The 134,086-nt window shown below is 33.6% G+C and overlaps 5 protein-coding genes across 17 annotated transcripts; 1 reads left to right on the top strand and 4 right to left on the bottom strand.

Annotated features, from left to right (window-relative positions):
- Positions 1-30,948: 30,948 nt before the first annotated feature.
- LOC126769218 (uncharacterized) lies at positions 30,949-36,204 on the bottom strand. The gene is made up of 5 exons (XM_050487856.1): positions 36,144-36,204; positions 32,919-33,401; positions 31,874-32,797; positions 31,381-31,510; positions 30,949-31,003 (listed from the first exon to the last, which is right to left on the bottom strand). The coding sequence occupies exons 1-5, from the start codon at positions 36,202-36,204 to the stop codon at positions 30,949-30,951; spliced, it is 1,653 nt and encodes a 550-aa protein (XP_050343813.1).
- A 14,541-nt stretch (positions 36,205-50,745) lies between these two features.
- LOC126768947 (alanine--glyoxylate aminotransferase 2-like) lies at positions 50,746-57,096 on the bottom strand. Of its 2 annotated transcripts, none has more exons than XM_050487431.1 (10): positions 57,078-57,096; positions 55,363-55,439; positions 55,024-55,142; positions 54,424-54,658; positions 54,020-54,113; positions 53,304-53,518; positions 52,981-53,200; positions 51,846-52,090; positions 51,253-51,424; positions 50,746-50,965 (listed from the first exon to the last, which is right to left on the bottom strand). In XM_050487431.1, the coding sequence occupies exons 2-10, from the start codon at positions 55,422-55,424 to the stop codon at positions 50,885-50,887; spliced, it is 1,443 nt and encodes a 480-aa protein (XP_050343388.1). In that variant the 5' UTR covers positions 55,425-55,439; positions 57,078-57,096; the 3' UTR covers positions 50,746-50,884. The 2 variants fall into 2 exon arrangements, with proteins under 2 accessions (XP_050343388.1, XP_050343387.1); XM_050487430.1 differs by lacking the exon at positions 57,078-57,096 and adding an exon at positions 55,680-55,817.
- A 9,659-nt stretch (positions 57,097-66,755) lies between these two features.
- LOC126768867 (zinc finger SWIM domain-containing protein 8 homolog) lies at positions 66,756-88,402 on the bottom strand. 3 transcript variants are annotated; one of them, XM_050487242.1, is made up of 28 exons: positions 87,894-88,402; positions 87,007-87,255; positions 86,412-86,575; positions 85,640-85,950; positions 85,342-85,537; positions 85,099-85,215; positions 84,398-84,505; positions 83,849-84,109; positions 83,608-83,757; positions 82,046-82,130; positions 81,693-81,904; positions 81,266-81,446; positions 80,392-80,579; positions 79,566-79,783; positions 79,379-79,499; positions 79,088-79,279; positions 78,766-78,927; positions 77,990-78,249; positions 77,598-77,765; positions 77,368-77,480; positions 77,190-77,287; positions 76,718-76,895; positions 75,761-75,981; positions 75,305-75,478; positions 74,633-74,955; positions 74,215-74,448; positions 73,912-74,061; positions 66,756-73,480 (listed from the first exon to the last, which is right to left on the bottom strand). In XM_050487242.1, exons 3-28 carry the CDS (start codon positions 86,541-86,543, stop codon positions 73,414-73,416), a joined length of 4,620 nt encoding a protein of 1,539 aa, XP_050343199.1. In that variant the 5' UTR covers positions 86,544-86,575; positions 87,007-87,255; positions 87,894-88,402; the 3' UTR covers positions 66,756-73,413. The 3 variants fall into 3 exon arrangements, with proteins under 3 accessions (XP_050343199.1, XP_050343201.1, XP_050343200.1); XM_050487244.1 differs by having other exon boundaries at positions 78,886-78,927; XM_050487243.1 differs by having other exon boundaries at positions 79,406-79,499.
- A 561-nt stretch (positions 88,403-88,963) lies between these two features.
- LOC126768878 (probable E3 ubiquitin-protein ligase HERC4) lies at positions 88,964-106,773 on the top strand. 3 transcript variants are annotated; one of them, XM_050487263.1, is made up of 21 exons: positions 88,964-89,132; positions 89,365-89,595; positions 89,718-89,889; positions 91,177-91,413; positions 91,602-91,758; positions 92,121-92,229; positions 93,021-93,152; positions 93,311-93,493; positions 95,473-95,547; positions 97,489-97,680; positions 97,840-98,019; positions 98,087-98,221; positions 98,606-98,767; positions 99,420-99,596; positions 99,979-100,245; positions 101,215-101,392; positions 101,632-101,810; positions 102,834-103,025; positions 103,583-103,725; positions 103,930-104,038; positions 104,600-106,773. In XM_050487263.1, exons 2-21 carry the CDS (start codon positions 89,530-89,532, stop codon positions 104,750-104,752), a joined length of 3,198 nt encoding a protein of 1,065 aa, XP_050343220.1. In that variant the 5' UTR covers positions 88,964-89,132; positions 89,365-89,529; the 3' UTR covers positions 104,753-106,773. The 3 variants fall into 3 exon arrangements, with proteins under 3 accessions (XP_050343220.1, XP_050343219.1, XP_050343221.1); XM_050487262.1 differs by having other exon boundaries at positions 88,964-89,595; XM_050487264.1 differs by lacking the exon at positions 95,473-95,547 and having other exon boundaries at positions 88,964-89,595.
- A 1,803-nt stretch (positions 106,774-108,576) lies between these two features.
- Positions 108,577-127,621, bottom strand: LOC126768968 (uncharacterized). Of its 8 annotated transcripts, XR_007669287.1 has the most exons (11): positions 127,510-127,616; positions 127,108-127,211; positions 124,381-124,521; positions 118,785-118,888; positions 118,449-118,613; positions 114,829-114,887; positions 114,031-114,393; positions 112,274-112,469; positions 111,008-111,126; positions 110,087-110,199; positions 108,577-109,422 (listed from the first exon to the last, which is right to left on the bottom strand). XR_007669287.1 is itself a non-coding variant. In XM_050487473.1 (10 exons), the coding sequence occupies exons 3-10, from the start codon at positions 124,500-124,502 to the stop codon at positions 109,303-109,305; spliced, it is 1,245 nt and encodes a 414-aa protein (XP_050343430.1). In that variant the 5' UTR covers positions 124,503-124,521; positions 127,108-127,211; positions 127,510-127,621; the 3' UTR covers positions 108,577-109,302. The 8 variants fall into 8 exon arrangements, 7 of the variants coding, with proteins under 7 accessions (XP_050343430.1, XP_050343428.1, XP_050343435.1 ...); XM_050487473.1 differs by lacking the exon at positions 110,087-110,199 and having other exon boundaries at positions 114,031-114,390; positions 127,510-127,621; XM_050487471.1 differs by lacking the exon at positions 110,087-110,199 and having other exon boundaries at positions 127,510-127,614.
- Between the last annotated feature and the right edge of the window lie 6,465 nt (positions 127,622-134,086).

Here is a 134,086-nt window from a genome sequence, read left to right as displayed (position 1 = left end):
GCTAACCATTTCGGCTTTGTACGGATAAAACAAGGGTTCACATAAATCTAATTAAACGATTATATCGTCATATATATAACTCTGTTTCTACTGTTTAACGACTACAGTTGACATGATTTTTTCCGACATCTTCAACAATCACCGTCATATTTCAGGCAATTTACATAAAAACTAAATGAATTATAAACTTAAACATTCCTCATGAATCACTCCATCCGTTGGTGTATGAAACGTATGAAAATTCGTTCAGTATTTTATTGAGTTTATCGTGTCCAGACAGACGTACAGACATACGCGACAAGGGAACTTGATTTTATAATATTACGTAAGAGATAATAGATAGACATTGATACTTATAATTCGTAACTTAAGTATCATACTGAATAATTTTATCTTCAATTATCAATTTCTAATTCACATGATTTATATCCTTAAAATAACAACACAAGTCATAGTAATTTTATTTCTCAGCACTGCTTCACTGTGGTTTGGATATACATGAGGCAGAATTTTATGTGACATATGCAGGTTTCCACACGAAACGTTTCTTTCATCGTCGGCACGAGGTAAAATATAAACATAAACGAATGATACGAAAACTCTGGGAAAAAGCCTCGAATGCTAAGCTCAATAGAAAAGTCAAAGAATATTCGATTATTTTAAAATATTAATTAAAATAATGTATTAATAATATGAATTTAAAGAATAGTCTGACAGAGCTTACTCAAAATTTTTTCTTTTAATTTATTATTCTTTTATTTATTTGTTAGGTCTCTAAAATAGGAAATAATAAAAAAGCTACAGACAAGTCAGAACTGGACACTAACAATTTCGCAAATAAAACTTTACTGAAGTAATGAGTTTTTTTACAGTCAAAAAAATAACTAATATCATTATTTTGCATTCATATAATAATTTCAACGATTTATACTTTATTATTGTGTATTTTATTCACTGAAAACCGATTATGTCAGTTCTAATATGAAAAGTTGATTATTCAATCAAATTAATTAACCATAAGGGAAATTTACATAAAAAGCTATTTTTAAGTACATGCTCTCCGCTCTTCACATTTATACAAATTAATATAAAACATTGATATAACTTATTCATTGGTTGATCGTCATCATTTAAAAGTTAAATTCTAAAGTTAAAAGGGTTTACTGCTAGAATATTTATAGCAGCTTAAAATGCTGAGCATTTTGGTTATAAGACAGGTTTGTATAGCACACCTATATGTCGGATGGAAGGCGATGCGGCCCGGTCTCCGGGAATTTGATATTGCCTCAAGTGAAGTGAAGCGTTGTAGCATTGTGCACTTTTCTAGAGACTTTCTGCCGCAAAATACGTTTAAACGACTTTGGTTCTTACGTCTCTATAATACGAATTATGACACAAAAACCCTCTTGAGGCGCGACCTATTTTCGCTATTGTTGGACGAGATACCACTTCGTTTTGCACAGATAATTGTAGTGTCGTTTCTTCAGATATTACTTATTTTAAATTATTATTTTTTTAACTTAATGACAACAATATTTGAAAAAGTTGTTTTGTATATTTTATGTAATATAAGAATGTATAAGAATTTTTAACAGATTTTTGTGGTCTCAAGAAAATATCAATAAAACGTAGAGTTTAATAACATACGTGCTAGATTTTGCCTGTAGATTGTGCTTGTAAAGTTATAAACCCCATGCAAACTCTAACATGTATGGCGGCCATAACAATGGTTGCTAAAATACCATAGTGTTTAATCTACATTGCGTATTTGTCATAGTCAAACATTTGTATAGTACGACAAGTGATCTTGGGGCAAACCGTAATTGTAATATGTGGCGTAGTTGTAGCTCAAGAGTTACCAGTTAATAAAATTTCCTTGCTTTAAGGAACAACAACAAACTTTAAGGAACAACAACAATACATATTATCAAGTTTTTTCAATTTATAGAAATCGGGAATAATAATTAAATTAAAAAGAAGCCTAACTTATCATCATTCTTAAAATAAAATGTCTTCTATAAAAAAAAATATCATATAATATAACTATTGTTAAATGTAGATTTTTATAGTATTATAAATTGATACTAATATATATAATATGTCTAGGCAATGGTGTGCATAAAAAAATAATCACAAAAATTATTTAAGGTTATTTTACCATAATTATGTTTTGCAATAATTAAATCAAATTGTCGCATGTCAACATTATCCAACAATAGTTTGTTTTTTTTTATTTTTCTATTCTTCTCTGGTGTAACAATTTAGTGGTTGATGATTCAGCCATTTTTCCTAAGTGAGTATGTAAACAAAAACCGGGAGAAAACAAAATATACTTACTGTTATATTATATATTTCATAAAATTTAGTCTACCAGTTATTATGGATGGAAATTTAGGATTTTTAATTAAATATGGTATTACTTGTCTGCAGAGGCTATCAAAATATGACACTTGACAAGATGTTGATATTAGTTCCGATTTTGAACACCCACTAAAATCCTTCGCTCCTATACGGACTACATATAACGTATTGCACATTTGTAACGTAACCAAAGTGACATTTATATGTCACTTATAAAATTTTCAGTTTTAAATAAAAAAAGGCTGATATCGAAATCATGCAATCAATAAAGAACTATTGTCTGTCGCCTTCATATTTTTGGAGTTGTATTACATTTAATGAGGACTGCCCTTATTTTTCTACTTCCGATCCCAAATTAATTTACTTTGCTATTTTGTTAACTTGCTTGTATATTGCATTTGTATTAATGATTCTAGCCGATTTAAAATTTTACTGGACGTTGGATCAAGTGCAGGAACAATTTTACTATCATATAAATTTTATAAAGAAAAAATTGAGATACGTTCAACTAAACCAGAAGAAATTGATGAGTACAAAAGAAAGAACTCTGAAACAGTTGCAAAGAAGTGAAGAATGCAAAAATGTAGTAACTGAACTTCGGAGAGATCTAAATGACACTTCTTCTAGAGGAAAGCAACTTGCGAATGAAGACAAATATTATGGAATGGAATAAACAGCACAGCACTGCAAGTTCTCATATTTTTAACATTCTTAAATAGCTCTAGCATATTTATAATAATAATAAATAATAATAAATAATATTTATAATAAATAATAATAATAAATATATTAATATATTTTAGACCTAAAAATTAAATAAATTACAAATTCATAGAAAAACACGAGATTATCCTGTGGCATTGTATCCATGACGCTGGAACTATTGCCTCTCTACACTGAGCCTTTGGGCTAAATAAGCGCCAGCTCTTGGGTCTTTAGAAGTATGGAACAGTTTTTTGAAAGATTTTTTATATTTTTTTTAGTATGAGATGACCATGAACCTAACGTTTCAAATCTCATCCCCACCAATTCAAAATATATTTTCATATCATATTCACATTCTCAATATATTTCTTCATTGTAGTATTGTAGTTTTATCTGCAACTGAACTTTTTAATAAATTAATAGTATATTTGCACATAAATTATACAACAATAATTATTGTTTACTTTTTCTTCAAATACGGTTTAAAATTATTATTTAAAAACAAATACTTTATTTTATACTTAGCATTGTTGCTATTGAACTATTTTCTTTAAAGAAGCTAAAATTTACTGTTACTATTACTATACACTATTAATTCATTCGGAAGGCGGACACCCCACACGATAAAGTAACGCGATAAGGAATCATAACATCAAATATATAATAAAGAAAAAAAAACACGCATACACACGCAGCCAACTAAAGCACTTTTTATTTTAATTAAGTCGAATGGACTCAATTCCTCTTTAAGAAGTTTGAAGATTATTCAACCGCGAGTCAATGAACACACATGTGCCAGAATTGACCATCGGTCAAGATTCGCGTGCTCTTTTCACTGGTCTACCTCAGGTCATCGTAATTTCCTATTACAAAAATTTTAATCATTATTAAACTGTTAAATTATAGACAAATTCTACTGTTGCAATTTCGTTAAAAACTGTATTAAAACTAGCTAGTAAATAGCGTGTAATTCCGTTGTTGACTAAAGTATGCGTGAAGTTTAACGAATTCTGGGACAGCAGGAAGAGGCACTGGTTAAAGTTAAGCAATTAAGAAGAGTTTTAGCGGCGAGATTGCATGAAGTGAACTTATGTTTTCCGTTCCTAAAACTATCTTCATTACAACTACTATGTATACCAAGTGCTACGGTAAGTAAGATTTCTAAACCGCATGAACCTTACACCTTTTAGCAGCATATAGACTATTTCATAGCCCTTTAACTACCCCGTTGATCATCTTGTGCGGCTGTAGATTATGATATACCGAATTCGAATCTCAAGTTTGACTAATGAAAGTTATTAATAGTTTTGGTGAAAAGAAAAGCATAATGGTAGCCCTGAGATGTAACGTAGGTATACTTTCCTGTCTCGGAAAGCACAAGCACAAGCACAAGCCTACAGTTCTACGTTTGATCTCTTTCCGTCGAAAGCTCTGCCGTTTCGTCGATCTATTCAATCAAAAGAGTATAAGTTTGTGTATAGTCTGAGCTGAAATGTTGAGCTGACGATCTTTCCAACGCTACTCAGGCTGATTTATGTTTTCGCACTTTCAAACATTTAAGCAATGGCACAGTTAAATTTCATCAAGCGTACTATTACTTTTTTTTACATATTTTTATATAAATTCATGCGAGCACCTGATGCATAACCCCCCTCTACTATGCAGCTGTCGATTTTTTTCCAACTCAGTATGATGTTAACTATTCATGAAAAAAGTTTCAGCTGGAGTACTATTACTTTTTTTTTCTTTTTTTTACCACTTTCACAACCTCCCACAGCCAAAACCAGCTGACGGTCGGTATGCTTATAAGCCATAAAAGATCGACTATCGATATCAACATCAAACGGCTTTCTATGACTTGTATTTGTAACGCTACCTCCCGGATCAATAGCGTTTTTGCAATATGGTTTTAAAAGTTTATATGAAGAAAAATTGATAATCTTTTACTTGATATCGATGAATAACTTTTTCTTCTTGGAGTCTTATTGGTACTCTTACCGATGTTAGAAATCAAATGAATTATTGATACAGTTAATCACTTGTATAAAAAATATTACGAGATAAATATTTAAAAGATTAAACCAGGATTAGGATACTTCTGCAAAAATGACCACATTGGTTACAAGTTGTTAGTTATACAGTTAAACAACCTCCAAGCGTTATCGAACGAATTAAGTTCAAACCGACTGCCTTTAATTTAAATGGAATATAAAGTTTAAAAAAAAAAATTGTATGTCTTTATAAATTTATTTCACACAACACGCACACGGTTTTTTTTCTTACATCCCTAATAAATATTAAACCTATTTGTTAATTTTACACAAGCTTCTGTTTTAACCTTAAACTCTTATAAAAATACTTAAATATATAATACACACATGAAACATAGAAATGATTATGAATTGAATATAGACGGGCCTTAATGTCGGCTAAGAAAAAACAAATTAATAAGTTAAAACGTAAACTTAACATAAAACTAACAAACACAGCCTTTTCAATGAACAACAACGTAATAACAGTAAACTTAACAACAATTCAACGCTTAAAATTACTTAACATGAACAAAATTGAATAACCAACGGATTGCGGAACGCGCAACAATGGATGCGTAATGAGTATTTTATCCCCTTGGGCGGTGTATTAACATACTTTATTTGATAAATATTAAAACAGTGTGTATTTAAAATAAGCGATAATGTTCCAATGTAATGATTTTCACAACAAATTTTAATTGCAGTATTAATATTCAATGCATTATTGTTACTTTGTTTATACGATCGGGGAAAAAATAATCACTAAGAAAAAAAAACAATTTAAATAACCATGTCATAAGTCTTTGTTATGTTTGGCAAATTTAATCACAAAATATTGGTCAAACATTATAATGTAAGACATGGTAATTTAAAATAGATATAAAGTTTTTGCATAACATACTCTAATTATATACATATACATATTATATATATAGTGAACTTATGTATGAAATATATATATATATATATTAAGCGTAGATAACAATAACTTAGCAGGCACTTTTAGTTACTAAGGCACTTCTTAGTTAAGTTTGTTAAAAAGTTGCTGAATTTCAAGAAAATAATATGAACGATGATTTTATTTACGATTTCTTTTTTGTTTTTAAAACATAAACTTAACTGATTTAGAACAATTAAAACATCAACTGCAACAGAACGAGTAACATTACGGTAACAAGAAATTCAACGAAACATTCAACAGTAACCGGAAATCTAAGACGGGAAATAATTTGAAACAAGAGGCTGCAAATTCTTGAATCTTTTGAATTAAATAAGAAAACAGAAATTTAACAGAAACATTTTAAAGAGACGGATTCCCAGGCCAGCTGGTTTAATGAAACTTGTAATGTAAAACTTAACAATTTCAAACGAATCGATAACTGGTAACGAGTGATAGCAACAATTAACAGAACAACTATTCACAAATTTAAACTTAACTGCTTAACAAAAACACTATTTACAAACATTATTTAAGAAAATAATTTATATTGAAACTTAAAAATGCAGAATAATAGAAAAAGGAGCAAAATGCAACGAGATTCTATTGAATAATTTTCTTTTTAACGTATTAGTGCAAAAGGTTTAACTAATAATTGAAATCAACAATTAATAATATAAACATAACAGTTAAAGTTGAAGAAACAATAACAAGGAACAGAAAACGTAAGAGACCAAAACAGAAACTTAAACTGAACTTTAAAAACAAAACCGCACATTAAGGCTGAATATAAGATAATCGAGACATTAATTACTAATCCATTAATTTGTCCAAAAATTATATATTTAACAATTAAACTTATGGATTGCCGATATCAGTCATATTTTTAAAAGCTACTTTTTTTTCTATATGGCAGTTCACAGCAACAGCTTGTGAATGTCCCACCGCTGGACTAAGGCCTCCTCTCCCTTTTTGAGGAAAAGGTATACGACAGTCAAATGCGAAAATATTTCTTTACGTAATCGTAACCTTTTTTCACCTTCTAATAACTGGACTGGGAATATAAGTACGTATTGTACCTTGTGCAGCTTTTGACGAGATTCTGCTTGCTTTCGCTTATCTCTCACCGAATCGTAACTGGTTAACTGTTTTTGTAGTATTGGCTGTAGCGTTAAAACTTGGACTATATGTTATCTGAAACAACGAAAAAAATAAAATAAACAAAATGCTTTTTCCGATAAAAAAAAGAGTTAATTTAAGGAAAACATATATATATATATATATATATATATATATATATAATTATTATTATTTATTTATATAAACTCAAAACTAACTGAGGACAATATAATTTCGATGTATTTCCGTCCAACTTGATATTAACGAAATAATTTGTACCCTTTTGACTAAACTAAAAGCTATTATAAAAGACTAGGAAGTTATAAAAATACACTTACCAAAGAAAATTCGACAGCATATTCGGTGCAATCGCGACGTAAACTTCTTGAAAATGTTTTTCATAGAACGGACGCTTTACAGTTACTTAAACATTAATTAACTTCACTTCAACTCCAAGTTTTAATTGACAAACTAGTGATAACAACTTTGAAGAAGACGTTCGTGTTTTGCATTCAGAAACCCCGGGGACCCGTTGGGTCCCCGGTGTAGTTTACTGTTGCACTCGAAATTCAGTAGTAATGTTTCCGAATAGTTTACACCCTTATATATATGTCTCAAATAGCCTCCCCGCGAGACCGTGGGAGCGCCCGCGCACGTGTGCTCCTTGCGTAATCGCACACAATGGCTCCCTTTTCTTTGTCCCATTGATTTCGACCCCTTGAGCGTCTTACCTATCCGATTTACCTGTACTTGTGCAAGGGGAGAAATCTCGCCCGGTGGGAAAGTACGCATCGTAACTGAAATTTTGTATAAATCAATAACACATTATTCTAAGAGGGTTAGTAGCACTACAATTTTCACACGATATGTGCTACGTTATAAATTATTATTAAATAAAATTTACTTGGGGGTCTTTAGTCGGGTAATAAAATGTGACACTATTTTCTAATGTCGTTTGAGAAGTATGTACTTTAATTTCAGTAGCAACAAGTAAATACAATATGTCAAATTGTAATGAATGCAAAGTAGCGACTTCCGTGATGAACAAATTGTTAATTCGCTTATTTTTAGTGAATGGGGCCGATAATATATTTGAAAGATAAAAATTAAAGACAATTTTACCTTTTTAATATTTTATTTAAACTTTTAAATATTTTATTTACGTATTTTTCTTTATTTATTGATACAATCTTGTAGCAATAATCAAATCCTGTTATTTTTTATGCTTTCGAGCACACGCTTAAAACAGAAGTCAGTTTATCTAGAAATGAACCTGAAACATAACACTACCTCCGCGTTCACTCATTAATTTGCGAGCGTTCAAAGCTTAACGGAACTCGATTGACTTACCCCAAGTGTTTTGCAGCAACAAAAGATCCTTTCAGCGATACGAGAGAACGTGCTTTGCTTAAAATAATGAGGCTTTTAATTTACTAAGTCAAAAAGCCAGTACGTATTGTTTTGACCCTTCGATAACATACTTGGGTACAACATGTGGTATGGTGTAGACGATATTAAAAATTACTTCATTAGTACTATCCAAATTAAAATCTAAAACGTCTATTATTCATTTTTATATTTTAATACTAGCTAAGTAGTATATCAATATCAATCAAAACTATATTTCCAAGTATAACAATCGCAAAAACCTAAAAAAAACACACACATTTTACAAGCGGTTCCGAAGCAATTATTTATGTATAGCGAAAGTAGCACCATCGACGAAACGCTTAAAATGTAAATTAAAATAAAACAAATCTTATTATTTTAATAAATTTTAATATCCGTACATTCATTTTAATATATATTTGTTTTAGCAAAGAAGATTAACATAATTACACACAATACACAATCGTAAAGTAAACAAATTTAAAAATAAATGTAGTATTCAAAGAGGATTTATTAGGTAAATACTTCAGAGAGAAGTATATGTTCTCTACATGTAGAATGAATTCGAATACGATGGGATTTACATTCTTCCTTTAGAATTTTACCAAAAGAATATGTACGTTTTAGACGGATTAATCACATGTTTGGATGAACAAGAAGTATTTTAGATACTATTGCATAAAATTATTTGTATGTTATAATCGTTTAGTATATTGTAACGCTGTAATTAGGTATCGAAAGCATGTGACGAATGCATAGAATGTGAAAGCTTTATCAAAATATTTTAATATTAGTTTTTGTATGTAACTGTCTATAAGAGTTATAGTAATAATAATATAATTATATTCATAATGTTTAAATATATATTTACGAAATAATGAATGCTTTATATCGATAAAGATATAAACGATAAAAATATTGAACCCAATTCCTGAGCTATCGCTTTACGGCTATGCACCTACGGTTCTTCTGACTCATTTTCAATAGAATTTTTTGTCAAACCATTTCTTCTTTGAAAGGTACATGAAATTATGTTGCTAATGTCACATTAATCAAAAGAATCGCATTATTTGTGTCTAAAGCTTATTAATTCAACCTCTATTTCTAAAATCCATTCTCTTAAGGAGCAAAATATTATAACACTAATGAAAACCTAATATAATATAGAACATATCTAAGGTTTGATAGTAATATATTTATTGATTGTGTGCTATGTTACTTAATAACAAATAATAACATTATTAATTTAATCTCATCGCATGCAATGAAAAGAAATATATCGACTTGACTTCATTGCATAATATACACAATGTCTCAATGCCTCGTTGATCTAGGGGCTTGATGTACCGATCCTGCTCGGCGGAGACGACGACGGCGTCGTCTCGGCCTTCCCATAGCCCAGACGCCTTAAAAGATAGGGCGTAACCCTGGGGCCGTGGATGCGTGAGGTGGGGGCCTCGCGTGTCCTATTTCAGACGGCCCTGTGGAGGACGGCAGCCGGGATGGCCTCGCGCTGCCGTACGCACTAGCGAGGAGTGGGGGGAGGGGAGGAGATTCGCCCTCTGATGAGAGGTCCACCGAGCCACGAGTGGAGCAAAGCATGGGAGAGGCCACGGGTGCGTTATATCAACACGATCCCGCACTCTCCGATCCGTGCTGAGGACGGCCATCGCAGTGGTTTTAGTGGGTAAGAATCCCACATAACCCGGTTCCATAGGATCCGGATACCTTTCTGAAGGTTTCCACTGCTAGAAAAAAAATATTGATGTAAGGCCGCAGACCCGGAGGTCCTGGGTTAAATTCCCAGGTCGGGCCAATAAAGAGTTATAGGGTTTTACTGTCAGAAAATTCTCAGTAGCATCCCGGAGTCTGGAAGTTGGAAGTGTGTACACTCTTGTGCCTCGGAAAGCACGTAAAGCCGGTGGTCCTGCGCCTGAACTCTTTCCGGTCGTGTCGGATTGCCCTCCCATCGGATTATAAGAGTGAGTGAAGAGAGAGTGCACTTGTGTTTGCGCACACACTTGTGTACTATAATATCTTCTGCGTAGTTGGCTAATCTCTCTTGAGATTGGCCGCCGTGGCCGAAAACGGTCTGGAGAACATTATTATTACACATAATGTATCTAGTGAAGTGTAAAATTGGTTTATTAGTATATTTATATACAGCATTTATTAGTATAGATAGTGAATTCAATTAAATAATATTTTAATAGTGGTGTAAACTTAATTTAATATTACGCAATCATTTTGAAGTTTTCATTATTTAAATATAACGCAAATAAGTCGAACAATAATACTTATGATTATTATTTCCATTTTTTTTATCAGAATATATGATTGAGTCTTAATTATAATAAAGTTATTTATCCGAATTATTAATATATGATTTCTGAATTAAAAAAGGCAGATAGGTACAAAAAGTGTAAAAGTATGAGCTTTGATTGATACGATATTACCTTATAAATACTTTTAATATCACATTGTATGGCAATAATATTAAATGCCTACTACGTTATGTCGAAATGCCCATATAATTTACGTTACACGTTATATTTGCTCCAATCGATCCCTATAGGATATACGACTGTACATACTATTTGGCTTGAAACCGTATTAAGCGTCGAGCATTTTGAATATGAGTACATTTCGAATTCGACATTCACCAGTATCCAATACAGTACAGTACTGAAGACTGGAGAGAAGATACCAGTGTAATTCTACTAAGTCAAATGCAATGCAAACATTTTAGTTATGAAGCTTTCGTCGAAACGTGAAATCCTTTGATCGAGTTCATCAACTATTACTTCTTTAAAGTAACTTACATTTCAAGCCATTTATTTTAGATTATGATCCTTGCTCTGTATCAAATAATAAATTGTGATGTTAATGTATACTAATATTATAAAGAGGTTATATATAGAGTTTGTGAGGTTGTAGGGGGTAATCTTTGGACCTACTAAACCGATTTTGAATATTCTTTCACCAATAGAAAGTAACATTATTTGTGATTTTCATAGGCTATATATTATATATACCTAAAAAATGAGAAGACTTTTTCGTGGTAGTCGGATGTGCAAGTAGGTCGGAAAAAACGGTCGAACAAAAAAAGGTTTATTACGAACGCTGCCTTAACGATCAGAGATGTATGATTGAGTTCCAGAGAAAAGTTGTAGAGCTTGACAATGCCGACAAAAAAGTCAGCGACAGCATATGTCTAACTTTTATATTCAAAAAGTAGTTTTTTAAATTAAAAAAAATATTTTAAGTCGTTAGGCCATGTTAATTGGTCATATCAACAGTTATGAATTTTTATCAAAATAAGTAAACATATCGTCTCAAGTGTTTAAAACAAAAGACATTTTGCATATAATTTGGACGAATCGTTAAAGAGATAATACGACATAGGTATGGAACTGCGCCCGTGTCATAATCTATTGAGTGATATATCAAAGCTCGAAATTTTTACATATATATTTCATTTCTGATGCGGACTTCAAAATCGATTTGATCAATGAGTTACAGACCGTATTAAATAGCCATAACGAATACATACGCAGTTTATAAAGAATTATCTGAAAATACAGCAGCAAGGTTCAGCACAAAACAAAACAGTCTCCTGTATGCAGTTCTATGCATACAGACTAATGGTCAAAGATAACCGTTTAACTATACATCATTACCGACATTTATTTAGTCAATACTGCGTTGATCTGATGGCTAAAATGATATCGGAAAAATTGAATTTTATATCCCGAAACCAACAAAAGTTAAGATCTGACGATATACATTTAAGAGACGCTTTAAATAGGGATGCTAATGTAAATTCTGCAAATATTGGTCAACACGTTAACTTGCCCCTATCTTTCACGGGCTTGCTGCGATACATGCGATAACATTACATCTAATGTAGTATAAAGAGAAGTTTTGAACAATTGAATAAAACATTTTTTAATCAATCATAATCATTTCATTCACTCATTTGAAACCCGGTAATATAGCCAAATCGGCATACAATAACAAACATACATATGCAGTAAAAATATAGCCCTCCTTTTGGCAGTTAGGAAATAAATTATAGCACTCAGTACTAATCGAACCACACTCACAATTTCATCACAAGTAAAATGCTTACCACCCAACAAAGTGGGCACAAGTCAGCTAGTTAGACTATAAATGTGTATTGAGTGACACAATTTATATGGTGATTTTTTTATTTCAATCAAGCAAATCACTTTTAAAGGCAAGTATAAGCACTTACGTAACTTAATTTCATAAATTGCATAATTTTGGATAGAGGAAAGAAGAGAACAAAAACAAAAACAGGGGAACAGTACAATAAAATAGTCTATGAAATGAGTAAATATCCAAAATTAAAGTACATTACCACGCATTTTTAAAGAATTTGTTATAAATGGAAATTTTAATCCATTTAATCCATTAATAATATATATTTATGCATGTTGATGTCAAATATTTTAATTAACAACTCGAAATAGTGAAAAAGATAATTAATAATCATTAAAACTTTATTTATTTTAATTTCTCTTTGTACTATTTTAAGCTTCACGTTTTGAATTATCTAATATTAATTTTTATAGCAGCTAATTTGTTGCATATTGTAATAAATGTTATCGTGTACCTATATCACGTTCAAACACTACGATCCGAAACCTGATATGTGGCATAGACAAACTCATAACTGTGTGAGATCAAAAACAAATTCAAATTGAAGGATTTCAAAAGCAATTTCTTCCACGTTTCAATTACAAAGCTAATTCTAAGTCAACAAGATTTAATGAAGTATAAATGATTTTTACTTGGAACTATTTTATGAGTCGATTTGATCAATTTCGTCAAGCAGCCTTATACGATAATCTTGAGGTCCCGGGTTCAAATCCTAGTTACTGTTTTATCTTATAAATAAATCAGTAGTAGTACAAGCACATAAAGCCTTTCGTAATCTCTTCTGCTATTCATTATGAGAGTAAGAGAATATAAAAATGCACTCAGTTTTGCACTACAATATCTCCTGTGCCTTGAGATCGGCTACCTTGGCCAACAACATTATTATTACTACTAGTATTCGCCTAGTGGTCAAAATTCGACTGTAATCATTATTGTATTATATATGAATTGGCATGTTTTTTTTCTATTTTTATCTTTATTAATAACACTAAAGCTAAATAGGAAATGGCTACCAAAAAAAAATTAAAATCGGTTGTCAAACAGAGAAGAAGAAGTTAGTGAACTGTTTTCTCTTTTCCTGTTTATTATAAAAATATATTCATTTATCGATATCATGTATCGATTATTTTCTTTAACATAAAGTGCCGTAACTTTGGCCGTGAGCATATTATATATGCATGTCCGATCCGGTTCTTACTTAAGCCCTTAGCATCCCTTTGTTCTTTACAAGAGATAAAAATTATCCAGTACAAATTCATCGTGCGATTTTCTCACGATGCGATACTCGATACATATATAATTTATTTATATATATAAATACGTAATACATATGGAACTCGTATTATTCTCGTGCTCTTAACACAAAAAATATAAAGAACAAACACTTTGTATTACTAAATTATTAAGTGTTTAAAATTTATATTTAGTTATTGAATATTCTATAAAGAGAACCTCGTATCAGTTTCAAAGTTATTCAAACGCTGTTAAAACTATACAAGAAAGCAATACAAAAACGCGCAACACACCGAAGTCGGCGCTCTTTCAATAAGTTTTTCGTTAAGATTTTAAGCTAAGACGGAACGCCGCTCCTTAATTATTAACGTACACATTCGCTTACTTCCCCTGGATCTTTTCATAAGGAACAAAAGCAGATTCAGGTCGCGGTAACAACGGAAAAATTGCAAAGGACGTATGGTATGTGTAGGTAAAGTTAGCTTTTAATATTAAGCGCCCAGAACGAGGCCGGGGCAACTTTATTACGCGATACCGTCACATGCAAACTTTGAACAAGTTTATATTTTATAAATGGCGCTGACATCACGTCATGCAACCGGTAATATTAGGAAAGCCGTAAAAAGTAAATCTTACTTCAAATATAAACAAATATTGTTTCATTACTAAGGATAAACAAATATGAAGCAATTTGTATGTCGATTGTTTGTATGTAATATATACATTATACATATATATTAAAATAAAATTAAAACTATTTATTCAGTTTCAATTTAATAAATATATATATTACACTGAATTTTAACGTGTATATTATAATATTTAAAAAATATTATAATCTTTTAAAACTAAGTTGAGCTGGTATAATTTAAAACTTTGCTAAATATTTACAGAATACAACTTCTAAGAAGACGGTTGGCATTAAGAAGGCAGATAAGAGTTGGTGGAGGCTTAAGCCCCCTCTGGTATTGCCCGAGAGAATCATAGTGACATTTTCGAAACAGCTGCTCAACTTACCTACAAATCCGGAGCTTAAATAGGGTTTAATACTCCAGGTATTTTGAATATATATAACGCCTATTATAATAACTATTTGTCCTAAAAATGATTGATGTGTTTTTTTATTTAATATTTTTAATTATTTTACTTTATATTTATTTATAGGTTTTCTTAAATTATAAATTGTTTCATTCTGCCGTGACGGCCACTTGTTATTCTCAGTGTTATCTATTTTATTTTTATCAAATATAAGTATAACTCATATAAGTTATACTGTTGATTTGAAAAAAATCACCCACTGATCAGATATTCAACCATAAAACTACAATAATATGCAATAATAATAATATTGTTGTATTCAGGTTCTAAGAGTGAGTGAGCCAGCCTTGTGCTTGACAAGGGACATAACATCTTAGTTCCTTGAGTTGATGGTGCATTGACGATGATTAACATTTCTTAAAATGCCAATGTTTACGGGTGGTGGTGCCCACTGACCATCACGTGGCGCATTTGCACGCCTACCCATTTTATAAAAACAAAAACCTCTATAGATAAAATAGTTTTTTACTTAACCGATAAATTACGATAAATATACGCAATTTATATAATTTATAAATCACTTTTTTTCAACTGCTGTTTTATCTTCACATTTGGCTTCCACTTTACGTACTATTGAATGCATATAAACTAATGTCATAACGCTCCATAAGTATTACAGTGGGAAAATATTCATGGATATTACATTCGAATCTTGTTATCACCTACATCTGGTATACAATAGCGAAGCGAAAGGGGTCCCTCCAAATTCTTTTATCCTACGGCTACGATTGAATGTAGATTTTTAGAGTACGGATACAGTAATCTAGTTCAGGTGTTCCCGAAAATCCTCTCATATCTGAGGTCGCATACGTTTTCCAGTTTTATTGCATATTGAGACGTACTATTTTCGTTATAAATTATCCTACCCGTAATATAAAATATATAAGCGAATAATTTTCTCTGATACCTACCATTATTATTGTTATCGAGGCAATATCCTCAAAGTAACTAAGAAAGCCATATAAGCCCTACAATGTCAGCATCCTATACGTAAAGCAGCTTAGTTATTTTTAATTTTTAAATACCTTATATTTTTATATGAAGAATGAAATACCTTTCCAGAATATAGTAACGTATTTGTAAAAACGATTCTTTGGCCGCATTTACAATGAATCTAGAATTTTACAGCGTACCCGGCTTGGCTGATATCGTGGGAACGAAGGCGCAAGGTGAGTTTGCAATTTGCCTTTATTCACCATCTGCTGGCGCCAGACAGTGCAATTGCATGATTTTGGTACTTCATTGTAACCGAGAAAAAAGTTTCTCCTTTATAATGTGGATAAAGATTGCTTCTTTGTGAAAGTGCTTTTAGTTTTGTTTTCTGCTTAACACTATTAAAGTATTTTGCCGTAAATTATAATAAAAACGTACTTTGCGGATAATAATTAAAGTTAAAAATGTTAATTAATTTTTGTTTTTGCGTTTTCGACTATGATTTCATGTTCCGAATCTAAATTAGATTAGTAATTATAATAGATGAATGTATACTATATAAATAAATTGAGTTGTATGTTTGAGTATGAAATATCCCTATTTATATTATAATAATATAAGGTTATATTCTAAATTATTTTTGAGTGTCGCTTGTGTTTCTTATGCAGAATAATAGATATTTTTTATTTACATTATATTATTTTAACATGCCTGACCTATATCTATTGTTACATTTTTGATAATTAAAGATGTACAGATCGTTTCTTATGTATTCAGTTACATATCATTTATTCTGTATCACAAAAAAAAACATTGTTCATATTATTTTATCTATTTCTATAATAGAGCTGAGATCTATTGAAATCGAATTCGACGTCATCTTGAGAGTTATTGTAAAAGAATTATCTCAAATCTGTTCTTCGAATCCGGAATATAAAGGTCAGCGCGTGGGACGGCCGCTTAGAGTAATATGTCAAACGACGGATGGTTCCTCGTTGTGCGACCGTCTTAACTGTCGACATAATATATAGCTAGCTCGATATCGAGAAATTATTACTTTGATTTGAGTAAGATGAGACAGTTTCTTCTTTACATGTGAATTTAAACATGTATTTTAATTGTACATAATTATACATAAGAGCTTAAACGTTGAAAGTATAACTCATCATTTTAGTTATTCAGTTTAACCAAATTTCAGATCGTCCAAAATGATCTAGTATATATAATTCAAAAAAATTAAATATGTAAAATCTAGGTAAATTAATACTAACTTGCAAACATTAATAATCAAGTTTATGTGTAGATACAATTCTTTGGAATTCGCCCAAATTGCCCAACTTAAAAGATAAATTAAAATAAAAAGGTAAGTTTTTAGCGCCACATCTTCCCAGGTCTAGGTTTTATTTTCTTTTTAACAACCATGAGCCAGTGGTGACTTTTTTACTATCATTAAGAAAGTGATACCTAATTCTTCTTATAATAAGTTTGCAATTAATTCAAAATATGTCCGATAAATAACATCTAGTGTTCCGTCATTTTTAGTTATTTTTCTCAACGAACACTTTTAATTGAAACTAATATTATGGTGGTGCAAAAAAAAACTAGTCCGTCATCTTTAGAAGTCCACCTTGTTGGATTTAGAATGACGTCATTTATCTAACCATACATTGTCATTTATCACCATCATCTAATTTAGTTGCAAGATTTGACCTAAATAAACTAACATACATACATACATACAAACATTGCAAATAAAAGCTTGTAAAAACCTTTAATTGTAAATTAATAAATCATATCTAATAAAATCATGAACTTTAACAACTCCCTCTATTTCGTTGTATTATATTTAATCGTTAATATACCATTTTTAAATATAATGTTCAATACAATTTTTTAAATAAATGCAAATCAGTCATCAACGCGTCGTGTAGCGTACACGACGCTTAGGTGATCGCATCTTAAAACATCCTGGCAAATGAAACACTCAACTTGTAGGTACACATTTGACGTTTCATAATTACGTTTCTAAGCTTCATTACTAATAAAATCATTATATAAAATGAACATTGCGGATTTATAAATGGATGGAAATGACAATGGAAGTTGTGTCTGCTAGAATAAAATATGAGTTAATTTCAACGTTTGTTCATTAATAAGGGTTAGATTATCCCACGGTTTGTCTGTAATATTTAATGATAGCACTATAGCCCCACAAATTTACATTAATCCACTAATAGGGGTAAATGTACTAAATTCGCTATGTCGCGTGCCGCCCGCATACTGCAAAAGTACATAACCCACAGCGATTTCACAATAGCAAATATATATACTGCTCTAATCAGTAGCAACCAATATAAGATTAAACTTTACCGTATATTTAGGTTAAGTTTATCTATAATAGATATATTACCTTTATTCACTTAAGTATGATACAAAAGTATAGTTAATATTTGTCTTCTAGATAACAGAGATAGCACGACAATATTTGTTAACTATTAAAACCCGCGGCTACGCCAGCATGGAATTCGGTTTGTGACGAATATCTATATCTATTCCAATCCAATCTGCCATTATAACGAAATAGTAATTCTATTTGAAGTATACGTATAAAATATGGAAATTATTAGGTAGCAGCGGTAGTCTGAAATAAAAAGATGATTATTTTGGTTTCGGTAACTTGCAAATAGCCATATTAACTTAAAAAGAGGCAGTTATTTTAAAATCACAGACCAACGAAACTAATTTTTACATTATGATAGCAAAAATACGTTAAAGTAATTTCTGAACGGAAATACACTTACCAATAATATTTTTAAATAGTTAAAGTAAATTCTCGTCGCGTACATCAATGCTATGTAACAAGCGGGATATCTTTATGTGGGTGCCATGTGCCAAAACACCGTTGATAACTATACAAACATTTGTGATTCCTCTCTATAGGTACTAACAGCTAACTGAATATAGTATAGTGATAATAATGGATTATATAGAGACGAGACAACAATAACAATAATCTTTTCTTTTTCAAATAATAAAACCTAAATGTTAAAATGATATTAAACAAAAAATATTTAAGACAGTACCATTTACAGTCGTAAGCCCTTTCGAGGAAAATATTTGGATCTTATTTTAACATACTGTTTTCCTTGCCCGCTGAGCAAGAGATGAATTATAAATACAAATTAAGCACAAAAAGGTTCAGGTGGTGCTTACTTATTTATTTAATAATGAGGAACTCCTACAGAAGTTATATAACAATCCACAGACACTAGAGAACAAAACATGCACCAGAGTAGCGTCGATAATAATAATTAAAATTAATTAATAAAACAAACAATTATGTATTAATAAAATATTTACAATGATGTGGTATTTTATAATAATGATGGTAATAATATAATATTTTTAAAGAAACAATTGACGTTATTTAATTGTACAGAAAGCGTAACATTGCTCTTGGCATTGCGTTATATAGTCCAAACATCCGAGATATGGAATGATTTTCCCTGGATTTGTTTAATTTCTAAACGTTTTGACAAGTATTTCGAGGTCCGTGGTACATTTATATTAAATTTCTCTTGCGGATATTTACTGTAGATTTAATTATAAAAAACTTTATACAGAAAGTTAAATCTGAACTATTTATTCGTTGACTCGTCATTGATATTGCAATTTGAATTACTTAAGTCGATCACTATAACTTCTTAGATGCACTCTCGTACGACAAGATATAGATATACGATTCGTATATATTTTTATATGTTGGACTGTACTTAACATAATAGTTAAAACGCAAAAGTGACAATAACATCAATATGAGCATCAAAACGCAAATTGCCGTTAAATGTAATATACCGAAATCACGAACCGTATCTGTCTCTTTTAAAGCATCGTTATTCGAAGTATACTTTTGAATTTGAAACTTTGAATGATTCAAAATCATTCTGTTTTTTCAACACCAAAGAACTAAATTATTATATTTTAGTCTTGCTTGCCTGGGTCTGAAACGCCAATCATAGGTTAAGATTCACGTATTCTAAGTACTGCTCCCTGAAGTGTTTAAGTTTTTAAATTTTATAAATAAGTTCAAAAAATTAAGGATGTAAAAAACAACTTTCGCATCGTTCATGATACTTGTGAAATGAATTCCTTTCAAAACTTTATTCAAGAGAAAAAACCACTCTTTGCTTGCCCGTTACTTTTTCTTACAACACGATGTCTGTGTCTTGCTCGAAATCGGAAACGTTAAATAAATCCAGCTAATCGCACTACTGGGATCGTCGCATTGTACAGACATTGAATGCCTTCATTGTCTACACGAGACAGTCGAGTATTGTATAATTATATGACTTAAGAAAAATTGGTGAAATCTCTAGTTTTAACTGTATTGCGACAAACATAAGAAGTATTATTGAAAAACAGAACGAAATTGTAAGGCTAAACAAAAAGAAAGGTAGACAAGATTGATGTAACGGTCGTGGGCAAGTCCGCGCACGTGCTAAGACCGGCTGCGCGATTTGGACGGTATTAGTGTACATAAAAAAAAATCTTTACAAAATAGATACAATTTTAATATGCTCCCATATTTTATATTCGAATCAATCGTATCCATGGCCAACAAAGAAAAAGATAAGGCTATTGATACTGATGGTATGATGGTATATTTGATCTTGCAAAATACGTAACCTAAAAAATCTTATTTCATGTTAACTCGCTTCAGGATAATTATTGTTTTTTTATTTAATTAGTAGTGACTTTTTTTTGTAACTCCTTATGTAAAATAAAATGAAATGGTTATAACTGTAGCCTATTCCAATCACAAGAGGAGTAAAGACAAATAAAAAAACTTTGATATTGAATTGATATGATCTCGTTGGTCGCGATGTTGAAGTTTAACTGTAGACGAAGTTGTTATCGGAAATTTGGAAGTAAAATGAAAATGGATATTATAGAAGTTAAAAGAAATAGTGTTGATAATTGTAATAAGTGTGTTATCATGAATAAAGATATAATTATAAAAAATATTTGTAGTTTATTACATAAAAGAGCTAATCGATTAGATATTGTAAATCTAAGGTTTGTTAATTCTACTCCTTCTTCAATTAGAATAATAATAATTCTAAACTTTGATACTTTAACTATTGAAATATATAAAATGAAGAGCCGCCAAAAATAATAAAATAATGAGTACTCAATAAAAAATACATGCAACGTGTAGGTTATAAATATATATTATAATATATTTGCTGATAGTTTGCCTCCATCGTCTAAAAAATTCTACATTTATAATATAAATATATTTTTTCACGTGAGAATATGATTATCAGTAACATGAAGGTAAACAAAGGAAACATTGTTATTAAAATATACTCACGTAAACGATAATGTAAGAACGCGACCTTATTGGTAGGGTAATTTATTAATTTTCATCCAATAAAGAGCAAGAATTCCAGTTGACTTCTAATTCCATTTGAATCATTATACCCGCTTTATTTTTTAGCTATAAATATTAATATTTATAACTAAAAATCAACTTATTAATATTTATTAATAAGACTAATTATTTAATAATAACGGATTGTAAATTTATTATTATGTTTTTATTATTTTGAGAAGTGCCATTTTGTTTGATTACTTAAGAAAAACAAGATAGTGTCAATTGGAAAAAAGACGCGGAAAGACACGTAAATCGCAACCTGTAAAAAACATTGAAAATGTGAATAAAAGTTGTTTCTTTAGTTCAGTTGTAGATTGTGAGTGTTTCATACTGCAATATCGATTATAAAAACTATTTGTTATTTTTGTTTACCTCTGTTATATCCGGTCTATTATAATGTAATATATAATATATAATAATTATAATAATTTGTATAATAATATATGTATAATAATTTGGTCGGTTATGATCGTTCTATCCCAGTAAATTTTATAATAATTATTTTCTAGGACTTTACAGGGTTAGTATTTATGTAAGCTACTTTATTTGTTATGAATTTATATTGATGATCTAAGTTTTGGTGAACTTTTGGGGTTATGTTTCCTGTGTTTGGTCATATGTATGTTTATTATTCGCTGTAGTTTTTTGTAGATCAGTTTTAGACCAATTTATAATTCCAAAGGAATATGTGAGTAATGGTATTGCATAGGTATTAATCGCTTTTGTGATGTTGCGTGAATTTAAATGTGTTTTTAATATTTAATTTAACCTTATTTTAAACTTCTGTATCAATACATTTTTTATTTATTTGTGTTTTATTTGCTTAGACTGGTGAAATACTAAATACTTATAAGTGCTCTTTTCATCCATTGCTTCTATTTGTTCTCCCGTTTCTATATATGTTATATATATTTGTTACTGTTTTCCCCTATTTATTGAATGCATTTTACATTTATCAACCCCAAAATGCATTATGTATGTCCGTAGAAAAAGATTGTGTGACGTTTTAGTTTTAGTTAGTTCGGCTGAAGTGGTTCCATAGATCTTTATATCGTTCATGTACATTAAGTGGGGAAATCAGACAGTGTGTGCCATTATGTTTTAGCTTAAAACCATCATTAGTATTATTAAGGAAATCGGAAAGGTTTTTGAGTGCCATACAAAACCGTAAGAGACTAAGTGCATCTCCTTGAAATATTCCCATTGTATTTTAATCGGATCAGTAGTCATTGATGTGTTATTCTGATAAACTTTAAGTGTGGTTTCCCAGTGAGGCATTATACAACTAAAAAAAATATAAGTACCGGGTCGATCTTATAAAGTTTAAGTACATGTAGAAGCCAACTGTGAGGTACCGAATCAAATGCCTTCTTATAATCGACATACATTATAGATACCAAAATACCGCCCGTGAAGTTTTAGTGGTGTGGTGTAATCATAGGCATTTGATTCGGTACCTCACAGTTGGCTTCTACATGTACTTAAACTTTATAAGATCGACCCGGTACTTATATTTTTTTTAGTTGTATAATGCCTCACTGGGAAACCACACTTAAAGTTTATCAGAATAACACATCAATGACTACTGATCCGATTAAAATACAATGGGAATATTTCAAGGAGATGCACTTAGTCTCTTACGGTTTTGTATGGCACTCAAAAACCTTTCCGATTTCCTTAATAATACTAATGATGGTTTTAAGCTAAAACATAATGGCACACACTGTCTGATTTCCCCACTTAATGTACATGAACGATATAAAGATCTATGGAACCACTTCAGCCGAACTAACTAAAACTAAAACGTCACACAATCTTTTTCTACGGACATACATAATGCATTTTGGGGTTGATAAATGTAAAATGCATTCAATAAATAGGGGAAAACAGTAACAAATATATATAACATATATAGAAACGGGAGAACAAATAGAAGCAATGGATGAAAAGAGCACTTATAAGTATTTAGTATTTCACCAGTCTAAGCAAATAAAACACAAATAAATAAAAAATGTATTGATACAGAAGTTTAAAATAAGGTTAAATTAAATATTAAAAACACATTTAAATTCACGCAACATCACAAAAGCGATTAATACCTATGCAATACCATTACTCACATATTCCTTTGGAATTATAAATTGGTCTAAAACTGATCTACAAAAAACTACAGCGAATAATAAACATACATATGACCAAACACAGGAAACATAACCCCAAAAGTTCACCAAAACTTAGATCATCAATATAAATTCATAACAAATAAAGTAGCTTACATAAATACTAACCCTGTAAAGTCCTAGAAAATAATTATTATAAAATTTACTGGGATAGAACGATCATAACCGACCAAATTATTATACATATATTATTATACAAATTATTATAATTATTATATATTATATATTACATTATAATAGACCGGATATAACAGAGGTAAACAAAAATAACAAATAGTTTTTATAATCGATATTGCAGTATGAAACACTCACAATCTACAACTGAACTAAAGAAACAACTTTTATTCACATTTTCAATGTTTTTTACAGGTTGCGATTTACGTGTCTTTCCGCGTCTTTTTTCCAATTGACACTATCTTGTTTTTCTTAAGTAATCAAACAAAATGGCACTTCTCAAAATAATAAAAACATAATAATAAATTTACAATCCGTTATTATTAAATAATTAGTCTTATTAATAAATATTAATAAGTTGATTTTTAGTTATAAATATTAATATTTATAGCTAAAAAATAAAGCGGGTATAATGATTCAAATGGAATTAGAAGTCAACTGGAATTCTTGCTCTTTATTGGATGAAAATTAATAAATTACCCTACCAATAAGGTCGCGTTCTTACATTATCGTTTACGTGAGTATATTTTAATAACAATGTTTCCTTTGTTTACCTTCATGTTACTGATAATCATATTCTCACGTGAAAAAATATATTTATATTATAAATGTAGAATTTTTTAGACGATGGAGGCAAACTATCAGCAAATATATTATAATATATATTTATAACCTACACGTTGCATGTATTTTTTATTGAGTACTCATTATTTTATTATTTTTGGCGGCTCTTCATTTTATATATTTCAATAGTTAAAGTATCAAAGTTTAGAATTATTATTATTCTAATTGAAGAAGGAGTAGAATTAACAAACCTTAGATTTACAATATCTAATCGATTAGCTCTTTTATGTAATAAACTACAAATATTTTTTATAATTATATCTTTATTCATGATAACACACTTATTACAATTATCAACACTATTTCTTTTAACTTCTATAATATCCATTTTCATTTTACTTCCAAATTTCCGATAACAACTTCGTCTACAGTTAAACTTCAACATCGCGACCAACGAGATCATATCAATTCAATATCAAAGTTTTTTTATTTGTCTTTACTCCTCTTGTGATTGGAATAGGCTACAGTTATAACCATTTCATTTTATTTTACATAAGGAGTTACAAAAAAAAGTCACTACTAATTAAATAAAAAAACAATAATTATCCTGAAGCGAGTTAACATGAAATAAGATTTTTTAGGTTACGTATTTTGCAAGATCAAATATACCATCATACCATCAGTATCAATAGCCTTATCTTTTTCTTTGTTGGCCATGGATACGATTGATTCGAATATAAAATATGGGAGCATATTAAAATTGTATCTATTTTGTAAAGATTTTTTTTTATGTACACTAATACCGTCCAAATCGCGCAGCCGGTCTTAGCACGTGCGCGGACTTGCCCACGACCGTTACATCAATCTTGTCTACCTTTCTTTTTGTTTAGCCTTACAATTTCGTTCTGTTTTTCAATAATACTTCTTATGTTTGTCGCAATACAGTTAAAACTAGAGATTTCACCAATTTTTCTTAAGTCATATAATTATACAATACTCGACTGTCTCGTGTAGACAATGAAGGCATTCAATGTCTGTACAATGCGACGATCCCAGTAGTGCGATTAGCTGGATTTATTTAACGTTTCCGATTTCGAGCAAGACACAGACATCGTGTTGTAAGAAAAAGTAACGGGCAAGCAAAGAGTGGTTTTTTCTCTTGAATAAAGTTTTGAAAGGAATTCATTTCACAAGTATCATGAACGATGCGAAAGTTGTTTTTTACATCCTTAATTTTTTGAACTTATTTATAAAATTTAAAAACTTAAACACTTCAGGGAGCAGTACTTAGAATACGTGAATCTTAACCTATGATTGGCGTTTCAGACCCAGGCAAGCAAGACTAAAATATAATAATTTAGTTCTTTGGTGTTGAAAAAACAGAATGATTTTGAATCATTCAAAGTTTCAAATTCAAAAGTATACTTCGAATAACGATGCTTTAAAAGAGACAGATACGGTTCGTGATTTCGGTATATTACATTTAACGGCAATTTGCGTTTTGATGCTCATATTGATGTTATTGTCACTTTTGCGTTTTAACTATTATGTTAAGTACAGTCCAACATATAAAAATATATACGAATCGTATATCTATATCTTGTCGTACGAGAGTGCATCTAAGAAGTTATAGTGATCGACTTAAGTAATTCAAATTGCAATATCAATGACGAGTCAACGAATAAATAGTTCAGATTTAACTTTCTGTATAAAGTTTTTTATAATTAAATCTACAGTAAATATCCGCAAGAGAAATTTAATATAAATGTACCACGGACCTCGAAATACTTGTCAAAACGTTTAGAAATTAAACAAATCCAGGGAAAATCATTCCATATCTCGGATGTTTGGACTATATAACGCAATGCCAAGAGCAATGTTACGCTTTCTGTACAATTAAATAACGTCAATTGTTTCTTTAAAAATATTATATTATTACCATCATTATTATAAAATACCACATCATTGTAAATATTTTATTAATACATAATTGTTTGTTTTATTAATTAATTTTAATTATTATTATCGACGCTACTCTGGTGCATGTTTTGTTCTCTAGTGTCTGTGGATTGTTATATAACTTCTGTAGGAGTTCCTCATTATTAAATAAATAAGTAAGCACCACCTGAACCTTTTTGTGCTTAATTTGTATTTATAATTCATCTCTTGCTCAGCGGGCAAGGAAAACAGTATGTTAAAATAAGATCCAAATATTTTCCTCGAAAGGGCTTACGACTGTAAATGGTACTGTCTTAAATATTTTTTGTTTAATATCATTTTAACATTTAGGTTTTATTATTTGAAAAAGAAAAGATTATTGTTATTGTTGTCTCGTCTCTATATAATCCATTATTATCACTATACTATATTCAGTTAGCTGTTAGTACCTATAGAGAGGAATCACAAATGTTTGTATAGTTATCAACGGTGTTTTGGCACATGGCACCCACATAAAGATATCCCGCTTGTTACATAGCATTGATGTACGCGACGAGAATTTACTTTAACTATTTAAAAATATTATTGGTAAGTGTATCTCCGTTCAGAAATTACTTTAACGTATTTTTGCTATCATAATGTAAAAATTAGTTTCGTTGGTCTGTGATTTTAAAATAACTGCCTCTTTTTAAGTTAATATGGCTATTTGCAAGTTACCGAAACCAAAATAATCATCTTTTTATTTCAGACTACCGCTGCTACCTAATAATTTCCATATTTTATACGTATACTTCAAATAGAATTACTATTTCGTTATAATGGCAGATTGGATTGGAATAGATATAGATATTCGTCACAAACCGAATTCCATGCTGGCGTAGCCGCGGGTTTTAATAGTTAACAAATATTGTCGTGCTATCTCTGTTATCTAGAAGACAAATATTAACTATACTTTTGTATCATACTTAAGTGAATAAAGGTAATATATCTATTATAGATAAACTTAACCTAAATATACGGTAAAGTTTAATCTTATATTGGTTGCTACTGATTAGAGCAGTATATATATTTGCTATTGTGAAATCGCTGTGGGTTATGTACTTTTGCAGTATGCGGGCGGCACGCGACATAGCGAATTTAGTACATTTACCCCTATTAGTGGATTAATGTAAATTTGTGGGGCTATAGTGCTATCATTAAATATTACAGACAAACCGTGGGATAATCTAACCCTTATTAATGAACAAACGTTGAAATTAACTCATATTTTATTCTAGCAGACACAACTTCCATTGTCATTTCCATCCATTTATAAATCCGCAATGTTCATTTTATATAATGATTTTATTAGTAATGAAGCTTAGAAACGTAATTATGAAACGTCAAATGTGTACCTACAAGTTGAGTGTTTCATTTGCCAGGATGTTTTAAGATGCGATCACCTAAGCGTCGTGTACGCTACACGACGCGTTGATGACTGATTTGCATTTATTTAAAAAATTGTATTGAACATTATATTTAAAAATGGTATATTAACGATTAAATATAATACAACGAAATAGAGGGAGTTGTTAAAGTTCATGATTTTATTAGATATGATTTATTAATTTACAATTAAAGGTTTTTACAAGCTTTTATTTGCAATGTTTGTATGTATGTATGTATGTTAGTTTATTTAGGTCAAATCTTGCAACTAAATTAGATGATGGTGATAAATGACAATGTATGGTTAGATAAATGACGTCATTCTAAATCCAACAAGGTGGACTTCTAAAGATGACGGACTAGTTTTTTTTTGCACCACCATAATATTAGTTTCAATTAAAAGTGTTCGTTGAGAAAAATAACTAAAAATGACGGAACACTAGATGTTATTTATCGGACATATTTTGAATTAATTGCAAACTTATTATAAGAAGAATTAGGTATCACTTTCTTAATGATAGTAAAAAAGTCACCACTGGCTCATGGTTGTTAAAAAGAAAATAAAACCTAGACCTGGGAAGATGTGGCGCTAAAAACTTACCTTTTTATTTTAATTTATCTTTTAAGTTGGGCAATTTGGGCGAATTCCAAAGAATTGTATCTACACATAAACTTGATTATTAATGTTTGCAAGTTAGTATTAATTTACCTAGATTTTACATATTTAATTTTTTTGAATTATATATACTAGATCATTTTGGACGATCTGAAATTTGGTTAAACTGAATAACTAAAATGATGAGTTATACTTTCAACGTTTAAGCTCTTATGTATAATTATGTACAATTAAAATACATGTTTAAATTCACATGTAAAGAAGAAACTGTCTCATCTTACTCAAATCAAAGTAATAATTTCTCGATATCGAGCTAGCTATATATTATGTCGACAGTTAAGACGGTCGCACAACGAGGAACCATCCGTCGTTTGACATATTACTCTAAGCGGCCGTCCCACGCGCTGACCTTTATATTCCGGATTCGAAGAACAGATTTGAGATAATTCTTTTACAATAACTCTCAAGATGACGTCGAATTCGATTTCAATAGATCTCAGCTCTATTATGGAAATAGATAAAATAATATGAACAATGTTTTTTTTTTTTGTGATACAGAATAAATGATATGTAACTGAATACATAAGAAACGATCTGTACATCTTTAATTATCAAAAATGTAACAATAGATATAGGTCAGGCATGTTAAAATAATAAATGTAAATAAAAAATATCTATTATTCTGCATAAGAAACACAAGCGACACTCAAAAATAATTTAGAATATAACCTTATATTATTATAATATAAATAGGGATATTTCATACTCAAACATACAACTCAATTTATTTATATAGTATATATTTATCTATTATAATTACTAATCTAATTTAGATTCGGAACATGAAATCATAGTCGAAAACGAAAAAACAAAAAATAATTAACATTTTTAACTTTAATTATTATCCGCAAAGTACGTTTTTATTATAATTTACGGCAAAACACTTTAATAGTGTTAAGCAGAAAACAAAACTAAAAGCACTTTCACAAAGAAGCAATCTTTATCCGCTGTTAGGGTTGTTATCCGGTAGTATTGGTACTGTGAGACTTCAAAATAAAACCACCGAGTATGTACTGCTGGTCAGATAATGTAATTGTTCTCACTTTATGAAATTACAAAAATTGTATTGTACTTTAGAAAAAACATTTCGATAGCGCGATGTAAAATACATATAACGCCATTTATTGACGAAATGATAAACCAAATGATTATTTGGCATAATGTCATTTGATCTTGAACATACCGCCCACCAAGGACGTTACTGAAGGAACGTCCTTTCCGAGTTTACTTAAAAGTTGTACACATATAATAAGAAACCAGGTAAAATATTTTGTTTAATACAATAATATACTGGTTTGAACTAAACTTAAAACTGAACAATAATAACTTAAAAATACTAAGTACCTTAAATTAAATAACAATAAAACATAAAATAAATCTATACTTATGCTAGGTACATTTAAAGTAATAACATTTGGCAACAGTAAATATTATTTGGCCTCCCTATCTAATACAATTGCATTTGTCTTAAGAATAATGAAAAACATAACAATAATAATACAAAAGTTGAACTAAAACACATGAATATAATATGATCTAATCACACAAACAAAAATTAAACATTCTTTTCTTCGGTAATTGGTAAAATGCAAATTTTAGACGTTGGTCTTTTAATTGTATTGGACTTAGTCCGTACTGTGACCACACGGGTAATATTATCACTACCAGGATGTTTATGTAATATACGACCTAACAACCAACGGCTTGGAGGTAAATTATCTTCCTTTATAAGGACTATGTCACCAACTGATGGTTCAGGAACTTGACAAGACCACTTATACCGGTTCATCAAATTAGACAGGTATTCGTTTGACCAACGTTTCCAAAACGATTGAACCATTCTCTGAACAAATTGCCAACGCGATAAGTGATTCAACCTTGAACTTTCAAATTGATTATCCGGTACATTCAGTAACGGTTCGCCAATTAGGAAATGTCCAGGTGTTAAAGGTAATGCTTCACCAGGATCACCGACATGAATAACACTCATGGGTCGCGAATTCAAACAAGTCATTTCCTCGAATGTAAGGGTCGAGTCACCTATGACTCTTTTTAAGTGAAATTTTGTTGATTTCACCCCTGCTTCCCACAGTCCGCCGAAATTGGGACTGTGCGGAGGAATGAAGTGCCACTCCGTACCATTCGATTCTAAATGCTCTGCTATAGAAGGTTTAATTGATACTAATTCCTGTAACTCTCTTGCGGCACCGACAAAAGTGGTACCGTTATCGCTATACAACTTAGCACAGTGACCTCGTCTAGACCCGAAACGTCTGAAAGCTGCCAAAAATGCCTGCGTGTTCATGTCACTGACTACTTCTAAATGTAAAGCACGAGTAACCATGCATATAAAAAGACATATATAGCCTTTGTACGAACGGTGCCCACGACCTTTCGTTGTTCTAAGATTTATGGGTCCCGCGTAATCTACACCGCTATGTAAAAATGGACGAGCTGGAGTACATCTAACGGACGGTAATGAACCCATAAATTGATTGTTTATCTTTGCTCTTTGCTTAGCACACTTAACACACTTATATATGTGGTGTTTGGCTAAGTTTCTAATTCCAATTATCCAGTAGGCTGTCCTCGAAAAATTTTTCATCAACTGAAGACCTCCGTGCAGCGTTTTGACATGAGCATCTACTATTATAAGTCGAGTAACTGGACTACAGCGTGGTAGTACAATCGGATGTTTGGTCTGTTCACTCAACTGAGCTTTCTCCAATCTGCCTCTAACTCTTATTATTCCTTTATTATCAAGGTAAGGACAAAGTGACTTCAATACACTTGATTTTATTTGTAAATAGCCTTTATCCTGTAATTGTGTATATTCCTCTGTAAATATTTCTATTTGTGTTTGTCTTATACAACATTCCAGCGCAGCATCTAATTCCACCTTTTGTAAATACATTCCACGATATATTTTGTTATTTTTCAGGAATCTTCGACAATATGCAACAACTTTTATTAACCTTTTTAATGTAGAATACCTTTCGAAAATTGAATTATTTGGAACAACCGTTACATAAGATTTAACGCACATTTCTAAATCCAAGTTTAATTTGTCTAAATTATCTGGTCTGTTATAGGATATATTGTCCTTTTTCAGGAATGATGGTCCTGAAAACCATAAATCACAGGTGAGAAGTGATTTCGGCGATATTTCCCTAGATGCACAGTCTGCGGGGTTGTCCTTTGTCGAAACATGAAACCATTGCGATGCTTTCATGTTCGTTAGTATTTCAGATGTTCGATTAGCTACAAACGTCTTCCATCTACTTGGGTGGTCGTTTATCCAGGCTAGTACAACTGTGGAATCGGTCCATGCTTTAATTTGATCTTTGGGAATACTCAAGATATTAGATGTTTCGATCAAAAGTTGTGACAAAAGAACTGCTCCACACAACTCTAGCCGTGGAATACTAATTTGTTTTACAGGAGCTACTCTGGTTTTTGCAACAATAAGTGTCACGTGTATGTTACCTTCAAGGTCAATGGTCCTCAAATAAATCACGGCTGAGTAAGCTGTCTTCGAAGCGTCACTAAATCCATGCAGTTCCAGCTTCTGATTCAATCTTGTGCCTATCCAACGAGGTATGCGTACGTCGGTAAGTAGTGACAGTTGCTCTCGATAGTCAATCCACTCCTTTACTAACTCCACGTTTAGTTCTTCATCCCAACTAACGCCGGTAAGCCATAACTTTTGTATGAATACCTTTGCTAGTACTATACTTGGGGCTATCCAACCTAAAGGATCAAATAGCCGTGCTATATTTGAAATTATTGATCTTTTAGTTGCAGGTGCAGTCGTCAGCGGTGGAAGATTAACTAAGTACTGGAAGGTGTCTTGGCTGCGGTTCCAGGTAAGTCCTAATATTTTTATTGTACTATCTATCTTGATTTCTACTTCTTTTACTTCTTCGTGTGATATTTCTTTAACCTTGTCTATGTTGTCCATATAAATTATGTCCTTGTTTGTTCTATTTATATATAATTGTTCTTGATCTTTCTCATTCTTCATTTCCTTAATTTCTTCTATTAATTCCTGATTATTAGAATTCCATTTTTGCAATTTAAATCCACCTTTACCTAATAATTCTGTTATTTGTGTATATATTTCTAATCCTTGATCCACTTCGTAACACCCTGTCATAAGATCATCCATATAGAAACAATTGAGTACTTTATCTTTTGCAAGTGGATAGTTGTCTCCTTCATCAAAAGCAACTTGGTGTAACGTCCGAACGGCTTGATAAGGTGCAGAAGCTGTACCAAAGGTGACTGTCGTTAGTTCATAGTCAACAATTTCTTTTTCCGGACAATCACGCCAAAGTATGCGTTGGAACATTGCATCTCCTTCAGCAATTCTGACTTGACGATACATTTTAATTATATCTGCTACCAGTGCTATGGGATACAATCGCCATCTTAATATGGTGTGCCTTAAGTCAGCTTGCAATTTCGGTTAGGACCGAAAGCATAATCTTATGGTAGGCCATAAGATTATCATTTAAAGAAACTCCGTTACTGTTCTTCTGAGATGCATTAAAAACAACTCGAACATTTGTAGTAGTTTTATCGTCGCGTACAACCGCATGATGAGGTAAGTAAAAAGCTTTATCTTTCTTCATATCATCTTTTGCTACAGGTCTCATGTGTCCTAATGATAAATATTCTTGTATAACCTCTACGTATTTTTCTTTTAGTTCTTTATTATTTCCTAATCTTTTTTCTAATGACCTAAATCTTTTTTCAGCTATATCTCGTGAATTTCCAGACATGCATAGTGTATTCTCTTCACGAAAAGGTAACCTTACAATATATCTCCCACTTTCATCTCTTCTAGTAGTTAGACTATAGAACTCTTCACATGCTTTCTCTTCCGGTGTAAGTATTTGCTTTGTACTAGTTTGTTCTTCTATTTCCCAAAATCTTTTTAAAATATCATCTTCTTTATCTACCTGAGCATGTAATATATTGATAACTTTTGACCTCTCTTTATCTTCGTTATCTACAACACCCGAGATGACCCATCCTAAGGTAGTATTTTGGGCGATTAAATTGCAGGCAGGATTTTTTATTATCCCCTCAGTAATGATGTGGCTGTAAACGTCAGCACCTAATAAAATATCAATTTTATTGGAGGTGTGGAATCCTGGATCTGCAAGACACAGGTTTGTGACACATAGCCAATTTAAGTTAGTGTTGACGCTACGTTCAGGTAAGTAGGATGTTATTTTGTTTAACACGTATGCTTTCACCGTATACACGAAGTCGAAATTCACTCTTGATCTTATATTTTAATGTACCATAGACCTAGCAATGGTTGAACTATTTTCACCAAGTCCTGATATAACTCCTTGTATAGGTGTCTTTTTTAGACTAAGAAATTGAACTGCTGCTTCGGTTATAAAACATGCTTGGGAGCCCTGATCAAGTAAGGCACGGACGGGATGATATTCGTCATTCTTCGACTCGACTTTGATTAGCGCAGTGGCTAATAAAACCTGTCTTGGCTTTGACACCCTTCCTGTCGACAAGCACGAAACTATCGGAGTAGAACTAGTTGAGGAATTAACATTTTCTATCGTAGGCTTCACTGATGTGGTTTGCTCTGATTGAGGATTAAAATGAAGAAGAGAGTGATGGCGCTTCCGACAAACTCTACATGTGGTAACCTTTTTGCAATCATATACGGTGTGATTACTACCTAAACAGTTAAAGCATATTCGGTTCTTCATCACAAACTCTCGTCTACTTTCAACAGGCTGTTTAGTAAACTTCTTGCAAAAACAAAGTTTGTGCGGTTCTGAGCAGTATTCACAGCGCATACTTGATGACTTAGTGGCTAACATTACCTTTGCACCATGAGAATTGTTATAGTTATAATTTTTATTTACCTGCTGAGCCATCGATACCTTTGGTTCTAAAAATTCTAAAGCACGAAAACGATTTTCGATAAATAGTTTGAATTGTTCAAAGGTTGGCAAATCGTTATTGGAATCGCTGGCGCAAACATTTAACTCCCATTGTTTACGAGTTTCACTATCTAGTTTGAGAGTAACAATGTGTATGATAATAATATCCCATGTATTTACGTTAATACTTAAGTTTCTAAGTGCATGTAAACAATCACATGTCGTATCTAATAATTCTTTCAACGATGAAGCTGACTCGACATTTATCCGTTTTTGACCAAACAATCTTTTTAAAATACAATTAGTCAGATATTTCTTGTTATTATATCTTTTTTCTAATTGAGCCCAGCACTCACTATAGTTAGCGGAAGTTATTGGAGTGTGGCGAATGAGCTGTTCAGCTTCACCAGAAAGGTGACTTTTCAAATAATGCATTTTTTGTACATTATCTAATGAATCATTTTTGTACACTAAAGATGTAAAAAGATCGTGAAATGTTGTCCATTCCCCGTATTTACCAGAAAATATAGGGATGGCGATCTTTGGTAGTTTAACAAAAGGAGTAACTGGCTTCGACATACCTGAAGTGTTTTCATTTTGTACTGATCTCTTTGTCGAACAGATTTTGTTAAGCGTTGTTTTCATAAGACTTTTATAAACTATATAAGTATTCTCAACATCATCATATATATCACCTACCATTTGTTCTATGTCCTCCAATTTAAATCTTTCATATAATTTCGTATTATTCTCTTTAAATATAGACCAATCCATTTCTAACAATTCTTACTTGGTTTCAATATATTCTACTGTTAGTCTATCTTTACTACATTTTTTAAAGTTAATTAGACCTTTCTTTATTACATTTTGCGAATCTTTTAAAACATTTATTAAACCTTCCATTTTAAAAATATCCAAATTATGAATTAAGATAATTTAAAATAAAAGTATTAATTTTTTTAATCAAATCTCTAAAATTTTACAAGTGTTTTGAAATTTTTTTTTTTTCGAAATCGGGCATAGGTTCCCCGTTCCTTCGTTTTTTTATAAATTATTCTAAGTCCTTAACTAACATGCTTAAAAATATAAAGTAAATCTAAATTAATCAATAAATTTTCTAAGTTTAAAATTCTTCGTAAATTTTCAAAGTTCAAAATTTCTTCAAATTGAAATATTATTAGAAATTCAAAGTTCAAAAGAAAGCTAACTTATTCACTTTTGATTATTCACCAATAAATATTGAAAATAATGTACTCACAGGATTGCACTTCACACAAACACAATTTGTTGACCTGGTGTAAGTGGCGCCCTCTGTAGGTGGCGACACTGAACTAATCCGCTGCAGTTGCTCCGTCCGCCCACCACTGCACGGCTGGGGGTCCCGCTGCTGCGGCCTCTGATGCGTGTTTCCTTACTGCAGCAATCCACTGCGGAGACACGGGGGAAGCGGCTTCACCGCTCACAAAAAACACTATCCGGCTCGAAGGACCAATGTTAGGGTTGTTATCCGGTAGTATTGGTACTGTGAGACTTCAAAATAAAACCACCGAGTATGTACTGCTGGTCAGATAGTGTAATTGTTCTCACTTTATGAAATTACAAAAATTGTATTGTACTTTAGAAAAAACATTTCGATAGCGCGATGTAAAATACATATAACGCCATCTATTGACGAAATGATAAACCAAATGATTATTTGGCATAATGTCATTTGATCTTGAACATCCGCATTATAAAGGAGAAACTTTTTTCTCGGTTACAATGAAGTACCAAAATCATGCAATTGCACTGTCTGGCGCCAGCAGATGGTGAATAAAGGCAAATTGCAAACTCACCTTGCGCCTTCGTTCCCACGATATCAGCCAAGCCGGGTACGCTGTAAAATTCTAGATTCATTGTAAATGCGGCCAAAGAATCGTTTTTACAAATACGTTACTATATTCTGGAAAGGTATTTCATTCTTCATATAAAAATATAAGGTATTTAAAAATTAAAAATAACTAAGCTGCTTTACGTATAGGATGCTGACATTGTAGGGCTTATATGGCTTTCTTAGTTACTTTGAGGATATTGCCTCGATAACAATAATAATGGTAGGTATCAGAGAAAATTATTCGCTTATATATTTTATATTACGGGTAGGATAATTTATAACGAAAATAGTACGTCTCAATATGCAATAAAACTGGAAAACGTATGCGACCTCAGATATGAGAGGATTATTATTATTATATTTTTATTTTAATGTGTCAAGAAAATGTTCTAATTCAATATTTGGTTCCTCATATTGACTATGGGTTTTATACTTATTTTAACTTCTTCTACGGTTTTGATTACTCTCTGGGTTCTACCTGAAATATATTAGGTTAATCTTTCGATTTCTAGCCTATACTTTTCAATTCTTTTTTCAATTCTTCTCTCCCATGTCGATTTTATAAGGTATTTATTTTGAATTTAGAGTAAGCAATGATACAGATCATTGCTTACTCTAAAAATTGTACCATGACAGACAGCTGCTGTATAAACTGCTGTGTAAATAAGTGCGTGTAAATATTTAAAATATATGTTGCCATTTAAATGTTTCTGAAGGATTTCAATATTCGTGTAATATTAGCAAATTTACGAGTAGCTTTTTGTTTTGGAATATATGATCTTTCTTCTGGATACATATATTTAAGTTGCGTTATTTAACTCTATTTCAATAAATCTGGATATTAATTTACTATTTCCTAACAAAATACTATCACTTTGATTATCAGTTAAAGAAATACCGGTACTTAAAATGGTTTCGGGCTGGCTGTGATTTAAGTATGTTGAAGCTATATTTGATTCTATGGGTATGTTGTGTTCAGACTAATTTATTCCATTTTGTAGTTTTTGTTTATTTCTATTTTAATTTTTTAGAATTAGAGAGAATAATTCCTCAGAGCACTTGTCGTGATACAGTCGATAGAAAGCGCTCAGCGATGCTATCTCTCGGCGCAATTGTAAAGGTTCGAGGGTGTTTGTGACCTTTACGTCGCCAATAATGCGACACGCGAGTCGCTGCAACCGATCCTAGGCCTCCAGTAGGTACTTAGCGGAGCCATTCCAAAGGTGCGAGCAATATTCCACGCAAGACCGTACCTGTGTTTTGTACAGCAGGCACAGTTGTTGTGGCGTGAAAAAACGCCGCACCTTGTTCAGAACTCCGAGTTTCCGTGATGCCCTTGGACTAAGGTCGCAGCGAACGTCCATCCCCAGCATGGCGATTTTGCTTTGTATCATCAGCGGTGTGCCACAGAGGGAGGGAAGAGGGGAAAATGGTGACTTTTTCGCTGTGAGAGCGTATACCTGTGTTTTCTTGACATTAAACTCAACAAGATTATCAGAACCCCATTTGGCGATGAGCTCTAACGTCCTATCGAGTTCAATGACAAGATTCTCCCGCCTTTCCTCAGTTTCCGCCCGCCCAGCCACTGCGCGTCCGTGGTATCCACCATGCACTGTACTAACGTCTGCATAGCAATGTATGTTCCCAAGAGAGAGCATATCATTGATATGCAAAAGAAAGAGTGTGGGAGATAGCACAGATCCCTGGGGGACCCCAGCATTCACTACATAGAATTGTGAAGCGCAACCATCGGCTAAAACACGAAGGCTACGCTTGTGTAGGAAGCTGGCAATCCAGGTGCATAGCAGAGCAGGCAGACCATATGCCGGTAGCTTGGAGAGAAGACTTCTGTGCCAGACCCTGTCGAAAGCCTTGGAGATATCGAGGCTGACAGCCAACGATTCTCCATGCTTGTCGATAGCTTCACCCCAGAGGTGTGTTACGTACGCTAGAAGATCACCTGTGGACCGTTTTAGTCGAAACCCGTACTGACGATCATTAATTAGACAGTGATCTTCTAGGTAATGGATCAGTTGGTTGTTTAAAATCCGTTCCATCGCCTTACAAAGTACTGACGTAATAGCTATTGGCCGATAATTTGCCGGGTCAGACCGATCCCCTTTTTTGGGACCGCTTGCACATTAGCTCTTCTCCAAGCCTCCGGCACACATCACGAAGAGAGAGAAAGTTGGAACAGGGGCGTTAACACAGGAGACAGCTCCGCCGCGCACTTCTTCAGCACTATGGCTGGTATTCCATCGGGACCGCTAGCTTTTCGTACATCAAGTGATTGCAGCTCCGCACGAACATCACGTTGCCTGATTTTGATGTCAGGCATCGTATGGCCACATGAAGGTATTGTAGGTGGCAGCGCACTACAATTATCGATGACGGAATTATCGGCAAAGAGTTTAGCCAGGAGATCAGCTTGCTCTTGCGGACTGTGAGCTAGCGATCTGTCTGGATTTCCGAGCGGTGGCAGCGAAGGTTGGCAGAAATTGTTTTGCACAGACTTGGTCAGACGCCAGAAGACTCCGGGAGCCCCTAGGATGCGAAACAAGGTCATGACCAATCTGTACAATGCGCTGTGCATTCGCTCTCGTGTATGCCTTTCTACAGGACTTGGAATTCAGTGAGTCAATGTTAGATGCCCCGCTAATGCAGCCGTTGATCCACTCGGGATATGCAGCTTAGAAGATACAGCATCGGCACAGTCACGAGTGAACCAACGGTTACGCGTACCCCTACTGACGAGATCTGAGCTAGGAATGTAGTATTCCATTCCCAACATGATCTCGCCAGCAACAGCAGCGGCACTAGCTGTTGGGTCATTCCCACTGAAGAAACGTTCCTTCCAAGGGACCGACGCATAGTAATCGCGCATACCGTCCCAATCTGCCGACTTATAGTGCCAAACGTGACGTTTGCATACCGCTAGTGGCGGCAGCTTGGCCTGTGGCACTCTGGTAGATATAAGGCTGTGATCCGAAGAGCCAAGAGGAGCTTGAACCACAACATGACATTCCACCGGGTGAGAAGTCAGCAGAAGGTCCAGTAGAGAAGATGCTTGGCCATCAATGTCTGGGATTCTGGTGGGCTGATCAACCAGTTGGGCCAAGTCATGTGAGAGAGCAAAAGCATGAGCAGTCCTTCCAGCATGGTCAGTTTTGAGGGATTTCAACCATAATTCATAGTGAGCATTAAAATCCCCCAAAAACACTAATTCCGCGTTAGGAAACTGCTCTTGCGCAGAATCTGTCACCCGACTAAGATGGTCAAATAATTGGCTTGTCTCCAAGTCACCATAATGGGATCTGTACAGGCACACGTAGACTCGACTCTGACGAACCAGGTCCACACGTACCACCAACATGGAGAAAGAGGTGTCCTCCAAGCAGCGCAGTCGGTGACAGCAAACATCCGTACTGACGAGCAAGCATACTCCGGCTTTCGCTTTGAAGGATTCTTCAAGCGTGTAGCCGGGATAATTAAGGTAGCTGGTATCAGCAGGACGGAGTATTTGTGTCTTCGTGAGAAACAACATTGCTGGCCGTGCTGTCTCGAGATGGTGGTGGACAGCGTTGAGGTAAGCGTGGAGTCCACGTATGTTAGAGAACTCGACCTCAAACAGCGAGGGTATGGTGGGCGTGTGCACCGCTGTACGAACGTTATTTCTGTTTTGTTGCGCTACCATTTGGGGAAAAAAATGGAAAAGAGACGTGAAGCGATCGACGTATTGCCACAATAGGGATGGGCAAAGTGTGGAGGCGTGTTTCCTCAAGTGGTTGCCAAAAGGAAAAATACAATGACCCAGCGGACGGAAGGGCCACCTTCCGGTCACCAACCGGCACGACGGTCCACCCCGAAATTATGCGTGGCCTGGTGGGGCAGCCTCGCGAGCTGGTTAGGCACTCTCGGGCCCCTGTACGCCACGGGCGGCCAGCGGATCAGCCGTTTCTTCGGGACTCCCTATCCGGCAGGTCAATACAGTTTCCCCCGGCATTGGTTCAACAGCCGTCTCCATTGGACCAACACCCATCGCAGCAATACTCGCTCGGGCACTGGCTGTACGCTGGCTGACCTCGAAACGCGGCTGCAAGCCATTTCACGGGTTTTTCACCATGCGTACGGTGGTAACAAGCCAGGCGGATGTTTAACATCCTACCACCAGATGAGCAGATGGTCGCTCAGATATCCCTTAGTCGCCTCTTACGACACCCATGAGAAAGAGAGGGGCAGTGAAATGTATTCTTTCTCCGTCACTACACGGATAATAGTTACACTACACGGTAATTAGTAAATATGTATGCCATATAAAGCGGTTCATATCCTGAGACCATTAATTTCGCACACGAGAAGTACCACCACTAGGCGCAGCAATGATGGCACATGTCGGCTGTAACCTATTCTATAACCTGTTCAGTCACCCATCGCAAACGGATCGCAATCTGTGAAAGGCACATCTGTGATTGCGTCGGCTCCAGATGCGCCCCGGCGATCCCGGGCAGCGTCCGTTAACTATATATTTTATTACTGCGTTTCATGTTAATCTCCAATGACGAGATTGGGTCGGGCTTGGGATCGTTAGTTTGGGTAGGTGTTTGCCAAGACGTATATGGCTATGTGAAAATGTTTATTGATTAAGATGATACCACCATGAGGACCACAAGAACCAGTACCAGCTAGCCGTAAGCCCCCCCACCGCGGCAAGGTGATCCCCAGGGGTTTTACTATTATTATATTATTATTAATCTTATTATAGAAACTTACCTACCTAACACCCCCTCATATGAGCGCGAAGCCGCAGGCGGAACTAGTACAATATAAATTTGATTCCATTAAAATTCTTATAAAATATGTTTTTTACCTAATCTATTCTGCTGATTATTACAAACAAATTATAAAATTTACACTATGATGTTTTAATGTTTATCTCTACTTATTATCTCTATTTATCTCTACTTATACTGGTGGTAGGGCTTTGTGCAAGCTCGTCTGGGTAGGTACCACCCACTCATCAGATATTCTACCGCAAAACAGCAATACTTGATATTGTTGTGTTCCGGTTTGAAGGGTGAGTGAGCCAGTGTAATTACAGGCACAAGGGACATAAAATCTTAGTTCCCAAGGTTGGTGGCGCATTGGATATGTAAGCGATGGTTGACATTTCTTACAATGCTAATGTCTAAGAGCGTTGGTGACCACTTACCATCAGGTGGCCCATATGCTCGTCCGCCTTCCTATTCTATAAAAAAAAAAAAAAAAAATTAAAATAACAGTAATTTATCATCATTTTTTGCCAACTTAAATCAAAATAGTTTATTTAGATGGTTAGCGACCGCCAGCTACCAGTCCTATAAAAAGCAGCTGAATCCAATGAAACAGACGTTCCAAACGGTTAAATCTCTGCTTCACTAATCCAGCGAAATACATTACGTAACGGAGAAAAACCTAAACCCTTTACTAGCACTGACACCTGTGTGGATTGGATTGAGACTAGTTAAGGCTTGAAATTGATTATCTGATAATCTGTAAATGCAAAAGTGAGTTTTCGTTATTTGGTTTATTTGTTACGCTTTCACGTCTTAACTAGTCAACCGATCATCATGAAATTTTGGACACACGTTAGGGGTACAGAAAAGGACATAGGGGGGACCTACTTAACGTACGAGGGAAATAGTGTGCGGCGACTCGTTAAAACATAAAATTTATTTAAAAAAAAGGGCATTTCTATTGAACATTTTATTAGCAAAATAAGCTAGTCTAATTTCTCTTAACGAAATCACCATTTTCGTGTGATGTAGATTCCATTTCAATTACAATACATGTAATAATCAGAAGACCTCGAATTGATCTTTATAAAAACAGAAAAACAAATATTACAAATTGATGTAAATTATTTCCTCAGTATCTCTTAAAATTTAATTGTGTTCGAATAATAGAAGTCTAGACAATCATTGCTCTGATATTGCCACGGTGTACATCATCGTGCTCATTTCAAACAGCCTAAAATTATTTATTTTTAATGTGAAACGTTAGTTAGTTTAAAAGTTAGTCCTTTAACCCGCTGACGTCAGCCAAATTGGCTTCTCTTAAAAATTGCATTTTAATTGAATATATTCAGTTAGCAGGGGTGAAAAATACAGAGAGGAGTGCACTCTGTATTTTTTCATCCTAATCCCATTCTTATAATTCAATGTGACGGGGAGAGCCGGCACGATCCTAAAGAGATCAGGCATAATGCCAACGACTGTATACGATTTTCGAAAAACGGAACGTAGGAACAGTTTTTCCAATATATTTAATGTACAGACATCGGCCAGTTACAATTTGATTATATAAACAGATAAAATATTTAAAATAGTAACCACCTGTAATGGTCTAAATCCCTTTTTAGGAAAATCTTATTCCAACACGCTACTCCAATATGGGTTGGACTTTGTTTTCCTTGCTCGCTGAGCAAAAGATGAATTTTAATACAAATTAGGCACAAGACGGTTCAGTGGTGCTCATTTATTTAATAACTAGCTTTTGCCCGCTGAAGTATAAGGAAAGGATAAATGATTGTTTGGAAGTGTGTGATTTTAAAGCAAGAAGCATGAAATGTCATTCTGGTTAGAAAAAGTAAGTTTAGGGTTTTCTTTTTTTTTAGAATGATAATAATTCTTTTAATAATCACCAGTGAACTTACTGTGATTCCATGATAATAAATGAATGTGGAATTTTACTTAATATATTTACTTTACTTTATACTTTATTGCACAACACACCACAAAAAGAAAATACAAAACATGTATACTGTCTAAATAAATGTACAATTATGGCGACCTTATCGCTACATAGCGATCTCTTCCAGGCAACCAACGGTGTAAGTAATTACAGAAGCTTTAATATTAAAAGTCATTCTTTTTACATAAAAATTATGGAATCCCCATACAAACTTTCAACCCCTATTTTACCCTCTCAGGGGGTAAATTTTCAAAAACACATTTATTTATTAGTAACCAGAACCTCGTATTAGATCCTTACATATCAAATTAGCGTTTTGTCGTACTGACCACTTTCATCTGAAATATCTCCTTTTTGGTTAAGAATTCTAAATTCAAATTTATAAATTCATTTAGCTGGTACATTTGAGTTTTGAAAACAGTCATTAATTTTTTTAATATAAGCAGTTCAAATTTAAGTACCTAGATATACACACTCACGAAAAATATCACTGCAAAGACTACGATATATTAGGTCCTTACATATGAAATTAGCGTTTTGTCGTACTGACCACTTTGATCTGAAATATCTCCTCTTTGGTTAAGAATTCCAAATTCAAATTTAAAAATTAATTTAGCTGGTACATTTGAATTTTGAAAACAGTCATTCATTTGTTTTTTCCTTATTATTTTTTTCTTTGGCGTCGCTTATTACCGCACAATGGAAAACATGAAATATCGGTATATTTACGAGTACGAGTTCTACCGTGGCAACAGTGCAGAAACAGCTCGAAGGATTAATTATGTGTACGGCGCTGGTGTCGCAAAAGAAAACACGGTACGTTTTTGGTTTCAACGTTTTCGTTCTGGAAATTTCGACCTTCAGAACCAACCCTGTGGACGGCCGGAGACCAAAGTGGAAAATGAAGAATTATAGGCTATCGTGGAAGCGGATCCATCACAAAGCACTTCAGAGATAGCTGCAGGCTTCGGGGTAAGTGATAAAACTGCATTAATCCACTTGAAGCAAATCGGGAAAGTAAAAAAACTGGAACAATGGGTACCTCATGAATTGAGTGAATCGAACTTGCAAACACGCGTCGACTGCCGTGTTACTTTGCTCAACCGACACAATAATGAAGGGATTTTAAATCGAATCATTACTTGTGATGAAAAGTGGAATGTCTGCGACATCCACCGTACTCCCCGGACCTTACTTCAACAAATTACCATTTTTTCCGGAATTTGGACAACTTCTTAAAGGGAAAAGAATTCAACTCCGATGCGGCAGTCCAAACCGTCTTTAAAGAGTTTATTGGTTCTCGCCCCTATGGTTTTTTTTTTAGTAAAGGGATCAATGAACTACCTTTGAGATGGCAAACGTGCATAGACAACAACGGTGCATACTTTGATTAATTAAATATATTTTACAAAAAAAATGACTTTATTATTCCTTCCTTCCACTGTCTATGGGTGGTGGTGACCATTTACCAATATAAAAAGAAACAAATAAAGGGGCCACCTTTTTAAAAAGGTCAGTCTCGTGGTCATGTGGGACGAATATACGATGAGCCACCACTCATAGGAGCCGTAGACAAAACCTAAGAAAACATTAATAAAAAAACTCATGAAAAAAATACGGAGGCGGTGCTTTATGCATATATATTATTATATGCCGTTAGCACTTTACTGTATTGCGAATGGATCTATTGAAGAATTTTTATACCTTATTGATTAACTAATACACGGGATAAATTGCTTATTTTACCCGTACGGAGTCGGGGCAAGCTAGTATTAATATAAATTTATCACACGTCAGTCAATCCTACGTAATATAATTGTCAGTAACATGAAGTTTAAGCAATCTTGAACCACACATCTTTGTTTCATCTCAATTTATATAAATAAATAATTAGTCTTATTAATATTTATTACGAATTTACTTTAGTTATTCAATTATAACGGATTGTAATTTTTTTTGAGGTGTCCAATTTTTTTTATATTGCTATATATTATAATTACATATTGCTATCAAGTTATGCAACAAAATGAGATTAATTATCACAACTGTCACTTTGACAGGTTCCAACAACAAAAAATTTAAAAAGGGGATTCAAAATCACTGCAATCAAAGTCGCGTAATATCTCTACTGGTACAACAATTACTGCAGACGTATACTGTGAAGAACTACAAATGATTATGGACAAGCTCGCTGTCGAACAACCGAGTCTTGTCAATTGCTCTAAACCACTTAGTCAAGACAACATTCATCTATACAGCGCACAATGAAACTTCCCAAAACTCATCATCACCAACCAAATTTACTAAACCTTGCTCCACTTTCAACTTGAAGAAATTTATATTTTTAATGGAAATGGGATGACGCAAAAAAAAAACAAATTCGTTAATGCAATGAAAAGCGGCTTTAAATAGTTCATCGACTCTCTTACCCAAGAAATATATAGTAGTGGCATCAGTGATCTGTCATTATCGTGTGTATCGATAATAAACTTCAATCAATTACTTATTATATATATACTTTCCTTTAAAAAAAATCATATATAAAACAGCAACTTCTTAAGTACCGACTTAATATAAAGTTAAAGAAATATTAATGCGGTGAACTGTAAGAAACAAAAGCTTAAAACCTTTTTTTTTCACGCTGTGGAAACCTTCAGAAAGGTACTCAGCTCACATGGATGAAAACTGAGTTATGTGAGGCCCCCACCTCACGTATCCACGGCACCAGGGTACGCCCTATCTTTTAAGCCCTGGGCGTCGGGGCTGTGGGAGGGCCGAGACGACGTTTTTTTTTATTTATTTTATTTATTTTTATTCCCGGATATATGGGAATGGTCCGCGTCACCTGTCCTCTCACAGCGGCGAAGAAGATATCAGATGCCGGTCGCCTCCTCGTAGGATGGAGCGCGGCCAAGGTATGCGTATTGGAGCAGCGCCCTTTGCGCTGCTTCAAGTGTATGGGCCTTGGCCACACGAAGGTGCTTTGCCCATCCAAAGCGGAACGGGGGGGTCTATGCTTCCGGTGTGGCGTAGATGGCCACAAGTCGGCGGGCTGTACCGAGAAACTGCGCTGTGCTGTGTGCGCAGACGCTGGCAAGCCCTCTGGGCACGTGATGGGATCAGGGGAGTGCAACCCCCCCATCACAAAGGGTACGGTGGTCTTAGGCACCCAGACTACCACCAATGTCGGACGGCGCCAGGCCGAGGAGGAAGCTTCAATGTCAACATGAGCACAAACATAAAGTTCCTCCAGACGAACGTCAACCACTGCGCCGCGGCGCAGGACCTGCTGCTGCAGTCCATGGCGGAGTGGCAGATCGACCTGGCTGTGGCCTGCGAGCCATATTATGTCCCTCCCCTACCTAACTGGTTAGGAGACTTGGACGGCACCGTGGTGGTTACTACCCGGAGTGAAACGAGTTCTCTCTCACTCATTGAGAGGGGCTCGGGTTACGTAGTGGCAGGGTGGAGAGAATTCGTTGTTGTGGGTACGTACTTCTCTCCCAACCGCGGCCTGGCGGAGTTCGAGATTTATCTCGGCTCGATCAGAGCTGCGGTGACCAGGCAGTCACCGAGGCCGATACTGGTCTTGGGCGACTTCAATGCTAAGTCACGTGCCTGGGGCAACCCTGCCACGAATCCGCGAGGAAGGGCTATTCAGGTGTGGGCACTTCTCTCCAGCCTGTCCCTACTCAACAGGGGGCAGGTTTACACGTGCGTGCGGCAACAGGGGGGGTCCGTGGTGGATCTCTCTTTCGCCACCCATGCTGTAGCACGCAGAGTGTTGAATTGGAGAGTAGAGGAGGAGGTGGAGACTCTGTCGGACCACAGGTACATCCGGTTTGAGATCTCTACCTCTCGCAGGTCGGTGGAACCCTCTAGGGTGCCAACCACGCTTCCAAGGTGGTCTCTTAGCCAGCTAGATCGTGAGCTGGCCAGGGAGGCTGCCATCGTACAGCGATGGGGTTCCACAGGAAGGTGGGAGGGCGCCAGTGCAGAAGAGCTAGCGGGCCACATGCGCAGTGCCCTCAAAGAGGTCTGCGATGCTGCCATGCCTAGGTTCCGGCAAAGAGTTCCGCGCCGGCAGGTGTATTGGTGGTCGCCCGAAATAGCAGAGCTTCGGGCGACGTGCAGCCGGGCGCGAAGGGCTTACGTCCGTTGTAGGAGGCGCAACGGTTTGGATGCGGACTTGGAGGGACAGCTATTGGCCGCTTATCGTCAGCTGAAAAAAGACCTACAGCTGGCGATAAGTCAGGCCAAGGAGAAAGCTAGGGAAGAACTACTGGCGGGCCTGAACCGGGACCCCTGGGGGCGTCCGTTCCGCGGTGTGCGTGGAAAATTCCGCACGCAGGGTGCCCCCGTGACAGAGACAATGTCATCGGATCTCCTCCTGCGCCTGGTCGGGGAACTTTTCCCCCATCCAGGTGAGCATGTCCCTCCACAGATGGTCCCTCGCTCTATGATTGACGACACAGTGGCTCCACCACTGATCACGGAGCGGGAGATGGAGGTGGCCTTCGACCGCTTGAGGGCCAAAAACACTGCGCCGGGCCCAGACGGGATTCCAGGGCGTGTTCTATGTGACGCTCTGGAATACCTAGGCGTAAGGCTTCGGGAGCTGTTCGACCAATGTCTGTGCAGCGGGCAGTTTCCGAAGCCTTGGAAAGAGGGAAAGTTGGTCTTGTTGCCAAAGCAAGGTCGACCGCCAGATTCTTCCTCGGCATACAGGCCGATTGTGCTGCTGAACGAGACGGGCAAATTCTTCGAAAAAATTCTCGCTGCCCGTCTTATTCAGCACCTCGACGAGGTGGGGCCGGGTCTGTCAGAGGCTCAGTACGGGTTCAGGGCGGGTCGATCAACTATCGACGCCCTGGACGCCCTGAAAACCCGGACCACGGATGCGGTGGCCCGAGGGGACGTAGTTCTGGCGGTATCGATAGATGTTGCGAACGCCTTCAATAGTCTTCCTTTCGAGACTATTGGGGAGGCACTCCGATACCACGGGGTGCCTTCCTATCTCAGGAGGCTGTTGGGGGCATACCTCCAGGACCGGGTAGTCCTCTGGGAGGGGGGCGATGGGCGTCTTGTCCGGCGTCGGGTAGGCTGTGGCGTTCCGCAGGGGTCAGTTCTCGGCCCAATTCTGTGGAACGTTGGCTTCGACTGGCTCCTGCGGACATCCGTCCTTCCCAGAATGGGGGTGTTGTGCTATGCGGACGACACTCTCATCACGGCGACAGGGCGGAATTATCAGGAGGCGGCTCGCCTGGCCGAAGTCGGTACGTCGCTCACAGTGGACCGCATAGGAATGTTGGGCTTGAGGGTCTCCATCTCAAAAACGGAGGCCCTCTTATTCCACGGTCCACGTCGAGGCCCCCCTCGAGGGGCGTTTATCACCGTCCAGGGGACGGTGATTAAGGTGCAGGCCCACATGAAGTATCTGGGCCTGACCCTGGACGGAAGATGGAGCTTCGGGCAGCATTTTGTTCAACTTGGCCCGAAGCTCATCAACGCTGCTGCTGCCTTAAGCCGGCTCCTACCAAATGTAGGAGGGCCGGAAACGCCATGCCGGCGATTATACGCCGGTGTTGTGCGGTCCATGGCTCTGTACGGTGCTCCCATCTGGGTGGACGCTCTCACCGCTCGGAACAAGGTTCTCTTGCGAAGGCCGCAAAGAATCATAGCGGTGAGGGTGATACGCGGATATCGTACGGTGTCGTGGACGGCGGCAACACTTCTCGCGGGCGATCCGCCTTGGGAGCTCCAGGCGGAGGTGCTCGCGGAAGTGTACCGGTTCCGGGCGGAAGTGAGGTCGCGTGGCGACCGTCCAGGGTTGGAGGAGGTGCTGCGAATCAGGACTCTCGCCCAGCAAGCCCTGATTCGCAGGTGGGAGGAGGATCTGAGGTCCCCATCAGCAGGCCTGGCGACAGTGGAGGCGATCCGTCCCCACTTGAGTCGCTGGGTAACGAGAAAAGGCGGCACACTGACCTTCAGACTGACTCAGGTGCTTACTGGACATGGGTGCTTCGGTAAGTACCTGCACGGAATAGTCAGGCGGGAGGTAACGCCCTCCTGCCACGAGTGTGGTGCGCCTACGGACACGGCATGCCACACTCTGATGGAGTGTGCCGCTTGGGGGCCTCAGCGCCTTTCCCTGGCGACTTTAATCGGCGGAGACCTTTCGCTGCCGAGCGTGATAAATGCCATGCTTGGTAGCGAAAGGTGCTGGATGGAGATGGTCTCCTTCTGCGAAAATGTCATGTCGCAGAAGGAGGCCGCGGAGCGGGAGCGCGAGGAGAGTGCCTCCGCTGACCCGCTTCGTCGAAGAAGACCGGGGAGAAGACGCCAGCGCTATGCGCATCTTCTCCTCCCGCCGTGAGTGTCGCCGGGGCCAGAGGGTCTCTGGACCCCGAGTACCCCCTAGGATTTGGAGGCCCGCAGAAGCGGGCCAACCGTCGGGACGGCACGGTAGTATGCGCAAGCGATCCCGTGACGTCCCCCGACAAGATGGAGTGGGTACCGCTGGTTTTTAGTGGGTATTCCGGCGCCTTCAGCGCCGGCGAGTCCCACATACCCCCCCACCTTATGTGGGGGAAACACATAAATGTGTTTTTCCAGCGAGAAAAAAAAAAAAAAAAAAAAGGGCCGAGACGACGTCGACGTTGTCTCCACCACCGCAGCACCGCAGGATCGGCTCTTTCCCGTTCCCGCTCCGCAGTCTCTTGAAAAAAATGAAAAAGCTTAAAGAGCTTAAAAAGCTAAAAAAACTTTAATTTTAGGAGTCTTAATTACAAAAAAATATTTATGTTAAGTTTATACTACTTTGCTTTCTTTCTAATTCTTATTTTAGTAATAGTGTCGAAATAAGAGGGAGGTCTAAGCCTCCCCCCCTTATTAATTGACATACATACCAACTCTGGCTTAGACTAGTGAACATGAGCCGGTTCGGTTCTGGGAGACGCCGGCCGCTGCCGTAGCAAGCTCGCTTCGCTCGCTCGGCTTGTGCATTGTAGTCAAAAGTTATTTTTGTTTTTTTAACGTTGGAAAAACGCGTTACGCGTTTCCCCCACGGGAACAGTGGGGGGTATGTAGGGCTCACCTTAACGTGGAGCGCCACGGGATCGCTTTCGTATGCTACCGTGACGAGGTCAAAAGTAACCTAACCTAACCTAATTTAACCTTTGCCCTAGTTTATGCTATTTACCTAATTTTCTGTATGATTGTAATTGTCTTTGTAGAAGAATTATTTTTATACTCTCCACTGGGACTCAATAGATTGTGTATGATTCCCATCTTCGGCCACAAATGCTTTGTTACTGTCTGGTCTCACTATAGTTCACCTTTTTATGGATATAACAATATTGATCCAGACATTTAAATCATAAGCCCTCCAATGATCCGTTTCATAATTATACAATTTTATTTCTAAAGTTTAATTAAATATTACACAATAACAAATTATAAAAAAAAACAACAATGAATATTTTAAAAACAAAATCATCATAAAACAGTATTTTAGAACTTTAAAAACGGCCAAGTGGTCGGTGAGTGACAGAACCGAAATTATGATAAGTTGTATAAGAACAACTCTATATAAATAATTGAATATATCAGTAACAGCCTGTAAATGTCCCACTGCTGGGCTAAGGCCTCCTCTCCCTTTTGAGGAGAAGGTTTGGAGCTTATTCCTATTATATAATATATATTAAATTGTATTTGGGCTCCAAAGTTATTTAAACGGCAATCAATACTCTTTTTATGACTTACATACCTACTCTAAATGTAACTTACAACTTTGATATTACAGTATTTTTGGTTTTAAATAAAACTTTTAACTTTGTAAATCTTAAATTTTATTTATAATAACATAATTATACACATTTAAAATATATTTTTTAAATTTAGTTAATAATTATTAAACTATATGTACAAACTTAACATATTCAATGTAATACTATGGAGATTTCTTTCAACCCTTTACACAGCTTTTACATATTGCTGAATATTGTTTTTTATTGGCATATCACTGCTTTCTACTCTAATGGGTGAGACCAGGACCTGAAAATATTAAAAGCTAATTAATTTAGCACAAACCAAAGAAATAGGATTATTTTTTACAATTTTAATTTAAAACTGAAGTTACATACTGAGCTTTTGTATAAAAAACTAATTTAATATTTTAAATATTAAATCAAATTACTTTAATATTTTAAAAATGTGAAGAGATAAATATAAGCTTAACAGTACACTATCCTGCCTAGCAACTTGTTATATTCTTATTGCTTACCATGAAACAAATTGACAATGTGTAACTCAAATATTTTTATATAGATTAGATAAAATACCTCTAATTTGACTTGAACTTGTTTTGTGTTTTCATCTAATTCAGAAAGTACTCTGTCTAATATGTCAACAAGTCTGTCTGCATCTTGCGTTGTAAACACCATAGGTGGTTTAAACTTCAAAACATTACAGTCTGGTCCATCTCTGCTGATTAATATTCTCTCCTCCCTCATCCTAAAAACAAAGATTTATATATCATATGTATATGTAACTGCAATTGCATCATATATTTACGATACAAACATAAAAGAAGAGGTCGAACTCAATTTTTTGTTAAAGAGAAGAAATGTTATGTGACATGTATGATTATAACACTTCGGTCTATTGAAGTATTTGGTGTTTGCTCGGAGTTGAAGCTTAGACCTCCGGTTAACATTTAATTCCATTCACTAGAATCTAGATCATTTACTTTTTTATTTAGGATTTCCAACAAAGGATACATTACATCGTGAATAATGTTTTCAAATATATATGCTACTTCAATTATAAGAGACGACATCAAGCATATTAAATAATGACTAAACATAATTAAATCACCGCGGTTTTGCGAATTTATTTAAGATTCGGATCTAGATATGTGATGAACAGCTCGTACCTGTCGACAACGTGTTTCGCTTCCACCGTCGCCGGGGTCCTTTTGTCTCTATCGGTAACAAGTTCGACACCAACAAAGAGTCCTCTACCCCGAACATCACCAATAAGCCGATGCTTGTGCTTAAGACCTTCGCAACGCGTTAAGAGGTGATTCCCCACACGAGCCGCGCGCTCCATAAGTCGCTCCTCCTCGATAACATCTAAAACGGCATTAGCGATAGCACAGGATACTGGATTACCACCGTACTAAAAGGAAATAATTCGTTAAAAAGATTAAATATAATGTTAAAAAGACATAAGATTAAAGTATACATGAAATATTAATAATACACAAAGTCTACGTTTCTCTCTAAAGAGAAAACCTTAGTCGTAGTTTGTTAGTGTGTAACAAAAATTAATTAAATTAAAAAGTTACGTTTCCATTAGCATTTCTAATTAAAGTGAATACCTACTAAACCTTCTGCATAACTTGTGCAATATAGTTAAAAAAAGCTCAGTCAAGCTACTTGAATGTAGACAGAATACTAGAATTTAATATTTAAACTAGGTTTCAATATATCCATTATTATGCTTCAACGGAATATCTTAATATTACAAGACATAATTTCAGTACTAAATTAAAAAAGCGTGGCATGTATAATAACTTTTCATCCGGGAGGATTCTATTATATATAGTACGTATGTAATAATGTACACTATATTTTTTGTAGAAATATTTTTCAAAAATCTTTGCATTTTACTGGGTAGGTACCACCCACTCATCAGATATTCTATCGCAAAACAGCAGTACTTGATATTGTGTTGTTGTGGTTGTGTTCCGGTTTGAAGGGTGAGTGAGCCAGTGTAATTACAGGCACAAGGGACATAAAATCTTAGTTCCCAAGGTTGGTGGCGCATTGGCTATGTAAGCGATGGTTGACATTTCTTGCAATGCCAATGTCTAAGGGCGTTTGGTGACCACTTACCATCAGGTGGCCCATTTGCTCGTCCGCGTTCCTATTCTATAAAAAAAATGCATTATGTTACACGTTATAACATTATTTAAATAAAATCTCATAAAGATGAACCTGAATGTTAAATATAAAACAATTTGATCATGTAGTATTCAAAAGAAAAACGAAGACAATTTAAATTACCGTATTGAAGTATTCTACGCCGGTATCTGCAAAACTTTTTGCAATTTCTGGTGTGGTGATTACCGCGGCAACCGGGTGACCATTGCCCATCGGTTTTCCCATCGTTACGATATCGGGAATTACGTCTTGTGTCTCAAATGCCCACATGTGGGTGCCCACGCGACCGAAGCCAACCTGTACTTCATCAGCGATGCAGACTCCGTTTGCTTCTCGGACGTATCTGGAATGGGTAATATATTATGTAACGTTATAGTTATTCATAAAAACTAAATCACAAATTAAAAGATGTATATAATGTATTTAACGGCTCAATAATTACTTACTCATAGACTCTCTTCATGTAATTCTCGGGAGGAATTATTTGTCCACCGCAACTTTGGAGACTCTCTGCTATGAAAGCGCAAACACCACCCTTTCTTCTTTTAATCTCTCTACAAATATCTCCGATTTCATTCGCATATAAGCGTCCTAATTCATCCTCAGACTGTGAATCCCTCGGGTACGTGTATTTTCCTCTATATGTATCGGGAACTGGGGCCTTAATATAAAAATCAAGGATTATAAATTTGTTACTGACGCTAAAAATATTTTATACGAAAAAATACTAATAATATTAAAGAAAAGCCCTATTTCCTCAAAATCAATTAGTCGTTGAACAAGAAGCAAGACATCTTTAGAATATAATATATTAGAAGTTGGATATAACGCGTGCGTAGCGAATAAATTCCTATCAAATATATTTTTCTTATGTATGAGAATATGAAATTTCATTTGTAATAAACCCAGCCACAAATTCGCATTTCGCTTTTATTTCGTAACATCAACCGAAACTAATATCATAAATAACAAAACAATTGTCATCTATTAGGATTTCGTTAACTCTTACGAATATTTATATTTATAAAAGTTATCCAACTGACTGACTACATTATAGTAAGTTTTTTTTCCTATAACAACAGAGTTAATAATAACAGACAAAAAAAATTGCATCTGGGTAAAAGCTCTTGACTATCCCAGACTAGGTACATGGCCAACTCACCACGTGAACCCACTCTGGCTTCTCTGGCCCTCCTGGTAAGTTCAGTTTGTAGGGAGACACATCAATCATAGACGTTAGGTGTCCATGATATGCGCTGCAACAAACAGGCGCTAGTAGCACCCTAAAATACTCCTACTACCTCGAAAACATTCATTTGTTGGTATAACGATATTTTTTCTTTCGTATATTAAACATCTTATAATCGTATCATTATATGTATCGAAAATATTTTAGATATACATTTTAATTTTATAGTATATACATATTTAAATTTTACGAAGAGTAATTTTTAAACATTAAATTATATAAATGGTAGCTCATTGTACTTGTATACACTTATCCGACTTACGTACTTATACAAAATTTCACTCATCATTTCATACCAAAAACACATAAATACTTACTGATCAAGCGTAATCACGTCCTTCTTTTTAGTGTGAATTTGAGCCAATCTTAATGCAAGGTCATTGGCTTCAGAGCCCGAGTTGACAAAGAAGCAGACAGAAAGTGACTCGGGCATCGTCTTCACAAGCCTTTCCGCAAGAATTACTAACTCATCGTGGAGATAACGGTTATTGGTCGATATCAATGACATTTGATTACGACCAGCTTCCACTACATGTGGGTGACAATGTCCCACTAGAAAACAATAATAATTTTTAAGCGAATATGCATCGTATTGTTAAAATATGAAATATTATTAAATCAATAAAAAATCTTAATGAAATATCGCATGAACCCAAAGTTATATAAAGAATAGAAAGCATTTATAATATAGTTACTAACGTTACCGCTAAATTCGGCACAAATAGATCTTATATTGTTAAAAAAATACATAAATGAGTACATAAATAAATTTTAGTAAAAAAAAAAATAGTTTGTATAAATTGAGTGACCATTTAGAACCAACGGATAATTTTTTTTTCTTTTCATTTTTATGTCAATTTAATATGCATAAATAATGAAGACATCATTAGAAGTTTTTATTATAAAACATGACATACCATGAGCGACATTGTTGATGCAGTCTAGAAATCTTTCGCCTGTCTCGTCATACATAAATTGGGCGATACCTCGCACTATTTTTAATGGAGATGAACGGAAAAACAACTGGCAGGCGGCTCTGTGGAACAAATTTACTGTTTTATATCTTCGCCCCGTTTTTGTACTCTACCTCTACTTGTATGTCGCTAGCAATTAATACTGATAGAACGGCGTAGATAAAATATGTTAGGCTCAGAAGTACTTTATTTATTAAAAAGTTATTTTAAGTTATTTCTGTAAACAGTTATCAAATAATGATACAAATATATAATATATGTCAGTTTTAACTATTTACTTACCCAATGTGTTTTTCTCGTAGCTTGATAGTCTCTGATTTAGGCATTGATTGCAGAAAAGCCATCTTTCAAAAATATATCTAAAAAGATAATATGCAGTTGTTTACAGTCTTATACCTAAATATTTAGACATAAAAAAATTAAAAAATATCGAGCTTAAAAGATATCAGCATATGCCCGACTATAGGCTAAAAGCAAAATGTATACAAAAGGTGACAAAGGATTACGACCTTGAACTTATTATAAAAAAAATGAAAAGTTTACCTTTCACTGTTATTTATAATAAAATATATAATAACTCAAAGAACTCGGGACCTTACCTTTAAAAACTATTATTAGAAATCTGAATGAAAATAACAAAGGTCGTGAACTAAATGATATCTTAAAATGAATAGGTAATAAAGCGTCACGTGCGGCGCCTGAGCAAGTAATGCTAAAATATATATCAAGACAACTTATTTTATAGACGCAGGCGGAGGCGCGCACGCCTTCCTTGTGGCCAATGAAAACAAAAGAATTCATACACTATCAGTGCAATAAGGTACTTGATAAGCGCACATGCTGTAAGAAGTCACCAGCCACGCGAGTGATGCCGCACCGCCATGACTGAGACGCATGCTAGTTAAGGAGAAGCTTACGCTCATTGACGTCATTATTATCAATAAACAATATGTTAACCAGTAGATATTTATTTTGTCATATGAACTTTACAGGTCATGAGTTATTTTCATACTAGATTGAAAAATGAGCAGTGAAAGCAACATCTCTATCAGTTTTTATAGATCGCTTTTCCGATAAAATGTTTAATTATTAAATAAATTTTACGCAAATAATAAAGTATACAAATTAAAAAAAAAATCACTGCTTAGATATTGTTTCTGTAAGTGTGATTATATTTATTTCTATCAAACCAAATAATAATAATAGCCTTGAGAATAGAGTAGAAAATACTACTTAATGAGTCTTATTTATGAACTGTGACCAGCGATTTCGAATGTGTGTTAAATAATTTCTTATCATATATATATATCTATAGCGTACATCCTAGTCGTTCTATTTTTATAAATGGCTTAGAAAACAATAAAATAATGTATATAAATTAAAAACAATGAATAAATCAGCTTAAAATGCACAGATAAAATGATGCAACATAATAATAATAAACTTGTCATAATGTGTTTGTCTTCGCCTTTATTTATTTAATTCTGTATGCAATGAATATAGTTAGAAATAAATATTTATTATAATAATGATATAGAATTTCATATTTTATTGCGATGTGATGTTTTGATTGATGATTGGGATTATTTTATTTTATAATCATTCGAACTATTTTAATCACAGTACGTATACTTCTAATGGTAGGTATTTAATTTAGATTAATAATTAAGCCATAAGGACCAAGAATAAAAAAAAACGTTAATTTTTTTATTTAACATATTATGAACCTTTGTCCCTTTAAAAGTTGATATGACAAATATTTAAACAAACGACAACGACGACGATATGACAAATATTTACCCAGCCCCGGGTTTATGCCTAGACCTACAAGGCACCGACCTAGAAGCCCCGCCATCTGAGGAGCTCCACAGCCAAAACTAATATAATCTTACTCTAACCACTTCGGTAAGGGGGGACCTCAAATATCAGTGTGCTTGAGGGCCTTGAATCATGAAGTAGAAACCTGACTTATCTTGAAAAGACAGCCCACGACCTACCTTTCATACGTAACTATGTATCTTCGTTTGCTTCAGTGTTTGTCTTCTGGATCTATTTTATATGCTTCCACAGCACATCCTTTTATTAGCTGAGAAGATATTAACTGCTTATAGGGTCTTAATATCTACTATCTAGGATAATAAAATTGTACCTAACGATTTACAAAATATAGAGAGCATGCCTCGAGCATCGACTTTAAAACCCCGGGCCACGAGACTTATAAATCTGGTAAAAGTCCCGGAACTTCGAGACACAATACGTCCCGGGATCTAAACCCTGCACACAACACAACGTACAGGTACCTATCTCATAAATTTTTACTTAAAATAGCCTACTATCTCCTTTTCTTTTATTTTATTTATAATAATTCTATTTTATAATACCATAATACTACATGTAGTTAAGGAGAAGGTTTGGAGCTTATTCTCCAAACCTTCTCCTCAAAAAGAGGAGAGGAGGCCTTTAGCTCAGCAGTGGGACATTCACAGGCTGTTACGGTTACGGTACATGTAGTACATCATATTTATCATTATTTGTAGATATTATATTATCTTACACATCTATAATCTATATAAAATAATCTATATAAATGAGACAGTTAAGTATTGGAGCTGAAATAATGTTATTATTATACACATTATAATAAATTCTATTGATAACTAGTTAATTAAAGGATATAAGGACAAAAACTGAACCACACTACTGATGCGATGACGCGGCGGCGTGTTCTGCAAATGTCTTTATGCGAATCGCGTCAGCGATTATATACGTTTAGTTGTATTCACCGCGAAATAATGGGCGTAAAATATTTCATATATGCATTTAAGTATAAAAAATATAATTTTCTACATACATTTTCTACTACGAATTTTTAGTGGTAACTTAAGTTATTTATTACATAATATGTATTTAATGAAATATTATTTAAATTGTTTTATATTATACAGTAGCTATTCTTAATTTTGATTGGTAAATTTTTTAAGTCGTCAATGTTATTATTTCTTATTAAATAAATAGTACGTGTTTCATCGTAGATCAATTCGAGGTTTTTATTTTATTAATATAGTATAAAACAACAATATACCTAATTGGTTTATTTTCGCGACCGTAGATCATGATATAGAAGTATCTACATGTAGGTATATTGGTATGGCTTTCCATGATATTGCTGGCAACACGTGTTAAAAAAATTTCATTGCGTGTAGTGTTCCAGAACTGTGGTCATTCCACATGATTCACGCTTTGTACCACCAAGGTATGTTGTTCAAAGCGTATTTGGCTAGTACCCAAAGCTATAACGACGATTACATTTTTGATTTTTAAACAGATCTAATCTCAAGTCTTTTACTTTTTTATATCTTGCTGGTCCTTCATACAAAAAAATATTTGTAGATACCTTAAACTTTAGATATTTACTAGCAAACCTAGCTTCTTCCGCTAAATTCCTAAGAAATATAGGGAACCACGTCGTGAAGCATGAAGTAGATTATTTATGCCAACATGAAGAGCAGAAGACTCGGATAATAATAGTAGCCAAATCATTTTTTACGTCCAAGACAACACAAAATAATAAATGATTACTGGCCGCATTTATATAGTTATAATATTATGTGTTCGGAGAATCTGGCTTATTTTAACCGAACAGTATGTACATATGTTTTATTAGTACTAAAAAACACTGGGTATTGAAATTACTTTCATTAAATTAATAGGATTCTCTTTAAACTATAAGGACCTACGTCAGATAGTTGTATCTTGAAAACAAGGATTAATTATATAAATATAATATTTATTATTAAAAAACCTTCTAGTCTTTCACACAATTACCAAACCAACAATATTGAGTTTTTTATTCGGTAATACAAATATTCTGTATGACTAAATATACACCATATATTTTATGTTGGCCTAGTGGCTTGATATAAGGCCGCAGACCCGGAGGTCCTAGGCTCAATTCCCAGTTTAGGCCAATTAAAAGTTATTGGGTTTTTCTCTCAGAAAATTCTTAGTAGCATCGGTAAGCACGAAAAGCCGTTGATTGGCCTGCGCCTGAACTCTTTCCGGTCGTGTCGGATTGCCGTCCCATCGGACTATGAGAATTAGGGAAGAGAGAGTGCACCTGTGTTAGCGCACACACTTGTGCACTATAATATCTCCTGCGCAGTTGGCTAATCTCTCTTGAGATTGGCCGCCGTGGCCGAAATCGGTCTGGAGGACATTATTTTATTCGAAAAAAGTTTTAATTTAAATACTTATTATGTTGTAATTAACATGTCTAAACTTGTATTTTTTTAGAGTATAGACACGCGTGTACTAAACGAAGTATCATTTAAATGTTAATAAACAAATTCTTCTAAGACAATTCGTAACTCTATCAATTTACAATTGAGATACGTATAAAAAGGGCTTGATCTCAACTCATCGCTAGAAATAAAACGATGAATTTCGGTAAAAGAATTTTTTATATTATTCACAATCATAAAATATCGTTATAATATATTTTACCACGCAATGCTCGTAAGAAAAAAATAAAAGGAGTATCTGTTCTTGTTGCTAAATTAAAAAAGTAGATTATTATTGTTTAATATAAAAAATTACACATACACTTCAGTAATTTTTAATAATAATAGTTCTAATATTATGAATGAAATGAAATGAAAGTACTTGTAATATTATGAATTACAATCTGATTGTTTCTTACACTATCAAGTACATAAATCATCACTTCATATCACATGTATACTCGTGTCCGTCGATAAGATATCAAACTAAAATAAAACTGTTATCAATATTATTATATTGACGCCCGTGGCTTTACTGGCTTTGACAGCATAAAATAAGTAACGTAAGCCATCCATTACTATACTCAATTGATTAACTCAGTTAGGGCTTACGTTTCACAAATTATCTAACGTGAATCTGACCCTTGCAGAAACAGTACCCAGCGCTGGCCCCGGGATGAAAAGCGATTGTTCTAGGTGCCAGGTACCAGGGGCCGCGAAAATGTCAAAAGCAATTTCCAGGAGTAGTACATAAGCGTTGTTTGTTTTTTATAAATGTGTTAGTTACAATTTATATAACAACTGAAATGCAATTTAGGTAAAGTAAAAGCGTCGACCAAAAAGCTCTGTAAGACAATCTCGCTCCACTCCATTCAAAAGCCAGGGCCGATGGTGGAGGTTCCATTATTTATACCTTCCGTTATCTGTAGCATACTCCAACCACAGGAGGAGTAAAGACAAATAAACACTTTTATATTTAGGTTTGGGATATCAAAATATATAAGCATTTTCAATTTACGTTTTGAGTCAAACATAACTTTCCTTTACATTAATGTATTTAAAGTAAGTAATGTTCTTATTTTCAATATATGTAAATATACCAGCCAGGTTACTTTTTTGGCCTTTTCTACTCTTAAAAAGGTTTTCACCATGCTGCTCGAATGCGAGATTTGCGGTTAAACAAGTGGTAAACGTACAGAAATTTACCAGAAATTTACCAACAATTTCGAAATAGATCATCGTAGTTTTTAAACAACGTCTAGCGATAACTAACTATAAACGATAGAACAAATATATTTGTTTGGCAAATATGTATTACGGAATTTTCCTTATCTTTACCCTCTGTCTACCTTTGTAATTGTATGTGTTTACCAAATATTTTCTTACTTCTGATTAATAAATGCGAAAACTTCTGTATTTGAATGTTTGGTACTTAGGTAAACACTATCAGACGTAAACACTAATTCAAAACAAACTCATAGAGATTTTGAACTATTTTTTTATTAGTTCAATATTTTTTTTATTAAAATTTAGGTGATGTTGATATAATTGATCGAGTGAAGTGTAAGAGCTAGTATAATACGTTTACGCTAACCACGATACCGTTGACTAAGAATATTGAAAAAAAATGAAGACCTTATTTTTTTTATACTTAATTATATAAAGATCACTTTATAATAAATAAATATTCTAATGTATCTTCCGAATAGAACTAAATGAGACGGATTTTATATTTATTACAGTCAAAGAAACGAAAATGTGGTGGCGGATGTGCGGCGGTTGTCGGTTAGTCCGCAACTCCGCATACCTAATGACATATCCGCGGCTGGCGACCCTCGCGTACGTGACTAGGAGTAGAACTGGGAATCTTCAGAAATATGAATGTTTCAGCGGGCTACAAGGCACTTCGTAATTCCGTACGGAAGCCTTTTAGAAACCAGTTGGTATGTCGTAATTTGACAGCTGAATTACAGTAACGTAAGGTATATAACTTAAGTTTATTATTTTCTTATACATATAGGTATATAAATAATTATTATTTTAATAAAGATCCATGATCAAAACCAAGATTAATTATAATAATGATTCAAAATATAACGTTCTATTTTATAGTCAATATCCGCCCTTTTTTCGTTTTTAATTGAATAAGATAATATAGCCAATACACATAACCTTTATTACGTATTATTTTATCAGTTACCTTCGACGTTTAATATAGCTAGCAACTTGTTTACAATTCTAATATAGAACTTTATCAATACTAATAACACGATAATTAAACAGTCACCTTAAGTATTTATTCCATAAGCAAAGACAAAAAGACAATTTTTAATACTTTTAAAAAAGCATACGACTAGCTTCGTTTGGTGCCGTTTTAGACAATAATAAATGATCTAAGTGACAATCGTCATTCAGTTATTATAATGATAACCCTAATTACTTTGTACCGACTAATGTTTGCGGGTTTGGTGGGCGTCACGCGTCCCAATAAAATATACAGAATCGAACTCTGTTAACCTCAAAAGGTAGAGATTTGACAAAATATTTATGAATTACAATCACTTCCAAGTGGAAAGTTTTTAATGAAATACCTACATTTGAATAACTGTAGATTGTTAAATATCTGTCGCATCGTCTTGGTGATTGACGGCGTTGACGACTTAAAAAAACGTTATGGTTAAATTATCTTTGTGAAAAAAGAGAAATATTTTTATGTAAAGCATCAATCGAAATATTGAAATCATGTTTAGAGGACTTTAACAAAAGAAATTGCAAATCGATCGGACTATTATAGACCGACTGTGCGTAATTCCCGCGATAATGACGCTCTTAGGCAGATTTTAAGGAGGCTTTATCTATTTTGGTTCATTTGATTTTACGATATTGTAAAATAAAATAATAGCTTTAGCGCTACATAAGCGACGAAGTGGCATGTATGTATAACATTCGCCATTGTTACGAAAACTTGCTCTTTCTGTCTGCTTATCAAAAGAAAAAGAGAGCTAAGATAAAAATAAAGTTATCGGTACATTTGCACTAAATTTGTAATAAAGCGTAACGTAAATATTGAACATTATCCATATTTGAGTGAATGTACGAACTCATAATCTGCTATAAATGTAAAGTAAGATAAGTATAAATGTAAAGTAAGATAACTATAAATGTAAGTAAGTCCCACTGCTGGGCTAAGGTCTCCTCTCCCTTTTTGAGGAGAAGGTTTTGGAGCTTATTCCACCACGCTGCTCCAATGCGGGTTGGGTTGGTGGAATACACGTGGCAGAATTTCGATGAAATTAGACACATGCAGGTTTCCTCACGATGTTTTCCTTCACCAAAAAGCACGAGATGAATTATAAACAGAAATTAAGCACATGAAAATTCAGAGGTGCTTGCCCGGGCTTGAACCCACGTTCATCGGTTAAGATTCACGCGATCTTACTACTGGGCCATCTCGACTTTTTTTATGTTTATGCTATAAATGTACTATTTCATAAATCTTAACGTTTAGACGTCAACGGGCCAAATATTATCCTCAGACTCTAATAATAACAAATTGTAAAATATTTATGTATGTCTAACTTGTCTCTTGTTATTAAAGTAAAGTATACACACTTGCACTTTTAATTAAGCTGCGATGGCTCAGTCGCTAGAACACGCGAATTGTAACTGATGATTGGGGATGAAGCTCAAGCAAGCATTATGGAGTTTTACCAGGCTTAATTTATATTGATTACTCTTCTCGTAACGGGTCTACGGTGAAAGTTTAACGTGAGGAAAGCTGCATCAAATGAAATTTTACGACATTTGTATCCACCAACTCAAGCTACCACCGGTTCGGAACGAACATTCTAACTGAAGCAGAACCGGCAGGAAACTTATTAGTTACCTACTCTTTTTCATACATTATTACAAATGAGATACAGAAAAAATTACAAATTTCTTACTATATTATTGTTAGTAGCACTTTATCCTTAAAACTATGTTAGATAAGAAGATGTACGGCACGACAGTACTTAATAATGGGGTTTTCAGGGCACTCAGAGCATATCCTTAAAATCTCATTCCCAGAATTCCTAACCTAACCTAACAATCGCAAAATAATCAGGGACTCTGGCGTCGGCAAACATGGCTGACGCACTTCAGTACCTAGGCAATGTCATCAGAATGCGATACGCGTTGGTATATTGCAATCTGATGCTACTAGAGTTGCTACTCAAACCAGCGGTAACCTCACTGAGCCCCTGCCCGAGCGGAACACCATCATTTGCATCTTTTTTACATTGTACCTGAGGCCATGCTCACTCGCGTACCGTTCGCAGACGCTCAATAATCTCATCAATCCTCTAATTGAGGGACTCAGAAGAACCATGTCGTCAGCATAACTGAGATTATTGAAGCACGTTGGGCCTATGTGGCATCCAAGCCTTGTACTTCTAAGTTCATCTCTTTAAGATCCACAGGGGTCTTCGGGGTCGAGGGGTCGAGGGGTCAGGAGTGGATATCTCGTTAGAGATCCGGAGGGGTCAGCCCACCTTGACGCATGCCGCACTCCTGTATATAATCATTAGAGACGGTATTACCCCATTTTACATAGTTAGTTTGGTTCTCGTATCAGTATCATAACAGATTCACAGTCTTAGGTGGTACATTAGAAAGTTTTAGTTTCTGCCATAGACGCTGATAGTTAACTAGTATAATCTTGTTGAGTTTAATGCCAAGAAAACACAGGTATGCGCTCTCACAGCGAAAAAGTCACCATTTTACCCTCATCCCTCCCTCTGTGGCACATCGCTGATGATACAAAGCAAAATCGCCATGCTGGGGATGGACGTTCGCTGCGACCTTAGTCCAAGGGATTACATCGAGGCTATTATAAAAAAAACTTCACGGAAACTCGGAGTTCTGAACAAGGTGCGGCGTTGTTTCACGCCACAACAACTGTGCCTGTTATACAAAACACAGGTACGGTCTTGCGTTGAATATTGCTCGCACCTTTGGGATGGCTTCGCTAAGTACCTACTGGAGGCCTTGGACCGGTTGCAGCGACGTGCAGTACGCATTATTGGCGATGTAAAGGTCACAAACACCCTTGAACCTTTACAATTGCGTCGCGAGATAGCAGCACTGAGCGCTTTCTATCGACTGTATCACGGCGAGTGCTCTGAGGAATTATTCTCTCTAATTCCTGCTTCCCCCTTCCTTCTTAAGTCCACGCGAGCTGGTTCTCGATGTCACCGCCTAACTGTGACATCAATTCCATCGCGAACAAAGAAATTTGGCAACTCCTTTCTTTGTCGCACTTCCAAAAAATGGAATTCCTTACCAGCTCACGTGTTCCCCTCCTCTTACAACCCGGGTCCCTTCAAACGAGGCGTGAAGAGGCATCTTGCAGGTCGGCAAGGCGAAGGCGGCTAGTGCAGAACGTTTTTCCCGTCTGTACTGGCCGTCGTCGCGTTTGGACTCTACTACCACTTACCATCAGGTGGAGTAGAGTCATTTGCCCTCCCGGCGAATATAAAAAAAAAACTAAGTCAAAGGCACGGCTTAGGTCTAAGAAGTAAGCATAGACCGAAGTTCCCCTGTTTGTGTAGTAGTTAACTGTCGATTTGAGGTTGAAGATGGCAGCATCCGTCGGCAGTCCTGACCGAAAACCAAACTGCGCATCCACTTTATGTTATGACGAATACTAGGATGTAATAACAGTTTTTATCTACGACATGTGAAGCCAGTATGTCCATTCTTATTTGATGTTCATTGTTCTGGCACCACCTCAACGAATTTCGAATCTCAATCATGTTCGTGTATATCTCACCAGTGTGAGGTTTACCATGCCACAACCAAGATCTAAAATGGTCTCTCGCGTTTAAATGACTTTCGACGAACTTGGTGATTCCAGCACTTTTTTATGTTTGCATTTTACATCGCGACAAAGTTGTCGCGATGTAACATGCATCCTGAAAGGTCTTAATAATGCTTTTGTAATAATCGTCTAATACTTTAAAACTACTATAATTGCAATATAAACAGTTCAAATTTAAGTATCTGGATATACACACTGACGAAAAATATCACTGCAAAGACTACGATATATTATATATTCCGTTTTTTTTTTCTAAATTTTATTTTTAGTAGTTTCCAAAAGAACTGAGAAGGGGACGGATGGCTAAATAAATAGTATAATACGTAAAATAATGGAAAAAATTGTAAGTCACACTAAAATATTTCCTTTTCATATTTCAAAATTACGCTATACAACAGTGATTGGGTCGACTCACTCTATATGAGTACGAAGCGACGAGCGAAATTCAAAATATTTTCGTTCATTATATTCTGAGAAAATAAGCTATGAGAGACACGAGCGTGTGATATTATGAGAGTTTAGTTTTTCATCGAATATATTGAACTCTATTAACCAATATTAAGTTTAAAGCAGATAACTTATTTGTAGCAGTTTTGCTTATCTCGTATGTAACCTTTTTCTTACTAGTATGTACTAAATATAAACCTAATCTTGTGTATTAAGATAAGTACAAATAAACATTGCCGTTTAACCTCAATGAACCTTTAGAATCTGGCGCGGAGTGAAGATGTGTTACAAGAAGTCAACAAGTCGAGTTGTGTTCATTGAAGTAGTGAAACCAATAGAAGCGAAGTATATACATGACGATAAAAACAGATCTTTTTCAGAAATATTGTTTTAAATGATGACGTCATATATTGCGGCATGCGTGGTGTGTTTTTTTTTGCTATGTCGTAACGACGTACTTGTGCTACACATGTATTACATATACACAATATTGTCGCAATTTAAAAGAATGTTGATTCTTAATCAATCAATTCACCACGTTTCCAACGTTTGAAGTATTTTTAATTCCCGTTAAAATTGTAAGGTTAAGTAGTTAAGACGAAAGACGAACAAACAAATAAACTCACTTTCGTATCTATAATATTAGTACAGATAATCGTCTGATTGTCGCGTATTGCCAGCATAAAGTTAGCTTCGAACGGACGCGGACCACTCCCATCGACGCACTATATATAGGAGTATCGGCTAAAAAAGCCGAGGCAAGTTTACAGCGGTGCGTCGGATCTGCCGCGTTTCGTTAACTTTAAAGGTGCGGTGCGGGTGCGTACTTGATATTTTGGAATGACATCGAATCTTAAGATCATTGGAAGAGTCTTGGTGTGGCGAGTGGCTGTCCGTGGTTTTCGGTAGTGAATAATCCGTAGAATCACGCAGCGTGGAAAGCTACCTTAACATACACAAAATAAATTGATAGGGTTGACAATATTTATAAAAGTAATATTAATTTTTGAATTAACTTCTTTAAATATGTCCTGTGTAGTTAAAATCATCTTAATTATAAATGTAAGAGAAAATAAAACACATTACTCTTAAATATAGAATAAGTATATTGAATAATTAAATAATGTTACTTCAAATATTTTGCCAAAAAAGACTTAGATGTATCCGTAAAAGTAATTATTAAAATTATTTAGAGGTCGAAATATTTTAGTTTAAGTAAAAACATATATTTAATGTTAGATATATTGCAATTAGGAAATATACCAATTGTTTTGTAACGCATACGTTGTAGTTTCACATGCAACCGCAAGCCATTCAACACGAACCTGTCATCACAAAGTGTTCAGAACGAGAAAACATTGTTTGCATATAAAGCGACAACGTGCGGGGAAGAGTCGACACTGTTGAACCAGAAATAGTGCACAACAGTCTATCAATTTACTAATAATAATAATTTTTATTATTACAACCATTTGTGACAACGGAGCACTAGTGCTTATAATTTAATAATCATATAAAATGTATGGGCACTCTTATATTTAAGCAGGATGTCAGAAAACAAGTAACGGATGGTTCCAGTAATATTATGTTATATTTGAATACGAGCAAGACTTGTTTACAGACATCCCGATGATATTGAGACTTCAATTAACTATTTCGACGCTTGTTCATATCATTCTTTATTACAGCAATAATTACATGGAAGCCAGTAAATCGAAGGTATCTTTAGAGAAAGAGATAAATTTCATCCACATTATTCATATATTTAAAAATCAGGGATATAGTTTTATTACCGAACGAAAACATGCGATATGGACGATACAATATTATATATATTCATAAACTTATTACGTACACTAATAAGTAGCCATTCCAATCGTAATGGTTACACTTTAAATAGGCGGACAACACACTTACATAGTTTATAATAAAACTACAATCCAGGTGTATAAAATGATAAATAATCAAGACCAAGTTTAAGCGTTCTGCTCATATTACACTGCGACTGTGTTGTGACCTAGGTATATTATTAAATATCAACGGCTTCGAGTGGATTTCTTAGTCGACTAGACTATTTTATACATCTGGATATGACTATGTAACCAGAGTAGTGTTTTAATGTACCTAAATTATAATAAATGATAAATCGAGAGGCCCATGTTTATACGGACAGCGTGGTGTGGAAATGTTCCAATCGGCATAAACACTACTGACACTAAATATTGTTAAGATATAGTAGAAAAGAAAATTATTTTTAGTGACAGTAAATCGTGTTGCATATTATTTAAAAAAAAATCATAACATTATGTAACAGGTACTGTGATTATAAAAATCGTTTTATCTTTGAAATATTAATAAATTTTTTAAGTGGATTGGAACATTTCTACACAACACGGTTGATACATAGAAAGACAAATATCGTGGAACGGACATACAAGTAATATTGGCTGCATAAGGAAGTTATAATTCTGGTCTCGGGGCACACCGAAACCTTTATTAGCGTGTTGTATGATGAAATCAAATTACTGTACGTCATATCCATATTGATGTCGTTCATGCTTATGATTAGTTATGTTTCTAGGTTTATATATTACTACAAATTGTGATTATAAACTTATACTTTTGAACACTGGAAGAATTGAGTATATAACGAAACCAAAGAATTGCACGTAAATTCAACTGATATGTAAAATATCAACATTCTGCAAATGAAAGTACCACAACGCTTATGAAATTTTGCAATTTTGCTTGAAACTGGGCAGATTACAACTATGACATGCATTAAACATCTAATTAAAATATGCTCCGTACTAACGTCTTATAATTATGAAACTACGATATACCTTCTCATCTTTTTTTTTCAATATTATATATTATGATTAATATAGTGTAAAAATAGGTTTTTGAAACGAATTTACTTCAAATATTATTTTCTGAAAATTTGAAATATGTTTTAATGTTCTTAAAAATACCAGAAAATGTTAATAATGCCTATCGAGCAAAATTTACGTGACATTTTACTTGCGAACTCTGACAGATGCAGTAACGGCAATTCCGATACATTATAATTGCTTCTGCGCAAAGTTAACAGAGATAGTAGCGAGAACAATATCCACTGTGTTACGAAACGGGAAGATCGATAATCCCAACTCATCGTCTAATCGACGCTGAAATTTGACGGGTTCTCAAAAGTGATCCAACTGCAGCTAACAAAGTCTGACTGTTCTTAAAATTTCGGAAGTTATATCGTAAATCCATGCAACTTTGCACAAAAGCGAAACACTCGTAAAACATTCCTCAGATTTCGTTCGTGAAATATAATTCAGAAATATGCAAATGTACATAAATGGCAAATTATCTTATTTACTCTTACATGTACCTTGAGAAAAGGCTGCAAAATAATCATGGACGGCAAGTTACTATGAAGTATTTTTAAGTATTTAATTTGAAATAGCAACTACACTATACTCAAGAGCTCTTTCAATTTGTTCTATAATTCTAAAATTTCTTATCTTACTTGACTTTACTGAAAAATAATTGATACGTTCATTATTCAATTTACATAAATCTCAAAGTGCATTATTAACGACTCGGTAACGGAAACATATATGGGATCAATAAGTACTTACTGCAGCTAGAGAGCTACGGGTCAATTGGTAAGTTTAAAAGATACCATCGAACATTTATGTGCGATGCGAAGGCCAATTTAGAGGATTATGATAGAAATTCATTCATCGATGTCGAAAGTGAATTTATACTAACTAGCATTCTAAAATTTACTACCTACTGAATGCAAAGAACATTCACGCGTATGAATGCACAAACACCTAATTAATAAAAATATTGAACTAATTCTATTCGTTGCCGAGGCCGGCGACAAACCGTCCATTCCAATGTCTGATAAAAATACAACTTTCTCGATACTCAGTGTCGAAGTTATTAAACGTAACGTTAATGCAAATGTTTCACACATAAACTAATTTATTAACAACAATATTTTCGGTAAATATTTTTATTTTATAATTTTAGTCTGGAAGTAACTGGAAGAAACAATTAGAATTTTTATTTTAAGAAGTTCAAGTTGACATGAAATGACTTTTTTTTTAAATATTCTTGTAGTTAAAGTTAAACCAAGAAAGAATAATTTAAAAAATTACTGATATAATTTTCTTTGAGTATCAATTAAATCTACCGGTGACCTCGAACTTTCAGTACAGTCTATAAATTTGAACGAGAGAAGCCTGTGGTTTTATACAAAGAACGTAACCAGTTTTACCAATCGTTTAATAGACATATTCAGAAAATAATAATTCAATTAATAACTACTAAACCAGGGCATCGAAATAAACAATAATATCATTAAACACTAGACCAACAGTGTTTAACTATTAGAAATAGTACTATCAATTTATCAGGTTTTGTCTGTAAAACTCTATTTACGATCTAAATTGGCACAACACAACCTGAAGTTAAAATAAATATAAAATTCTTAAAAATATAAAGGCATGTTATCTTATTGAGTTAACGCCTACTATTTTTTTGTAAGACAACTGTAATTGTTGTCATTTTTAGTATTTTACGACATTTTCTTGGTATTCGTGCATATAAGCACATCCCGCCATGGTTTGTTTTCTGGTTCTGAACTAGGGGCGAATAGTTGTATGTAATGCGTGTCCGGTGAGCTGCTCGACCTTCGATAGAGGGGCAATGCCGCCTCCGGTTGGTTTAATACTCAAATACATTTTTTTAGAATGGTTTGAATTACAAATGGTCGCGAATGTAACAATGTTTCAATAACTGTATTATTATTATTATTTTGTTAGTAATATGTATTTCCCGCCACTTTGATCTTTATATTAAGAGAAATACTATCGGTATTTAAGAAATCAAATTGAAGAGAAACCTTATTCCGCGCTCAACACTAGCTTCCACTACACTATAAAAAAATACCTTCGTCCAAAACAATATTTTTGAACTGATTAATAATATTCAAAATCAAATTTCATCTAGCGACAATTTAAAAATATTCTTATTCTTCACCTAATGAAGATATTATCTAGATTCACGAATGTTAGTTTTAAAGAGGAACTTCCTATCTCTTAGGACAGAATAAATTGATATAACTCTTAAAAGGTATTTTTTTAACGCAATTTTATAAAACAGTATTATAAGTTTTATTGTATCTACTAAGATGATATTACATAACATTGCTTTCGAAAGTGGAAGATATCAAATGTATCTCATATGATTATATTTTACATTCGAATGCGAAAGTAGCGACATCGAATGCTACACCGTTACGAATGCAGATGAAAAATTATGCTAGACATCGGAATGACGAGTTTAGTCGTCGACTTCCACACCTTACTCGTAATATAGTAATATTTCAAAGGGCTTTCAAGATACTACATTGTTTTACGACAGTAATATAATAATACATATAATATAAACTTGTAAATAAAGTTACTCTAGCTAAACGAACTCGCGTTACGTGTATTAACGCAACTCCTTATTTATTAAACGTCCATCAAACTGCAAATTTCGACAAGATTATATCAAAAATAGTGAATCGACGGCTATCATCTACATTCTGCCTAATAAATCTGTAGTCTAACGACTATTTTAGGTCACTTGAAATGACTTAGCCAATTTTCAATATAAAATGGACTATGGTAAATTTTGAATTTTCATCTTGCCTGTTCGTTAAACAAGGTCATACAGTGATTCCCAAACGTGGCACGCGACAATGTCTCATCAGACATACGTAGAGTATATTATAAAGTTATACAGTTACTGGATACTAACCATATTATCGACATGCTCATATTTTGACTTTTTCTATATTAAAACACGTACGAGTCACATTATCTCTTATCATTTCACATCATCTTCTTCACTTACGTTACCAGTCAGATCAATATTTAAATAATAAACGAGTACAATGCGAACACAATAAGTAAAAACACTTTAATTTAGTTAAATAAATGGACAATTGAAATCGTGATTTATGGGGCTCGCGTCGATTATTTTAATATTTTAAAGACTTATTGAGCAATATTAATTTAAGGAAGTTTATCAAAGTGATACCATTATCGACAAAATAAAAAAATATATAATTCACCTAAAATTGTGCTGCAGCATCACTAAAATAATTCAGATGGACAATATAATCACTTATATTTTATTTCAATACCTCTCGTAAAGTAACAAACACTATTAAGAGATCATTTTAGAAGATATAGAAATAAAACGTTTCATTTAAAAAAAAATTAACTAAAAAAGCCACTTGACGGGTAACGATGCCCCTAAAAGTTGACTAGTAAAGTGTATTAAAATAATATACGGACGAATATTGAAGCGAGCAAAATATATGAAAACATTTTGTGCTATTTCTGACTATATAACACAACACACGCAAACAGAAACCTTAATATCTAATAACTGGCTTCGGATAACAGTAAAAGATTCAGTGAAATAATGAACAAATTAAGCAAATAAGAGAAATGTTGCGAGCTCCTTTTTCAAAAAATAAACGATTAATTCGCCTCGCTAGTCTTTTAACAAAAGTATACGAATTACAACGAAATGTCGAACTACTTTAGACACAACCTTTAAATGAGCTTTACTTTACTTTAGTCGAACATGTTGGAGAATAAATTGAGTTATATTAAAAACTTTAAGTAACTTATTTCATATAACTAATGCAGACTTTATCAAATACTTAAAATATTTAATTAAGGGAAGAATTGGTTTGAATAATAGATTAAATTGTTTTAATCGATCGTTAAGTCTTAACGACAATACTCCACGCGAACTGTCCTATAAGGAACTATTATATGAATTACTACTAATGAAATCGTAAAAACACTAAAATATTTTGTAAAATTTAGATACCTCCCGGAGCTAGCAACATTTTATTTTCAATGAGTCCTATATTTTTAATTGCTTAAACTGAGATCGATTCTATTATCAAGTTTTAATTCAAATTAAACTAAAAGAGGTATTTAAATAATGGATGCAAACAATAGCGATATGAAGGCGATATTTTTGTTCCGGTATATATTTCTATCGCCAATACCTTGCTTCCAATTGCCTTACATCGATACGTTTCGTATTCTAAGTTGAATATACGAATCGACACTAGACTAGTTATATTTTTTTTTATTGTTTGCCATGTCTACGTAATCTCAATGTAAGGACATATCTACGATTATAAATCTGTACTCAAAATATTTTTTATTCGTTCAGACTATAATTTCAGATATCTTTAATATCGATTGTATATCGACAGAAACATATCGTTGCATCAATAATAATTTTAAGCATTGCCGCTCACAATATTCTAATCCAAGTCTGACCACACGAACGGATCGTCTCGACAGTAATCGATTATAACTCTATAAATTTGCTTAACATTGTAATAATTCTTTCGAAAAATTTCACAATTGCAAAGATCGATTTCATTAATACGTTTAAAAAAAAAGTGGGAATATTTATATATATTGCCTCAGACTACAATCATTCGAATATCGGAACAGAATAGAAAAGTACACCGAATGTTGTAGCGTAAAGGCGTGAGTGAAATCGATCTTGCATCAACATATTACGGGTGACGAATTGCAAGCATCATGTGCGAGTCGGTTAGAGGGTGCGCAGCTGGTAGACGAGCCGGCAGCGCGGCCAGCGGCGGGTGTGTGACAGTTTGCGCGCGGCGCACCGCATCCTACAAACTATCGGCTGCCGGCGTCATTTGCCGTTCGTCTGCAACGCCACGTTCAGCTGCGTCCACAGGTCCTTCTTGCACGACTTGGATCTGAGACGGTAACAATACAATTAACACAACGACATTTGCGATTCGCAAATCTTTTTCGAGTATATATTTTGATATATTTAGACATGTATTCCTCCGAAAGGAAAGTTAATAAAAAATAAATAAAAAGGAACACAAGCAAATCTCTCTAACGGTAAGCGGTCACACCTACACATATACAAATATACAATTTGTGATTCGACAAGCCCCTACCTATGCAATGAGACTCATATGTCTCATGCCACTTGTATTTGCTAGTATACTGGATCAGTTAGCTCTCTAACTGAAACAACAACACAATATCTGGAAACGAGTTACCTCATTTATGAGTTTTCATATTTCGGGTGCCTCGGATCCTTGCACTAATAAAAAAATCTAAGGATATTTATTTTCTCAAGCTACGTATAAACCTAGAAAGAGTACAAGTCAGCTACCGGCGCAGAGTTGAGAGCCACTCCTTGAATTGCGTGTTGCCCTCGGGCGTCAGTTGGAAGGCCGTCCGCGCCGACAGGACGATGCCGACGAACTCCTCGTACTCCACGGCCGTCAGGTGGTAAAGCTTCTGATGTATGCATTGTATGTACCTATAAGTGTAATATTTGCCTTGTTAAAATACAGTTTTCGTAAATAGATAAGTAAATAGTTAAATACCGATTATGATCATTCTACTCAAGTAAAAAAAAAAGATAGAACATCTACACTTAGACAAGATTGAATGAACTAAATGAGGCACTGACATCTGCTGGCACTTGTGCACGAGCGGCGCGAGCGTGCCGCGCAGGTGCTGCATGACGAGGTGGTGGGGGCCGCCACGCGCCAGCCAGTGCGCCGACTCCACGCACAGCTCGTACAGCACGAAGGGCGACACCACCGAGTTGACCGCGCACACGCAGAACTGGTGCAGGTACTGCGCGCCCAGGCGCTTCGATATGCGTAGCAGCCACTTCACGTGCTCGCCGTACGGCGGGTTTCTGTACATCGTGTGGACTTATCGTTTTACTGTACCCTGGAAGCTTAAATGTACTTCATCGCCGTCATTAATCAAATGTATCCAAATTGTGACAATGTATATATTTAAAAATATAATAAAAGATTTATAATTAAAATTAAATGCAATTGAATATGCAGAGCGCAAATACAAACCAAGAAACAAACCTTCCAAATTTATTTTGAGGGCGGTCATCGTGTACTCGACGCGCCTGAGTCTCCAGCGCTAACATTCCAACGCGATAGGCGGCTAGCAAGCGGCGCAGTTGCGCTGGAGGCAACGCCGGCGGCCCTACGCCATTGGCTGTACCAATCGTTCCGCTGACTCCACTGACAGCACCCACTCCGCTGACAGTGGTCACTGTACCCACTGCGTTCACTCCCCCGCCAACGCCACCGACGGTACTGACTCCAGGTGTGGGCATTTGGACGTGTCCGGTCGGCATCGACACTGGGATGGGTGCCGGATGCTGTTGATATACTACGTTTTCCTATAAAGATACATATCATTACAAGATTTTGCAGATAAATGATAACATAATCATTACTGTACCAAATATTTATAATAATAAATATTATTTAATCAATCTCATATAAAAAATCAGTAGAATATATAAAATCAGACTCTTATGTAAATAAATATATTATAATAAACTGAGTAATATATAAAGGATTAAAAGGGTAAAGTAATTTTTCGTTACTAAAAAGCAAAAATGAAAGACACACAAAACGTTGAAGTTATTTGATAGTTATTGTTTCCGCATACTAATACCTATCCAGTCAAGCTTAATAGAAGCGACTTATGCAGCTCTAATTTAAGCAGCTACAACTTATACTCACATTAACCGTTATGGACGTCGGGTGCGTCACGTGCTGCGGCAGGGACGCGTGCTGCGGGTGCGGCGGGTGCGGCGCGTGCTGCGGGTGCGGGTGCGTCTGAGCTACGATCCCACGCACGAAGTAGGGCTGCAGGGCGAACTGTGCACCCGGGTGGGCTGTTGCTGTGCCTCCGAACTGCAGTAAATTATTAGTATTTGCATCAGATGTGTACTAAAATGAGGAAATTTGTTATTTTAACTACACTTAAAAGTGTAGCTCTTACATCATAGGTTTTTAACCTATGATGTTTTTAAGCAAGTAACTAACAAAGAGGGTATTCCAATTTTCTAGAAAATTCAGCCTTTTCTAAATTGTAATTAATACAAGCCAAGTAGATAAGTAAGCTACTCATGCTTAAACAAGTTAAGGCATTTTTTATGTTTTATTATTATTCATGTCTTATTCAAATTTACTCACCTGAGGAGGATGAGTGACTTGCAGCTGATAGATTGGAGGAGGATATGGGTGATAGGCGAAAGGGTAGGGCAGTGGGTAGGGTAGAGGCATGGCCAGCGGTGGTGGCGCGCGGTAGGCCGGCTCGTCGAATACACAGTCGCCCTCCTCGTTGGCCTGGCGCATGTACAGCTCGTGCCAGTAGCGCGCCACCGTATACAGAACTTCCGGGTACACTCCACCTCCTACACGGAACAGTTTTGGTGTAATTATTAATCTTCATTGAGTATTGGAAAAAGTATACATGAAATTAAAATTTATGTAAACTATTTAGTACAAGATAACACATGCGTTTACATAATCAAATACTTACTTAGATCAACTACATTCAAGCCTAAACTCCTCCACTATAATTTCTCAGATAATGATCATCACTTGTAATAATTGTATTTAGTAATACTTCTTATTTCAACCCATTAATTATTGTATCGATTTTATAACAAAGTATAATATAAGTAACTAGCAATTTCCATACCACCATATGCTCGTCCGCCTTCCTATTCTATAAAAAAAAATGGTTGCTCCTATAAACCAATTTTATTTCCTTATTTTTTTCAAAAGTAACTTGATTGGGAATTTCCTTAGCTATGATTAAAGAAAATCTGTTCAGCTATTCGAAGATCATCAATTCTTGATGATCAGTTGTTGAAGGAATGTTAGCCACTTTTACTGATCTGATCGACTCAAGATTTAGTTTCACAAGATACATAGAATAGCATCATCGATATCGTGTTTGGGTTCATTGAAATGATCTCAATGTATATAATGCTTATAGATATGTATACAATGTATATAATGGTTTTGATTCTGGGGTATTTTTAATTTCAAGTTCAAGGTTGTTAACAATTATGCGAGATGGGTGTAATGTAAGTCAATTTAGTGCTGTATTGCGTAAATAAAAAGTAAGCTGCCAAGAATTACCCTTAGCGGCCGCCTCGACGGTGAGACAGGCGCGCTCGAGCATGGCGTCGCCCTGCTCCTTGCACTGCAGCACGGCACGCTGGATCTCGTTGTAGTTTAGCGCGTGCGCGTGCGGCAACACCGACAGCGCCAGCTCGGCCGCCGCGCGCACCAGGTGCACGTCGCAGCCCGACGACGCCTGCACATCACTCAACATATTGAACTAAATGCGAACTATACTATTTATTTATTAGAATTAGAATCACCAACGAAAGCGACAAAAGTCCCTTCGTTGTATGAAGTATATATATATATAATTTATATAATTCATGTCCAATGTTATTTTGAGGTAACTCATTTTTATTTTAACAACGGTTGTTTATAATGTATACATTTCTATTTATATTTGAAACAGCCCCTAGACGATTGGTGCATTCCCAAAAGAATTATAAAGAATAGTTTTAAGTTAAGTTGCAGTGTTACAAAAATGTACCTTATCTGCTATTCCTGCAGCTTCTGGTGGAGTAAGATGACCCTCCCAGGCGTCAATTAGAAACAAAACTGCTGGTGCTCCAATATCCATAGCTTGCCCTAAAATTGAACTTTTACATAAAATATATTCATAGCTATTTAAGTCTGTTCATGAGTAAGTAACAAAAAGATAAACAAACCTGTAATCCAGCTTACATGTGAAGAATAAGTACGACTGAGCCAATTTGCGCTGACACAATTGTGGAGCCCTAAGGCGTATAGACCCAATTGGAATGCCGCCATATGTAATCCTCTGAACAGATGAGAAATTGAATTTGTATAAATCGTTGGCTATCTTATAACGTATCAAATGTATAAAATTTTATATATAAGATTATAGACACAAAATTTTTATGCAACATGAGTTTACCTATGCGGACCATGATGCTCTCTGGCACACGATGTTTCTGTGAAAAGACTTGTGCTGGAGGAGCCGCCAGCTTTGAAGAGCACAGATTTAGCTAATTCAAACATAAAATGTGCTGAAGCTTCCGATGGCTGATTGGGTACCGATGGGTACAGCCGTTTACCCTTGTATCTAAAATAACACAATTATTATATAAAATTACTTATAAGCGAACTTCATTCGTCAATTTCTGACTAACAGTGATATATAGACTGTACAATTTGATATATTATCTTCAGTTAATCAATAAATCAATCCTTTATTTCAAAATTCAATACGATAACCGATCGAATATTAGCTACACAGTTAAACTTAATTTTATGCTATATGATATTGAACAAAAATCGAACATAAACCTGGAGTCCTTAAGCCTGGGCAGCGTCTGGTGCGGCGGCGCGTGGGTCGACGCATGGGTCGACGCGTGGGTTGACGCGTGGGTTGACGCGTGGGTCGGCACGTGGGTCGGCATATGGGTCGGCGCATGGGTCAGCGCGTGGGGCGGCGCGTGTGGCGAGGCGTGCGCCTGGTGCGCGGAGAGCGGCGCGGCGGGCGGGGAGGGGACACCCTCCGACACAGACAGCCGCTCCATGTCGCCTACCAGCGGACACGCCGATGCCTGTAATTAAGACACTGTGATTTTTTTGACACTGGTTTTAAAAATAATTTATTAGGCAAAGAAAATTGCCAGACAACTTTTCATAAGATATCATTTGACAAACAATTGATTCAATATTTATTTGGTTACAAAAATAAATAAAAACATTACGTTAAGTAAAATATGCGAATAAATTTTGTAAGATGTTCTTTATTAACTGTGTTTTTGCAGGATAAGACGTTTGTCACTTTAATAGTTTCTAAAGGTTTAGTAAAATGATTGTTTGTCATAAGTTTATTGTCAAACATTTTTGAAATGTAAAATGGTAATAATTATTTATTATTTACCAAGGGTTCATTCGATTGGTCAATTGTCAACAATGATTATACAATATTGGTACAGATAACTGGTACGTGCCGCAAACTGTTGACTAATATAAATTTTAATTATATTATTTACTATTTGACCATAAGTAACAGTCTATAAATTGTATGGTTTTTATGAATATAAAACTTCAAAAAGCCATTAATTCCTTACTGATTGTTGTAAGACAGGTGCAGAATGCTGCGCGTGCACGGAATGGACTTGATGGTTATATTGTGCGGTATCAGTGCGGTAGGCGGCTAGGCGCGGGTTGTTTGTGTAATACATGCTAACCATTGGATTCTTCGTTAGTTGATGGATTTCACGGTCCAGTAGCTGAAAATAATAGTAATTAACTGTAATTCATATATTGTGATAAGTGGGTGATACTTATCCGGACCGGCTCGCACAAAGCCCTATCACCACGATCACTATATTATATATCAATAAATTTCTCACTTCTACACTAGCTACATTTCTAAACTTTTCTAAATACCTTGTTCATGATCCTAGCTAATTTAACAGGATCATCCTTATAAAAGGATAAGAGAGTTATTGCCAGTTCTCCTCGTTGTCTTCGTGTTCCTTCGCAAAGCAATGGATGATCAGCTTCTGATACATTCGCCTTCAGACCTAAAGCTGCTACGGCAGATTCGAACCCTAACATCTCGTCCGATGGTAATCTTGCCTGATAATAAAAATAGAGAAAGTAATGAAAGGTTAAATGTACACTTCTCATTTAGTTTAAAATAAATATTCCAGAAACAACTAAGAGCTCATTACATACAAATATAGTATACAAGGGTAAACATACTGAGTGTTTATTCTCTTTATCGGTAGCCGATAGAACGAGAACATCAAACAGGAAGCTCGCCAATGCAATAGGAAGTAAGGCTGGGCCACGATTTCTGCAAACATAAGACAGTTACAGCATCACAGTCAACATAAGAATTACTGAAGTTATAAGAAATTACCTGAGAGTTCCGTCTCGTAACTGTTCTGCTTTCTCTCTAGCTAACAGTAGCTGTTCAATACCAGTGGGAAGTTTTTTCAACAACGCAACAAGTTCCGTCTCCTGGTTATTAAGCTTTACTTCGAGAGCTTTCGTACTAGCAGGCGGTCGAGCCATTTCCAGAGCGTATAATCCAACTCGAAAAGCCAATTCATGATGTTCATTAAACTCTGCTAACACCTGTTAAATATCATTTGCCGTTGACAAAATATGTATCATGCTTAAAAGATACTGCATAAGATTTATTCTATTTAAGTTTTTCTAAGTAATTTTTTTATTATTTAAATCAATTATTGACGATCAGAATAACTAAGTTAAATGTTATGTAAGTTTGACATTAAAGTTAGAAAAGTTATACAACCTTTATTTAAAATCGCTAAAAAAAATATTAGGATGAAAAATTTATAAAATATCTTATGAGAAATTATTATATAATATAATTATTTATTATTATTATTATTATTTAGGAGTGATATAAGCATGTTTTTTAAGTGAAAAAAATTTAGTTGTCAATGGTCTAAGTTCCATACTAATTCATTTAATTTTTTTTTAAATAATCTCATGTTAAAATAAAAGGCATATTATTTAATACAAATTAATGAATAAAATGTAATTTCTGTTATTGATAGTGATCATAAATTCTTATTCGTTTATTTTCAGTAGAATCTAAATTCTGAAATGATATTTAGTTTTATATTTAATCAAATGGTGCAAGATTTGATTGTATATAACGCTAATACCGTGATACCTACATTAGAAGTGTTCAGTGTGGTAAGTGTCTAACTAACCGTGCAAAGGAAGGCGCACTTGGCGAGCGTGGCGGACGCGAGACACGACAGGCGGTGGCTGGCGGCGCACAGGCGCGGCGAGGGCGCGTGCCGGCGCCGCGCGCGCCGCGCCTCGGCCGCCGCGCTCAGCACGGAGCCCACGCTGGCGCCCACGCTGGTGCTCGCCGCCGACCCTATCGACCGAGACACTGTTTCATGTTTATTTTAATCTATCCTGTTTATTATCGTATATATATCATTTATTACATATACATAGTATATTACCATATACATTATTTTGTTATTATTACTAATTTAAGATTTAAGTCGGCGTTACAACGAGAGAGATTGTTCAAAATAAGATATATGTGTTTGAGTGCGATCGCTAGCAGCAGACACGGTTCATCGTTAAGAAACCTCCAGCTAGTTATGATATAATAATAATAAAACAATACAAATTGTCTACTCCAATGTTTGACACGATATATACAGAGCACAACTATTGTAAATTATATTTTATATAGACGGTACTCGCTCACGTTTTTTAAATAAAACTAGTATTGTTCAAATGTAATTTGTTATCTATTTAATTAATTAATAACCTTTAAACCTAACTAATAAACCTAAACTAATAAAAATAAGCTTTTCTAACAGTAGTTAGAAAAGCTTAGTAGTAGTATTGGATTATTGACAGAACATGCATTTTTTATTTCAGATTTACACTTCTCAGTAGTTTTCTTCTTAAATTAGACAATGTGTCTGCGGCGAAATCAATGCTATACTAACTTGTATGGGTCGTGTACTCAAGCGAAAGTTTGTTCCCAGTTATTTTATCTTATATTATAGCAGTTATTTTATTTTCCTTCTTTATTTTTTTTTCGTTAACAAAACTCACCGAGAGCGGGCGGACTCGCGAGGAGCTCAGCTGCTAAGCAAGCGCCGAGTGCGCAGGCTTCCCGTGCGTGTCCGTGTGCGTGCAGCCCCTCTGCGCGCGCAAACGATACCTCCCAGCCGCAGCCCCAATTCGCGAACGAGCTCGAGCCTCCTCCATTGCGGCTTCCGCTGCCGCTAGAATTCTGGTATAAGCGGAACTATATTTAACTTGATACCAGACCTATTATTGAGTATTTAATACAATTATTTTAACTTTCCCCATTTAATAATTTGAAGTGAAAAATGGTAGGAGCTTCGAGTAATGATAACTGTTGAACCTTTTTCTTAGATAATGTAGGTTCTCTTTCGATGTCTAATCGACGGTTTACTTTGTTTAGACGATGACATTGATGAACTGAAAAAATAAATGATCCGTCGAGATAACATACAAGATTTAGATTCGGGTTAGCGCTGTCGACGGCGACCCGCCTCGCGGCCGTGGCGTCGTAGTAGTAGAGGTTGCAGTCGTCGTCGGAGACGGAGTCGTCGTGAGACACGCGCCGCACGGCGTCGTCGGACGACGCGCCGGCCGAGCTCGACTCCTGCGAGTCCGTGTCTCCACCGCTCTGGTGCAGTATTTCCTCTTCGTTCTCGCAAAAGCCTGGAGTCAAGTAAATGCGTTTTCATTACGGTTAATATATGACTAATCGACATTAATATATGACTAAAGTACACTTTTCGACTTCACATATGAGCCACAAAAGATGACTTAAGTTTGAAAATAATTTCAAGTTTCTTTCACCTTCGGATGACACACTGGAATGATTTCCGTCACTTGGACCAGAATCCCGTACTAGGTCGCTGGGACCTTCACCCGAACCACGAGCCTGGAATAAAAAATGGCCCACCTTTATATGTTGATTTATTATATGTTATGTGATATGTGTAATTTAATGAAGTGATTAAATTAAGTATTTACAAGCGTGCTACCGATAGTTCGTTTAATATTAAATCGAGTTTGAATTACAAATTATGGTTTTTTAAGATTTATCTGTTATTTTTTAATAATAAATAATTGGCAATAAAAATTAAGCGGGTGGTGATGAAGTTCGCCTAGACAATTTCGGCTACGGTGGCCATTTTAAAGGGAGACTGGTCAAGTGCACAGGATAATTTAAAAGCACAGGTATGTGACCAAAACAAGTGTCCTCTCTATTTCCTCTCTCTCATAGTCTGATGGGATGGGGTATCAGACACGATCGGAAAGAGTTCAGGTGCAGGTTGGCATTACGTACTCTCTGAGGCAGGAACATTTAGACTCCAGGCTGCTATTCAAAAACTCGACAGAAAACTTAAATAACCATCAAAATATTCTTTCACACGAAGAACTGCGTATATTACAACGAGGACAGTAATGACGTGTGGAAACTGGTAAATAAGGCACAAAAAACAACTACCAAAGAAAATTCTAAACAATATCTTAATTTATTTGGTACAGTAACAGAGAGCGGAAACAATCAATTTGATACAGCATTATACATTAAATTAAACTAAAACTGTTTTCCAATAATAACCAGCAACTAAACCAGAAATTAGAAAATTTATACCGTAGGTAATATTTTATACCATTTAGATAATGCAGTTGAAATACATGACAACTGATATAGATATACAATTGAAACCCATAATAAAGAGGATCCCATCATGGACAGGTTGCCGAAAATCATCCAGATCAGGCTAGGTTCAGAATCCCACATCATGGCTACGAGAACCATCAGAGGATACCGAACAATATCCTTTGAGGCAGTATGCGTTCTTGCTGGATGACCTTGGGATTTGGAGGCAGAAGTTACAGCCGAGACGTATTTCTGACGGTCTGAACGCCGTAGAAGTAATGTTTTTACACCACAGTAGAGGAAAAGGAATAGAGGATCAATAAACTTTCGATGCTTATTCGAAAGTGGGAAGAGAGAGCCCACTGCAGGCCACAATACAATAGACGAAATTCGACCGGTCCTGTTCAAATGGTGTAAAAGGTAACGTTCTCCACTGACTTTCATTTAGTGCTCATTCTCTCGGGGCACGGGTGTTTCAGGAGATATCAGTGGAAAATCGCTGGGAGGGAACCAACCGCAATTTGCCAAGCTTGCGGAGCGCATGAGAACACAGCGACACATACTCTACAAGTGTGCCCGGCATAGGAGGAATCGAGACGGAACTTGGTTTCAGCTGTGGGAGAAGACTTATCGCTACCAGCTGTGGTAAAGTACATGTTAGACGGCGAACAGTCCTGGAAGGCGATGATAACCTTTTAAGATTGTGTCATTTGTGATTGGTTAATTACACAATTATTTATTTTTATACCTGATTGGACGGTCCGGGGATAGCTATATCAACTGTTACTCGATTGTTTCTATGAAGCAATTTGCGATGTCCAATATGTGACGGATCTGGATTTGTTAGACGATAACTCAGTGACATCTCATTATTTAGCACTGCTTTTGAAGAGTTAACCTGTTAACAAATTTTATTTATTACATATAAAACAAACGATTCCCTATAACCATGTAGCATATTTTAAATTAAATTCGGATATTCAACAAACCTGATGAACGCTATCATTCTTATCCGTATGTCGGAAAATGGTAAATGGACTATGGTAGAGCGGATTGAGGTCTTTAGTATACGTGACACCGGCTATCTGATAGTCGTCCCACTCGAGGAAACAGGCTTCCATGGCGGGATGGAATCCGGGAAACACTTCGTTCTCACTGATCCCGTTGATGTAGGGCGGATGCGAGTGCGCGCGCGAGTGCCGCGGGTGCGACGAGGGCGTGTTCATGTGGCTGTTCCGATTCTTTGCCACCTGTTTGCGTGTACACGTTATATAGTAGTTTTATTTTTAGAATTCCAAGAGAAATAAGTTTCAAGCGCCTATTTTTGTATTACTAAGATACTGATTTATAATTGAATATTAAACAAAGAACACGTACGAATTTAAGGGTTAAGCAATAACGAAGCAAAATAGCAAAAAAAAAAACAACATGTTAATTTTATTTGTAGTATGTGTTTCCGAAAAAATTAAAATCACGTTTTATATCTTTCAACGTTAGATAAGTTTTTCGTTAATATTAATAAAAGTTATACTTTCTACCTTCTCTAGAACCTTCGTATGCCACTGGGCAAACTGTTCGTGCAGTGTATCTCGTTCGTGAGGCGCCAGGCCCGGGTTCAGAGCAGCCAGACGCCACAGTACTACCACCTACGAAATCATTAAAACTTTGCTCAGAACAACTATTATATAGCTTATATGATACTTGTTCTGTATTGTCGAACAACAAGCATAATTGTCGTATTGTAATTTAAAAAAGTTACACCCTCACAAGGGTATACAAATATTTTTAGAGAATTATTACAATTTAACTAGCTGACCAATAAACATCTACTTTGTTTGTCAGAATAATACGGATATTATTACGAGAGTATGCTTTGTATAGTAAACAAAAGTAAAAATTTAATTCCACTTATCATTAACACCATAGTTAAAGTATTTATCTTCGTCACTTAAACTGCTAATCCAATTAATATGGAATATCGATTGTTTAGTTAATTGTTTCAGGACAGATAACTATGTATGTATTTATGTAAATGTGTTGTAGATTTTGTAAAGATGTAGTTCATTGTGTCAACGTAGTCAGAAAGGTGTACATCCGGGCTCTTTAACGTTGTACAAAATACTACCGATGCACGAAAATTTTGTATAGGAGATTAACAAATTTGGAAAAAGGACATGTTAAATGAAAGCACTTACGTAGTAAATATCAATATAAGCACAACAGTGTACGGCGCACTCACCTCGTCGCAGAGCGAGGAGCAGGCGTGCTGCGCGGCGGAGTTGCCCGCGGCGCCGTGTTTGCCGCCGCCCCCCCAAGCCACCAGAGCTGCCTTCGTACTGTACCACCAAACTATAATCTGTTAAACAAATTACGTACTTATAAAATATAATCTGTGTTCTTATTTAACCTACCTTTCATCTTAACCTGTTACCTTTTAACTGACTAACAAAAAAAAAAGACTATTGCAAAATAATAATTTTACCTGCTCACAAGCCATCACTTCCTCAGTAATAATTTCGAGCAGAGGTATGGCATTACGATCACTTCGTTTAAACATTTCCCGTACAATAGACAACAAATTCCACATTCCTTCGGGTTCTCTGCCTCTAAGTGGTCGCAATAGTGATGACCATTCGGCGGCAGCTGGGGGGGCACTGGTGCTTAGATAGTTCACATCACTATATAACAAAATAGTCACAATTAGGATTTTGCTAACAGTATTTATCTTGTATATTAAATTAATATTTGAATACAAAAAAACTTTATATTAGAACATTTACCTGAATACTATTGGTGCTGGAACACAGAACTTGACTAATATTTTGTTTATGTTATTATGTAATGTCTTTTCATCCAAAAACCAAGAAGTGAACTCATAAGCCGATGCGCCAGCCGTAGGATCTGGCGCTCCACAAGTTGTATTTATCTGATTTGGTTGAGCAGACAATAACTCGTCTAAAATCCTCTGCGCCGTGGGCAATACTTGACGTGGTAACTCCGATATAAGGTATTGGGCAAATTTCTGTAGTTGATCTCTTCGTAATCTCTGTAATGATTCTGACACTGGTGCTCTTAAGCAGACCTGTGTCGGCTGAATTAATAAAGAATACTTCGTTCATTAAAAATATTTATACAGTCAATTAGAAAACTCACAGAAATCTATTCATATTAAATTAATAATATAATTGAATCATAATGTTATAATATGTACCAAGACTGATGATTCACTATATTATAAAGTTATTTACTTTGGATTGCAAACAACTAAAACAATTTAGTACTTAATTAGCTTATTATTATTATTATAATAAAAAAATAATAAATAGACTAAAAACTATTAATATATAAAAAAATCTATAAATTAACAATATTTGTTAATACACAACATATAAAATTCTAAAATATATGCCAATCTTACCATCCTCATAAAAGCTAAAAGTAACTCAAATTTTTTTTTAGATAAATTTACCAAATAATTAATTAGGATGTATCTTAAATCTTGGAAGCAAGTTCTTTCATAAAAATTAAAATAAGCATTTTCATTTTACTTACTAAATGTATTCTGTAAAGACAAACAGCAACAATGTGAGAGCACCAGTGGGCCGATGATGAGCAGGTACAATTGCAGGAAGAAATCTTTTGTCTGTCAAATGTGACTGCTACATTGTATTGAGCTCTTGTCATACTTAGTATAACAGTAGCAGATAAATGGAAGCCTAATGACAAATTTAAAATAATGTTGTTACTATTTTATGAGACACAGCTAATAATATATAAGATTATAATTTAAGATTTTCGCCTTGCTGAATTATTCAAATAATATATATTAAACAACCTAATCAAATATGGTAAAAAATATATACTACATTATTTTAGTATTCAGATTATTTATAAATTTTTTGGAGGGTACATTTCCAACAATATTTTTAAAGTTAAGATTAGATTAATTATGTATGTAAATATTAAATTGTTTTTTTGCAGCCAAACAATTTTTTTTCTTAATTTTTATCACAATTATAAGTAATTAAGGTACAAAAATCTAATTTATTATTAATAACAACAAATATGGTAATTTAAAAAACTTTTTGATAAGAAATCAGAATGTCAAAGAGATTAAAACATACTTGTTGCTAAATGAAAAACTTACCGATCTGTAGGACATCTTTAACAGCTCTGTCTCTGAATAAATGTTCCCCTTTCTGAAACTCATCAGCCGATCCATTTGCAAGGCAAGAATAAAGTCGAATGTCATCTTCACTGTCAGGAAAACTCCAGAAGGCAATTTGAAGTTGAAGTTGTTCAGGCACAGGTGGATAAACATTTTCAACCAACTCAAAGGGAATATGACAAGCTACACACTTTGCTGCTAATTCACTAAGGCTTGATACTGATTTTTCTACAAAAAAATATTATTTTATGTATGTTACTGTCTAAACATATTAATAATTATCAGATATTTAACACATTATTACTGAAATTACTTTTGTGTCAGTTCATAAAATAAAAATATTCTACACATATATTAAATTGTTTATTCTATTTATTAATAAGAATAAGAATCATTAATAAATAATTACTTATTAAGAGCTAATAAGATGCTTAATTTTTATTTTGTTTAATATTATGGTAACTATAAGCAAATACATAAGTGAATTGACTTTTACATGTTCAGTGAAAGTTTGTGAAAGTTAGCAATAATGGTCACTGGATTAAATATTTAATAGTAATAAAAAAATAATAATATTGAAGAACAAAGAAACTACATGTCTACATTGCAAGAATTTAAATTTACTTCATACTACTATTTGCTTGGTTAAGTAAAAGGTAAATGACTTTTTAGCACCTGTTTCCATGTTAACACACACAAAGAAAACTTCAACCTCGCAAATATTTCATATAAATAAATCAGTTTAATTTAATTATTTCTTAGGTATTTCGCATAACATTAATAAATTAATAGTTTATTGAATAAAATAAAAGAGAGAACTGTTTTTGTTTCTATACTTCGAAACAAAGGATCAGCTGCATAGTTACCTTGACTTGTTTTTTTGGTGGTGCGAATACCGAAAGTGTTTTGAAGATTTGGTCTTCTCCATCCTCGCCAATTATTGCACAGACTCTCAGGTTCTGAGGTCCAGCTGCACAAAGAATCTTCTTCAAAACGCTCTGAGTCTTCAAAACTAAAATGATCTCCTTCCTCCCAGTCGAGTAAAGGAGATCCCACGTCGACTGGGGCGGCTGATCGTCCCCCTTTCCCATTATTATTTGAAGCCCCCGCCACTTTATCGCTGTTTAATACTAAATTAGAAGAACAGATTCGCTGCAGAAATTCAGCGAATTACTTCTAGGGGGTATCCACAACGCTAAATATGCATGCTCCCCTACACACTGAAGATTTTATGCGCCTGGACAAATTTCGTATTATCAGTATGCATAGAAATTAAATACATCACAAACTTAGAAAATATTATCACTTCCTAGTCAGAATTCCATCAATCTAAATAAATTCTTATGGAGCACAATAACAAATATGGCCGTTCAATGTCCCGTCCCGACCATAGATCATAGTTTTCACGTAGAGCCGATGGTCATTTAAAAGCTTAAAATGGAGCTTTTTAAAATAATGCGACTAATCACTACTAGATGGCCTTCTTGGCAAAAAAAACCGATACGTATAACGATGAAAATAGCAAATTAAAGACATCATATACATCATAACTTATTAAACCTACATCTATTATTATTAGTAAAGATAGCAAATTAACTCATACAATATTTAAATGATTAGGAAGACCATTAAACTAGCTCAAAATATCATGACAGTAATATATAATGCAAATGGCAATCACAAAATCTTTGAAAATTTAGTATACTAGACGTATTATGACTCAAAAGTGATTGAGGTCATTTATGGTTTACACAATTTCATTTTTTTTTCTCATCTCATGATATTTTTACTTTTAGTGCAAAAAAGTCTTAAGTTATTTCAACATAAAACATCGAATAATCTTCGGGTCCTGCGACTTATTGATTGTCAATAAGGAAATCACAAATGGCAACTATGAAAAATGACACTTGACATGTTAATTTACGGTACTCTCGGAATAATTATATATACTGTGGCTAAAAAGTAAAAACGAAGATTGTTCTGGATTTACCAAATCAGTTTAAATTAATTTTATTTAGGAACAATGTCGTAGAAAATTTATAGTTTAGAAAGTCTGCTCAGGGGTGATCTTACTTGTTTTTCGCGTTGCCTTGAATATTTACCAGGTTAGACTAAGGAGAGTTTAAATAAAAAGAGTACCTTTTAACAAAATTAATAAATCATCGAAACCTAGTTTTTCTAGAATATACATGCGTGAATAAAATCCCAAGATTATCACTTCATACTATACTTATAAAATCATGTAAATTGCTTAGTACGCTATTGTATTGAAAAACGTTTACCCGGGGAAATAAAAAAATATACATACAGGTAACATGCGTGCTATTCAACTTTCAGCCAGAGCATAATGCTAAAAACTAAATGAAAACAATTTTCTCGTATTCGTAAACTGGTACATTGTTGTAACTTGTTCAACTCATTACTTATGGGTATCTAAATCTTAATTTGACAAATAAGCATATTAGCTACTTATTTATTGAATAAATAGAAATCTGGAAGAAAATGTTTTGTTGGGGTAATGCAACTCATCATGAACTCATCATTGAGGATTCTGACAGCATGGGCATGGTAAGAATTTTCATTATTTATTTTAAAAATACATAAATGAAAACTAAAATATTGTTTTAAATATTTGCTTGTTAATCATATCAATGTATATAAATAGATAAATATTTCAAAATTACAAACAGGTCATTAAGCCAACACTTTCTAAATGGAAAGAGAGTAAACATATAAAAAGTGTAGCAGCTGGGGACTTCCATACTCTTTACTTAACAAAACTGGGGCATCTATATTCTTGTGGCAGTAACGAGCTAGGACAACTTGGTAGGCATATTGAACACAACAAAGACAAACCACCAGGTATGCTTCATCTTGTATAGTTATCTTATCTCAGATACATTTTAAATATAAACATGATATTATCTGGTTATATATTAATATATGATCTATATCAAATTATAATTAAATGTATATTTAGTAATTAAAAATTAAACTTTAATAATTTAATACAATTTTTCTTAAATTCAAATGTTTTTATCAATAAGGTACTAAAAACAAATTTAGATTATAGACAATATGCTATTGCACAACAATTACCTTAGTAGCAGAGATGTACAAAATGGTTTGGGAAAAGTATTTAAATACAAAATGCAAATACTTTTTTTATTTACTATTTCATATATTGTATTTTAAATACTAAAAGCAGAATAGATACTTTAAAAATTCTTTTTATTGAATTCAATTTTCTTTATTTATTAATGATTTTGCATTTATTTTATTATTAATGATTTTAATAGTGCAAGTTGTTCCAAAAAACACTCATTCATCTTTCTCCTGTGTGGTTGCATTATCATACCACCATATGAAAAAAGTCTTTCTACTGATACTTAGCTTAGTAAACATGTGTTGTATTTTAAAAACATCTTTTTTATTGTCGGGTAACACTTTAGTAATGCCAGACTTTTGCCCTCATCTTTTAAGTATTGAAGCTTCAATGGTGGTATATTGCACTACTACGCTCATTGGTTGCTGAGGAATCTGAATCTTGAAACATGTAGAACTCATTTGTTTTTCTGATGATTGGCCTGACTTAGGTCCAGTTTTCAAGTATTCATGAGTTATTATTCTGAGCTCACTGAGCTGGCTTGCACAGCGCCTCTTGTGACTAATACAAACACCTTAAGCTAACTTTATATGAAATTAAACTGGTATATTGGCAAAACTTAACAGTAAAGTATTTTGCATTTTTTAAATAAATAATACATCTCAAAAAGTATTATAATAAAATACTAAATGCTTTTTTTAAAAATGTATTTAAATGCAAAATAGAAAATAGGTATTTTGCATTTTAAATACAAGTATTTCAAATAAGTCACATGTCTGCATAGTATGTATACATTTATCTTATGTGAGTAGATAAAATCAGTAATAAATGCTTAATATATATAATATCATACCATGAAATAGAAATAAAACATTTACTCAAATTTATTATAAATTGAAAATCATATTATTTGTTATACATCATTTATGACCATCTATTGTCTGATATATTCCTACCTATGTAATAATTAAAAAATAATAATGATATCTTTATGTACAAATAATTTAATAACTTATATTGATTTATAAAAATAAATATTTCAGACATCGAAATAATTTTAAAATCAAGTACAATATCAGCCATAGCTTGTGGTTCACAACATTCAATGGCATTGGATGAATGGGGTCAAGTGTTTAGTTGGGGCTCCGATAATATGGGGCAGCTCGGTAGCAACCCTGGGACTTATACTCAAGATCAACCTAAGATAATTAAGTTCCTTGCAACAAAAAATGTTATCCAAATTGCTTGTGGATTTTATCATTCGATTGCTTTAACAAATAGTAAGTATAAAATTTGATCTATATGGTAGTATTTTTTAATAAAAAAATATGCAATATATATTTACTGTTAACTGTTATAACTGGTCGATATGCACAACTAAATATTTATCAGTGATTTTGATATGGTAAAATAATGTTTATAATGCAAACTATGATTGTTCTTAATATGCAAAATTTTATTGATTTAGATGGTGAACTCTATGCCTGGGGAGCAAACACATATGGCCAGTGTGGCTTAGGCACCAAATCAAACAAGGAAACCACACCACAACAAATTAGTTCACTACTTGGCATACCTATAGCGATGATTGCTTGTGGTGGTAACCACACTTTTGCCTTATCACAGTGAGTCTGTACATTTTATAGTTTTAGCATGCTTATTAAATACATTACAATTATTAATGTAGTTTTGTATTCAATTTATATTAGGACAAGTGTTGAGTGTTGAGTGCTGCATTAAAAAGTAAGTTAAAAAGTACTAGTTACGGCCCGCGATTCGCTCGCATGTGCGGAATGGGGTGGCTGTTAGGCACTCTATATCCTTTTCTGTACACCTGACAATATGTATGCAAAACTTTATGATGATCGAGTTAAGATGTCAAAGCGTAATAAATATACAAACTCACTTCTGCCTTTAAAATATTAGTAATGGGCTATGAATTAGTGGTAAAAAAATAATGAATATGTCTTATTTTGAAAATCCTTAGCTCAGGTGCTGTATTTGGGTGGGGCAAGAACATGTATGGGCAGTTAGGATTGCAGGATAGAGAAAACAGATGTTATCCAACACATTTGAAAACTTTAAGAAATGTCAAGGTATGTTTAATTAATAATGGAAATTTAATTTGATGATGGATAGAGATATTTGTTTATTTTAATAGACAACTAATGGCCGAACTAATTAGGTTACAGTACAGTAACAGCCTGTTAATGTCCCACTGCTGGGCTAAGGCCTCCTCTCCCTTTTGAGTAGAAGGTTTGGAGCTTATTCCACCACGCTGCTCCAATGCGGATTAGTAGAATACACATGTGGCATAATTTTAATGAAATTAGACACATCCTTCTTAAGTCCACGCGAGCTGGTTCTCGATGTCACCGCCTAACTGTGACATCAATTCCATCGCGAACAAAGAAATTTGGCAACTCCTTTCTTTGTCGCACTTCCAAAAAATGGAATTCCTTACCAGCTCACGTGTTCCCCTCCTCTTACAACCCGGGTTCCTTCAAACGAGGCGTGAAGAGGCATCTTGCGGGCCGGCAAGGCGAAGGCGGCTAGTGCAGAACGTTTTTCCCGTCTGTACTGGCCGTCGTCGCGTTTGGACTCTACTACCACTTACCATCAGGTGGAGTAGAGTCATTTGCTCTCCCGGCGAATATAAAAAAAAAAAAAAATGCAGGTTTCTTCACGATGGTTTCCTTTACCGTCAAGCATGAGATGAATTATAAACACAAATTAGAAAATTCAGTGGTGCTTGCCCGGGCTTGAACCCACGATCATCGGTTAAGATTCATGCGTTCTAACCGCTGGACCATATCGGTTTACTAATTAGATTAGTAACATACTAACTTATACTTGATTTGTATATATATTTTACAATTTAATACAGGTTTGTCACATATCATGTGGTGAAGAATTTACTACATTTCTTACTCTCGATGGAGGTGTGTTTTCATGTGGAACTGGAGAATATGGACAGACAGGCCATGGAACCACAAAAGATGAACTAGTGCCAAAAAAGGTACCCTTTTTATTTTTTGGAGAATTTAAATTTAAGTTACGTTTATTAGTTTTTAACACATATATATATATATATTGATTTAATGGAAAGCGAATGACTGGGGTCAATTCTAGTCTGCGGACACACGAGGCGACGTAATCCAACATATCCGGTCTCAGGTGATGGAGCTGATGGGCAGCACGGTGACGCAGGTGGCGTGCGGGCGGCGCCACGTGCTGTGCCGCGTGGGCGAGCGCGTGCTGGCGTGCGGGCACGGCGCGCGCGGCCAGCTGGGCTGTCCGCACGCGCCCGTCGCGCTCGTGCCCACGCCCGTGCCCTTCGCACCGCGCGACGGCGAGCCGGTAATTGTGCACTTACTCCACGGGGCGGCGCCGGCAGTAAACGGCCTCGTTGATCGGCTTGGCTATTCGGCTCCCGATCCCGAGGTCCCAGAGCCTCGGTCAGGCCAGTACAATTATTTTTTCTCTAATAAATCGCAGTAGCGATTCGTTGTTATGCAGTGTTACACCCCGTTCCCCGTACAACACGTGAAGCCATTAGACTTGCGCCCGATCTCTCTCCGCTTTGTTTGAATGTATCCATCGGATTTTAAGAGTGAGGGATTAGAAAGTTTTCACATGTGTACTCATTATGTACATTCGGTTACATTAGCGGAATGCCGTTTTTAATGTGCTATTGCTGAATTGCGGTGGCTCGTTAGTATGATACAATTTTTAATTCATTTCACTTTTTTATATATATATTGTCTTTATTACTACATGATTATGCAGGATCAATAATTAAAAACCACAAATATAAAATTCCGCATATTATTATACTAATCCCGCTCATAAACTAACATTTGTCACTCGGATATGTCTCTTTAATACAGAATGTAGATTTTGCAAGAAAATTTGGAATCGATAAGCCAATTACAATTTCTTCATCACAATCAAATCGTATAAAAATACAGAAGAGAAGATAAATATATTTGATTAAAAATGTAACATAAAATTGCAATTGGTTAATCAATTTGTAGTAATATATAATATAACACCTATAAGGCCACGGGTTCGACGACTGCAGTGGGGCGGTGGCGGGTCAAGTCATTGAAGTATTGTAGAATATAATCGCTTTGACAATAATTGTCGAATGCAATTTGTCTGGCCACCTGGGCCAGATTTGAAGCACGATGTTGAATCAGCGGATTCCATCGGTTTTGGAATCACACCAATTTCATCAACGGAAAAGTATTTTTCTGATCATATTACGGTGCAAGTTGTTTGATAAAGTACGAGTAAAGAAGACTATTGCGCGCCATACGAGATTCATGTGTCGAACCTTGGACACTCCCGTTGTCGCCCAGGCCGGCATTATGATAATGAAATTATAAAACATGCGCTTTCTGCTATCCTCGAGGCCGCGGCCTAAGTAATTTTACGAAAATTGTACATTATTTTTTATGACACAATTTATTTGTGCTTTATTTTGAATCATTCCATATAGTAGTTACATTTTAACACTACATAAAAAATATTGAAATTATTGAATTAACAGTAAATTATTTTAACAAAAAGAAGGAATGGCTGAAAAGCAATGTGCATTTTGAAGTATTGTCTGTATAATGACGTATATGTTTTTATATCTTGCTCTTTTTAATTTATTTTGTTTTCATTAAAACTGTTAAAGTATATTTCAATAAGTAGAAGAAAACATCGCATACATATATGATATAAATCACATTTTATCAATTGGTTGAACTCGATAAAAAATATATATTTTTACAATGTTTAATCCATTGGTTATATATTCAAGGGAAATATTACGTAATACAAGTAAGATTTTTCTTTAATTCATAAAACAAATAATCAGTTAACTTATGTCCAATGAAGAGACTGAGATTTGAAACAGCCAACTCCATTTTCTGTCTTTGAAATATATGATTATTTTATGAGCAAGATTAAAGCATATAGCAGGAAATCGATACAGTACTGTTGAAGTTTATAATATACATTTACTATCAGCACAATAATTAAATTAGTTTGGATAAAAGTATAGCAGGTAATTGTATTGTATTAACTGTTTTAACTGTTGTTATGTTTTAATAAGTCGAAAAATTTGCCTGATACATCAAGCTTTCTTTTCAACTATCCTTTTGAAATTTGTTGTAATTAGTACAATATTCAAATTGCACATGGATGGATCACTGTTTTATTTTGATTTAAATATTTTGTCTGGATGCTGTTTTGCATCTATTGAAATATATATATATGTAAAATATTTTTAAGTATTTTAGTAGATCATTTACAAAAGGCTTATTAATAGTGGATTATTTTCTTAGCCAAGGAAGAAATCCAAGGTGGAGAGTTTCACGCCATTCCGTAAACACCCTGGTGCCGGCCCATCCAAACCTAATGTTGAGTTATCCCCTTACTAGACATCTATTATGAATAAATATTTTGTTTATTTTATACTGAATTTGTAACTGATCATAATATTACTCATGTCGCATAGTATGAAAGCTTGTGAAAAAGTAATCGATAAGGAGATTGACGGTTGAGAGTGGAAAGTGATGTCTCGGAAAACAGATCAGCTTATAGAAAGTGTTGGTGATGTTTATTTATTATTAAATAACAATTAATAAATAAATCTTATTCGCATTAAAATAATACTTTTTGGATAAAGATGCTTGGATTCAAGGTTCCAACGCAGGACTGATCAGGAATAATAATTCTGAATGCGAACCACATTGTAAATCTGCAACTGCGCGAGTTTTTTTCTATTTCTTCTCGCTAGAGGCTACTCCTAGAAACGGTGATAGAAGTAAAATAATAACGGTTCCAAAGCGCTTTATTTAAAGCACCCAACGGCGTATCTATTTATAATAACTGTCAGACTACCAATGACCGATTAAGATGACGTCAGAACTTTGACGCTTTTATTTCCTCAGATAATGTCATTATAGCATTCATAGTCAATGTGACATTTTTGCGATGTAAATTTTCACTATCGCCTATATAAATTATACTATAGGATTAAATTCAGGTTGGTATGGCGGTAAACGGAGCACAATATGCCCGCGCTGTTGTGTTATTTCGTCTATCTTATACTTTATATCTTCTTATCTTTAGCAAGGTTCCAATTGCTCTCATTTTTGAAATAGAAGTGCAAATTATTCAAATCTCCTTTACTTTGGGAAATCAAAGGCTAACATCGAACACGTTTATACACCGGAGCCATTTTTAATTAATGTTTAATCTCATGTACTACTAGATACACACCAATTTAAATAAAAATCACTGTATCTTAAATTGTACAACTCCATTGAACTCTTTCGAATTACAAGTTATGAGTACATATTAACATAGTGTGATGCAAATATAAGAGCAATATAAATTTGAAGTAACGCCGCCACCTATTGTTGAATAGCGACATCTAACAATTTATATTACGAGTAATCTGAAAATGTCTTGAATCTTGAACAATGAACTATTTTAATATCAGATAATAATAAATTACTTAAAAAACAAAATAGAACTTAGAAATTTAGAGGCACGTTGTCGCTAGCGCAAACTGGTTAATTCTGAATTTAGTCACTGAAAATTACAATAATACAAACGCAAATATGTAACTGAACGGCACAATTAGGCGGCGTTAGACACCGTGAACGGTGTCGGGTGACGATGACGAGGGATGTAAAACAAACACATTTAAATAATATAAGAATGTTAAAATAAATGTTTGTAGTGACGAGATAGAAGTATAAAATGTATATGTATGAGGAAGTTTGAACGCAGCTCTAGTAACATAAAACCGATATCATGCTTTGGTCATATATGCGAAGGAATGGATGTTATATTGTAAAAAGTTAGTTAAAGAAAAATATGAATAAGACAAAAGGAATACCGAAGAAAAAATGGTTGAACTCTGTGTAGGGTCAGATAGAGATGAACGGAACAAAAACACACATGTTCTAGATGATGAATAACTTAATATCTAAGTATATATTAGCTGTAATTATAATTAAATTGAAGCATGTGACGTTTATAAAGAGTATATTAAAATATGCATTGTATAAGAACATACTTAATTTGCTAATAAATGGTTTCAGCAGTCATGAATTAAAATATAAGGACTAAGAAATGGTTTTGATTAATATATATTGTTTTTATTTATTTTTATTAATTAATAAAATTGCTGATCTTTAAAAGCAAGCTTTAATAGCCATTCAATGAATTATGAACGAAGAAATAAGTGCCGTAAACGATATATTTTTATGAATCCGATAGCATTGTTTTTCTCTTTATTATAATAACCTATATGATCTTCAATAATCAATCAATACTAATGTTTTCAGTTCTCAAAGGATGGATTTAATGGCCCCGTAAAAGTGTTCGCGGGCGGAGACCACAGCTTCTTGACGGTTAGCAGCGACAAGAACGAGACGGTCGATTTTAGGATCCCCGATCCTACGAGGCAGATATTGACCCTTAACTTTGCTAAACTCACAGCTTGTAACACCGTTAAAGACAACGACGTCGTGAGTCAGGTTCGTATGATTATGTGTTAATAAATAATTATTGGATTTTTTTTTAAGGTTAGACAGCTTATGAGAAAAATTATTACATCCCTTTGCAAAATTTTAATTTGTCTTTCTGTCAATAATAATTAGAAGCATTAATAATAATATAAAAAAAAAAATTTTTAGGATTTAATGGCTTATTTGGAGACGGTGTTTGGATCGCTGGCTTGTATGAATGCTTCATTTCTAATGGATGATAACGCCCATTTTGGTTGCAATACGAAGGTCCCGGGAGTCAATTTGAAGAAAGCAGAAGAAGCTTTTACTTTAATTAGTCGATTTGAAAACAAAACAATACAGGAACTTGTAAGTTTGCTTACAATAGAATAAATAAATTGTTGAATCGAATCTAACAATTATGTTTCTTAAACAGATATTCAGTTACTTGACCGAATATATCATAAAAAAAGTAAAGGTCTCTCCACCTGATGCTGAAGCATTAAGAGTTTTCTTGATTCTACCGCTGTATCACGAAATGAGAAATCCACGTCGTCATCCGGAATTACAGGTACTTAATAACAATACGGCTAATTTTGTTAGTTATTATTGTATTAAACATGGTAAAACGAAAACGTTACCTATTTTTAATCTGTACTAATGTAATTAGGAGATAATATTTATTCATGGAATACATCTCAATTTTGATCAATCTAAAATATATTTTTTATGATATTATAGTTTTATTATATTTTTTATTATTGTATTTATATACATCGAAAAATATAAAGGAAAAGTGACCATCGCTCAGATCATAGTAAACCACCACGAAGAGTTTCCGTTCAATTTAACATGTAAATTTAACATGTAAACAGTTTCTGTAAAAACGACAGGAATTAAATATGTATTAAAATAAACATCGAATATGATCTGAGAAGTAACGGTCCTCCCGCAGGGTCCCTTCGCGGAGGCCTACAACAAGCTGTCGGCGCCGCCGCAGCGCATCGTGCAGTTGTGGTGGGAGGCGCAGTCGGCAGAGTACTTCGAGATGCTCGTCGATATATTCAAAAGCGTGTTCGTGTACGAGATGATGCAACCCAGCGTACGAGCGAATAAAGTAAAACCTTTTTACACTAAATCTTTGTATTGTGTGAAATATGAATCAAATACTCTTCGATCATAAACTAAGTTACGCGCACTTATCTTAACGCATCGAGTGAGTGTAAGTAACATTGTCAGTCCAGTAAATAATGCTGTAATTTTGAAATATACGTCATATAAAGTACAAATATTGTATATAATCAATAGCTACCTATTATTAATATATTAACTGTGTATAGCTGATAGGAATAGCGTTTTCTACAACGTGTTAGGAACACGTAAAAAACGTTCTCGACCGATCAATTTGATAAGGCAGAATCATCGGTTTGATCAAGGTCACCGAACCGGATTTTAAACAATTTAAATCACACAGGACTTTAATCACATACACGTTTTAAAACTATCCTTGATTGAACTTGAATAAATATACGTCGAACATTAGCTAGTTATATGAACTAAATAGTGAAAGCAGTAGTGCCTGATAGTAGTAGTATTTTTCTATAAATATTTATAGTGAAAGTATTTAAATAAAACTAAATACACTGCAGACCATATGACTCGTTTTCTTCTTACTGAAATAGCTCAATTAAGCATCTTTATAGAACTTTATATAACTGGTTTAATAATAACATGAATATAATGTAATTTATATTTATTTTTAATTACAGAAAATGAACTTCTCTAGAAGTGTAGTCCAAATTTTAAATACATTGACAACACTTAATAAAATAAACTTTACAAATCCGAAGAATCCCAAAATAGCTGCAGAATGTTTTTACATAGAAGATCTATCAAGCCATGTCGATATTGCTTGGGATTATATAAGTTGGCTTACAGATCAAGACGTAAGTTATCAACTATCTTTAGTAATGTATCTGGTGTATTGTATTACATATGAATAAAATCAGCACAAGCAATTCAAAGTTTTAAGCAAAGGTTTTATAATATTAATTATAATTAAGATTTTTCTTAATTAAATTTGTCCTCCTGTGGACATTAGCACTGTAAGACGTATAAATGATAACTACTCTCATACTTTAATTCTTTCTTTTACTGTTTTCTTATATTCGTATTGTCTTGAGTATACATACATTGAGTATACATTGGTAGACATGATAAATGAGTTTGCACAAAGATGATATGACAGAATGAGATTAAATGCATATGTTAAATTTATATATAAAAAAATAAAAGTTCATGTTTAAGTATGTATTCTTTTATTCACAGTCAGTTCAGCCTCATCTATGTAACTACGCGTTCTTATTCGACGTTCCATGTAAGTCGCTGCTGTTGAAGATAGATCAACAGCTTCAAATGCAAATGGCTGTCAACCGAGCCGCTACACAAATGTTCACACGGCTCATCATGGACCCCTCGTATGAATATCACAGAGACCAGTTCCTTATACTGACCGTGTCGAGGAACCACATAGTGAGAGACACAATGCTGCAGATTAGTAATCATGACACGTCGCAATTGAAAAAGCCGCTAAGAGTAAGTTACACTTTAAAAACAAAAATGTTTTACATATTATATATTAAAGTAGTGACTGATTATTACAAATAGCGTTAATTGTAAGACACTTGATTTTTTGGATTAAAATGTATTTTACGAATGTCATTATTTATTATAGTATTTAGCACAATAATAAATACAATTTCGTATCGCTCGCTAAAAACGCTCTAATATATATTTCTAAGTACCTTTAGGTGAAGTTTTATAAAACGTAAACGTTTGGACCAAACTTCACTGTTTAATTTTACTATCGAGCATTTTTTTTATAGAATAGGAAGGCGGACGAGCGTATGGGCCATCTGATGGTAAGTGGTCACCAACGCCCAAAGACATTGGCATTGTAAGAAATCTTAACCATCGTTTACATCGCCAATGCACCACCAACCTTAGGAACTAAGATGTTATGTCCCTTGTGCCTGTAATTACACTGGCTCAATCACCCTTCAAACCGGAACACAATGAAGGATGAGTGAGTGGTGCCTACCCAGACGGGCTTGCACAAAGCTCTACCACCAGTAGATTTACATATACTTTTAAGTGATATATTTTCTTTACAAATTTCTTGCAATTGGGTATCTCTAGTAATGTTTATGCACTAAGGCGAACATATAGTTCTTATATATCATTATAAATATAAAGAATATTATAGCATTTTAATCTATTTAATTTTTTTTTAAGTTTGCACTCATTAGATGTAGAAAAATAAATATTTACAGCTAAGCTGAATCATCAACATGTAATATTTTATATTATTGTTTGTAAATGTTACAAATCTATATCTGTTTGGATTATTCGAAAACGACCTAAACAATTTAAATTGTTATTTGGATATAACAATTCTCATGACGTGAACTCTGCCAACCAGTCGCGAGCAAAAATATGTCAATTATCTATTTGATAAGATAACGTAACTTGACTTGTACTATAACGTCAAAGTATTTATTGCAGGTAGAATTTGTTGGTGAAGAAGCAGAAGACGCGGGCGGCGTGAAGAAAGAGTTTTTCATGTTGCTCCTGAAGGAAATTTTCGATCCTGTCTACGGCATGTTCAAGCAATCGGAGGAGACGAACATGATTTGGTTTTCGAATAACCCTTTCGAAGAAGAAGTCATGTACTATTTGATAGGTAGCTTTCTTTACTAATAAATTTTATATATAATTAAGGTGATGGTTATATAATGAAGTAGAAGTAGTGAAGTAACAGGTCGTAAATGTTCCACTGCTGGGCAAAAGCCTCTCTCAAACAACAAAACTTAGGAAGGTTTATAGTTAAGTTATTACATCACACTACTCTAGTGTAGATTAATTAATAAACCTACACAAATAGCTTATAAATCCATTCTAAAAACAAATTATGGCATGTAGGTGCGATATACGGCCTTGCTATATACAACTCGATCATTATCTACGTGCCGTTCCCTCTGGTGCTGTACAAGAAGATACTGGGCGAGTCAGTGATGCTGGACGACCTGTCCGACTTGTATCCCACGTTGGCCCACAGTCTGAAGCACTTGTTGGACTATGAAGAGGACGATGTCGAGGAAGTAAGTCGTTTATAATAATCCACCTTAACAAAGTTTATATCGTAATACAAGATTATTGATTTATTTTTCATAAATTTTTCCAATATAGTTGAATGAGTATCATATTTTAGCCAATTTACACAAACTATTAATGAATGATACACTTAAATCTTTTAATGAATCGTCCATTGATGAAATCGTAAGAAAATCCTTTCGGTACTTTTTAAGTTTATCGCCTATCGCCAGACATACAGATGCGACGAGACTTTTTTTATAATAGTGTAGTGCAGTGTAGTGATATCATTACAGCGTAACTAACAATAATATGATTAAGTAAGTAAGTAAGTAACAGCCTGTAAATGTCCCACTGCTGAGCTAAGGCCTCCTCTCCCTTTTTGAGGAGAAGGTTATCATATGATTGCTTTAATCTAATGTTAAGCACCACTTTGAGTTTTACCTGTTTATTGTCGAATCATATGACTAGATTAAATAAATTCTATACGCTCTTACGTTAAAACTATTTGTTGAAAATTTAATGCGTAACTATCATAATAATGCAATCGCCATTTCTTATCAATTTCGCTCGATAGGCATAATCTTAAGTAGTCTAGTGATGCATTATGAAAAAAATCTTTTTTTGCCTGTCACTGCCAAAAGATAAATGATGTCCAAAGCATTTACATATATGTATTTGTCCACTATCTTAATACGGATATTTTTTTAATAATTATACTGCAAGTGCCGGTAATGGACAACTACTCTAGTAGTCTGGATATGTTTATACCGATACCTACACGCAAGTATGTTTCGTAGATTTCAGTTAAGATATAAATATTTTTATTATCATTGACGGAATGTTAAAACCATACGCGCTTAACAAAATATATTTTGTACAAGAATATATAAACGATTATTCACATAGAAAATAAGTTAACAAACAATATATTTAATTATTTTATTGTCAGTTATTTTATTAGTTGTTAATTTAAATAGATATTGTTTAAATATTTTACAATATCGTTAATAAAAAATATAAATTTACAGGTATTCAGCTTATGTTTCGCCGTCAACACAGAGGTGTTCGAGCAAATTCAAGTACATCCTTTAAAGGAGAACGGTGAAAATTTGCCCGTAACGCATGAAAACAAGTCGGAATATGTCGATCTGTATGTCGATTTCCTTCTCAACAAATCAGTGGAAAAACAATTTAAAGCATTCAATCAAGGATTTCAAAAGGTATTTATATTTAAATCAAATTTTAATTTTATGTCCCAGCAAAAATTCATATTGTTGAAAGGAATATAAATATTCGTTATCGTCAATTATATATAGTACAATCTAGATCTGCATTTTTGATCTAGTGCTTAACTTGTACGGCCAAATTTTGTGGATCCGGGACCCCATGGTTAAGCTAACATAAGTGACTTTTTGCTTTCTATGACAAGAAATGCCCAGTAACGACCAAACCAAAGTTTTTTTTTTTTAAATGAATAGGTAGGCGGACGATCATATGAGCCACCTGATGGTAAGTGGTCACCACCGTCCATAATCATTGGCATTGTTAAAAATTTAAACCATCGCTTACATCGCCAATGCGCCACCTACCTTGATGTTGTCCCTTGTGCTTATAATTATACTAGCTCACTCACCCTTCAAACCGAAACACAACAATACCAACGAGTAAGTTTTGCGGTAGAATATCTGATGAGTGGGTGGTACCTACCCAGACGAGCTTGCATAAAGCTCTACCAACTTATTATTATATTAATTAATTAATTAATTATTGTTAATAGGTATGCGGTGGTCGAATAATCAAATTATTTAGATCGCATGAGCTCATGTCGGTTGTAATAGGTAATGAAGAGTACAACTGGGAATTATTTGAAAGCAATTGTGAATACGAAAATGGGTATTCGGCGACCGACCAACAAGTCAGGTAATGTATGGTTGATATTGTATTATAATTAATCCCTGTCAATTATTTGTTCTATTATCTTACAGTTCTAGTTATATCGGATTAATATAGAGAGAAATGGTAATATTTAAAAAAATACTCTTAATCTTACAAAAAAATACAGTTATTATTTATTGTCTTATGCAAAAACCTTGAAACTATAAGTCTAAGGTGGTTTTGGTACAGGTGGTTCTGGGAAGTATTTCACGAACTGTCAATTGAGGACAAGAAAAAGTTCCTACTGTTCCTTACGGGTAGTGACCGCGTTCCTATACAAGGAATGAGAGACATAAAGGTTAGACGTTTTTATTTTTATATTACTATACTATAATATAAGCTTAATCAGTTAGATGTTTTTCTAACTAGGTTACTTTTTCTCGATTTTTTATGAAGAAATGGCATGGTTATTAAATACGCGGAAAGCCCTGACAAATCGGTTTTAGACTTCATTTTTGTTAACCGTTTCTTCAAATCATTGTAGGAGTATATTATTTGAATTTACAAAATTTACATTTCCGCTGTCGTAAATTAAAAGATAAAACAATTTTTTTTTTACATAAAATAGTATACTGTATAAACTTAGTGCCAATAATGATTCTGCTTGTTGCTAACTATTACTTTTGATATATAGAACATTATGTTATATAAATTATATAATGTCTTGAAAGTACGTTAACATTATGACGTCGCACTCATTATAGTAAATTTTTAATTATTTAAAAACATTTTAAAACTAGGTATTTTGTTTTATTCAAATTAAGGTTTAAAATAATGATAAAAATGTTTAATAAAATACAAATTTTATGTAAATTTACAAAACAATTGGAAGAATTGTAGTTTTATTTTATTTTTTCAGATAAAAATACAACCAGTCGCTGATGATAGATTCTTCCCCGTAGCTCACACGTGTTTTAATCTTCTAGATCTTCCTCGTTATAAGACTAAAGAGAGATTGAAGTATCATCTCGTGCAAGCTATTCAACAGACGCAGGGTTTCTCGCTTGTTTAAATAATTGTATTTATCATGTTTTTAAACCGACTATGTTTTTTTCCCACATCATCGCGTTTAGTTAAATTCTTGTTTTTAATACTTGACTTAACATATTATTTAATTACTTCGTGGCTAATTTAACTTGTCATGACAGTGCTCATGAAACTAGACTGATATTTTACTGTAATTAAGATGTCAACATCCTTATATGCTATGATTTAACTTATAACTATTTCGATTGTTACTTTATAAAATCTAATGTTTTGATGTTATATGACAAATGTCTTTGACATGATGATGATGATGATGATGATTTGTGTTTAATTTAAATTATTGCGTAATTTAGCTAAAAACTCGTTAATTAATAAATTGTTGATGGCGAAATAAGGTAATGTCATCACTAATATGCATAAATTATTATAGCGAGGTATTGAATTTAAAATGTTATCGTCACAAAATGACGAAAGTTAATAAAGCAATCAAAAATGTAGACACGGATAAAGTGTGTCGAATGAAACATTGCATTTTATCTTACCGTTAAAACGTTTGCTTATAAATACGCCTGCTTCTTTAATAAATACAGTTGGAACTGATGCTATAAATATAACAATGAGCGAAAAACTATTGCAAACCTTTCATAAAAATTGACTATCTATTACAAATGAAATATATATTTTGTAAGTTATTTGGTATTTAAATAAATCAGCTTGTAAATTTAAACATGAAAATCTGCTACATGTGTTTTCACCAACACACATTGGAGCAATCCGGTGGAAGAAGCTCCATATGTCCTCAAAAAGAGAAAAGGTGGAGACCCTAATGAAAAGTTCTTGGCTGTGGGACATTTTCAGGATGTTGATTTTCTTAATGAAAATTCCGCTGGTTAAGCTTCACATGTTCTATCTACTAGACCATCTATTCTCTTTAATTTTATTAATTATTTCTAATTGCCGGTTATCAGATATTTCATAGTTATAGATATAGATTGTTTGATAGTTATATATACCATGAGTATTGGAGACACTTAAATAAAAGGTTAATGAGGATGAATTTTTTTCGGACTTCCTCCTTATAATAACATTGAATATCTCCTACATATGTACTGTGAATTATTCTGAATCAAAATATAGAAAATAAAAGAAATCACCTTAAAGCATTTGAAACAACCGTAACTGAAATTTAAATTTCTCTTCTTTCGATTCCTAGAAATTTGTAAATTGAGATACGAAAAATCTAATAAACATAATCTTAATCGAAAAGTCTTAATTGTCCCTTATAGGTGGTAGTTCTTCAATCAAAATCCTGGAATGATATAAATTGGCTTAGTCCAATTCGGTTAACTGCAAGTTCAAAGGTATAAGTGTTACCATATTAAAAAATGAATGTGTTTTTAAAGCGAATTCTTAATAAAGTATAATAAATTAATTCAATATTGTTATTAAATTTTTATTGTTTAGAATAGTGGTTTAAAGATATTTGTTTTATTTTTTATTCCTGGTTTTTATTCTGGGTAGGTACCACCCACTCATCAGATATTCTACCGCAAAACAGCAGTACTTGGTAATGTTGTCATCCGGTTTGAAGGGTGAGTGAGCCAGTGTAGTTACAGGCACAAGGGAAATAACATCTTAGTTCCCAAGGCTGGTGGCGCATTGGTGATGTAAGCGATGGTTAACATTTCTTACAATGCCAATGTCTCCCTAGACATTGGCATTGTAAGAAACTCGCTTACACGCCCCTGCGTTGGTGACCACTTATCATCAGGTGGCCCATATGCTCGTCCGCCTTCCTATTCTATAAAAAAAAATCCATAATAATTTTTAATATTGAATAGCTGGTAGAGGAATTATAATTTTATAAAACTAAGTTGATCGAATTTTCTGCTTAGTAGTAAAAGAACTGAATAATAATTATATAAAAATATATTCTTGGTGTATTTAAAAATGAAACTTAATATTTGTCTATTTACATGATTTTTATCTATGCTCATTACGATTATATTAAAATCTATATTCCATTAAAGCTAAATGTAATTAACGTTCTGGCTATAATATAATTTAAATAATCGAGTTTAATAATTGTAAAATCAATATAAGTATATACTATTGCATTGAAAAATTAGAGCAAAATTCTGTACATACTTAAGTATTGAATATATATTTAAGAATTGTTAAATATGATAATTTGTGTCCATGGATCCAAAATGTGACGTATCTTTTTTACATATAATTCAACAAAAGTAGAATGAAACATTTATTTATAACGATTAAAACAGATTATAATGATTGTAAACCACTATGTATATTTTTAAAATATATCATTTGCATTTAAAGTGTTGTTAAGATACATGTTAGATATAATTAATAGTTTGAGGTGACTTATTTATTAATCCAAATGTCTTCTCTAAGCAATTTTATTTAATAAAACTTATATAAGTTACACTGTAAGCCTTGTAGCAATGTGTATTTTTGGGGTTTAAACTAATAATTCTTACTAACATGTGTACTGCAGTGGAAGTATTTTTGATATTTAATACATATAGTTAGTCTAAAAATTGCCTTAATTTTTTTAATGAAAAGTTCACAACAAATGAATATTATTTTGTAAATTCTTATAAATTTGTAATAACATAGCAGTTTTTGAGTTTTTTATATTTCCTTTAGAAAAACTATAACGTATACATATAAACCATGGTTACTTTTCGATAAATAAAGACCTTCCAAGTGCTGTATAATTAAAAGTAAACAAAATATTTTTTTTTAATCATGCTTATAATTTTTACAAAATATTTTTTTTTTAAATAGAAACTACATGGTAGGAAAGATCATAAATAGGAAGTATAACTATATGAAAAGATCATATAAACAATTTAAATTGAATTGTATTTTTTTTAAGATATTATAAAAATATGTTGCGTTTTCATTAAAATTGTTGATAATATCTGTGTTTGCAATTAGTTATTTTAATTTTTATTCTTTAAAAAGTCAAACTATTTCACAAAATTGCATAATTTTTATTAAAAATTTGAAGTAATTACATTGAGTGTGTTGATAAAACGTATTTTTGCGAAGACGACTTTATAAAGTCATGTAACTGCACCTCAGTGTGCATTTTTAATATAAAGTTTGCTACAGACTAAATATTATGTAAATCGTTACCTTTTGTGATAATTTAATAAATTGTATTACTTCGGTGACAATGTTAAATTTTTAACACATAATATTTGTTATTAACTGTATATATTGTAGAAAGAGTTCTGACTGTATAAGGCTTAATTAGACAGCTTTCTTTGTTGTTTTAATTTAGAAGCGTTTATTATTGCACCTCATTATATACGGTGTACTGAAAAAAATAAAATATTTTTATAATTATTTGTTTTTTTTTTATAAATCCCACTTTTATTTACAAGAGCGATTTGAGTTTCTAAGTGAGATCATAAGCTGCCTGAAGAGGCAGATGCGAAGGCTCAGATGAGAAATTATTTCTTACAACTCTTCTATTTAAAGTTATTATTTGTTGAAGCATCATGCTTAAATTTATAACGTCGTTGCTACAATTTATATATATTTACATGTTAACTATATGATTACTCTATATTATCTATACATATGTATTTTTTTATTTACGCTGTAAATAAGGTAAGGAAATATTAATTGTTAATATATAAAATATTGTACCCTTCAAATTTTATAATCAGTACTCTGTCTGAAGGTTCCCTGGAAGAGATTGCTGCTTTAGCTACAAGGACGCCAGTGGCCTCTTATGCAACTATTCTACTTAATAGAATAGACATATTATGTAACTGTTTCTAAAATAAATATAAAAAATAATAATAAAAAACATTGGCTTTAATAATATTTATTAAATAAAATATAAATGATTGAATAAACAATACATTAAATTGAACATTTTATTTACAAATTAATTCAGGCGATTTCTTGTTGACTAGGTACATACACATAAAGCTTAGCCAAACACAAATTTATACTGGAGTCAACATTGGCTGTCTTAATGTATAAATACTTCCGAGAATATTTTATTAAAATCATTGTTACAGGAAATTTAAGGAGATTGGTTAAAAAGCTTAAATTCGCTAATGTTCGCATTTTAAAGCCGCACATTCATATAGTTCGTTGCAATATTCATTTTAAGTTAAAATGGGAAAATGACAAAATTTAAGCGCGATATGGTATTTTTTTACAATTACCTTACAAGCTACGTAATGATTAATATGTATATAAAATAAATAATAACTGTATTATGTACTGATTGTGATTTCATCCAATCAAGCACATGCACGAAGACTTTAATACACAAAAGCCTTTACAAGTACTTAAACTTGATGTCCGTGTTAGGACAGACATTTTTAAACATGAAAATGACAATGATGATAATATTCGAATTTTTATTGAATATAATAGTGTTTTTTTAATAAAGTTAATTATAGACAAATGAAATTCGAAAATTCATGATTAGAAACAACTAGCATTAGCACCATACCATAGGGACGGTGTTAGTGAGCTTTTCCATGACAGCAAATGAACATATCCCTAGGCTGCTTTAATAATTTAATATGAGGATTGCCCCGACTGGTAGTCAAAGTGCTGTGTGCCTGGTGGGACGCGGTAACTGGTGTAACTGTGGTTTAAGGCATGTTGCGAGAAGAAGGACGAGTAGTCCTTTTTTACCTGTAACATCGAATTTTATATTAAACTTGTATGTTTTATATAATAATATTATTATTTATATTTTTAGGTTTCATGATTAGAAATATATATTTTATAAAACATAAAGAAATGAGCGTGATATGAAAATAAATTAAAATATTATCATTTTTTCCCTTAAACTTCTACTTTACGTACATTTAGTGCTTGAAAATGCTTTAACGCATTAAATTTATACTCTAGTATAAGTTTAACGCTTAATTAGGTTGCCATAGGTACGAATATAGCGCAAGAGGCAACAATCATATCTACGAGTGTCACGAAGACAGCCAGCATATTGAACTAACGAGACATGCTACTTATTTGCGGGCACCGTTGAGCTATGAAGGCGAGAAACAAAATTGATAATATTACCGAATGGCTACATTTAGCGACATGCAAGTGACTGATCCGAGTTGGTAAGTTTCTACAGTGTCAAGCCTAATTAAGAAAAAAAATAAAGAGATAATAATTATTAATGTTTATACGATTCGAATCTGTATAGCCAATTATATGATTCTACATTAAAAATTTACCATAATATCTAAACGCGTTAGCTTGTTACGTCTACCGATTTATTTAAGAAAGTGCTTTGAGTTAATAGAAGTATTTCGACAAAATAGTCACACAGGTCCGTAGCATCACTTACTAATGGCATATTAAAGTCCGGCATAGGTATACCGACTAGCAAGCGAGTCGGAACGCGATGGACGCTTAGACCTCGTTCATGGCAAGTAATTCGGCTAGTGATAACTGCCGCAGCTAAAACAGATAACGGTTTCGTTCAACAATTAAAGAATAATTCTATATAAATCGCTCTAAATTCTTTTATATAATTGGAAACTTTCGACGCCAATGTATAATTTGTTTGAATCCAACAACCGGTTTCTTTATTTTTATGTTTTCATTTATTTGTTGGCAGTCCAAGGAATCTTCGGGTATAGGGTTATATAGTCAAATACATATATAAATACAACGGTTATCACTTCACAGTTTAAAAAAATTTACATGTCAGCCTCATTAGTTAAAAGCAAACTAGGGTATGGTCCAATTGAAACCTAGTTGCCAGATACATTGGAGCAGCGTGGTAGTATAAGATCCAAACTGTTTCCTCAAAAGGGAGAGGAAGCCTTAGTCCAGCAGTGAAACATTAACAGGCTATTACTGTACCAGATACAAAACGATTGCTTAGAAAGCATGCAAAAACGATTCACACAATTTTATTTTACAGGATAACACAAAAGAGTGTCTTACATCACCCGACGTAAACTAAACGATGTGGTATTTTTACATAAGCTCATAAATGGTTACATCGGATCTGTTGAGCCGAATTTCTCAAGTTCACTGTTCACCCACAAAAGCGGTAAGCAGCTTTTATCGGTAAACGTAATATCGGAAGACGAAAATGTTACTGTACTTACTGCACTTCTAATTACTTATTATTTTTATTAACTTAAATATTTCAATTTAAGTTTTTGTGTAAAGAACGTGCATGATTAGTTTGGGACAATTGAAAATAAAATTATTTATTTTTCACCTTCAAAACACATTAATAAAATTATAAATTAACCTTGCGCGGTCTGCAAGCAGGTCCTTTCGCGAGTTGCCTCCTTGCTTCATTTTCTGCAGCCACAGCCTCTTTTACAGATTGTGGCGGCCACTTCTGGTCCCCACGCATGTTTATGCCTCCTGTTCAAACGTAAATAACATTATTTAAATAAATATGTTTTATATAAAATAATTAAAGCGATATACATCATATATTATGTAATGATACAAGTTTTGTTAGTCTTATTATAACCCAATAATCCTTCGTTACACATTTTGTAGACTTAATCAATTTCAAAGTTATATTTAATAAATTAACTAATAGGTAAGCTTTGCTAATAACCCTATATATTATTTACATTATAATCTACCTAATTGAATAAGCTCTCTTTTCGTAATTAATTTATAGTAAGTTTTGTATTATATTTACCGGTGCGTTTAGGAAAAAGAACTTTAATGTTTGTTTTAGTATTCCATAAAGTCTAAGAACGATATTTTTCTGATGTAATATGAAAGCTTTTACGTGTTACGAGTCAGTTTTGAAAAGCTTCGCGGAGACATATAAAAAAGCAGTTTTAAAAACAATATACTTACATCGACAAAGTGCTGTGTGCGAAGTTGTTCCAAGAAAATTACATGCTTTTATACTGTTATTGTAAGTTTTATTACTTGCAGCTTCAAAGGCATCAATAAAACACACAAGATTTTTAATAATATATCTCTACACAAATCTAACGACACAATTTATAGTTTATCAAAGATAAGTATTGCTAAAATATCAAATAAAGAAAAGTCTTTGTTTTGTTATTTATATGAAAATCGTAATAATAATAATAATTGAGTTAAACGAATGTGGTAGAAAATGATTTTAATAATACTTCGGTATCTGTAAATATAATTTTTCTATAAGTAAATTTTTTCCTGTCATAATAATAATAATATTTGACATATTATTTATCGACATCGTAATATACTCTAAATTCAAGTATTTTTTTACGAAATTGGATCTATTTAGACATATTCATGGCAAAGTATCCATCGAATGTTATAAGTTTCACTCGATTATTAATAATGAATAATAATGTAAAAAAATATGACAATATTTGATTTAAATGTATATATATAGTCCTAGTTATATTACATACCGCTGTTTATTTCAAATGCTAAATTGTTACATGGTAAAAATACCCGCATGAAAGGACAATCTGGCATTGGTCCCATGTCATAAACAACGTTAGTGTTATTGACTAATTAAGTATTTTATCACGATAAATAAATTGTATTATACCTTTAAATGAAGCTGTAGCGGGCTGGCTAGCAAATACCGGCGAAGGTTGTTGGTGTACGGGTTGTTGCGGGCGCAATGTTATGGTTGTCGGTGGTGGTTCAAAGGGTTTCTGTTGTGATTGGTACACGGGCTCAGAGTACTGCGGCTGTGGTGAGTATTGCGCTTGCGGCGAATACTGTGGTTGATTGTATTGAGGCTGTGAAATGTGAATTAGAATTTTTATATATAACTCTCCATTTAATTGCCTGTTTGTGACATCGACACGCTAAACTATTAAGCCAATTATGATAAATTTTTGTGTTTAAAATTTTGAAGTATGATATGACTATGAGAGCCGGATATATAACTCATGAAAAGTACCAAATGGATACGAAATGAGGGCTCTATAATTGACTAAAATATGATGCAAGCTAGAATGCATAGATATGTACATACATATATTGTTTCTATCTATAATTAACGGTTCTAAATACATCACTTTTTTTAATAAAGATTCGATGATTAAAAATAGCAGCGTGCGATCATGGTGTTAATCAGACTGATTAATAAGATCGTGGTGAACACTATATAAAATTTATAACATTGTGTATTGCTAAAGTTTTAAAAATAAAAAGTGACAAATATTGTAGTAACATGAGAAGTAAAACAAAATTGTACACCAAGTATCTGTCTCCGCAAAGTCAAAAACCCCTTCGTAGGGCAAGGTACCTATTTGCTGCTAGAATAAAATTCAACTGATATTTTAATATTTTGTCAATTAATAAATACAATTTCATGTTAATAAATAGGCGTTTTATTCAATAAAATTATTATGACAACATATGTATAATATATAACAAAAAGCGTAGAGTTAGTATTATTTGATTTTCATGCAGAATGTATAATAGTTTAATTGTATTAAATAATTTAATTAAAATAACTTTGAAGTTTTATTTGTGAAAGAATAACTAATAAAATAATAAAAAAAATTTTTTACTCGTTAATTTCGGTGAAATCTACATATTGAACCGGGGGAACTTTAAATTTAATCTTGTTAACGACGATTGCAAAAAGCTTATAAGAGCTCAGAGAATCATTTAATTCAGCGATCAAATGGGGATACAGATAAGATAACCTTTACCTTACTTATACAATGATTGCCGTCAATTGTTATCATTTAAAAACTAATTTAAATCAGATGATTATGTTATTATGAATATTCATGATATTGTTGCAATGCAAATGTAAATAGAGATAGCGTGACATGGTATTACTTTATATTTAAAAACAAATATCTACTTCACATTGTTAATAGCGATTTTACATAAAGCAATGTAAGTAGTAGGTACATACAAATTATCAAGTGTATGATCTCGAAAGTAGAACAAGACAATGAAATCTTCTAATCGATAAAGTGAATACATTCAATACAATGTGAATATTCTATGAACATTGCTTGTCAAATTGACAGTTTTCAATTGTACTTACTACACAGTAGTGAGTACAATTACACCTAGTGCAAGCCATTCACTTGTTGACTACAAGCTACCGCTAGTATTATCGCCACAAAGTTTTCACTTTAACACAACTCGTTGTTGGCATGCTTGTTCATTTTAGCTGTAATATGCGGCCCAATGACAAAAAAAGACATTTAGAGATTATCATTGAGGAAATTAATAAAATTAAAATTAAAAAAAAAAACTACAAAACACTAATAATAACGCCGTCAAGAGGTCATGCGTGCATCTTCCGCGACGAATCTGAGATAAGCACTCTACCTGGGGGGAAGTAGGGGCCGGAACGGGTGCCCAGCGGCTCTGTTGTTGCCGGTAAGGTTGCGCGCTAGGCGATAGTGGACCCTGGCGATAAGACGGGGCGACTGGGGAGGCGGTGAGACCTGGCCCCACTGGGATCAGCTTACTTAGCCCTGTGGCTTCTTGACGCCGTCCTTCGCAATGAGCAGGTTGCGACTGAGCCGCTTGGTATGATTGAGGAAACTGGTTTTGGGGTTGGATTTGGGGAGGTTGATATTGAGAGTGGTACTGAGGTTGTTGTTGAGGTTGTGGAGAATACTGTTGCTGTGGGGAATATTGTTGCTGGGACGGAGAATGCTGTGCGTTGTTGTAGTTTGCAGGACTCTGCTGTAGAGCATAAATATAACAATGTGGACTGTATCCTTTTTTATTTACGTAGATATAGAGTAATAAAATATTTTTATACATTGGTCGTAAATATAAAAATATACATACATATTTGAATAATTAAAACATGATACTGAATTAAATAAAAGTAAAAACTTGTAGGTAGCTTTGAGTAATTTTAATTTATAGCGACGAATGAAATACGAATTAGAAACTATTCTTTGATAAAGTCTTTGTGGAATATTAAATTGTTGGTGGAAAAAATATCAAAAAACTCGGCATGAAAATTTTGAAGAAAGGCTTGATTTATTTATATACATGAGTCGTGGTTTACTATAGTTGTTCATGCTATTATTGTGCTATCTAAGTTGAAGCGATATATGCAGCTCTTGTCTGTATGTACAAAAACTATATAATATGTATTCAATGAATTACCTGCTGCTGGTGATAACCGTTTGTTTCCGGCGTAGGGGGCCACACTACTTTCTTTTGGCCTGAAACAAAGTTAAATAGTGTAATTAAAACTTTAATAATATTCGGTTAAAAAAAAAACAAGAAAAATGAATATTCATTTTATTAACCAACATTAAAATGTCTGCCTTCGTATTGTCTGTATCTATCAAGATATACGATCTGGCTGGTTTCGGTGTAATCTGGAGAAAACACGTTCAATGTACAATACTGAGTTACTTATTACGTCACATTCTGCTTTAAATTAGCTTGGCCCAAAGTGTTTTTGGATTTGCGCCAGAGGATCGAAGAAAAAATAACCGGTTTTCATTTGAGACAAACATTTATATCTGTGAAAAGTGAAATTTATAGAGGATATTTATGAATTTTTATTTCTTTTTAAAATATGATTAACACGAAAAATTGCTGGCAATACAAGGTGCTTCTTTCTCTTTAAACAAATTAGCTGTAATTTGTTTTTGTATTTCACCAGTTTGCACACCACTGTTAATAATTAAATACATTTCTTTTGTTATTTCGTTTGGTTTGTAGCAAAGTTCTTACTTATGATATATAAACAATTATTACATTTTTCTACATTTTAAATTTGTTTCGAAAATGTAATTAAAACTCGTGCAAAATAGAAATATAAAAGTGTGTCTTTAAACAGTTTATTGTGTTTTTGTTAACATGTAATGAAAGGGCTGCATGCCAGCAACCGAAAGCACTCTGCGCGCATTTAAAAAAGTATCATATTATCGCTTAAATTTAATTTTGATCAAAATGTTTATATATGAATACCTTAAGAAAAAAATATTATACAATTCACATTTTGTTAAAGTTTATCTAAAAGTCTTTTAAAACAAACAATAATTAAGAACAGGTTTTTTTCTAATATCTAAGTAATTGTATAATAATATTACACACTGTAAGTCAATAATACTGATGGTATACATAAGTAATTTCGAATATGTAAGACTCACGGTATTAAGAAGCACGTCAGTCTTGCTGCTGGCAGATCAGGACTACGTATGAGTTCTCGACTCTTGCCAGGTGTGTAGGCGCGGAAATAACTAATACATATATTTCGAGACACCACACCTCTATGATACAGCTCGTGTCCCATTCGCGCTTATCTTTGTATAAATAAATCGAAATACTCACCTTATGATAGTCGCTATTGAAATGTAATGCAGGATGAAACAAAATAATAACACCCTTCAAATTGTATATGTGTAAATAAATATAAAGTTTTCTTTGTTATGAAAATTATCTTTATTTTATAATAGGGTAATTATAGCTCTACACAATTCAGCAATATATATTTTGAATATCTTGGAACCGTAAACTTTGATTCAAATTGGCGGCTTTGTTATCCTTAGATTATTATGATACATAGCCATAATTCTTAATTATCTAGCCCATTGAACCACGAACTGTTCATAAATTATATACAACATAGTTACTCGGGTATTCTAAAGAGTATTTATGACGTTCAAGACAATATTGTGTCAAACATATTATCTTTTTTTAGTTCCTATTTAACTCATTGACTCATTGGCATTGTTTGGCATAAAAGCAAATGACACGCAAAGCTGAATCATCACTCGACTGAATTAGCGATTGTTTACAAATTTATAATTATTATTATTTACGTGCCTTTTAGGTATAAGCCTACTAGAGAAACAGAATTTTTACCTTTAAATAAATATGATATCAAGATCCATATTAAATTAAAATATTTTTCTGTAATATTTTATTAAATTGATATGATTCATAATTATTACAAGGTAGGTATCAAAGTAACTGTAGTTACAAGGTTAATTGGCAACCACAGTATGTCATGCAATATTAATAATAACATTAATTATGTCAGCGTAATTATTTGAGATTATAAAATTATTTTTAATCAGTTTTGGGGTTGATGTTCAATTAGCGGTTACCGTATTTAAAGATTGTATATATATTTTACGTAAACATAAAATTAAGCACTTGTGCATAGATAAATTAAAATTTAACATGTTTTAAAATAAAGTCTTTAAATTGATTAAACTTGTTACTAAGACTAACTAACTAAGGAAGACTTAAATCTCGATATATTTTTACTGTTATTTCAATGTCAACCGATGAAGAAAAAATCATTATATATAATATTAGTTTTATAAAGATATGCGCTATTAGTGTTCACGTGTTGAAAGCAACAGGTACGCACTCGCTACATCTTTTCAGCGCGGTTTAATATTAAACATTGATTCATAGGACGCTCGCAAAAGTTATTGAGAGTTATCAAAAATAGTTATACGTTACGTCAAAGAAAAATGGTTGCTAGCTCAACCAATTATAATACCATAATAATACAATATTTAAAAACATTTAAAAAAATAATTGAAGAATTACGTTATTTTCATTTTATTACATTACTTATCTAAGTAAAAAATAAATAAATGTGCCTCTAATTAAATTTAGCACTATTATTGCCAAAAGTATTTGACTTTAAATTAAAATACTTTTGTTTTGGAAACATTATTATCATATCCATAATATATATTAGTAGTATATTTAATAGTACCTATGTCAAAAGTCTCTAAAAAAATAAAATATAAAAATAGTATAATAAAAAATAATATTTATTGTATTGTAGTATATTAAATATAATAAATAATTATTGTAGTTATATAATATCAAGGAACATACAAATTTACATACATAACATTACATACATACATAAGAGCCGAGATGGCCCAGTGGTAAGAACGCGTGAATCTTAACCGATGATCGTGGGTTCAAACCCGGGCAAGCACCACTGAATTTTCATGTGCTTACTTTATGATTATAATTCATCTCGTGCTTTATGGTGAAGGAAAACATCGTGAGGAAATGTGTCTAATTGCATGTGTCTAATTTCACTGAAATCTGCCACATGTGTATTCCACCAACCAGCATTGGAGCAGCGTAGTGGAATAAACTGCAAAACCTTCTCCTCAAAAAGACTTTAGCCCAGCAGTGGGACATTCAAAGGCTGTTACGGTTAAGGTATACAAATTTAAAATAAAAATTATTTTACTAATTACTATTTTGTCTAACATTTTCGTTGGTTTTCGTTCGCACTTAAATATCTACTAAAGATAACAAAGTACGACGAGCGAACTTCGAATACAAAATACCTTAAAATTCTTGCTAAGCTTTTCTAATACCAATGATCAATATTCACAGCAAGTAGGTGTCAAAAAATGACGTGTTATGATGATATGAGATTTTTTGTCAGTTGTATGTATTATTAGGATATTAGAACATAAATTATTAGACAGAAATAGATTTAATAAGAGTGTTCTTATGTTCTATTATTTACCTCAAAATAGTTACAAGATTGAAATTGTTTCAGTATGTAGTGTCGTATTAAAACATCAAGGTTTATCTCGCTTATATCGTGTTTATTTTTACACCTTCTTGCACTTCGCGAGCAACATACTTGTGACTCAGACACGTTAAATGTGTGCTAGACTACATGGACTCGATGCATCTATTCGAATAACATTACATTTTCATTGGTTACATGTGCTACGTGAGAGTGGTGTATTAATTTGATACTCCACCAACTAGGGTACCTTTAGTAGCCTTCATTAGTTCTGAATAAATATATGACGTGGAGTTGACTTGGCCGTTCCAACAACGGTCAGATTTCGTCTTTCTAGGCGGCCAAATCTGGTCAAATCTTCGCTTGGTGAAAACGAGATTTTCCAAAATCGCCTGGATTTGGGTGGGGTCTAACTCTGACAAAGCATTGATTTGAAAACGTTAGTAGGGACTTTGACTAAATCACAATGCCAATACTATAATCAAAACTGTATTGTATATGTCCAGTTTTTTTTTTATTTGTTTCGATTATAAAATGGCATTGTATATAGATATGTATATCAGATATACAATATTTGAATACTTACTTGGTAAGCCTTTTCGGTTTCGTTCTTCTTCCTCAAGCATACGCAGAACGGCTGAATTAGCAAGATTTGCCGGCTTATCGGTTACAGGGTTGTTAAAGTCAATTCTGCAAAAAAAGTATTGTTTTTTTCTCCATTATCATGTGAATGTGTGACTGGAATTGGACATTTTATAAGTATAAATAATAGTCTTCAGCATTTTTGAAAAAATGTTGTTTATTTTTTAATTATTTAATTTAGGTAGAGTGGCAAATGGGGTTACCTTCCTGGTGATATGTAGTACTAGTCACTAATGCTCAAATAAATTGGTTCATCCCTTAAATCATGCTAAATCTAACCTTAGAAACTAAGATGTAATGTCCATTGTGCGTGTAGTTACACTATTACTAACGCACATTAAGAAATATATAAAAATGAAAACCTGGCATACAAAAGATGTAATAAAACGTGTAATAGAAATTTTCTCTGTATTCAATGAATAAATTTCCAATGGTATTCAGAATGTCGATTACAAAAAAGTAACTTTATAGAGCGATACAGGAAACTTGTCGTGGGAACCCGGAGCAAGAACTTGTGACAAAGCGTTAGAGTTAACTTTGCGTTGATTGTATTTCGCAGTTTCGAATTCTATCAATCAATGCGTATGGACGCTTAAAACAAAATCTAATTAGAGCCTTAATTAATTCCATTGTAATTAATTACGTTTCAGGTTAGAATTCTTTTTTATCCAATTTATTTAACAACATTTATTAAATAAGACAGTCATAACATTTGAAGGATATTTATTACGTCTGTTTGTCGCACTCTTTTGTTTTTCAAAATATATAAGATTATGACTTAAGTGTCAATTAAGGATATATTAATTAAATTTAAATGTTTTAATACTTTAGTATTAACGAATGAAAAAATGATCTCTGTTCTAAAACTCTACATTACAGTAATAGCATATCCAAAATTACGCTAATACAATAATTTACCTAAGCGTCCCATATATCATTGCAAAAAGACTATTATACTGAATACAGACTTATTCGTTTGTTTCGGAGAACATTAGCTGTCGTCTGGATACTTTGATTAATTTATTATTTTAGTAACAAAAATCTTATAAGTCGATACTTATTCACGAACTCGATACAAATTTAATTAAAGTTCCCAGCTACTTTTTACGCGTTGTAAAATATTATTATGACATCTAATTGGGATGTATATGTGTGTATACATATTATTAATGTTAACGACGTTTTCCAGTATTCTTGTTCACAATATTTACAATTGAGGTCATATAAAGAATCAGGTTTGTTTTCACCTCTCAGTACCTTTATTGGTAACGAGATCGTGTGTCAGTGTCACATAAATCACGTGCAATGACACATGATAAACAAACACATATTATTATTATTATAAAAAAATCATAAAATATTGATATACATTAGTATAGTTGCAATATATCTAACCACTCTACTTTTCCCTGAATAAATATTTTATATATTTATTAAAATAATGTTGATTATTTTTATTTATAATTATATTTTCCACAGGAGTATAACATTTGTTACGAATAATAGGACTAAAATTGTCAATCTGAGTGTTCGAATATGACCACACATAAAAAGCTCAACAAATTAATTATCTCTGTTAGAAAATTATAAAAAAATATATTGAATTTAAATATTATATATGTTGGAAATATTATATTAATTCACAATGTTATCATCATGTAGAATATTAAATACATACTATCGTAAATGTAGTAAACAGTAACAGTAAAGGCTGTTAGCCTTGTTAGTGAATATTTGTCACATTTTAAAATATATCCCAAAAGAGGTCTTATCTAACATATTATAGTCAATTATTATTAATTAAAATTTAAATTAAAATACATATTTAACTTTATAATGTACTTACCTATTCCTTTCAATGACAATAGCCATATTGCGCTTACAATTAGTTACGGTTTAATTAGCAATAACTTCACTGGATATACTCGTATTATTGCCGCAAGTATCAACTGATATTTATTGAAGGGATTCAATAAATTTAAACCCTTTAGTGTAGTGTAACTTTTCAATTGTTTGCCCAATTTATTCTTCCAGGATGTTTGTTAACAATGTGTTATAAGAAATTGTATTAATGGTTTTAATTTATCGATTTTGCTGCGTAGAGCAGAAAGCAATGTAAAGTTTTATAAATAGTCAATGCATTTCTAGTGCGATCGCACTTATATTCATAGCACGTTATTTAAAACAACAATACGATATATTATAAATGAGTTATATTTTATCTAATTTAAAAGTTAGGTTATAATTTCTCGCGTAAACGCATTACTATGCGTCGACAGGCCGTGCTGTATACTGCGCAGGCGCATACGCCGGCATCGATGTCTCCAATTTACTATATGAGTGGTGACTACACACGGTTAAAACTGTACCAATTGTTACCAATACTTATATATACTATATATTTTTTCTTATATTAAATTATATTTTAGAATTCATATAAGCTATTTTCTCGTCGTGGGTTCGCAGGTAGAATGTTAAAACTAATATACGTGATTGTAGACTAATTTCAAAAACTATATATTAATTTGAGTTGATATACCGAAAAAAATACACAAAAAACGATTAGAATAAGTTGAAGATTGAGGGGGCACCCTGGAAAGACAAAAGAAATGGTAGATAATTCATTTGATTCTACGTTTCGAATCACAAGTTTTCTCTTACTATCGGGCCTCTTTGTCTTAGTTTAAGTTGTGTGTTGATTAATCGATAGATCATCTTAAATAGTTGTGACACAGAATCAGAGAAAGTTACTTTTAAATAATTTAAAAGTATGTTTGTTAGTTGTTCGGTTAGTTCAAAGCATTCTATCAGATCCTTTATCAGAATCTGCTAGGATGCGCTTGGAATTTTCTTTAGGAGCAATAAATTCTAATGAATATTATAAAAATTTAAAAGGGATACTGGGACTGACGTGCCTGTGTAGGATAAAATTCCCTAAATTAAATTAGAATAAAAAAATATGCAAGTTTACTTGCACCACTGCATTGAAGTAATAAGATTTAAAAAAAATTACTATTTTTATTGTTATAATTAAAGTATCGTAGAATTATATTTATTATTTTTTGTTGTTAAACTTTGACTTAACACCGAATAGGCTGAGTTTTATTAAGTATTAGTAATATTAACTAAATTGAAATATATTATTTTGGTATCCCTTCAAAGCTATATGGGAATGTCTGTAATGGAAACGGGAAGTTAAATTTCATCTACACAAATGTCAGTGACCCGAAGACGCGCATGACGCCAAAATGCCTATTGAGGCACTTGTAAAATTTTAACGATGCATACATGAAATAGTAATTATGTGAAGACAACAACAAAATATCTTTAGTGTTCACAACATAGACGTTGTCTATAGAATCTATATTATGTCTATGAAATCTGTGTATATAGAAGTACTGCGAACGAATTTTAAAGTTTTCTTTTATTTAGTTAATTTTATATTAATATACATACAATATGACAATATTATATTTATCTGTATTTGTATATATGTGGGTTTGCTATAGAATTTTAAGCAAGTTCCTAAATAGGTTATCAATAATTTAATGTTATTGTTAATTTAAATTCTTAATTTTGAAAACGATTGAGTTATGATCAATACTTTTGGAGCTGTTGATAATAAAATCCAGTGGAGGAAAATGGATTTATTTGAAACAAAATCTATTTGCGTTTATAATTTACCCTTGTTTGGCGGTGAAGAAAAACATTTTCCTTAGTCCAACAGTGCTATATTAAAATGCTGATCCATTTTACTTAGGGGGTAAGGGGGAGAACAACAATACCATCTAGTCGACCCCAAACGCCAACCTCACCTGCCCCCTGCTAGATAACCGACGAGGCCCTGGCAACCGTGCTGTGGCGGTATAACCACTAACACCTGGATGGGTAACCTGACAGAAGAGGAGAAATAATCTCCAAAAGTATTAGTGCAGAAGGGAAGGGGAAATTACTGCAACTATCCTTCCTGAGAAAGTCGACATGAAAGTACGAACAGAGAGAATACGATTGCCATGCGATAGGAACCGGCGCCGTTCTACGTCCGGGGCTTTTTATAGGGACATATAGCGAAGGCTCGTGAGGCGAATAACATCTGTGCCGAACAATTCATAATACTTCATGGCGACCACGACCGCTCTGACAAGAGTGTCACGACGAAGAAGATAAAGAACATTTTACTTTTAAAAATTATTCAACTATATTTATTACCCCGTTTCTTAATCAAGCAATGCATTGTTGGTCACATTTTATGTTGATAACTATTTAAAGCAAATTGTTTTGATCACAATACATTAAATGTGCCAAATAAAATTCCAATGCGTCATTATGATCAAAGACTGCGTCATTGTGCATTTTATATTTATATCACCTATATATATTTCTTAAAGTGAATCATAATTTATTACTTTTATTGGGCAATATTTCTTCAGTCTTAACGTAATTTATTTTTTCTATCACACTCGAAAGAGGAACGGCGGAACTTTGTAATGCAAAACGCTTCTAATAAGTAGTTTAAGTCAGTCGAAGCGATTAAATAACAGTGACAACGTTCTGGAATTGTAAGGAAAAACCCCGTATAAAATAAATATAGTCTATGATGAAAGGCGATCGGTATCTATAAGATCCATTATCTGTCTACTTTTGAACTGTCTACAGAAAAACGTTCTTAATGTTTTTTTTTTTAATTTCAATAAATATAGTTATCTACCATAAAAAACTTTAGCTTGTTCATTAAAATAATTTAATATTAATGATGTTTATCTAGTTAAGGAATAATTAAACTGTAATGTAGAATTGTCGAATAATATCCATCTAAAACATTCATAGTAAATTCAAAACGAAATTTTCAAACAAGTGTACAATATCCTTGGCAGTTGACACAAGTGGTTTTGCTGTCAACAATAGCATCCTAATTATATATGAGTAATTCTTAACATCTTATTTGTATCTTTTTATTCTTATTATAATTATGCTGCTTAAAAATATCACAACTTAATTAAAATATCTTTTAATTTTAATAGTCTTAATCATAGATGTGACAGTGTGTTTCTTTATTTCAATTCAATTCGTAAGGGTTGAATCTGCGGAAATCTGAAGTTTATTTTGACAATCGTTTTAAATTTTAATATATTATTTAAATATTATCTCTTTATTTATATAATGATATCAAATGTAAACAAAGATATTTGGACATCTTAATTGATTCTTTTATATCTAAAATATGGTAACTGTAATAACAAGTTTGAAATGTATTTAAAAGAGTGTTTTTTGCTTAATAAGTACATATACATGATAAAAACAGTTTTATTAATTTCCAAGATCTAAGCTTTTTTTTTTAAATTTTAAAATAGTAATTCATATGTAATACCGACTGGCACTTACTATTTAACCACACTATATTTTATCTCGTGTGGACTTTGCGAGTTTGTAATATTTAGAGTTTTGCATTTGTGTTCGCCCTTCAAAGGCTATTTGTTTAGGCTTAGTCGGACGCTAACTCTCCGTTAGGTGAGAAACCATGTATTGTTTGTGTTACGAACCCAACAGTGCCGTTCTCGAGGTTCTGCAGGTGCTTGTTAAGTGTCTCCTTGATATTTTGTTGTGAGTACAAGCCGATGGGCGAGTTGAATTGCTTGTGCACTATCTTCGGACCTGTGGCCATTTTGAAGTCGTTCGTTGCGCTGAAATATTATCAGGTCATAAATATATGTTTCTGGTTGCTTAAAACAGACATAAGCGTATTTTTGATTATTTTCTTACGTAATAAAAGTATATAACTTTTTAGTTATTGACAATAGAACGTTTTATTTTAATATCGCTTGCAATGAATTACTTATTTTTTTATTTCTACATACATACATATACAAACATACTTAAATTGTTTATATGACAGTGTTTATGAATCTTAAATATCGATAGCTATCTATAGATATATTTTATAAACATTAGATATAATACATACATTCACACAAAAATAATTCGAGACAAATGATAAATATATAACCAAGAATTATATTACAGATTTTTTTTTTATCTTTTTATCCTCATTAATTGGAAAGATGTATTTACGCGTTAGACATAAGAAAAATTGGATTGTCAATTTTTATCCTCCTCATGAGGTAATTTTATTACGTTCTCGTAAGATTCATGCCTCGGGTTAGAGACGAAGCTCGACGTCTTATTACGATTTTATTAGCCCTGGCACCGACGACGATGGCTATAATATTTTTTCCGAAACACGTGCGAGACAGGTAGCTTTAAGAAAATAACTTACCGATACAAGCATATTTTTATGCAATGGTGGAATATTATCGATATGCTTGTATATGCTTGTTGATAATTTTAGAAATTTTGCCTTGTAAATTTAGGAATTTGCCAGATATTACGTGGTAATCACATTTTAGTTAAGTGTTTGTTATCTTGATATCATCTTGCATTGCCTTTTCATTAATTTGGTTGTTATTTTTTTCTTTATTTATATATAATGAGGCAGATATTAATAACTAATTATTATTTCTTCACTGACAATGATTTATTTATTTGAGGATAAGACATTTAGTGTTCGCAAAGTCATAACAAGCAAATATAAAAAAATAATTATTATTTATATTAAAATAGCAAGTAGCTGACATCAGAAATTTTAATCAAAAATCTTGTATTTGTGAGTGTATAATAAATGAAGTTATATATACTATAATTAAATTTCTTTTAAACCATAAAACTATTCAACATTCCATTCACGGAATACAGTTTGTATAATTTTAATTAGGACGATTCTAATGACATCTCAGGCTTTTATTGCAAGCAACTCAAATTTGTACCGGATAGTATTCGACATAGATACTCAACAAATGTGAAGTAATTTGAATGTCATAAACATTTCGTACTTATACGTTGATTCAGATAACAAATCAAAGAGTGTTGAGGAAAATGTGTGGGCGCGACTAAAAAAGTTCGCATTTACTGCTCGAAAGATACGTTATTTAAAGAATACGCCGACAGACGATTCGATTTTTAAATATAATACAGAAACACGGATTCGCTACACAATTAAGATTTTTTCGTCAAGATAAAAGTTACGTGTGTGTGAGTGCGTTTATTTCAAATATATAATTCATATTTTATACAGAAACATATTACAATTATTGGTCTTATCCTTAGCTCAAATAGTAAAACATTGTCCTGCTGTCCTTAAAAAACGATTTTTAAGCATCTGCTACTTAATAATATCTTTTTTTTTATCATGGTGTTGTATTTTATGATAAAAATCAATAAGGTACAAGGGAACTACATAAAATTTGTAATTCACCTTGAAAGTAGTTTATTGCAGTACATTAAATGTAAAGTATATTGGCCATGTTCTATTGCATTTTAAAAATAAGGAGCTTTCAGTTATATCAATATCAATTAAACAAACGAATTTTTAATTTTTAATAAGCTAGTGAGAATGATTTAGAAGAGTTAACAAACCATAAAAAATTTTAGCATGAACCCTTATTCCATTTTTTTAAATACTATTATTTGTTGAATTATTCGTTGACGTATGTAAATCAAAATGCCATTATAGAGATAATTTTTTTATTTTTTTATTTTGCCAGGAGGGCAAATGACTCTACTCCACCTGATGGTAAGTGGTTGTAGAGTCCAAACGTTAACGATTTGACGTTATTGTATATTTGAAGTATGTATATGTGTTTCATTTCCGCGTAATATAAGAAGGCGATGTAAAGTAAAAAAGGTCAAGGATACTTGAAATATTACATATAGTTTGAAAAATTAAAACAGTATGACTGAAATAGCTTAAATGCCAATACAGCTGTTCGTTGTGACAAGGTTAACAATACCGTCATCAAGGATGAAAATATATCTGTCATATCATCTGGACTATTCTTGTACATGTGGTGTACAAGAATAGTTTTAAATTATTTTAAAACACGTCTCATATACTAATCATCTACATGCAAGTGCATATAATTATGTGTTCCTATATTACATTTACCGTTAAAGTTATTAAAGGAAATTACAACATGCACGTTAGTTTTCTCCATGCTGACGGAGCGCATTCTACCTATTCGTGAAAATGAGACGCGCTATTTTCAGTATCGTGAAGTAATGTTGATTATTTTTGTAACAGAATATTCGAGCGCAGAGTTAGTCATGGATTTGGACGTTGTCAGATGACGAATGAATAAAAAAATCACGTACGTTTAAAGCGTTTATTAGTGCAAATGTTACTTGAAGCGTTGAGCTTTGTGAGTCAATAATACCTTGTGCGGCGGAGAGGTTCGTGCGAGCGACGGCGGTGCCGGACTCTAACTGAGCTCGAGTAAGCGGCGCGCCCACACTGCGGCGCAAGAGCTTGCGACCTCACCTGTAATGCTTCATGAAATTCATAATACGTACGACTGTATACTACGTTGTTTCATTAAAAACATATATAACATGTACTTAATGAAAAGTTGTGTAAGTACTATTATAAAATAAGCTTATAAAATTTTTAAATTTCTATAGTTAAAATAAAAGTTTAAATAAAGCTGATTTTTCATAATGAAAAAATACAGGTCATGAAATAATAATAAAGATCATGAAATAAAAATAAATTACTTTGTATAAAACTTATTTAAATGTTTTACGAAATTTTCACGTTGCAGTTGAACAAATTCTCTTACCTTTGAAAAACAAAGCGTTATGTTTCGCAATGCTTTCCTTGAACTTCAACTCCCGTGCACTAATGACTGTAATGAGCTATGACAGACGTCTCTGGTTAAGACGGCTTCTGGCCTGCGAATGAACTAGCACCTTCTATAACAAAATATGCGACATTTTTATTCGCTATTTTTAACCTAGCAAAATATATGAAAGCAAAACATAGTTTTAAATTCTTTTTATTTCAATAACGTTCTCCTCGTAATAAACATCAGGGTTATTGCTCTCTTTTATATGTTTCCGGTTCAACACAAAGAAATTATTTGTGCCTTACTAAAAATGTATGGGAATTATAAGAAAAAATATTATAGAGGTAAAAATTAGTCTGTTCTACATCGTTAAACATTGTGATTTATTCTTTTATTTGCTAAGGATAACTTTACAGAACATATAAATATTAAGCTGTTGAAGCTCTTAAAAATCAATTAAATAACAAATATATTTTAAGAATAGACAATAAAAGCAAATAGACATTCTCGAAATAAAAAAGTTAAATTTATACTAATGAGCAACAGAAACGAAAGTACATTTGTTTGATGAATTGAGTGATAATTTTATTATTATTTAATAATAAAATCAGTGCAATGAAGTACTTATTTTTAATCTTCAAAAATGTTTTAATTTCGCAAAAAATAACATCGGAACCCACAAACTTTATTATGATAACATTATTCTTATATTAAACCTTACTAATATTTTAGATGCGAAAATGGGTTTGTTTATTACACTTGTTTGTGTTTCATCATTATGAAATGTTGCATACACGATCACGATCAGGGGTTAAGAAAAAGACATAGGATAACACATCGGCCCCCCTCAAACGGTTGAGAAGCCGCGGAAAAAAACTAGTAATTATATAATCAGACAGTAATTGGGTTTTCTATTAAAGTGGTACTATTACTCCTGAATTTATATGCTGTGGCTCTCTCGCTCGTCAGACAGAAACAGATGTAGTTATTTATTAGAAGAAAGACAAGTGCATGATGAATTTGCAATAACAACAAGGCTTTCCACTTGTATTACTACAAAAAAACTTGTTACTTCTAATATTCAATACAAACATAAGCTTTGTTCAATGGCAAAGTCAAAGTACGAAATATTTTATTTATAGTTAGATATAAATAGATGAACAGGTGGGATGTGTGTGTAGGTAACGCATTTCAAATACCTAGGTTTTATGTTCGTATGTAAACTCTCTCGCAATAAATACTGCATGGATGTCTATCATATGTTGATAATGAATATCCCAGGTCAAGGCTGCTATAAACCTTTATATTTTAACTTATTAAAAAATACATCTAATGTATACAGATTGATTACTTTGCAAACATTTCTTAAATAATATTTTGCTTTATATTCGTACAAGGTTTATACCGACACAGTATACAATTGTTATAATAATAATATTAATCGATTATCATAAATTGTTTTTGGCACGTATGAATAAAAGTATTTCTGTGATAAATTTCACTTGGCACTTAATATTTAAAATTTACGACGTTGTTCTCTCTTCTTTTTCTTCTCTTGAATCTTCCCAAAGTTGTTTCAGACGAGGGGTAACGTTACAATATAAATAAATGTAAGAATAAGAGACAATTTATCAGTCATTTTAAAAAATATTGTGTCTCATACATAGTTTTAAAAGCACTGATTATAAAAAAACACGTTGGGGTATTAAAAATATATATATTGAGAACCATACAATCATTATTAATTCTTTATAAATATAGACTATGCTACTAAATGTATTATGTGAAAAACAGATAAATATATTGATCCCTTCTCCATACGGTTTTAATAGCACTTAATATACTCGTAGCACCATTGTAGTTTTCTATTCATAAGAATTTTTGGCCAGAAACGAATACGCAATCTTGTGGAAAGGTCGTATTCGCTCTTGACATTCGTATGACATCTATGTGTTCTTATATTATAAATATGTCTTAATAAAAAATATGCGAAGTAACTGGTTTTGTATTATATTTTTTTAAATTAAATTATTTATTTTTTTGTAAAATTAAATGAAGTTGATAAAATAAGCTAAAATATATCAACAATTTAGATATATTTTATATAGGTATGTCCTACAAGTATAATATGAACGTTTCATATAAATATATAAATTATGGCATCAAAGAGTATCAAAGTGCTTTAGCTTTTGATCGCATTCCACTCTACGTACGCATTGCATGCATAGTACGTAGTTGGTAAAATTAATTTCTATACGTTCAATTCGATTTTACGGTGCTTTGGATATATGACGGTTTCCTAACAAGTGAAATAGTATTCTAGTAAGCTGCGAATATAATTATTGTATATGATAAATTTTTTTTTTATATGATAACCGTGGCGGAAAAGTCTACCTGAACTCCTTGGACAAAAAAGACCGTGTGTGCCGAATGAGTCCGCCTCCTTTTCACACGGGCATCTGTGCTCAAAGCACAGCGGATTTTCCAGTCGGAGATCTATTATCAGGCACATCCATTCATTGTCTAAGAGTGTCTCAAGATTATTAGAAGACATATTTTATTGCATGCAATAAGTTTAAAGTTAGTAAAGCTGGTAGAATACCACGGTTGAAATATGTTGTGTAACGTAAACCAACTGTGAATCCCAGAGCTTTTGCTTGATAACTTCCTTTTTAATAGTTTTTGTGTATTTACAATCTAATTTGTTTAATTACTAAAATAATATTAAATAACATAAAAAATAAAAAGTTACATAATATACAGTAAAATAAGAATAAAGATTAGCTCATATATCATATATGCTACGCCTATATTTACAATTTTTGTAAAATAAATCAGTAAAGAAATAAATCATGATAATCTTAACTCTAACGGCACATACGCGAAAAAGTTAGTTCAACAAAGATCAGCGAGGTCACATGTTCGACTGTGAGGATATTAGAAAAACTTACCTATACCTTGAGTTGATCATAGAAATGAGTATATATTTTTCTATAAGATATATTAAACAACCGAAAAACGGATACTTATTTTTTTTATTACTTTAAATCCAATAAATAATCAGTTAGAAAATCGCATCTTATTGCTTAATGATTAACTTTTAAAGTTTATACGTTAAAAAATATTATAATTATGAATGCTACAAAATATTTTAAACACAAATTCAATGGCGCTTACTCGGGTTTGAACTCGCAATCTTGGGCTAAGATTCACATGTTTTCACCACTGGATCATCACGACCATTCTTTTACTGTTTGCTGCTAAATATTATCTTTGTAAATTGATAAATATTTCATGAATTACTTTAATAAATGGAATTTATTTTAGAATATGCTCCAAACCGTCTCCTCAAAAGGGAGAGGAGGGCTTAGCCCAGCAGTGGGACATTAACAGGCTGTTACTGTACTGTTACTGAATTACTTTATGTTGTTAAAAGAATCGATGTGTTTATAATTTTATATAGCTGCTTGCCCCGACTTCGTACGGGTAAAATAAAGATTTTATCCCGTGCATTTATTAATCAATAAAGTATAAACATTCGTCAATCGATCTATGCGCCTATACAGTAAAGTTCTAAGTGATTGCCTCGCTGATCTAGTGGCTAGATATAAGGCTACAGCCCCGAGGTCTTGAGTTTAAATCCCAGGTCAGGCCAGTAAAAAGTTATTAAGTTTTTCTGTCAAAAATTTCAGTAGCATAGCAGAAGTCTGGAAGTTGGAAGAGTGTACACTCTTGTACCTCGGAAAGGCCGAAAACAGAGTGCACCTGTGCTGCGCACACACTTGTGCACTGCCTGCGCAGTTGGCTAATCTCCCTCAAGTTTGGCCGCCGTGGCCGAAATCGGACCGGATGAAATTATTGTTATTAATAAAGTGCTAAGGGCATATAATAATATATATGCATAAAGCATATAACACGCCGAGATGGCCCAGTGGTAAGAAAGCGTGACTCTTAACCGATGATCGTGGGTTCAAACCCGGACAAGCACCACTGAATTTTTTGGTTGGCGTGGTTGGTAGATACTTGCCTTTCACAACAAAGGTTGTGGGTTCGATTCCCACCCAGGACAGACATTTGTGTGCATGAACATGTCTGTTTGTCTTGAGTCTGGGTGTAATTATCTATATATGTATTTACAAAAAAAAAAGTAGTATATGTAGTATATCAATTGTCTGGTTTCCATAGCACAGCTTTGTACAAGCTTAATTTGGGATCAGATGGCCGTGTGTGAAAAATGTCCCAAGATATTATTATTATTATTATCATGTGCTTCATTTGTGATTATAATTCATCTCGTGATATGTGGTGAAGGAAAACATCGTGAGAAAACCTGCATGTGTCTAATTTCACTGAAATTCTGCCACATGTGTATTCCACCAACCCGTATTGGCGCAGCGTGGTGAAATAAGCTCCTTACCTTCTCCTCAAAAAGGGAGAGGAAGCCTTAGGCCAGCAGTGGGACATTCACAGGCTGTTACGATATTATGAAGAGGTAAAACTAGATTTTTTGTATTTTTGTTTGTAATGGATGAACTCAAAAACTACTTGTAATTTCTGTTTATCTTTGTGTGTCTTTCTATTCTATTTTCTTCTATACGAGTCTACTGTTTTCGATGTAACAAAGCAAAATATTGTTTTGTTATTGTTGTATGAGAGTAGTTGTAATTGGTTGAGATTGATTTAGACAAATCTTTAAAATATAAACAGCGCCATCTATGAATATTTTTTGAGTAACAGCTATACTCAACGCCTAACTTATTTGTTCATATAAGTGTGTAAAATCTGTTAATTTAGAATAAAGTTAATTAAATAGAGTCAGCTCCGGTAAAAGCAATCGGAATAAAATATAATCATCATCACCGCAGTAAAATATCTTTATTTTACTGCGGTGAAATGGAACCTATATTTTAAGTTAGACCTCTAGCAATACATCGGTGAAAATCGTTCAAATCGTTAAATCACATTAAATTTTGTGCAGTACTTGATGCGGGTCAAACAGACAGACAAAAATCCTACAAACTGTTGTTTTGGCTTCTGCTGCTTTAATTAAAACCCCTCATATTAGTTTTTTTTCAATATCTTTAATATACAGACATCGGCCTGTTACAGTTTAATTATAAATATAGAACAGATAATCTTATGATAGTGATTAATTGTTTTACTGATACGCAAAAAGACACATTAACGATAGGCTTTTCCTACTCATAAATCAGTAAAGATTTTTATGATAAACAGCCAACGCGAGACGCAAGTCTTCAGTTTTATAAATATGGAATGTAAGAAGGCTCGTGTTTATGACAGATTGACATCCACAATTTCTTCCAGCGAAACTACCTGCAGACGACGCATGTATAGTAAATACTTCCTGCTGTTTACAAAATACAACTTTATAAATAGTGGTATTGTCGGTATTATGACAGTTTTCTAACCCAAACTTATATTAATTATGACACTTCAAATATGTCACTAGATAATATATGCACCGTTAAGCTTGTGTAATTATGTTATGTAAGTCATATTTTTTCTATTGAACTACCTAGATGGTAGGTGGTGAATATCCGAATCCTCGCAAAGACATTAGTACTGTTAAGAATAAGAAAAATCATTTCCTTTAATCTTTTTGACCTAATATATCTCTTGCAATGGTTTATTTCTTAGATATATACGTCGCTCAATCAATCGCTTAATTTTACTGGTGGTAGGGCTTTGTGAAAGCTCGTCTGGGTAGGTACCACCCACTCATCAGATATTTTACCGCAAAACAGCAGTACTTGGTAATGTTGTGAGCCGGTTGGAAGGGTGAGTTAGCCAATGTAATTACAGACCCAAGTGTAATTTACGAACACTGATCGGAATCGTTCAGGAGTCCTCCTGACCTAATTATTACGCTCACCCTTCAAATCGGAACACGCAATATAAGGTATTGATCTTTGGCGGTAGATTAAATAATGCGTGGGTGGCACTTCTGCTTACGTGAAAATATACGCATAATATAAATATTACGATAATCGCAAAATTATAATAATTATTGTAGTGGTATATTATGTTTTATTTGATTTTTTACTACAAACATTCATAATATTTGAAAGTAAAAACTATAAAATAAACAATGGACCCGTAGTAAGGCAAAGCAAATTAAAAATACCACATGGCTTAGCTTTATTTTTTTACACAAGAGTTTTCCTTCACGGTGAAATAAGCAATGGTTTTAATAAAAATATTATTATGTCTTTGTATTTCTGTCTTCAAATATTTTCATTCAGTGTATCGAATAGCAATAAAATTACAGTTATGACTGTTTCCTTTAATGTCCTGGTTATTTAAATATAGGATTCGCATTGAAACAATGCATATTTATTTTATTACAATTTATTCATAAGAAAGGTGTTATATATATAAGTGTGAAATATATATTTTCAATACAAATAGTGAAGCATGTTGTGGGCGAAATATTAATTTCCTAGTTCATCGATATGTAAAACTAATATAAATATTTTAGGGATCAAAAGTTCTTCAGGTTATTTCGTCGTTCGATTGTAAGCCTCTGTAAAATTACAATTTTTAATAAACG

This window comes from Nymphalis io, chromosome 6 (genome assembly GCF_905147045.1).
Source record: "Nymphalis io chromosome 6, ilAglIoxx1.1, whole genome shotgun sequence".
In the NCBI taxonomy this organism is placed as follows: domain Eukaryota; kingdom Metazoa; phylum Arthropoda; class Insecta; order Lepidoptera; family Nymphalidae; genus Nymphalis; species Nymphalis io.
This window is presented reverse-complemented; position numbering and strand designations above follow the sequence as displayed.

Bases quoted from the DNA above. Each gene is read 5' to 3' on its own strand.
- LOC126769218 (XM_050487856.1), bottom strand. From the start codon at position 36,204: ATGAATCTAGAATTTTACAGCGTACCCGGCTTGGCTGATATCGTGGGA. The intron at 33,402-36,143 runs GTGAGTTTGCAA...CGGGTGTTGTAG, and splicing joins CGTGGGAACGAAGGCGCAAG to ATAACGAAGATAAAGAGAGG. The intron at 32,798-32,918 runs GTAACGGAGTTT...TGTATCCCATAG, and splicing joins TAATGCATCTCAGAAGAACA to CACTGGTAGCAGATATAATT.
- LOC126768947 (XM_050487431.1), bottom strand. From the start codon at position 55,424: ATGGCTTTTCTGCAATCAATGCCTAAATCAGAGACTATCAAGCTACGA. The intron at 54,659-55,023 runs GTATGTCATGTT...ATTGTTTTCTAG, and splicing joins CATCAACAATGTCGCTCATG to TGGGACATTGTCACCCACAT. The intron at 52,091-52,980 runs GTAATTTAAATT...ATTTCCTTTTAG, and splicing joins GCGTAGAATACTTCAATACG to TACGGTGGTAATCCAGTATC.
- LOC126768867 (XM_050487242.1), bottom strand. From the start codon at position 86,543: ATGACAAGAGCTCAATACAATGTAGCAGTCACATTTGACAGACAAAAG. The intron at 80,580-81,265 runs GTGAGTTTTGTT...AACATGAAACAG, and splicing joins CGCGAGTCCGCCCGCTCTCG to TGTCTCGGTCGATAGGGTCG. The intron at 73,481-73,911 runs GTAGCTGACTTG...TTACCGTCTCAG, and splicing joins TGGCTCTCAACTCTGCGCCG to ATCCAAGTCGTGCAAGAAGG.
- LOC126768878 (XM_050487263.1), top strand. From the start codon at position 89,530: ATGTTTTGTTGGGGTAATGCAACTCATCATGAACTCATCATTGAGGAT. The intron at 93,153-93,310 runs GTACCCTTTTTA...ATCCGGTCTCAG, and splicing joins ATGAACTAGTGCCAAAAAAG to GTGATGGAGCTGATGGGCAG. The intron at 104,039-104,599 runs GTTAGACGTTTT...TTATTTTTTCAG, and splicing joins AAGGAATGAGAGACATAAAG to ATAAAAATACAACCAGTCGC.
- LOC126768968 (XM_050487471.1), bottom strand. From the start codon at position 124,502: ATGGCCACAGGTCCGAAGATAGTGCACAAGCAATTCAACTCGCCCATC. The intron at 114,888-118,448 runs GTACCCTAGTTG...ACTTTGTTTCAG, and splicing joins ACTAATGAAGGCTACTAAAG to GCCAAAAGAAAGTAGTGTGG. The intron at 109,423-111,007 runs GTTAATTTATAA...TCGATGTTACAG, and splicing joins CTGCTTGCAGACCGCGCAAG to GTAAAAAAGGACTACTCGTC.